At 35.7% G+C, this 118,104-nt stretch overlaps 7 protein-coding genes, 1 long non-coding RNA gene, 1 other non-coding gene and 1 pseudogene across 10 annotated transcripts; 5 read left to right on the top strand and 5 right to left on the bottom strand.

Annotated features, from left to right (window-relative positions):
• Window positions 1–29,112: 29,112 nt before the first annotated feature.
• Window positions 29,113–44,737, top strand: LOC112741607 (E3 ubiquitin-protein ligase UPL6). 2 transcript variants are annotated; one of them, XR_011870652.1, is made up of 26 exons: window positions 29,113–29,584; window positions 31,173–31,270; window positions 33,304–33,431; window positions 34,477–34,588; window positions 34,920–35,100; window positions 35,285–35,467; window positions 36,033–36,215; window positions 36,508–36,583; window positions 37,286–37,401; window positions 37,508–37,809; window positions 38,040–38,136; window positions 38,869–39,012; window positions 39,450–39,533; window positions 39,617–39,703; window positions 39,840–39,980; window positions 40,072–40,197; window positions 40,568–40,666; window positions 41,150–41,217; window positions 41,720–41,786; window positions 42,257–42,582; window positions 42,662–42,751; window positions 43,152–43,232; window positions 43,372–43,445; window positions 43,526–43,597; window positions 43,709–43,798; window positions 44,280–44,737. XR_011870652.1 is itself a non-coding variant. In XM_025790623.3 (26 exons), exons 1-26 carry the CDS (start codon window positions 29,426–29,428, stop codon window positions 44,344–44,346), a joined length of 3,096 nt encoding a protein of 1,031 aa, XP_025646408.1. In that variant the 5' UTR covers window positions 29,113–29,425; the 3' UTR covers window positions 44,347–44,737. The 2 variants fall into 2 exon arrangements, 1 of the variants encoding a protein (XP_025646408.1); XM_025790623.3 differs by having other exon boundaries at window positions 42,412–42,582.
• Window positions 44,738–59,593: 14,856 nt separating this feature from the next.
• Window positions 59,594–61,000, top strand: LOC140178484 (uncharacterized). The gene is made up of 5 exons (XM_072215580.1): window positions 59,594–59,635; window positions 59,701–59,942; window positions 60,042–60,120; window positions 60,314–60,489; window positions 60,661–61,000. Exons 1-5 carry the CDS (start codon window positions 59,594–59,596, stop codon window positions 60,998–61,000), a joined length of 879 nt encoding a protein of 292 aa, XP_072071681.1.
• A 276-nt stretch (window positions 61,001–61,276) lies between these two features.
• LOC112742266 (serine/threonine-protein phosphatase 7 long form homolog) lies at window positions 61,277–65,192 on the bottom strand. Its single transcript, XM_025791504.1, has 4 exons — window positions 64,971–65,192; window positions 61,725–62,410; window positions 61,553–61,640; window positions 61,277–61,468 (listed from the first exon to the last, which is right to left on the bottom strand). The coding sequence occupies exons 1-4, from the start codon at window positions 65,190–65,192 to the stop codon at window positions 61,277–61,279; spliced, it is 1,188 nt and encodes a 395-aa protein (XP_025647289.1).
• A 2,463-nt stretch (window positions 65,193–67,655) lies between these two features.
• LOC112741606 (uncharacterized) lies at window positions 67,656–75,536 on the top strand. The gene is made up of 14 exons (XM_025790622.3): window positions 67,656–67,971; window positions 68,083–68,195; window positions 68,312–68,408; window positions 68,495–68,619; window positions 69,083–69,575; window positions 69,686–69,871; window positions 70,106–70,399; window positions 70,766–70,918; window positions 71,515–71,669; window positions 72,199–72,304; window positions 72,421–73,365; window positions 73,717–73,795; window positions 74,612–74,959; window positions 75,089–75,536. Exons 1-14 carry the CDS (start codon window positions 67,867–67,869, stop codon window positions 75,280–75,282), a joined length of 3,393 nt encoding a protein of 1,130 aa, XP_025646407.1. The 5' UTR covers window positions 67,656–67,866; the 3' UTR covers window positions 75,283–75,536.
• Window positions 75,537–76,302: 766 nt separating this feature from the next.
• LOC112745202 (U5 spliceosomal RNA) lies at window positions 76,303–76,417 on the top strand. The gene has a single exon (XR_003173141.1). It is a non-coding gene; the product is annotated as a U5 spliceosomal RNA (small nuclear RNA).
• A 755-nt stretch (window positions 76,418–77,172) lies between these two features.
• Window positions 77,173–80,331, bottom strand: LOC112741605 (small ribosomal subunit protein bS1c). Its single transcript, XM_025790621.3, has 7 exons — window positions 79,911–80,331; window positions 78,937–79,212; window positions 78,729–78,809; window positions 78,092–78,373; window positions 77,883–77,993; window positions 77,612–77,698; window positions 77,173–77,437 (listed from the first exon to the last, which is right to left on the bottom strand). The coding sequence occupies exons 1-7, from the start codon at window positions 80,295–80,297 to the stop codon at window positions 77,330–77,332; spliced, it is 1,332 nt and encodes a 443-aa protein (XP_025646406.1). The 5' UTR covers window positions 80,298–80,331; the 3' UTR covers window positions 77,173–77,329.
• An 11,346-nt stretch (window positions 80,332–91,677) lies between these two features.
• Window positions 91,678–92,526, top strand: LOC112742265 (uncharacterized). Its single transcript, XM_025791503.1, has 2 exons — window positions 91,678–91,929; window positions 92,023–92,526. The coding sequence occupies exons 1-2, from the start codon at window positions 91,678–91,680 to the stop codon at window positions 92,524–92,526; spliced, it is 756 nt and encodes a 251-aa protein (XP_025647288.1).
• Window positions 92,527–93,067: 541 nt separating this feature from the next.
• Window positions 93,068–93,619, bottom strand: LOC112742264 (dihydrolipoyl dehydrogenase, mitochondrial-like). The gene is made up of 2 exons (XM_025791502.1): window positions 93,546–93,619; window positions 93,068–93,458 (listed from the first exon to the last, which is right to left on the bottom strand). The coding sequence occupies exons 1-2, from the start codon at window positions 93,617–93,619 to the stop codon at window positions 93,068–93,070; spliced, it is 465 nt and encodes a 154-aa protein (XP_025647287.1).
• A 300-nt stretch (window positions 93,620–93,919) lies between these two features.
• LOC112742263 (probable protein phosphatase 2C 13) lies at window positions 93,920–94,800 on the bottom strand (annotated as a pseudogene).
• A 16,650-nt stretch (window positions 94,801–111,450) lies between these two features.
• LOC112741604 (uncharacterized) lies at window positions 111,451–115,112 on the bottom strand. Its single transcript, XR_011870651.1, has 3 exons — window positions 114,442–115,112; window positions 114,159–114,348; window positions 111,451–111,694 (listed from the first exon to the last, which is right to left on the bottom strand). It is a non-coding gene; the product is annotated as an uncharacterized lncRNA (long non-coding RNA).
• Window positions 115,113–118,104: the final 2,992 nt, after the last annotated feature.

Below are 118,104 nucleotides of genomic sequence, written 5' to 3'. Positions count from 1 at the left end.
AGTAGCATAAGATCACGTTTGGTTGAGGCATATATTTTAAGAATGCCATGTGCTTTAAGAAGGTTGTTTGTGACCATCTTAAAATTTTGTGAGCCAACGTATGTAAGAAGGTTGGGACAAATTTTTTTTATATATATGGTGGATGATTATCCATCAACAAGCACTACAACATGTCATGGGTTGACAAATCACCTGCTCAAGGATTTAAATGACATCCTCCTTCAACATGAAAAGCATATTGCACAATACGATTTATCAGCTTCGGACAACGACAATGATAATTTGATGCCTAGAATTATCCAAGAAGATATGTCCATTAAAGTACCTCAAGAAGACATGTGTTCTATAGAAAAATTGAATCATGACCAGTCTGTAGTTTTTAAGTGCATTATGAATACAGTTGATCCGAGAGAAAGTGGAGTGTTCTTCATTGATGGGCCAGGGGGAGCAGGCAAAATATTTTTTTATAGAGTTATAACTATAGACTTAAGAAGTAAAGGACATATTGTCTTGGTAACTGCGTCATTAGGAATAGCTGCAACTTTACTACCTGGGGTCGAACAACTCATTCTAGATTTAAGATCCCAATCAATGCAAAGTCATCCTCCATATGCAACATAAGTAAACAATCTGATCTCGCAAAACTAATTAGGCAAACAACACCGATAATTTGGGAGCACCAATGGCTAATAAAGAGGCAGCGGATCATTAAACTGCACATTGTGAAACATATTAGAAAATAATAATCTATTTGGAGGTAAAGTGATGGTGATGGAAGGAGATTTTTGCCAAGTACTACCGGTTCTGCTGAAAGGAAGTAAGTTGCAATTGATTTCAGCTTCTATTATTAAATTACATTTGTGGGCATTCAACAAAATTCTCCAGTTGTAACAAAATGTGCGATCTCTTAATGATCATGATTTTGTGGAGTATCTTATGCGCATAGGGGATGGGATTGAGCCTACCATATATGAAGACTTGGTACAAATAGAAGCACACATGGCAATACTATGAAAATGTAAGGCATTATTACACAAATTAATAGAAGAAACTTTTCCAAATTTACAAGTTCATGGATGAGATGCAGCTTACATGGTGGAGAGAGCGATATTGACACCCAAAAATAATGATGTACAGAAGCTCAATGATATAATCATCAACAAATTTCTGGGAGACGAACAAATTTTAGCATCCTTTTATGAAGTAGAAGGAGATACGAATAATCTGAATCAATAAGAATATCTTAACTCAATCTTCACAAGTGGATTGACACCTCATACATTGAAGGTAAAAAAAGGTGCTCCTTTGATGTTACTGAGAAACATAAATACTAAGGCAGACTTATGCAATGCTACAAGATTACTACGTCGAGGAACTTTTCAAAATATGACAGACGTAGAAATCTTAACAGGCCATCACTCTGGACAAAGAGCTTTTCTGTTTCGGATAAAACACAAAACAACTAAAAACTCAGAATTATCCTTCATGCTTATTAGGAAGCAATTTTCTATAAGGCTGAATTTTGCCATAACGATAAATAAATCACAAGGGCAAACTATTCCTAAGATAGAGATCTATCTTCTTAAACATGTGTTTAGCCATAGTCAATTATACGTTGCTCTATCTCGAAGTGTTTCTCAGTCAACCACAAAAATCTTAGTAAAAAATAGATGAAAAAAACAGACAATTCACAAGGAATGTGGTGTTCAAAAAAATTTTGTTACCTGCACCTCAAGTAATTTATGTGCTTAGTAAATACATAAGCCTTTTCCTTGATATAAACCGTATATTATACAATTTTATTATCTTAATATCAACATTGGAATAAATAGTTTTGTTCACTAATTTTAACAACTAATGACTAAGATTTTTGAACAGATAAATTGATATCAAAAGAGTTCATCAAGATATGTCAAGAGATAAGAAAGAGGAACTCGAACATCTGCTTTACCCAACAGGTACGCACCAACTAAGATTCACATAAATAAATTATAGGATAAAGTATATCTTTTATTCCTAAAGTTTGACAAAAGTTTCAAAAATACCCCTAAGTTTTATTTTGTTTCAATTTTGTCGCAAAAGTTTTCGATTTGCATCAAATATATCCCTGACGGCTAATTTTTCAAAAAATTTAAGACCAATTCAACAATAATTTCATAAGAACAACACTCAACACAAGCAAATCAAGCATAATTTTCATATATTATTGTTAGATTGGTCTTAAATATTTTAAAAATTTAGCCGTCGAGGATATATTTAATGCAAATTGAAAATTTCTGGAACAAAATTGAAACAAAATAAAATTTAGGGATATTTTTGAAACTTTTACCAAACTTTAAGGACATAAAATATACTTTAAAATGATATGATACATCATTAAAATATATCAATATTGATTTTTTAAGAAATTAACTTATGCAATGTTTATATTTATTTTGAAAAAATTCAAATATTTATTTCTTTAAATGTTGATATTAATTTCATAGTTTTAGAAATAAAATTTGGAATGTATCATTATTTAATTCAAAAAAATATATGAAATATTATTGAAATATATTGTGATACATATATGCAATAAATTACAAGAAAAAAAATTCCAACAGTTATGAAATATATGAAAGGATGAGCAGTTAATTACTTCAATGAGACCAATCGATAATAAAGTAATAAGTATTACTATATTAATGACTGTGACAATTGCATTGATGATACGTATTTCTATTTTAATATTATTAATCAAATGTGATATTTAAATCAGATTCATCCACTCAAAATTTATTCTATTAATATAGAAGGTACAGTTAAAACAGATAAAATTGAGATATGAAAGATGATAAAAAGAAAAATATTGGATCAAAAGAAGAAAAGGTAATGAAATAAACTTTTATTATATAATAATACCATATATTTAGACATATATATTGATTATTTTAAAAATTTAACTCTTTCTTTTCAGCCATGAACTCAAAAGAACACCACACATTTTGGTGAAAAACAAAATTAATGCAGGTAATTATTATTAAATAAAAATTTCTAAAAAATTACATCTTATTTAATTTATATTTTGTCAATGATAAATAAAAATTAATGTCATTTATATAATAATACCGTATTTTTTTGGAAGACCTTGGCGACGCAGATCTGAGACGAACAACGATGACAGAGATATATATCTAAAGCGAATCGAATGGAAACGAAGTCCAAGGAGTAGGATGATGGACGACGGCTATCGGCAATGGTTACGGTGGTGGTGATGGTGGTCGACGATGGCAATGGTTACGCGAGTTAACCCAGTCCAGTAACAAAATCAATCTTTCATTGATGAAGAAAAGAGAGAGCGAGAAAGCGAAGAGAAACAAGGGATGTAGAGGGTTTGGGAAAGCTTGCAGGTGAAAGAGGAAGGCGGCGCTTTGTGTAAGAGTGAAATTTTCTTTTCTTTTTCTGTACGTGTTTTCAATTTGATTTACGGATGAGAAAAAAATGGGAATAAGAGTTTAGCGGCAATAATGGCAATGGCCACTATAATAAATTAAAAAAATTAAATTAAAAATACAAAAAGATAATAATTTTCTGGCAATAGTAATAATGGCTACTATAACATACAATAATAATGGCAAATATATAATTTTCGCAAAAATAGGTTTAATTACTCTGCTGGTCCTATAGTATCGCAAAATTTTCAATTAAGTCCCTATACTTTTTTTTCTTTTTATTGAGTCCTTGCACCAAATTTTTTTTAATTGGGTCCCTATACTTTTTTTTTCCTTTTATTTAGGTCCCTGTACTAATTCTTTTTTTTAGTTGGGTCCCTATAAAATTAAGCCAATTACTACCAAGAGGGACTTAATTGAAAAAAAAAATTTGGTGCAAGGACCTAATTAAAAAGAAAAAAAGTATAGGGACCTAATTTAAAATTTCACAAAACTATAGAGACCAAGAGAGTAATTAAACCGCAAAAATATAACTTAAATTAAGAAATTAGTGGCCATTATGTTATTGCCACTAAAAATTTGTCGCTAAAACATCATTTTGTAGTGTCAGTGCAAAACAAAATATCTCAATTCTACATATTTTAATTGAATTAATTGAATTCTTTTCTATAATAAGAAATCAATTTAATTAAATAAGCTTGAAGCATTTATATAGTTATCTTTATGATCAATAAATTTGACAGTTTTTTAAGACTCAAAAAGTTATCAATAAGAAGATGTATGATGAATTACGAAAAACTTTTTTTAGGTATACAATTTTTATATTCTCCTATTTTTTTATTAATTATTCTTATAGTTTGATATTTAAAAACGAAAAAATAAGCATATTCATTTCTTCTGTTTTTCACTATTTGTAGTATTTTTAGATTCAAATCCATATTTTGGCTTACCACTTAAAAAATATGAAGACAAATATAAATATTCGTAACATTCAAGCATAATTAATCTTTTGTAAATAACTAACATGTATTTTGATTTATATATACTCTTTCTAAATTATTAGAATTATATTATTACCATTATTTTTTGAACTATGTTTTTTTATAACATATATACCTTTTTATTGTGTATATTTATAATTTAGTATTTTAAAGATTTTTTAATAGTAATTTTAATTTCAACAAAATATGATATAAATAAGGTTATGCCAATATTAGAATAATAAAAAAATATTTATCTAATAAATTTAAAAAGTGAATAATATATTAACAAAAAAATAAAATTCATTTTTTAAAAAACAATAAAAAAATGCCGCTAGTATATATAAAGTTAATACATATTAGATAACTTATTAATATTAACGATCATCGCATACTATGTATGTATATAAAGTATTTTCAATTTTATTAACAAAATATTATTTAATTTTTTTAATTCTATTAACACATGTCCTAATATTATAGGTTATCGTTAAAAGAAAGCAAGTCTTTCTGAGCATGGCTTCCCACAACTTCAAACGACGTGAATGAGGCTCCAATTCATTTTACCATTGGACTCGCTCTTATGATACATTACCCTCCCTTGTGACACGAGAAACTTTCTGATCAGGTTGCCTCACCTGCATGAATTATCCTGCTTTCTTTCTACTAAAGTAACACCCCTCCAATCTCAACCGTTTACATATTTTAATTTATATCTATATGATAAAAAAATAATGAAGAAACATCACATTCCACACAACAACAGTGCCATATGAGAACCGCTTCCTACGTCCCTTCAAAACGAATAGCGCTTGAAAGTTGTGACCTACTTCCTTGTGAAAAAACCTTCGCGTTAAATCATCTGATAAAAAATTCATCCCAATCTTTATTTATAGTTCATATGTCATAAAAAATAATTTCACATTAATTTTTATGTTACAAACAATAAACAAGAATTTAAAATATCTTTTTCTTTTTTATTGGAAAAACTAACTTTAATCTCTGTTGTAGTCTCACTTAATTAATTAATTAAAATAATTAAAATTAATGTAGTTATTATTTTTTTTACAATAATATTATTTAAATTTATAAATTAAAAAATAATTCACTATTAAAAAATATTAATATTTAAAAAAATTTATATCTAACAATAACGGCATAATAATATTGACTAATTTAAAAAGTTATATCACAAATAATATCAGTATAACTTTGATTTCGTAAACTTAAAAAAAGATTAAGAAGAGTAGAAGAAAGTGTGAGAATAGAAGTGTATGTAAGTAGTATATATAAAATAATAAAATATTAATTTATTAATAATAATGATAACATAGTAATGGCTAATTTTCAACGACTAATTTTATAACCGCTAATTTTATAATATGGTTAGCATTTTAAATTTTATAAATAAAAATAAGTAACTCAACCAAAAATTATTTTATAAGATGTCAAAATTAAATTTATTTTTTAAAAATAAATTTAATTAATTATAATTTAATATAACAATATAAATAATATTTAATATTAATTTAATATAATTATTTATATTAATTATTATTTAAATAATTAATATATTTAATTAATATATTAATTATAATTTAATTATTTAATTATTTAATAAATTGCCATATGTAAAATTACAAAAATTATTTTAACGGCTAATTTTATAATGCTGTTTGCATTTTAAATTTTATAAATAAAAATAAACAATTCATTCAAAAATTATTTTATAATATGTAATAATTAATTTTTTTATGTAAACAATTTTATTAATATAATTTTTTATATTAATTATGATTTAAATAATTAATATAAATTATTAATTATAATTTATTATAATTATTAATTAATTAATTATAATTTAATTATTTAATATAATTATTTAATTAACTATAATTTAATATAATTATTTTTAAAGATAACTTGTCACCTGATAAATTATCATTGGATATCATAAATTCCTCTAAAGAAGAACTCTCTCTCCTCAAAGCATGATCAGCAGGGAGCTACTTTTTTCCTCTCCAATATTGTGTAAGAAAACGGAAAAATGAAATTTTGGGGGATTCATGTGTTGGAAATGCTCTTAGAAAACACGTGGTTTGGGTAAAACCCAACATCATCGTTCTTTTAGTCGAATCAAATTTATTAAAATTAAACTTGCTTTTACGGTTATGCTTCTCTATTACTAATAAGTTAACTAAAAAGTTTATTAAAGATTAAGTGTGTGTTTGGATTGTGATTTATCAGACTAGAGTTTGAATGAGAGTGATTTTATAAAATTGATTTTGAATAGAAGTAAGTTTGTGTCAACATGATTTATATTTGTAACTTTATATCAAAATTAATTTTGATAAAATAAATATTATTTGGATAATATTAATTAAAATTACTTTTAGATAGATAATTATTAAAAAAGACATGACATTAAATTATAATATTATTTTTTTATGCATGTTAATTTTTTAATACTTTTTTATATGTTTTTATATAGTATATTTTTAGTATTCTTTTTTAGTATACTATAATTTATTATTATTATTATTATTATTATTATTATTATTATTTATAATTAATTTATTTGTTTAATTTACTTTATCTAATGGGATCAATAAATCATATTATAAAAATATAATAATAAATATAATACACAAAATCACAATGATAAAAATGTATAATATCAAACAAAAATTTAATAAAAGATAAAAATAATAAATAATAAAAAAAATTCATATAAAGAGAAATAATAAAAATTTTATAAATAATACAATAACATATATAAAGGATAAAGTTAATAAAAAAAATAAATATTAAGTGTTTATGGCTAAAAGTCTATTAGTAAAATGGAGAAGTTAAGAATTGTTGTTTTTTGTAAAAATAAATTAGTCAAATCAAAAGTTGAAACTTTCAAAAAATTAAAACATATTTTTCTTTTTCTAATGTATTTGCCAAACACATCATCCGAGATTACTCCCCCATCCTCTAAAACTGAGTTAATAATATCTTTATATTTTATTAAAATATAATACTAAATACTTCTATAAAGATATATCTTAAACCTGCCACTTGATTCGCACTGAAAATATTTAATTTCATCTCTAAGAATAGCAATTTTCAACAAGGTTAGCAAGTAAAAAACAAATGTCAAGTGCTAAACTAAAGTAACAATAAAGGAGGGAAAAAAAAAACCAGAAAAAGAGTCAATGACTCAACTATAACTCTATAAGGTCAGAGGTCAACTACTAAAATATCTTCTTACATTGTTGTAAAGAATACTCCTAACTAGGTGGTTTTGTTGATTAGTGACTCAGCCAGGTAAGTGTGTGTATATTTATATATAAATGCTCGAGTAAGCGCATGTTTTATATTACCCGGCATTGAGTCAAGGAAAATGTCAGAGGTCAACATTTTTAATTAAAAAAAATATAAAAAAAAATGACTAATATTAATTTAAATGTAAGACAAAAATAAGAAAAAAATAATTAGTCAGTTATATATGTTTCTTATGGATCAATGCTAGAAGAAATGGAATTTTAACCGTTATTTTGCATTTACACCTAATAACCTTTGACATTCAACCAATTCTCATATTCAACTACTATTAAAATGTGGGATGTGTATGAATGTATATATGTGTGGTGTGGTCAATTATAATATCCACTAACTATTATATATGTTTCAGATGAAACAAACATCTTTATGTTTGAAAATTAGTCAACTGGTAGAAATTAAAGAATCATACGAAACAGGGTGTTGGAGTTTTATTTTGCTACAATAGGGTGACATTGTTTCTTCGCAGTTCGCACTACATACAGAGTTTCCTGCCCTTTTTTTTGGGGGGTACAGTTTCCTGCCTTTTTGTGTGTGTGCGAACGTATGATTTCTCCAAGAAATTTCCTTTGTTGCTGGTTCTCATACATGAAAGCCCAGCTCTGTCAGAATTGATTATCGGGCGTTTGGTTGCAAATTTGGACTCTTCTTTTTTTCTTTGCCCAAAATGATTACATCTTATTTGGGTATGGGCCCATAAACTTATTCATGTAAGAAAAACTAGGGAGTAGCTTGACCAAAAAAAAGAAACACTAGGGAGTAGGGAGTAACGCCGAAACAATAAAAACCAATTTAAGTTGGTCGAGTAGTCAGTTTAATTTATTCGTCTGCTTAAATAAATGTTGAAGTTCAAATCCCACCTTGTATATGCAGCAACCCATTAGACAGCGACAGATCTTTAAATAGAATTCACATTTGTGGTGGATTGGCGTTGAAATATTGTGATTAAAAAAAAAGAAATGGGCCTAAATGATAAGAACGACTATACTGATCTGAACTATCCGACAAAAAGAAAAAAACTGACTGATCTGGACCAAAAACAAATACCTTAGGCTAAAAGTAAAAGTTCTAGAATATTTTGACGAGAATAGATTTTTTTTTAACCAATTGTTGACTAAAAAAGTTAATTGATAATTTTATATTACTGTTCATATCCTGGCCCAAAATAAGGCCAGACCCAAAAAGAACAAAAGCCCACCCAACAAAGGAGGCTTCATAGAGGTCGGACGCAACGATGGTAGTTCAGCCCTACTTATATGAATAAGTAACTAACTCCTAAGATATCTCGCACCTATCTAGAGGGGAGATCTCAACAACTTTCCTAGGAAAAGGAAACAATTATCCACCATTAAAGGTGGAACTACTCTAAAAGGTGGTTATCTTTTTCTACTATAAATATACTAACACCCTCAGGTATATTAAAGACCTAATCTACTAAAAAACCTGCATAAAGCCTTTGCTAACTTAAGTATCGGAGTCTCCTGCAGGTACTACCCCCTACCGCCTCACGAGGAACTCGAACAACGGTACCTCGGCACCAATACAAGTCAGACACTGCCTCAAGAAGGAGTTTGGACCTCATGTCCAAGCCCAAATCACCATTTCAGGTAACCCCCGAAACATTAGCGCTGTTGCCGGGGACCTGGAGATCTACACCTCACCATGGCGGACGAACGATTTGAAGACAAATGCACTGCATCTGAGTTCGAGTCAGAACCTCACAATGACGAACGAGCCCTTGTTGTACCCCGCGACAAGAAAGATCAAGTAATCCTAATAGGGAAGGAGCATCACAAAATCCTCATACCCGACGACTACAGTCGGAGGTACATTCACCTGAGGACGAAGAGCCTCCTCATCCCACAGAGATACTGGGGCTCATACAAGGGTATCGTGGCCGATTGGAACAACTCGAGTAGGAGGCTGAACAATAGCAAGAAGCGAAAAGAGAATCATGGAAAGAAGTACGACGACAAAGAGAGCTAGAGAAAAAGCTCTCAAAATTAGAGGCCGACCTTCGAAGTCGGATAACTCGGGCGGATCCGAAGGAAAGTCCTCTTGGGGGGAGGATATGTTCATCGAAGAAATCATGCGAGTTAGGGTTCCCAGGAACTTTAAAAGTCCCGACATGAATCTCTATGACGGAACGACCGACCAGAGACATCACCTTAGCAATTTCAAAAGTCAGATGTACCTGGCTGATGTGTCTGACGCAACTCGCTGCAAGGCCTTCTTGAAAATGCTGACCAAAGCAGTAATGAAGTAGTTTGATAACTTACCACCCAGGTCAGTGACTTGTTTTGATGACTTGGCAAGGAAGTTTCTTACCTGATTTTCATTTCAGAAGGATAAAGTCAAACATGTTCCAAGTCTCTTAGGGGTCAAACAAGAAGTCGGAAAAATACTCCGAGATTATATGAAAAGATTCAACAAAGCTTGCTTGAAAATACAAAACTTACCTCCTGAAGTAGTGATAATGGGGTTGGTTAACGGTCTTAGAGAATGTCTAATTTCTCAATCTATATCCAAGCGACACCCGACTTCCTTGTATGAAGTACAAGAGTGGGCAGAAAAGTATATCAACATGGAGGAGAACTCTCAACTTAGAGATCCAATCCCAAAGCCAAACCTTCCCTAACAAGGTCAGAATAAGGAGAAGGAGACAAAGAAAAACTTGTTGATATCTACCAGGAGATTTGTCACACTGAAAAACTTCCACCTCCTCGCCCCATTAAACACAAAAAAATTAAAAGTCAGACAGAATATTGGGAGTGTCACAAACTATACAGGCATTCCACCAATGATTGTTATGATCTGAAAAATGTTATAGAAAAGTTGGTTAGAGAAGGTCGGCTAGAAAGGTACCTCGCTAAAAGGTCAGACGACCTAGGAAAGAGGAAGAGAGGAGATGAAGAGGGAAGTCGGCGAGATTAGCCACCACAAACCCCTGATAGGCACATACACATGATAAATGGAGGATTTTCAGGAGGAGGAGTTACTAAGTCCTCACGCAAAAGACATCTTAAGGAGGTATATCAAATCGGAGAAGACAGTGGAGCTCCCGATCTGCCCACAATCTCATTCTCCAATGAGGATGCACAAGGAGTGACACTTAGTCACGACGACCTTGTGGTAATTACAATGACCCTTGCTAATACAAATCTCCAAGAACTTTGGTGGACTAAAAGAATTCGACCGACATACTATTTAAGCCTGCTTTTGATAAACTTGGGTTAAAAGAAAAAGATCTAAAGGCTTATCCAGACAATCTTTTTGGGTTAGAAAATACACCGATCCGACTTGGTTTCATCTCATTATATACCACTTTTGGTAAAGGTATGAAATCAAGGACTTTAAGTGTCGACTACATTGTGGTGGAAATGGCATCAGCCTACAATGCTTTGATAGGACAGACAACCTTGAACCGATTAGTTGCAGTCATTTCTACACTTCACCTATGCATGAAGTTCCCAACTGCAGAAGGAATTGCCACTATAAAAGGAGACTAGAAATCAGTAAGAAAGTGTTACAATGAAAGTCTCAACCTAAGGGGTGGTACCAAAGGTAAGGAAGTCAATACTATTGAGCTCAGCAGTGTCCGAGTACCAGAAGACCTGCATCCACAACCTGAGGGAAAGGTAAAAAAGGTTTAAATCGGAGATTAGATAAAAAAGACAACAAGTATAGGAGCCGATTTTGATGAAAGTTTAAAGGCAAATCTTATTGATCTCTTATAAAGAAACTCCAACCACTTCGCCTGGAAAGCCTATGATATGCCCGGTATTGACCCCAACGTCATGAATCACAAACTCGTCATTTATCCAGGCTCCCGATCTGTCCAGCAAAAGCGGCAGAAACTCGGTCCTGAAAGAACACAAGTAGTAGAAGAACAAGTGCAAGCTTTGCTAGAGGTCGGGTTTATAAGGGAGGTAAAATATCCTTTATGGTTGGCTAATGTGGTCCTTGTGAAAAAGAAAATGGAAAATAAAGGATGTGTGTTGATTACACCAACCTCAACAAAGTTTGTCCCAAGGATCCATATCTTCTTCGAAGAATTGATGCCTTGGTTGATTCAGCTTCAGGATATAGATGTCTCTCTTTTATGGATGCATAGTCAGGTTACAATCAAATCCCGATGTACAAGCTGGACCAGGAGAATACATCTTTTATTACTCCAAAGGCTAACTATTGTTATGTAGTAATGCCCTTTGGATTGAAAAATGACGGGGCCACATATCAAAAATTGATGAACAAGGTGTTTTCATCTCAGCTAGAAAAATTGATGGAAGTGTATGTGGACAACATGCTTGTCAAGATCAGAGACAACCTTTATCTTTTGTTCGACCTAACCGAGGTATTTACCACAATAAGAAAGCACGGGATGAGACTTAATCCTTCAAAGTGCACCTTTGTAGTGGAGGCCGGTAAGTTCTTATGCTTCATGCTCACTCAAAGAGGTATAAAGGCCAACCCGAAAAATGCACATCAATATTAGAAATGAAAAACCCGACTTGTATAAAGAAAGTCCAACAACTAAATGGGAGGTTGGCAGCGTTGTCTAGGTTCCTAGGAGGATTAGCCTTAAAGTCTCTACCCTTGTTCTCAATACTCAAGAAAAGGGAACCAATTTGAATGGACTCAGTAATACGAACAAGCCTTCAAAAACGTTAAAATATTTCTATGTCAATCCCCAATCCTCACCCTACTTGTCCCATGGGAGGAGCTCATTCTCTATCTAGCAGTAGCAAGTCGAACTATAGCCTCACCCTTGGTCCGAGAAGAAGAACACGAACAACAACCCATCTACTTTGTGAGCAAGGCTATGTAGGGGGGCAGAACTAAACTATCAAAAGATAGAGAAGTTTGCATACACCCTTATCATCACTTCCAGAAGGCTCCGGCCTTATTTTCAAGCTTACACTATAAATGTCTGAACTAATTAACCCATAAAGCATATTCTACAGAAGATGGGCATTGCAGGAAGGATGCTATAATGGGCCATAGAATTGTCCGAATTCGACTTAAGGTATGAAATTGGACAGTAATCAAATCTCAGTATCTGACCGACTTTTGAATACACTGAAGGCCACAAAAACCCTACAACCTGGAGTCTATATGTGGATGGATCATCCAATAAAGCTGGATGTGGAGCAGGGATTATTCTGAAAAATGAAAAAGGAACTCGAATTGAACTATCATTAAAGTTCGAGTTTCTTGCTTCTAACAATCAAGCAGAATATGAAGCCTCACTTGCTGGCTTGAAGTTGGCTAAAGAAGTCGGGGAAGAAAGGTTGATCGTGTTTAGTGACTCTCAAGTGATAGCCTTCCAAGTCAACAGGACTTATCAAGCTAAATATCCCAACATGAAGAAGTAGCTGGATGAAGCACGAGAATAATTAGCTCAGTTCTCAGAAAGAGAGGTCCGACATATAGCTCAAAAATCTAATACCCGAGTTGATGCCCTCTCTAAATTAGCTAGCACCAAACCAGGGGGCAACAATAGAAGCCTGATCTAGGAAACTCTCCATGCACCATCAGTGCTGAAGGAAGATAACAAGTCGGACACAATGGCCATATCCAACCAAAGTTTAGGATGGTTGACTTCCATAGTCAAATATCTTAAATTCAATATCTTTTCTAAAGACGAAAAGGGAAGCAAAGAGGCTTATAAGGGAAGCACAAAATTATACCTTTGTCCACAATGTTCTCTACAAAAGAGGGGTATCCACACCTCTATTGAAGTGTGTCCTGACCTCCAAGACTAAGGAGGTCTTAGAAGAAGTTCATAATGGCATATGTGAAAACCACTTAGGAGCACGATCACTAGCCAAGAAAGAGATCTGAACCGGGTTCTTTTGACCGACCTTGCAAAGAGAAGCGGCCGACTTCATTAAAAAGTGTCCACCTTGTCAAAAACATGCCAACTTCCATGTAGTGCCTCTAGAAGAACTAATTAGTGTTACCTTACCTTGGCCGTTTGCAAAATGGGGCTTAGATATGCTCGGACCATTCCCACAAGCCCCTGGACAAGTAAAGCACCTCATAGTAGGTATTGATTATTTTACTAAGTGGATTGAGGCAGAATCTTTGGCAACTATTACAGCGCAAAAAAGTTAGAAGCTTCTCTACAAAAATATTGTCACTAGGTTTGGAGTTTCATACTCCAGCCTCAAGATTAAGCACCAGTTCACATCGATAGAACACTCTCATGCCAATGGACAAGCCGAAGCTAAAACAAAATCGTATTAGCCGGGTTAAAATGCCTACTACAAGATGCAAAGAGAGCATGGACAGATGAGCTCCCTCAAGTCTTATGAGAATATCGAACAACTCCCACTCAACAACTGAGAAATTATCTTTCTGACTTGCTTATGGCATAGAGGTTATGATTCCTGTAGAGATCGTTGAAAAATCTCCAAGAGTTAGATTTTATGATGAAGTGATCAATGTCCAAGCACAAAAGGAAGAACTTGACCTCCTTCGAGAAGTTCGAGAACAAGCTCGGATAAAATAAGAAGCACTAAAACAAAGGATGGCCTTAAGGTACAACAAGAAAATCATCAGAAGAAGCTTCACCACGAACAACCTCATACTAATCCGAAATGATATCAGAGTTCAGAAGTCGGACGAGGGAAAGCTGGCTGCAAACTGGAAAGGATCTTACAAGGTTGTCGAAGTCTTAGGAAAAGGTTACTATAAAGTGTCCGACTTAAAGGGGAATGAGTTCCCAGGGTCGTGGCACGCATGTAACTTTAAAAGGTACTACATTTAGCAAGTGCACCTTGTTTCCTGGTGTACTCTTTTTCCTGGCTTCATGGTTTTTTTTCGAGAAGGATTTTTTTGAAAGGGGTTTTAATGAGGCACCATAGCAACGGCTAAGGGTAAAAAGAAAATCCTTAGTAGTAAGCCAACTTATGTAAATATTTTTCTATTAATAATAATTCATTTTTTACCAACTTTCCCATTCAAATGCATTAATTTAAGCTCAAAAACTGTGAAAATCATTGCCCACCTGAATGGTCAGCAAGATGAAGCGACGAGGTACAAATTAGTGTAAGAAGTTATATAAGCAGTTTGTGGTCTGACCTTAATCGAGTCAGACCTAAAACGAAATGTAAGAGTAACTTGAGAAAGTCTGACTACTTGAAGTCGAAACTCAGACATCTAAGGAAAAATAATACTTATTTAAGAAAGGTTCAGAAATGAACAGTTTACTTCGCCGATGTATTTTCCAACTTAGCAAAAAATAGCATTGAAAGTTATTAAAACAATAGAAACTTCTATTGAACTAATAGCTGTACCAACTAAGGAAAGATGTTTAACAACACAATCATTCATGCCAAAAGCCACTATCAGGATAGTGGAAAAAGGTTTTTAACAAAAAATAAAAGTTGTTCAAATTACAACTATTTCAAAAAAGTTAAATTGTTCATATAAGACCCACAAGTCAGGCCATTTAAAGCTAGAAATTACAGAGGGAGGAGCTGTCCACTAGTAATGACATCTTCAGACTGGGTAGAAGATGTTGGGAGAGATTCGGACATCGACACCGCAGAAGTCGGGAGAGTTGTAGAAGGGAGGGGCTCACCATCCAATTGAGAAGCGGGAGCTTGAGAAGCTTGTCCGACTTAGGCCCCCAAGGTCTTTGGATCGGGCATAGGAGTGTCCCCTTCATCATCAGAGGCGGGAACAATCTTTTTGTCAACTACAATATTGTCTGGACCAATGAGGGAAAGGTATGCTTCGAGAGCAACAACTCGAAATTGAGCCCTTAGATTCACTACCATCTCGTCCATGCCTTCGATTATGGTTTCCCCAAAGACTCGGATATAACTCTCATCAACCTTCTTTTTAAGCCCTTCGCCATGGCTAAAGCTGTCTCTTCCTGTTTTGTTCTTGCCCGAGCTTTTCTAAGGTCGGAAAGAACAGATTCCCTTTCACCATCCCACTCCTTCTTTGACTCCCTCAAGGATGCCACTTCAACCTGTAAATCAGTCAAAGAGCACTAAGTAGCACCAATAGGACTCTTTTCCAACTCCCTTAACAAAGCTGCGCAAATCTCGGCTGCCCAGACTCCACCTCTGGCCATAAGCTGGAGATGACTCTTTATGGCACGTCATCCATACTGATAAAGCTGTGGGAAAGAATGTGCTTCTCACTCCAAGAAATAGCATTAAAACTCAGCTCATAAATACCCTCAATTCTGAAGTTTTACACCTTTTAGGGTTCGACTCAGGATTGGAAGGTGGAGGAAAAATTATTTCTTTGGCCAAGCTAGAAGAAGGAAGGAAGGATGGGCTGGGGAGTCAGATCAGGAGTAATCTTTAAAGAGTCTGAGGCACCTGATTTTGATTTGGAAGGGGAGGAGAGATTGGCAGTTTCACCGACTTGTTTCAATTATATGTTTCGAGCAATAACATTTTTCTTGCGGTCCAAAGTGTTTTCATCGCGGTCGCTTGGGAGCCATTTTATCTGCACGGCATTAAGGTTAGATCACATCAACCATAAAAACAAAGTCAACAAAACTACATTTAAAAAATGAAAACAAGACTATCTAGTTCGGATTGAAGTTGGCTTGGATTTCCTAAAAACTTCTTGGTATCCAGATAAGGAGCTCGGCCCCAACACTTCTGGAATAGACCGATTACACTCTCATCAATCTCATCTAAGTCATCCACATTATACGTAACTATTACAGGATGTTTTTTCCAGTATAAAGGGAAAATAGGCTCATTTTCCTCACTCAGAAAGAAAGGTCGGAGACCCTCAATAGAACGGATCTTGAAAAGTAATTTTTAAAATCGTGAAAAGAATTGTCAAATATGGCAAAGACTTTTCTCCCCTGGACAGTTCAGAAAGAAACCCAACCCTATTTTTTGGAACTGGAAGCCTTGGTAAAGACAAAAAGATAAGAGAAGATCTTAAGAGAAGGTTGGACATCAAGCTTCCGACATAGAAGTTAGTATATTTTCAAGAAACCTCAACAATTGGGATGCAATTGGGTAGGGGCAACATTACAGGCTTTAAGGACTTCACTTTCAAAGTCGGAAAAGGGAAGACTAACCTCTAACCTGGTAAAAAAGCGATTATACACATAGATGAAGTGACGTTTCGACCTATCAAGTCGGGAGAAACAGACCCTTTTCTTAGGATCGACAACCACAATCTCATAACTCCTCTCATCCTCCCGATTCAAACATAACCTATGATGTCTACGAAAGGTTTTAGCGTATTCATTATCAATAACAGGGACAGGAGTAAGAACAGATATATCTACCCAAGTCATGTCGGACGGAACTTTAGACGACATGTTGTGAACTAAGGACCGAGACATAAAAGTTATACCTACAATGCAATAAAATCAGATCATCACTACAAGTTGGTACGACAAGAATAAACAACACAAGCATTTGTATTCAAAAGAGGTTGGGTCAAGAGCGTTACAAAACCCGTCTAACACACAACAGTTATGCTACATCTACAAAATGTGAAAAGGATGGCCTCTTTAATAAGAAAATGGCACCATTGGGGCAATAAAGAATAAACCCCTACATTCAGATTCACAACAACAACAAAAGAAGCAACTTTTCACAATCAATTTATATAAAATCAGCAAGCATACAAAGAAATATTGACAAAAGTAGAGACACATTATCCAGAACATAAAGAAAAGTTCAAAAGATCAAAGGAACCAACCTTAAAGAAACACGAAGTAGAGTTTACGTACAATAAATAGCAAGACACGTACGATCCAAAGTCTCCAACGTACGAGCAAAAATACCCAAACAAGAATTCAAGATAAAGAAATCTTGAAAGAAGAATAAAAGTTGCAAAGAAATGGTGAAAAGAAGTGAAGACGAAGCAATTAAAAAATGAAAAAGAAGAAAGAGGAAGAAAAATAAGTATTTATAAAATGCAAGGGGAAAAAGAGTAAATCAACGCCCCTCATTAATGACGTGCGCAGTTCCCAAGGAAACCACAAAAGTAATGGGCGCTGTGCCATAAAGGGATCCAACGTTTCAAAAGTTTTTGAAAACACGTCAAGTATCCGACTTACCAAATACGGTATACCTGACTTAGGAAACTGAACCTACAAATGCTTGAGCCCGACCTCATAAAAGTCCAGGCTCAAGCAGAGGCACTGTTCATATCTTGATCCAAAATAAGGCTAGGCCTAAAAAGAACAAAAGCCCACCCAACAAAGGTGGCCTTATCTACTCCTACCCGACCTCATAGAGGTCGGACGTACTTTAGCACTACTTATTCGAATAAGTAACTAACTCCTAAGATATCTAGCTCCCACCTATTTAGAGGAGAGATCTCAACAACTTTCTTGGAATAATTATCCACCATTAAAGGTGGCACTAATTTAAAAGGTGGTTATCTTTTCCTATTATAAATATACTAACACTCTCAGGTATATTAAAGATCCAATCTATTAAAAAACCTACTTAAAACCCTTGCTAACTTAAGTATTGGAGTCTCTTGCAGGTACTGTAACACCCTTACTTTTAACAACTCATGATCGTACTAAAAGTTTAGGCGTTACTTACCTCTAATCCTTTAATTTGATACTATATTTATTTAATATTGAGCCTTTGCAAATATGAATCGAATCTTTAATTATTAAAGTGAAAAATATTTACTTTAAAATCACATATCATATTCACATAATAATAAATACATAGACTTATCCAAAACTTTTTAATATACAAGTTCTGCCCCTCTAAAACTTAAAATGACAAAGGACGAGGAGTAAAATAAAATCTAAGACTAAATCAAATACAGAGAATGAAAACATATATATACATAAAGCTCTATAGTTCGATCGTGGTTTCGTGCATGCCAAATCTTCCTGAACTTGCCACTAAAAAAGAAATTCTGTAGGGGAGTGAGAACATCGTCCTCAAAAGGGTTCTCAGTAGAGGGTTTAAGAATTGTTATAAGAAGATACGTTTAAAAAGAAGAATTTATTTCAAGGCAGTGATTATCGTTCGTCCTATGAATCTTTTAAAAACTAATGGCTAATCATTCAAAACCTTTTCAAAAAATAATATTTAATTTTTCAGAAATCCAAAACTTTTCTTTTTTTATAAGAAAATCTTAATCAGTTTTCTAGACTGTATGAATGACCAACCTGATCTAAGCATAGGTTCATTAAGTCTATGCTGAACCAGCTTAATTTTTCATACTTTACTAATATCTCAATCAAAAACCAATCACAGCCCCCCAACTCAAGTAACTCAACCAAATCAGCAATCAAATAATCACATCAGAAAAATAACCTTCAACTTCACCACCACCAGCATAAGGGATCTCTCAGTTGCACATACATACAATACAAACAAGAAAAACATAGATAGGATGCAAATACAACAAGTAGGCCAAATAGTAGATAAGCATAGTTAAACAGATAGGCAAACTAAAACAATGCACACCCAAGCAAAACATACAAATACATATGATGTATGTTTGTCCTATGCTAATGAGCTCATCTGTCGGTTATACAGCCAACCCGACATGTCCTGGTAGCTAACTATTGGACATTCCCTCTGTACGTGCATCCCAAGCTCAATAATATCCATGGAAAAAATTTCAAGCTCATCCATGGGGAGAGACAAAGCCCCAAGTTCAAATTCATATATATTTATATATATGCATGCCTATGGGGAACTCGGGGAGTTAAAGTGCCCAGTCACATCTTACGTACAGAAGGTCAACAATTTGTTTCAATTTTGCAAGTCTCATTTACTTTTAGTTCATTTTCATCATCAATTCATATCAGTTCATATCTCATTGAAATTTCAAATTCATCATTCCTCATTATCACGACTACCATTCAGTTCATCAATAATTTAAGCGTAAAACATAATTCATTCTTTTCTAAATAAATCAAACTTAAAACATATAATCTTTAAAACCAAATCTTTCTAAATAATCACTTCAAACGAAACTTTCCGATTTTTATAAAAATTTTGGCAACATCTCTAAAATTCGGATTCTGCCACCCTTCTCGGGTTCCATCCAAATATTCCTCAAACCCTTCTCAACCATTTCCAATCAGTAACTCATTTCTAATAATCAAACTGTTTCCACTATCAAATCCTTTTCAAATTTGTTTTAAACGAAATCATTTCCAGAATTAAACTAAATTCCAATATTAAAGCTTTTCAAAAATCAACTCATTTTCAATAACGAAACATTTTCAAATCTCAAGAATACCAATTCGACAACTGCCAATTTAACAAAATGAATAACTCAGAATATTCATCCTTCTCAAACAGTCAATAATCCCACCAGACAAACAATCATAATTATCAAGAACAACTTAGTTCAATCCATAAGACTCTCATAATCACCAAAATATATTTTTGCATCAATATCAATTTATAACAATTATCGGAAATAAAATTAGTTTAAGGGGGCCCCTACCTCGTTTGTGACTTAATTACGTGACAAAACTCTATTTTCTCTCAGCCCGCAACTGCGGCAGCCCCAACCTCAACTGCAAACCACTTTCACAGCAACCACAGCAACTCTAATCGCAACATATAATAATCGAAACTCAATCTTATAGAAATTAATACCACAAAACCTCAGCGTAAAATAACAGAACAACGACTAAAAAGGGTTTTCAGAACCAAAACGCTTACCGTAACTAAGGAAAAATGACTGAACCGAACAGCAGCAGCTCAAGCGGTGGTCCTGACAACCATGACGCCATTCCCGGGGTCCCGAGGTGCAGCGGCGCAGTTTGAACAGAATCAGAAGGAGTGGCAATAACCCCAAGCAGTTTCGGTGAGCTCCAGAAGCGGTGAATTCCTCCGGTGATGACCCAACATTGGCGACGGCGACAGGGGCTTCGACAGCGGCGGCTGTGGCTTGGCGACAAAGGGAACATCCCCCTCCTTCCTTTCTCCCATCGCGTTTTCTCCCCCTTTAACTTCAGGCTCAACAGCGGTTTGGATGAGGACAACGACGGCGAGGGTTCCAGTCGGCGATGGCGATAGCTCGTTGATGACAGGGATGCTCCTCCGCGATGGCACTGGCGCGGACTCCATGAACGGCGACCACCCTCCGCGCACCCCCTCTCTCTCTCTCCATTGCATCTCTCTTCAACTGGCGGCGATAAGGACAAATGGCAGGGGCGGAGCTAGATGAAATATTAGAGGGGGGCCAAAAATATTTACACAATAACATAAGACTAAAATAAAATTTAAGGGGGGCTAAACTGAAATTTACATATAATTTACATGTAAAAAAATAAAATTAGGGAGGTCATCGCCCCCCTTTTTCTCTATGTAGCTCCGCCCTTGACGAACGGCAAGGGTGACGGGCTCGGCGATGGCCAGCTGGTAGCGGCTCTGTCGCTCTCCTCTCTTCCCTTTCTCGATCACAGCTCTCTTCCTCTCTTCCCGCGGATTTCTTTCTCTCTTTCTCTTTTTGTAAAATCCGGTCAAACTGTAATTAATTTAATAATAAATTAAATAGGAGTGAATATGGTTAGAAAATCTAGCAATCGGAATTTGATTATTTAAATATGATATTTGGACTCAGTGGATTTGTCTGAGTCGGAAAACATAGTTTTCTGCGTAAAAACACGCACTGAAATTTTGACCAATAGTACCGGCTGAGATCTGTGTGGTACTGCAGCTAAGAAAATTGATTATAAGTAAATAAGGTTAAGAAATTAGGATTTATAATTAGGAAAGGTAGAAATATTTAAAATACGATTTAAAGCGCTAATCTTAAAGGTTTTGGCCTAAAATTGGGCCAACGGACTAAACCAAGTGAATTGGGCCCAAGTGGACCCAAGTCCAGTATATATAAGCCTTAACTTAAGGCCATTCAGCAGTTATAACTCCCATTTAGTGGGTGAGGGCCGAAATTGAGAGAAGAGAGAAGAAAGGAGAAAACCTAATCCTAGTTCCAACTTCAAATCACCATAACTTGAGCTACAGAACTCCGATTGACGAACCGTTTTCGGTCACACATCACTCTTCTCATCCTCTACAATTCTATCTAAGTTTTGTGGTGATTAATCTATTTTCTTCTTCCCAGTTTTCGTTTTTCTCTTTAAATTCGAATTTAGTTTAGGTTTTGAGGAAATCTTGTGATTTTGGTTGTTTAGGAGTACTCTAGTATGAGCCATTGGTGATTCCATCAACTAATTTTGTGGGTTAAGGTAAAGAACCCTCTAAACCTTGTGATTTATCAATTTCATGAACCCTAGGTTGATTATAAGTGTGAAAATTGATTATATTAGAGTATTGGGTGATTTTGGTGTACAATTGGGAGGTTGGTGTTGCTTGAGGAGCTTTGGTGAGGCTTGGAGCTAAGGATTGGTGGAGACTCTCAAGAAGAAATTCAATTGTTTTGGCTACAAGAGGTACGATTTAAGTTTGATTTTAAGTACCGTGTGGTGTGATGAGAATTTCTAGGCTAGATGTCCCTAGGATTAAGTTTGGATTATGTGATTGATTGGTGCTAATATGCATAGTTGATATGTAATGTAAATTAATGATTGGGTTGAGAATGGTGTGAATTTGCATGTTTGGTGTGTTGAGGATATGATGAATTGGATAATGAGTATTGGTTTGTGGAATATGCATTTAAATTTTGAATTTGGGCCAGAGGCCGTGAATCTTGGGCCGGAGGCCGGAAAGAGGTAAGGAAGGTAAGTTGATGTGTGTATTGTGTGATGATATAAGAGATTGGATGTATTTTAGATGTTGAATGTGCGAATAATTGGTTTGATTGTTGAATAATAAGGTTTGAGGAATTGAGGTGTGGAATTTGATAGTTTTGGGTGAAATTGTGTAGATGAGGTAGGTTTGGTTTTTGGTTGAGTGTAATTATGTGAAGGTGGTTAGGTTGTGATCATTTGGATGAGTGAAAATGAATTTGGCTTGTGAACATTGGAAAAATTGGTGATTTCTATTTTTGGGTAGAAACTGATTTTTGACCAATTTTGGCGGCTTGTAACTCAGTCCATGGAGTTTGAAATTCTTCAAAATTAGATTTTTATGAAAGTTTATTCAAAGATCTTTCCAACGGTTCAGAAATGAATGAAAAAAGAATTTTGTAGAAGAAGTTATGTGTGTTGGAAGTTTGGGGTTTGAAAATATAATTTTGCAGCTTTTTAACTTAGTAAAAATTTTGGAATATCGTGCTTCCACGCGCATGCGTGGCCGACGCGCACACGTCAATCTCGATTTTTACTGACCCACGCGTGTGCCTGGCCGAGGCGTACGCGTCGCTACACTGATGCGAATGCCTCGTAGAAAATCCAGAGAGTTGAGTGAGTACTGTGCTGGGTTTGTGCGATAAGTACATAACGCACCCACACGTACGCGTGGCTGACGCGCACGCATCACTCTACTTTTCTTACTCCCACACGTGCGCATGGGCGACTTTCACGCGTCACTCTACTTTTTTAGCCTTCCACGCGTGCGCGTGGGCGATGCACACACGTGACCTTGGTTTTGGTAGAAATTAATTTTTGAGTTTTAAAGCCGAATTTCAGACTTCTAGCCTCCATTTTCATCCTCTAAGTCTTAAATCTTTATAGCATGCCTAGTAATGAAAAGAAGCTAGGACATGTGGTAACATGTGGATGAAGTAAAGTAAGAATCAATAATGAATGATGAGTAATGATGATTGTATGAGTTGCTGAGGATGATGGTGAGAGTGCTGTGTATGTTATGAGTCGGATGGCTGTGACAAGCATTGAAATATGGTTGAGTTTGTACATGTATATGATTAATGATTAAATGATTATGATTGATTGAGGAAGCTTGAACATGTGGCGAGTATGCCGCATATGCATATATGATTAATGAATGTGGTAAATGAATAATGATGAAAAATGTTGAATGTGACGTGTGACCCCGGGTAGTAGGCAGTGGCGTTGTCCACTTGCTCCGGGTATGAGCTGGGGAATGAGGATTATGATAAATGAGTTTAATTATGGAGTTTTGAATGAATGTATTTGTGATACCTGGGTAGTAGCAAGGGTGGTTCGTCCCGCTTACTCCGGGTAATTGTCTGAGAATTGATAATAATGAAGGGTGATTATGAATAAATGTGTATTTGTGATACCTGGGTAGTAGCAAGGGTGGTGGTTCGTCCCGCTTGCTCCAGGTTAATGTTTAAGATTTGATAACAATGATGATTGATTCTGAACTGAATGAATGTATGTTTTGAGATCCTGGGCAGTAGCAAGGGTCGTGGTTCGTCTTACTTGCTCCAGGTCAGAGATTCTGACGCATGGGTAGTAACGGCAGTAGTGGTGATTCCACTCGCTCCAGGTTGAGCTTTTAAACACCCGCCTGGGTAGTAGTCGCATTAGTGGTTATTCCACTGGCTCTGGGTTGAGCGGGTAGTAGCAAGGGGGTTGTAGCTCAAACCTACTTGCTCCGCGATGGGTTTTTTGTCCATGGTTAGCTACCAGGACGTGTTGGGTTGGCTATATAACTGATAGATGATATCATCAGTCATAGGACAGACATACATCATTTGCATATGTTTGAATTGTTTGGGTTTGCCTATTTGTTTGGATTGCTATATCATATATGCTATGTTACCTGACTATATGCGCATGCTATCTGTTCTACTTGTACCTTAATTGTGTATTACTTGTCTGTATTGATTGTGTTTGTACAACTGAGAGGTCCCTCATGCTGGTGTCGGTTGATGCTGAGGGCTGTTCTTGTTAAGATGGAATAATGATATGATTAATTTAAAATGATAATTACTGAATGAGATAAATTGAGCACCCTGGGTAGACGTAGTGAAGTGATTTCACTTGCTCCAGGTAGATAATGAGATAAATTGAGCTCCTGGGTAGACGCAGTGAAGTGATTTCACTTGCTCCAGGTGAGGATATGACGTATTGATATAGAATTGTTGAGACAGAATAACTGTGATGGTTTGATTATGATTCTGATTCTAATTCGTTAGAGAGTTAGAAAGTTGAAAAACATGAGGGAGATGAATTAGATTTAACATTCCCTTATGACAGTTGCCTATTTATGGATTAGCGAGAACATAGGATGAATATTTGGTGAAAAGAAGTTTAGGATGCTTAGTGAGTTTTTATTACAATACGTTGTATTTATTTGGCACTTTTACCGTACTAGGAACCCATGGGTCGGGGGTTCTCATTCCGTATATATCTCTTGTTTTTCAGATACAGGTCCAGGTGCTCAGAAGTGAGCTGTGGTTCATCTGAGAGATGGCGAAGACCTTTATATTCTCTACTTTATATTTTGCTTAGAATCTCTCCACCTTTATTTGGAAAAGCTCATATTATGTATTGAACTCTTTTGAACTTACCTATAGCGGCTCTTATGTTAATTTCGGGAGAGATTAGGAGATATTGTTGCCAACTACTTTAATACTGTACCCTAACCGGCCTAAACTTCGCGGGTCACGACTAGTGGCTATTTACTTATATTATACATATACTGTCCTTCTCTTATTCCCCTTAATGCCTTTATCTGTATATCGTTTTCGACTTCACGCTTTATCTTTTAGTCGTCGATGCGTGAGTGATACAACTTCGCGATTTTATTTTTACTCCTTTCAGGCTTCTCGATTAATACTCCTTTCAATTTCACTTATAATTATGTAATAAAAATTCACCTTGAGAGTCGTACCACCTTATTATCATTGACTTATGACTCGAGCATAAGGATTTGAATATTAGGGTGTTACACTTTTCTTTCTTCCTTTTTTTTTTTTAAGCTGTGTTGCATTTTGGGAAAGGGGTGTGGCGGTGGAGGGTTTGGGGTTAGTGTGAGTGGCGATGAGTGAGTGTGGGTAGAGTTAGGGTAAAATTAGGGTTAATAGATTATGATCATTTTAATAAAATTAGGATATAATGTATAAATTTAAAATCTAGTTTAATTTCTTAAATTTACTTTTAAGAATATTTTTTAATTATTAATTTGCTAATTGACTTTTAAACAAGTATTCTAATTTAAAATTACAGATAATATAATTTATTTTCTTTGTTTATAAAAGTAAAGCATTAAATTTTAAATTCTCAATTATTTAAATTAAATCATATAAAATTTTTAATCTTTTACGACTACTAAATTTTATAATTTAAATATAGAAAACACTCAATAATTGTAAAAAATCAGATAAAATCTTAATTTATTTTAAATTCAATTTATCAAAATTTGCTTTAATTATTTATAATAAAATAATTTTTGAGATTAAAGTCTTTAATGAATAAATAAATTAAAATTAGCTCATAATAAAATTTTTCTAAAAATTCTGGGTCTTACAAGTACCACTCCCACTTTCTCATCAGGAACTCGAACAGCGGCACTTTGGCACCAGCACAAAAGGACGCGACCTCAAGAAGGAGTCTGGACCTCACGTTGAGGTCCAAATCACCGTTTCAGAGAACTCCCAGAACAATTACAAATATAATTTTATTAAATAATCAACTTTAACTAATAATTAAATGACAAAATTAACAATAAAATAGTAAATAAATTAAAATTAAAAATTAAAAATTAAAATAAATAAATAATAATTACTCTTTGTGAAAAATAGTTCTTTCCAATATTTTTTATTTTTAAATGAGAAAAATTTCTTCTGCATTTTGAAAATAAATGAATAACTTTTACTGTTTTACATTATGTCATTAATTCATTATTTTGTCAATTAAATGTTTGTTTTTATTTTAAGATTTTAAATTTAGAATTTTATAATTTAAAATTCAAGATTTAAAATTTAGAATTTAATATTCGAATATTATTTTATTATTAATTTTTAAAGTTAAATTAAAAAATGAGAATAATCACTAATTCTCTCGGAATTTATAAGAATTTTTCTTGAACGAGGTATGTGTAACAGTGTAAGAGCATCTTTAACGGGCTAAATTTTGGAGTCCGGTTACTATTTTGTCAGAGAGAAAAGAGAATTTGAGCGTTGGAGTGAAACTCAAGTGAGTTCCTTCACTCATTTCAAGACGAGGGAGTCCCTTTAAATGGGACTCCCATTAGCCAATCCACACTTGTCAAATAAATAATAATTAATATTAATTAAATAAATAATTGTATAAAATGTTAATTAATTAAATAATAATTAATTCAATAATAATTATAATGATTAATTATATTAAATATTGTTATTTTTATATAATTAATAATTTATATTAATTATTTAACTAATAATTAATTAAGTAATTAAATTATAATTAATTTATTAATAATTATAATAATTAATTAGATTAAATAATTAAATTTTTATTTAATTAATAATTTATATTAATTATTTATATCATAATTAATATTAAATATTATTTATATTTATATTATTATATTAAATTAGCCGTTGCAAAACTAGCTGTCGTAAAATTAGCCGTTAGAAACTAGCCGTTACTATATTATCGTTATTATTAATAAATTAATATTTTGTTACTCTATATATACCATTTAGATACACTTCTATTCTCACACTCTCTACTACTCTTCTTCATCACTTTCAAGTTTACGAAATCAAAGTTCTGCTACTATTATTTTTTGTTCGAAAAAATGGATCCAAACCAACTCAACTCTTTCTTCAATTACTTACAAAACTTTTCTCAAATACCAAATACCCAACAATCTCAAACCTCAAACTCTCAAGTTCCAAATCAAAACTTCACACTACCAAATACATTTCAAAATCCAAATCCACAAAATCTTTCTAATTTCAATTTTCAAGCTCCTTATAATAATCAATTTCCTATATTCCAACCGCAAAATCAAAATTCACAAATACCCCATTTTCCATTTTTATCCATATTTAACCCCTCTATCGGAAATGTTACTCCAACTTTCTTGCTATTTCCAACTCAATTCAGTGCATCAAGACATAACTCATCTGGTGTTGGTGGCTCTTCTAACCCATTCTCTCAGACTCCTATACAATCTAGTCCAAATTCGCAATATTCAGATTTTGCCAACCCTCGTGGATTAGATGCTATCGACCTCAATGATGATAATATTGAAGATCGGAGGCAAGATAGTATTCAACACTGACATTGGAAAGAGGATGAGATGCTGATCAGTGCATGGTTAAATGTTTCAACTGGCGCTGTAGTTGGTACTGATCAAAAGGGGAAAACATTTTAGAGTCGAATTCATAGCTATTGTGTAGAATTTTGCTCCGACATGACAAGGGGGGTAGTTGCATGTAAGAAACGATGGTATAAGATTAACAAGGCTGTTGCACAATTTGCTGGATGCTACGATCAAGCTAGTCAAAACATAAGGAGTGATTTGAACGCTGATGATATAAAGGAGTGGTTCCAACGGCTGGTTCCCATTCCACTTTTTTCTGACACTTTGAGGAACCTACCGTTGAAGCATATCATGAATGAGTCCTAGCACATTGTTCAAGAAGAGAGTCCCTGTTTAGAGGGACTCATCGTAACCAATAATAACTTGCCACTTGGCAAGTTATTATTAAAAATAAATAATTATATAAAATTAAAATAATTAAATAATTATATTAAATGATTAAATAATAATTAAATTAATTATTATTATAATAAATAATTATAGTAAATAATTATTTTTTATGTAATTAATAATTTATATTAATTATTTAAATAATTAAATCATAATTAATTTGTTAATAATTATAATAATTAATTAGATTAAATAATTAAAATGCTAACACTTATATAATTAAATAATTAAATCATAATTAATTTATTAAATAATTTTTATTTTTAAAATTTAAAATACTAACCACATTATTAAAATTAGCCGTTGCGAAACTAGTCGTTGCAAAATTAGCCAATTTCACAATTGAAAGAGGACTTGATTAAAAACAAATGACAATTTTACAATGTTTGTCGTCAATTATAGAGCTTAATTATGTTTTTTTTTATTAATTAATTTTATAAATTAGTGTAATTCCGAATTATATATTATGTATTATTGTTATATATGAATTTATTTAATATTAATATTTTTTAATAGTAAATTATTTTTAAATTTATAAATTTAAATTATATTATTGAAAAAAGTTAATTATATTAATTTTAAATATTTTAATTAATTAATTAATTAAGTGAAACTACAACATAAACTAAAATTAGTTCCTTCTAATAGAGAAAAGAAAAATATTTTGAATTCTTATTTACTGTTTATGACACAAAAATTAATGTGAAGTTACTTTTTATTACAGGTGGTACAAATAAGAAATGGAATGAGTTCCTTTTTGACGTCTCCTTCAACTGCACACTCAGTTCGTTTCCTACGTCACCTCAGAAACCGTTTCTGCAAAACAAAAATTCCAATTTTATTAATTTTTTTCATTTTCGTATTTTTTTCTTTCACCATGCAATGCACGTAATTCACATTTTTTATTTTATTTTCCTAATCAGAATTCAGAACAGTGCCTCCTCCTTTCGGAGCTCTCGCTCTTAATATATTCCTACCTACCTCACCTCACCTGCTTCCTCTTTCTCGCGTTTCAAACAAACAACTCATCACTCGTTTCGTTTCGTTTCTCATTTTCTCGTCGCAAAACTCATTCACATTCGCGAGATTTTCAACTGCGCCTCAATTGCAGATTCGCTTCCAGTGTAGGGCGCGGATTTTTGGCCCCAAAACTCGTGCAGTGAACAAATTGAACGAAAGGAATAAAGGAGAAGATTCAGGTGAAGTAATAATCATGTTCTTCAGCGGTGATCCTTCGACGCGTAAGCGCATTGATTTAGGTGGTCGCAGCTCGAAGGAAAGGGACCGGAAGAATCTTCTGGAGCAGACAAGGTTGGAGCGAAATCGCCGCATGTGGTTGCGCCAGCAGAATTCTGCTGCGATTAAGATTCAGGTTCGTGGTGCAATTTTATTTTATTTGATTTTTAAATTACTCAATCTGTTAGGATGTTTGTGATGTTAAATGATAGATAATTGATAAGCAAGTGAATGTGCTTTTCTTCCTTTATTTTATTTTCTTTTATTTAGCGGATTTGTATCTGTTACTGGTTTTTTAATTTTTATGACTTTGGAATTGTGAAGTTGCTGTTGTTTTGGGTTAAGGAGTGATAAGTGATATAATTTATTAATCTGTGCTAATGTTACTAAAGGAAGCATTAAATATTAGTAGACTTGGCATATTCCTATTTGGTTTACAAAAGGATCATTGGATTATGTAGTGTAAAACTCCTCCGGAATTTTATTTGTATTATGCATTCTCCAAGTGAATTGAGTCTAGAAAAAGCCAATCTAGTAGCATAAAAAGGAAAAAAAAAAAAAAACAAATAAAAGAAAAATTCAATATCGTCTAGGGTCTTTGAAAATGAAATGAGTCCAAAGTCATTGGTGCACTTACCTAATAATGTGTTTTATTTGCAAAGGATATAGTCTTAGAGAGTTGAGAGAGGAAATAGATGGCAAGTTAGAGGCTTAGGCTGTGGTTCATGGAGAATAGCTGTGGAGCACATTACTTTTATTTAAGTAGAAGCTAGGAGGAGTGCATGGAACATCAGTTCAGCAAGAAGCAAGCAAATTTTAACTTGGAAATTGGTCATTACACCACATAGAAGTTGCACAACTTGATTATCTTGGATTCATTACATACATTGTTGGGGGAAAAGAGAGATGTAATTGAGATTCAAGCCAGATTGATGAAATGGAAGAGAGTTTTGGTGTTGTTTTGTGATAGAAGAATGTCAAGTGTGGATTATCATCACTAATTGAGAAGGTGGGTAGGGGTCCAATAGGAGTGTTAAATCAATATTCACACTTGACATGGTCAAGTAGATTTTCCAGTCAAGTGCGAAACTTCTTCACTAAATGATAAGGTGAGTTCTAACATGCGTCACCAAGATTGTTCAATCAGTGGTATAAATTCATACTTGACATGGTCTAGTAGATTTTCCAATTCAGAGGATCGATTCCACTGGATAGTGGCTTTAGCTTTGGCATTTTATGTTGAGGTCATAATCATTCATGAATCTTGACCTAACATCTTGACCTTTAAGAGGGCCTATTCTTACCAACCTCCAACTAGGTTTAGGGGTTTAGAGTTTTGAGTTTAGCCAGCTAGGTTTTAGTTTCATGCTTGTAGTAATTCAATAAAATGCATACCTATCAATGGGAAGGCAAACTGATGGTGAGGGGTAATCTTCACCATTTGGATAATTTGGTTGGAGCGCTATTCCTGCACAGATAGATTGTCACACAAACAAGTTTTATGGGATAGGATTAGACATTTAGCATCTGTTGGTGTAAACCTCATACATTTTTAGAGGTCTTTCCCTTTTAGGCATATTGAGATATTGGAAACCTATGCCACATAGATAGTCCTTGTATTATTCATCTCTTGGTCTTAATGATACTCTTTTATCATAATAATTATGAGTGGTAATCTACATTTCATAAGTTTCTTGCAAATTATTGAGCAATTCTTGCTACAGAAATGCTACAGAGGGAGAAAAGTTGTCCGGAATGAACAGTCTAAGCTGCGAGAGAAATGCCATAAAATCTATGGGAAGTACTGCCAGAATTTAGACAGGTAAAATTAGATATTGCATCTATGATATTTTTAAAGTTCTTCCACTGAAACTGTCACAAGGCAATTTTCCTAAATTTTATTTTGATTCCTTTATTTTCTTATCTCTTTTTTGTTTTTACTTTTTGGTCTTTTCACTTTTTTAGTTCTTCTGAGAAAGCTGTGTATTGTCCCAAAATCTTCATTTTTAAAATTTTAATCTATTACTTTATTTTTCTTATTCAATTTTTCATTCATTTTCTTTTTGAAATTTCATTGTTTCATTTTTTAAAATTTCATTCTTTGCAAGATTATATGAAGTCTAGGAATAATTAATGATTCCATCAAGACAACTAGTTATGTTAAATTCAAATACCTTGTGGCTATTTTTTTGCTATTGTATAGAGAATCTCTTATCCTCCTTCAATCTCTCTATTATTTTTCTGTCCATCTTAGTGATATTCTTTTTTTTTTCTAAAAAAAAAAAAGGAAAATAAAAATAAAATAGGGATCTACCTTATCAGCCATAGGGATTAACGGATTCTTAAGTGAATTGGGTGTTGGAGGGAAAGGGAGGAGAACTAAAGGCTTATAATGTAAATTTTATACTACAAACAAGCCTTCTCCCTCCCTCACTTTCCAAACTCCAAACTCCAAACTCACAAACAGCCCCTAAGGCAAGAGATTCACATTATAGAAAACAAAGTTTGGTTTTATGCTTGATTGTCTGGGTGGTCTGGAATGGAATCAATGTAGTTACTACGAAGATTGGTGGACTATGTGTTGTAGATCAACATATTTATATATGGTTTTATTGATTTGTAAACGTTGTAAAATAGGGCACCAAATGAGGTTTTGTAGAAGGCTTTAAGAAAAGAAAGGAATTTGGATTACTCATAGGTTCATGACTAGTGGGTCAGCACTAGTGTAAGAAGACAAGGAAATAGAAGTTCTTCCCCGCACCTATAATTGGGTTGCACCAAAGTCAGATCTGATTCTCACCTTTTTTTTATCCCTGGTCTCTGATATGTTTATTAGAGATATCAATATTTTGTATCATGGTTCATGCATATGATTATGATAATAGGGTTAATAGGAGAGAAGAGAGAGGAAATAAATGGGAAGGCAAAGCTGTAGAGACAAGTTTTAAGGGCATTTAACTAGATGTAAGGTGAAATATATCAATTGTAGGCTTAGCAAGAATTCATCCAAACTTTGAGGTAAAAATGGCAACAATACCATATGTCACATGAGTATCTTAGATTCATCATCCATAATGATGTGGAAATAGAGGAAGATGTATTTAATAATTGAAATGGGTTAGTGTTTAAGGTGTTATCTATGATAAAAATACATGTATTCTCCATGCTTAAAGGAAAAGTTTACTGTCTAGTTATATGATTGGAAATTTTGCATGGGATATTTAGTGTTAGAAGCAAAAATGCTAATAAGGAAGTAAGATTCATGTTGCCAAGATGAGGATGTTGCAACTTGCATTAGCTTATTGGACATAATAGACCAGATGTGATAAAGAATAAATGCATTAGGGAGAAAATTGTGGGAATAATGAAAGTAGATTAGATGGAAAGTAATCCAATGATTGGAAAGGGAGATCTAGAATAATTATAGGTGATACTATCAGAAGAGATTTAAATTTTAATGGTTTGATCGTTGACATGATTTACAATAGATTTTTGAGGCATTGTCTGATCATCTAATGTAGCCAATCACATGACAGCGAGATCATGCTTATTGACTATATTTAGATTGATTTGTTTTGCATTAAAAAATTTGACCAAAATTTTTCTTCTAAACATCTTTTATTACAAAAATATCTTAAGGTGAAACAAGTTAAACATACTATTCATTTATCAATTCCATAAATATTAGATTAGAACAGCATGCAACACATGGCTATAATAACTAGTTGTTACATGAGACCTACTAACGATCTTTCAGTAACCGTTTCTTTAAAAATTATTGATATTCTTTAGCATGTTTTTCACTGAGCATTGCACCATGACAGCTCAAATTAATACCATTTTGTGTGCATTCAGGAGTGCTTTTGGTCCAGATTCTGATTTCCTCCGGCAGTTCCTCTTTTTCTTTAATGCAGAAAATAATGATGATGTTTTAGCTCTTGTGAATATTTGTCGACTGCTTCAACAGTTTGTTCAACAGAGTGGTAATTGTCAATCAGCAATCCTTTAGGCATGGTTTATGCAGTTTATTTTCTACTGCTATTGGTTATAGAATTTTCAGCTAGATTTTGCAAATTTTTATTTCCTTCACAGTTAACCTATCTACCCTTCAAAAAATATTTATATTAAGCAAACAACAAAAACAACCTTATCTACTGGTGGAGCCAACTAACATTGATAAATTGACACCATCTTTTACTATCCAAAAATAAATTTTGTAAAGAATTCAGAACATGTTTAAAATTTGGAACATAATCTTCTCTAATGATATCTCCTTATCGTTGACCCTTAATAGGAATATTTCCCACTGATCCCATTTTCTCATTGGACCCTCTGTTGGTCATATTTGATCAAACCACTTTAGGTGATTTTTCTTTTCGGTAAGGGTTACCTAAGACTTTCCATTCTCGAATATGTTAATTTTTAGTTGATTTACAAAAGTGGATAGAATTGGTTTGGGGTATTATCTTTTATTGTTTCTCCATACATCCTCTCATGACTTAATTACCTCTTTCCCTTGGCATTTAATTTTTCCAAGCTTCATCAGTGTGTGCAACTAATCTGCCTACCAGCTCAATCGCTTGTCTTTGATGGGGATGTCTTCAGAGTGGGTTTTATATGGAAAAACGTGAACATATTTCAGATGGTTTTGTGAGGATAGTTCAATTAAGAAATTGGTTGAAGCTTTATTCTTTTTCCTTTGAATTTTTCTGTGTTGCGCCTTATGTTGATTGTTCGGCCAAGGATGAATTTGGATGTCTCATTATATTTTTGGATGACATAGAGACACAAAGGTGTTGATATCTTAGAAAATAATAGAAAAAGAAAATCGACTAACAGATTTAAATGTGATTAGTTTTCTTCTACATGGTACTGAAAATTGAAATATGTAACTATTTTTCTCAATTATATATCTCTAGTGCTTGTTAGAAGTGAAGCAAATTGAAATTTCATAAATATTTGCCTTCATCCTTGCTGTTTCTGTAATATGTACTGTTGGGGTTGAAACTAATGAAATATATGCAACAGGGGACGTTGTGAGGCTTTTTTCTGGTTTAGATTACTCATCCACTTGTCCTCTGGTCAACTATCGGGTGAAGCAGTTGGTATATACTTGTATTCGAGCCTTACATCAGAATAGGTAGGATTCATTGGCTTAATTTAACTTCATTACTTTCTATGGGAGTTCCAAATATAACATGCATATGATGGTCAGAAGGGGGCAACATTACTTCCACTCTCTTGTGCTTCAATATTAGGTGATTTGTATGTATCTTATGACATAACCTGGAAACCGTACTTGTTATGGAACCTTTTGAAGGATATTCAGCTTGGTTTTTGTTGTTGCTATACTATTTCGTTTGAAGCATTACTTTAAAAATCTCTTTTTGGTTTGGTAGATAATCTTTTCTATGTACCGTGTTTTTGGGTTTCTTGTGCTATCTTGCTTAATTTTTTTTTTCACTGGACAGAAATCAGTTGAAGGATCAATTTTTATTGGTTCCTGAGGAATCTAGTGTAACAGCTATTCCTTTATTGGAAGTTTTAGTGTTATTGATAGATATCAAACTTCCATGGAGCTGTAAGATAGTAGGACATATGTTTCAAAACAATGCATTTGGTCTACTTAGAGAGATTATTCTCACAGCAAAGGTAACATATAAATCCTTTCACATTTATTATTGAAGTTCCTTAATGGGTTTCAAGAAACTTTCATTTAAATATATTATGAATTTACTTTTTTATATTGACAGTTTAAAATAACCAATATAATTTGACCTCTTATACCATTTTGCAAATAAATGCTTAAAGTCCTAAGCTTAATGATCTGCTCCAGGATGATGTAGATAATCGTATTTACCCCGCAAAGGGATCATCATTGGAACGTGTGCTTACTGTTGTAATGTGTCATATTGGTCAGAAGCCATGTATCTGTTCATATTTTGATCCAAGATATGACTTCTCTTCGCAAATCCTTACAATTCCGTTCCTGTGGAATGCTTTTCCAGACTTAAGACAGGTATGTTTTGTACTAATTCTATTTTATGGTTCTTTTTTCTTTATTTGGGTGATAAGTGGAAGGTGAGAGGTGCTAATCATCAGGAATCTACATATGTTTTGAACATATCAAGAGAGAAACAAATATAAGATAAGATGTTATATAGTTTACAAGATCTAGAAAATTAATATTGAAACCTTGGTTTGGGGAATTCACTGGGAACCACTCTAAGAAAGTACTAAGGTCCAGCCTCAAACAATTTTTTAGTGAATTTTAAGCTCCTTTAGGTCATCAGTAGGAAATATTATACTGCAACCTTAGCTTGTATTCTATCTTGTTGATACCATTCATAATCAATTGATATGCAACTAACAATGTGAAAACCCTGGGAGGAGGTGGGGAGATCTCAAACTTATTAAAAGTGAATTATTATTCCTGTACCTTTTATTGCTTAGGCTCCCAATGGTTGCTCTTCCTTTTTTATATGTCCTGCCTGCGTGCTAGAGTTTGTTGATGTGCCAGAACTATTTGGTTTCTATTAACTCTGGCAAATCTTGTGAGAAACTGGGTTATGTTTGCTTCTCAGGTTTATGCAACACAAGGCCTGAATCAACATTATGTTCATCAGATGGCAACTCTTGTTCCAGATCTAATCAATTTTCTACCTAAGGACATATCTGATGAAATTCCTACCTATGCCTGTCTGCTTGGAAATATATTAGAAACCGCGGGAATTGCTTTGTCACAACCTGACTGTTCGTTTGATATGGTAATGAGATTAGTCATTGCAGTTTACCATCTTTTATTATCATTCTAAGTTTAAATTGCTTCATATATCTCATGTGTGCTTTTATCTGGCTCAACCCTTTTTTTTAATTTTTTTTCCTTGATGTAATACATTTGATGCAGTTAGCGAGCTTTGGTATTTGCTGTACCTTTATTTAAAGGAATTATTTGCTTTAATGTGGTTTTTTCCTTCTTTCTATTTTGATAAATATTCGCTTAAAGCCTCATCTTATCTTAATATTGATTTTTTTTTTTTTTTTTTTTTTTCTATTCAGGCCATGGACCTTGCAGCTATTGCTACATTTTTGCTTGAGTCACACCCATCGCTGAAACTGTTGAATAAGAAAGAAAGTATGCTTTCTTACCACACTGTTGAATTTTTCATTTTTGTTTGACTGAAGATTCTTTTTATATACTATTTTGAATTAAAAAATATGTTAGTAGGTAGAAAGAAGGAAAATGCATTTATGGGGAGGATGAGCAGTCCTCCAAAATGAATAAAACAAAATAGAACAGTGACCCTAAGTGTCTCAGAAAGGCAACAGGCAGTTTAATATCTTCCATAGAAGAGAAGCTCCCTTGAAATATGTAACAACCATGGATGGAGAACATTAGACAGGAAAAAACATAATTCTATCCAAAACAAATTTCAGTGTAGACACAATTTTAGGAACTGCACTCCAGCCAAATGCTCAAAAGAACTGCTTGGCATACGGTATGCTATAAGCCTATACAGCCTTGTTTTACCTGCAAAGACTTTTGAAGTGTATGCCGACGCTTGAGAGATTGCTTAAAAGTCAAATGGCATATCCATTGTTCTATAAGTACTTAAAAGCAAATTATTTATTAGAGGCTAGTAATCTTACTACACAAAAATAACTGAACTATCGTTTCTGAATTAGACTTGAGCAAGATGATGTGGCTTGACTACTTTGCTTCATCATAATTATTAAATTTATCATCACTTTTATAAAAACTGAGATGGTTCTCACTCATGCAGTCCTCCCCTTCCCTCTCTCTCTCTTAATGGTGACTGGTGACTGTTAATTTCAGATTCCGTGACTCGTGAGGATGACACTGGTGATGATGAAGTCATGGAAGTAGCTTTGGACAGGAAATTGGAGCAACAAATTTGCAATGCCATAGATACTCGCTTCCTTCTACAATTGGTATGCTATTTTGTAATGACATTTGTATCTAGTGTCATCCACAGAATTTTGATAGTGTTTTTCTGGAAAAATTTGATCTAGAATTGTGATCTCTTGACATCTGCAGACAAATATATTATTTAGAGATATTTCATCTGTCAATGGTTCAGATTATGGGCCAGATGATCGGGAGGTTGCAGCTGTTGGTGCTATTTGTGGATTTTTATACGTTATCTTCAACACATTGCCACTTGAAAGGATTATGACTGTGCTTGCTTACAGAACCGAACTTGTTCCTATGTTATGGAAATTTATGAAGCAGTGTCATGAGAATAAACAACGGTTATCTTTGTCTGAGTGGTTATCTTACCTTTCTGGTGACGCACCTGGTTGGCTGTTACCTCTGGCTGTATTCTGTCCTGTCTACAAGTAAGAAACTTTTGTACTGTTGACTTGTTTAATAGATTGTTTAATAGATCCTAGCATTGTACTCTCTTAATAATCTTCATTTTAACCCAAAAAAACAAAAAAGAGAAAAGATGTCATATGGATTCATCAACTATTGTGTCTATGAGCCACTGTCTTTTGACCTTTTTAATTACATGTTCTAGTTTGAACCTTAGGTAATTCATTTATATATCCTATTTTTTGTTCATCAGGCACATGCTCATGATAGTTGATAATGAGGAGTTCTATGAGCAGGGGAAACCACTATCACTGGAGGACATTAGAAGCCTAATCATTCTGTTAAAACAGGTAATGGTTGTTATGGATTATTTACCTTTCTAATTAAAATTGTTGAGAGTTTTGAGGTTGACATCTATAGTCCGTGGGAAAAGGAAATTTATTGATGTGTTGCTGAATGGAACCCCCCCCCCTCTTTTCCTTTTTACCTTTTCTCTTTGAACCTTGAGCAGTTACATGGATACATTTACTAGTACTGTTACGTATGTGACATGATTTTCAAAACTAGGATATGGATATGACGAAATATATTATAAAATTTTAAGCAGAGACATTGCAAAAATCAAAACATAAGCATAGGGAAAAAATTTAAAAAAGAAGGCAGAAGAGGTTTTGAAGGTAGTTAAATAGCAATGTGTTGTTTTTAGTAGAAGATCAAACCCAGTGACAGACCCAGAAAATCTATTTGTTTAATTTAGACTAAATTGTACTGAAGTGATATTGGGATTAACCCAATAAGTACTAGTACCAGATAAGTATTTGGTACAGGTATGACAACAATTTAGGAATACCCATGCTTCTAAAGCAATATAGAAATAAGGTGCCTTTAATCTTTGCAAGGTTGTATATCCATGTGAATATCCAAGTCCAGAGAACTGGAGTTGTTGCATCATGGAAAAGTAGTAGTCTTGGCCACTATATTGCATTGCTGCCAAGGTTTTATCAAAATTGCTCTATACAATAATACTATATGACCTTATTTGAAGTTGGAGTGAATTTAAGTTAACTTTGCTGCTTCCACAGGTTCTGTGGCAGTTGTTGTGGGTGAATCATACATCATCTGCTACTCCAGTAAAATCTGTTCCAGTTACCACGGTTAGTAAAAGGCAATCTATTGAAGCCATTCAACAGAGGGTTAGCATTGTGGTCTCTGAGCTGCTCTCCCAGGTAGAACCGTAGCAACAAACATTGTTATTCTATTCCTTTGTTATATACTTAGGGATACGTACATATTAATGGCTTCTGTGGTTCTTGGTTATAAATATTTTGAGGGAATTATCTTTTGTAAATTTATGTTTTCTACTTTGGAGTAGGGATTTTGCCACTTATTTTCTTGCTTTTGTTTTATTTTTCCTATTCCATTTCAAAGGATATCTTGACCTCTTTTTAGTCGTTTTTTCACTCTTCTTAGCCTTCTATATGCTTTCCTATTAAACAAAATGATATTTAGAGGTTTTCCCAGTTCTAATTTTATTTTTATATATATTAAAAGATTTTGGTATCTGTTCCCTGAATAGGCATCTATATGTATTTGTGACCAATAACCATATGTAAGCTACTTTTGTTTATCCTTTTCTGACTTTCCTTTTGATTCTTTCTGATAGCTGCAAGATTGGAACAATCGTCGACAGTTTACTTCCCCCACTGACTTCCATGCTGATGGGGTGAATGACTCCTTCATCTCTCAGGTATTATCTCTGCTGCAGACTATTGTTTTTAGATAAAATTAACGAAAACTTATTTTGGTAGTTGTATAATCCTCTTTCCACAGGCTTTGATGGAAAAGACACGAGCAAATGAAGTTTTAAAACAGGCTGCTTTGTTGATACCATTTACAAGCAGGGTTAAAATATTCACTGTAAGAATCGTTCTGAACTTTTATTTGCTTCATATATGGGTCAATTTTGTATCATATTACAATGGATGGCAGTGAACAGTTTTGGAGTCTGGCATTTTTCGTATGTTTGATTATGCCCTGTTTATTTTTTCACCAGTCTCAACTAGCTGATGTTCGGCAACAACATGGATCTCAGGCCTTATTTACTAGAAACAGATTCAGAATAAGACGAGATCATATCTTGGAGGATGCTTATAATCAAATGAGCCAGTTGTCAGAAGATGATCTTCAGGGATTGGTGATGTCCTTTTCTGAGGCTTATCCTCGAGTTTATTAGCCATTCCCTGGTTCTGGTCTTTATGGTAATTAGTAAATGATCCTTTGTGCAGATTCGTGTGAGTTTTGTAAATGAATTTGGAGTTGAAGAGGCTGGAATAGATGGAGGTGGAATATTCAAAGATTTCATGGAGAACATCACACGTGCTGCCTTTGATGTGCAGTATGGATTATTTAAGGTCATTTTAGCACTGTGCTACTGTTTATTTTCTGTTCTACTGTTTATTTTTTATAGTTGTCAAGATATAATATTATAAAACCATTCATGATAGCTTAAGCTTTAAGGAGAATTAGTTTTGGAATTGATATTACTTTGAACACTGTAGCAAAGCCTTTGCAGTTTGCACTAAAGTAGCACCTATTGTGTATGTGGGACTAAAAATATGGTTAAAATGGTTTGGGGGGAGTGTGTAAGTGTGACATCTGAAATGTCCATATTAAAACAACCACCAAATATCCATATCATGTCACCATGGATTTATGGAAATGGATAAGCTTACCTTGTGATATATTGCTTTCCATTATGATGAAAAAGGTCAATTTATACAGGAAACAGCAGATCACCAGCTTTATCCCAATCCTGGATCAGGGATGATACATGAACAACATCTTCAATTTTTCCACTTTCTTGGTACACTCCTTGCAAAGGTGTGTTCTTGTTTCCGCTTTCCTCTTGTCCTTTTTTAATAAAGCGGGGCCTTGCATAGTGACTGAATCTTCTAATTTTGGTATTCTGTTATCTTGGTCACATGGTTTTAAGTTTTAACTTTTATTTGCTTGATCAGCGTCCTACCATTATTATTATTGTTGTTGTTGTTGTAATAATGGTGGTGATAATGTACTATATATGAAAAAGATTCCTACACATGGTTTTATTTGAATAGTTATGTTAATTTTTTTATTTTTAACTTCAGAAGTCTCCAACCTCATAAGCTGTTTCATGTTTTGGCAACTTTTTAGCTCATAATGTAAATTTTTCATGTTTTCAGTTAAAAATATTATTTCTAACATCTAAATAAGGATACGTTGGATTGGCACAGACATGGCACTAATAATGATAATGATACTTATGCATATTTTTCTTGATTGATTGTTTGATTGGAACTTCACACTTACAAGTTGCACTTGCAGGCAATGTTTGAAGGGATTCTGGTTGATTTACCATTTGCTACTTTCTTTTTGAGCAAATTGAAACAAAAGTAAGACTTCTGGTGTCTCTTAGTGTGCTTATGATAGTTTTTTCATTTAACTTGAAGTTGTCGAATGCTCAAATTATTAGATGTTGTAGTGGTAGCTTCCATGTCCATTGTGGCAAATATATTGAATATCTTAAAATGAATGTTCTGTGAACATCTATAAAAAGTTTAGTAGATTAACATGTATGATGAGAAATTATTGTGCTATAAGTGGTGCCTTGCTTCTACTTGGTACAAGTTGCGTGATCTCTTTAGAGGGCTGTCTCCCTCAGACTCGGATATGCAGAGAGACTGAAAGCTTTGTTGTAGTTTTTTTTTTCTTTTTTTTTTTTTGTTTTTTGGGGGGTGGGGGGGGGGTGTTCTAACCTAGTATTTTGTGAATTGAGAATTTCTGGTCCTCCATGCCTTCTGTAACATCCTTCTCTCTTTGTTAGTGTTTCTTCTTTTATCAAAAAATAAATGGATACTTCCTGTTTGCTCACAGCTTTTATTTCCCTCCCATCAGGCACAACTATTTGAATGACTTGCCATCTTTGGACCCAGAATTGTATCGTCATCTTATATTTCTAAAGGTAATATAATATTAGTTCTCATTTGTCTTGTTATGAGAAAGCTCCAGCTCTTTTAAGTATAATTGTACACTTGGTTTTTCAAAAATATTTGTGCACATGGTAGTCCTCCCTTTATTTGACATTAAATTTGTCCTCAAATGTCAACTAGCACACTCAGGTTCAACTTTTTAAGGGCTGATTTGCTTGATCTTCTAGTACTAATATGAGGGCGTAAATTGTCATTAGAGGACCAACAACAATTGAGTCTTATCACTAAAAATTTATGTCAATTTTCACCATTTTAAATTAAAAAAAATTATAATAACCTCCAGAATAGCAAAGGTTATTTGTGTTTTGTGGCAGGGGGTGGGGGTGTTCAACAAGGTCTTTCTTGCTATATTGTCTTGGGTATGGGGTACCTGGGGGTGAGGTGAAGTTTAACTCATATAGTTTGGGAGAACTGATCATAGATTGCTTGCATGGCATGGCAGGGGCGGAGCCACTCATACATTGCCCCCCCTAAACTTCAACTTTTTTCTCATAAGTTATGTGTAAACTTTGGCCCCTCCCCAAATTTTATCGTAGCTCCGCTCCTGTGGCATGGCATTGTCCTCTTTGATCTGATTCATCTGTTTGTGACTGACAGCATTATGAGGGTAACATTTCGGAGTTGGAACTATACTTTGTTATAGTAAACAATGAATATGGAGAGCAAACTGAAGAGGAGCTCCTACCTGGTGGGAAAAACAAACGTGTCACTAATGAGAATGTCATTACTTTTATCCATCTTGTAGCTAATCATCGCTTGAATTCTCAGGTAAAGTTTAATTTGAAATAGATGTATTTGTAACAATCAATTTATGTTTTGATTTACTTAAGAATGATGATGGTTTCAGATACGTCAACAAAGTTCTCATTTCCTGAGAGGATTTCAGCAACTTATTCAGAAAGATTGGATTGATATGTTTAACGAGCAAGAACTGCAGGTTTTCTTATAACCTGATCCACTTTTAGCCTGAAAAGCCAGTTTTGTTGATTTGTATTTATTAATATTTACTGTTGCCTGGTGGACCTGATGATGTATAGGATTGACAACTGTTCAATTTGCTTTTAGTAATGTTGCATGCCTTGAATCAGTTTCTACCTCAATTGAAATTTTTTTTACTAGTTCCTTGCATGCTTCCTCTTCCTTTTGTTGCGCTATTCAATTCTTTATAAGTAGTATCTCTAGTTGCTAGTTTTGCATTTTATAATAATCTTGGTTTGAGTCTATCAAATGTCCTGTAGATTTGTAAATCTGAACTTATTTTCTTGTATCCGTAATTTAATTTTTATGGTGACTTTTTTTATTGAGTAAAAGTTGTTTGACATTATCGTTTTCCACAGCTTTTGATATCGGGTTCACTTGACAGCTTGGATGTTGATGATTTGCGACTTCATACAAATTATGCAGGAGGCTATCATAGCGTAATTTATCTGTCTCAGGCATTTTTGCTTATTAGTGTTCCTAGATTGAATTTTGGCCTTGCAATTTTTGTTAGCACTTTACCTCTTAACCTCTGTTCTTATTGACTCTCACGAATTCTACATATTTTTCTTCTTTTAGGAGCATTATGTGATTGAGATGTTCTGGGAAGTTCTCAAAGGATTTTCCACGGAAAACAAGAAAAAGTTTTTGAAGTAAGATACACATTATAGAATTTAGTGGCTCTTATGTATATCAGATCTTAGTATGGTTAACAAAGTTATCATCTTTTCAGATTTGTGACAGGCTGCTCTCGCGGACCATTGCTTGGTTTCCGGTATCTTGAACCTTTGTTTTGCATACAAAGGTGAATGCTTTAATTTTTAATTGTATATTCATTCACTTAAAAAGTGGTGTTTTTCGAAGTAACTTTTGTACATACAAGGCTTACAGCAGAAATTAACTTGTGTTCTTTCAGGGCTGGTGGTAATGCTATTGATGAAGCCCTAGATCGATTACCCACATCAGCTACTTGTATGAATCTGCTCAAGCTTCCGCCTTATACAAGGTTTATCACTGTGCCCTATTGTTTTGCCTTATCTTTGCAGTTTAGAATAGTGAAATTTTGGTTCTAAACCCTGTTTGTCTGGTGGAACTCAAAAAGGCCTGAATTGAAAATGTATGTTCCAGACTACATTTGATAACTATTTTAAAACAAAAATACAGACAATGGAATCTGGTGGCAAATCTGTTTGGAAGAGACTGACAGGGAACAGGCAATATATCTCTTTCGAAGACAAAGTTTGCCAAATTTTGTCTTTCCAAAAACTGGGGACAATGGAGATAAAGATGGAGGAAAAAACTTTCTATATTGGCTATATTTTCATTTCCTAGGCATGTCTGTATTTTCTTTCTGAAAAAACTTATCAAATACAGTCTGAATGCAATCCTGAGAAAGTGTTTTCGTTTTCTATTAATAACTCTTCTGTTGAATTACATCATTCTCTTTTTGTTGCTTTGTTAACTATTTTTTTCACATCCCAATGCAGTAAGGAGCAAATGGAAACCAAATTATTGTATGCTATAAATGCCGAAGCTGGATTTGATTTGAGTTAAATGGAGGCCGTGTAATTTTAGTTCAACCACATGGTTAGATTCCACACTTGCAGAGAATGACTAAATGCAATTGCCAGAGTAGAATAGCAAAAATTACAAACAAATAATCAAATGGTATAAGGAGAACCGAGTACAGAAATGACATGTACATGTATATTCATATTCATCTTGTTCATCAATTTGTGTCAAAATGTAAATATAACTGAAATATAAAGTTATTTGTAAAGTTAATGTGTTGGCAGGATGTTTTTGTATTATCTCTAAAATAGATTAGGACTAGGATATTTTGTATTTTGTAATGTTTTTGTAGGAAGAAATAATTGTAGAAACTACTCACGATATTTCTATTCTCGCACAAGTACCTCTAATAATAGTTTTCCTTTTCGATTGAGATTTCTGTCCTGCCTATATATATTACTTTAATTTAAAGAGTAAATATAAATTAGGAAACTTATAATAGATTAATAGTTGATTTAAATTTGAGAACATGCTTTGTAATAGCCTAACCGTTAAATGAAAATATTCATGGAACATTAGTAAATGAATGGATAACCAAATAATAAACATTGTAAAAGAATACGTCATGCTTATTTTCAAATTTCACGTCTACAAAGAACATATCAATTTTACACACTACAAATTTTCATTTTACACTTGTTTAAAGTTATAATGTTTAAACCAATTTGGGTTCATGGTTATCACTCCGTTTAAATGTTGGGATGTTTAAATTTTGCCTTGTGTATGTAACAATAGTTGAGCTACACATCCAAATTTTTTTGTATCGAAGTCCAACCAAGCAGGTCCAATTCTAACAAAAACTACTCATTAATGAAAGCATGTTACATGTGCCCAAACCCCAAACGTTACCTATCTCTTCGCGCTAGAATATGAAAAACTGTTTGTTCCTCCAACTCAAAATTACAACAAAGAAATTTGAAATCTCTATCAAAATCTATCAAAAATCTTTCAATTTCTCTGCGGAAACAACTGCAAAATCCGACGGTGCATTTGAGATCATCAACAAAAAACATAGAAAAAGAATAACAAAGATTTCTCAAGGTACTGACAAAATTACTTGTTATTATGTTCAGTTTTCTCCTTCGCACCTCACAATTCTTGCAATTTTACTAGTTCAGTTTAGGGTTTAGTAGATTGAGTTTTTCTGATTTAGTTTTTCTTGTTTTTCTCTGTAACTAGAGCATCGAATAGAACTGTGTTATTAGTTTATTGGTTCTAATAAATAATTCGGTTCATTTCTTAGTTTAATTGAGTTCATTTGCATGCAGAAATGAATTAAATGTATTTTTTTGTTGATTGAGTCTTTATGACTTTTTATTCAAATCTGAACCAAATTCGATTCATTTGTGAATTAACTGAGGTTCACTTGATGCTACCGTTAAGTATTGACCAAATTTGTTATACCTTAAGAAATTTAGGTTCATTTGGTTTGGTTTTGCTTGAGTTTGCTGAACTTGTTCATGTGGGGTTGTTTAGTTAGTTTTTTGTTCAAATCTGAACCAATTTCGGTTCATTTGTAAATTGACTGAGATTCACCTGATGCTACTATTAAGAATTGAAAAAATTTTTTATTCCTTAAGAATTTAGGTTCATTTAGTTTCGTTTCGCTTGAATTTGATGAACTTGTTCATGTGTGCTTGTTTAGTTAGTTTTTGTTTAAATCTGAACTAATTTCGGTTCATTTGTGAATTAACTAAGATTCACTTGATGTTGTTGTTAAGTATTGACTAAATATTTTATTCCTTGCAGTCAAAATGAAAAAGAAGACTATCTCAAAAAAGAAGTCACATTACAATGTAAGCATATACACATTAAATCAACTCTATTTTTGTATTATAAATATATGAAGGTTACAAAAAGCTTAGAGAATGGGGGTTGAATCTATGGCCTTCTTTTACTTTGATTGGATTATGTCTTTATACCCAACTTCAAACTTGATTTCTGTTTGAATTGTGCAGCAAAAAATTTAAGAGACAATTTCATTTTGTCTCATAAATTTCAGAAAACAAAACAGCAAGAGAAAGGAAGAAGTTGACACAATTATATATCTTAGTTCAGTTGCCTTGTGCAATGCAACCTACATCCAGTCTCCACAACAATGGTGAAATTTTCACTATAGCCAAAGTATTACATACACCAATTTCCTAGGATTCACACAATCCTATCTGGACACACAAGTTTCTTCCTAAACTTGACTTGGTTATGCTAATACCTAACTCTTTACACTAAGTGCTTACCCAACTTAGCAAGGAGCACCTCACTGGTACATGACACAAGACATAAAATTACAACCAAAGGAAATCTGAAATCACTCTTCGCTTTTCTCTCAAGTGTTTCACTCAGCCTTTTTCACACTTAGGCTTTTTCTCAATGTCTCTCTCTCAGACTTTTACCTCTCAAAGACAATACAGAAAGATATACATTGAAACTGAAATACAAATCAGTAAAACATGAAGTAGATTGATGCATAACAGCCTTTGTTGCTATAAGTTGAACCAGATTTCGTTATCTTTGATTGAAGCTTTTCATCTTGGCAGAATGTTTCTTTAGCTTAGAAACACTATCCAAAACGTTGAACTCTTCATAGAAAAGCTCTAAAAAAAATCCAGATTTTGGTTCTCTCTCCTTGTCTTCAAAATAGAAAAGCATTTTTCCTTTTTGTACCTTGTGCAGAGTCACGGTTTTTTGTTATTCTCAAGTAAACTCTTTGGACTCTTAGCTTGCTTAGCTTGTCACCTCTCATTCTTTATTTAACCCCCAAATTAGGGATCTCAAAGCTGGTCCTTTTTACTTGACCGAAGACCTCATAGCAGCAAGAAAAAGCTTGTTCAGTGGTAAACCCAAATCAAAACCCTTGAGATAGTGCTTTGGCCCCAAGTAACAATTTGAGTCTTTGATTCACAACAGTGATTATCAGAAATCACTTTCTCCATATATCCCAAATTGGCGTTGCAGAAGTTTGAAGAAGGGGTGAAGAAAATAAATTGTATACAAATAGTAATAAATCACCTTTGTCCTCTGACTTAGCTTAACCTGATTTGATTTGGGCGATTAGACCTTTGCTTTCTTGATCTACTTTTCTCTTTCTTTCTTCTCTGGTGAATGAACCAAGAAAAAAAACTCTCTCTTTCCTCAAGAATATGACCGAAGCAAGCAATGTGAATGTTGGCTTCAACTTGGATGAATTGCATTGGGCTTGGATTTTTTTGTCAATTTATTCGGCCCAATAGATATGTTTGATACTTTTACTTGGACTTCGATTGAAGATATGGGCAGCTCCTCTTTCCTTGTTTCTCTTTGTTTGGGCTGTTTCATTTATTTGGCCTACATCCCTAACTAAAAACAATCAAAACTAATTGGGTATTTATCCCAATAATTCAATGTTTGTCATCATCATTTAAATTAGTTGTGTACTCAACTCAACAATATATCATATAACATAATGTTTCAAATCCTTGCAAAAAACTCACGATTTGAGATGCTCAACGAGATCGATAGCTAAGGTATTTGCTGACTTGAGTGAACAAAAGAAAGCTATCGTTGACAAAATGGGATTTGGTGCACTGAGACATATCCCAGAATTGAATGTCTCACACAAGCTCTTGAGGGAATTGATTCTTTTCTTTGATCTCTATCATGAATTCTTGGACACGCGCTATGGGAAAATCTACATAACTCCTGCCAAGATAGAAGATGCACTGGGCCTAAATTTATGCGGTATTATACTTTCCAGTTTTTACATTTGTTTTTCTCTATAACTAGGGAATTGAATATAACTGTGTTGTTAGTGTATTGGTTCTGATAAATAATTTGATTCATTTCTTAGTTTATTTGGGGTTCATTTGGATCCAGAAATGAATTGAATGTGTTTTTGTTTATGATTGAGCCTTTTTGAGTGCATGTCCAAATTTAAACTAATTTTGGTTCATTTGTGTGTTAATTGAGGTTCACTTAATGCTGCCGATAAGTATTGACAAAATTTTTTATTCCTTAAGCAATTTCGGTTCATTCGTTAACTTATTTGAGGTTCATTTGGATACAGAAAATAAATTCGATGTGTTTTTGTTAATGATTAAGCTTTTTTGCCTACTTGTTCAAATCTAAACTGATTTGTTTATATTAAAATATTATAGGGGATAATTTTTCTGAAAAAGTTGAATACAACAGACTGAATGAGTAGCAGAAGGAAATTATTGACAGCTTCAAAGGTGCTACTTTGGCGTCTTTGACAAAATATGTTATTGAGATGAGTGTTGAAGGGGAGAAAAACTTGATGAAATTCAAGAGGACGTTCATTGTCTTCATCCAAAAATGTTTTTTGTTGCTGACAACAATAAGCACAATCTCCGCGGTCTATAAGCCACCTGTCCTTCATGTGGAGATAGTTCGATAATCGAATTGGGTGTCTCATTTGCTGAGCTTCCTGATCAAGGGGATCAAAGCCCAGAGAGCAGGAAACAAACTTTCAGTTGATGGCTGCGTCGTTATATTAATGATAATATATTTCCATGAAATGAAATTCCCTAATGCAAAAGCAGATGATGCTTCTGGGCCACCATGGGTGGCGTACTGGACACGGAGGAGACTGGTCGACCGAATTGCCTTTGAAGAAAATAATAAAATGGTAAATAAAAAAAATCATTTTCCTTAAAATTTCGGTTGAGGTGCTTCTAATTTATTGTGCTAGCTAAATAAGCTTCTGTTTTAGGGAATTGTGAAAGGAGCAGAATTTGAGGGAGGGAGAGAAAGAAGAAAAGAAGGGGAAATGAAGGAAAAAAAAGGAGAAAGAAGAAAAGAAGCTTGTCATCATGCATTCGTCTTCGGAAGAAGAAACTGTTTCTGTATATGAGTATACTTCTCACCATCACTTATTGGAAACTACCTATTTATTTAAAGTTTTATATTGTTATTTTAACAAAATTTTTTGTATGTATTGCAGAGAAGAAGAAGAAATGGAGAAAACACCACCAAAGAAAAGAAAACAACCACAAAAAGTGGGAAAGAAACAAAGCAAAAAAAGGAAGATTGTTCAGACGGATTCGGAAAACGAAAATGAATCCAAACATGAGTAATATTCAAAAATGATTATTTTATTGTTATAAATATATATTCTATTTTTAATGATTGAGTCTTTTTGACTGCTTGTTTAGATCTGAAATAATTTTGGTTTATTTGTGAATTATTTGAGGTTCACTTGATGATGCTGATAAGTATTTATAATTTTGGTTTATTTTTTTTGTTTAATTGAGGTTCATTTGGTTTAGTTTCACTTGAATTTGTTGAACCTGTTAACTTATTCATTTAAAAATTTCGGTTCATTTCTTTTTGAATGAATTGTTAGAAGCGAAGAACTAGAGGAGATGAGTAAAAAAGAAAACAAAAAAGAATGAAGAGAAAAAGTGATGGTGCTGTAAAAACAAATGTTCTGGATGAAATACAAAGAAATGACTGTGACTCGACGGACACGCAATATAATTTATCACAGATGTAAGATTAAGTTTCTTATATAAACTTCTTTTTCTTTCTCTACTAAGTTTTTCCTAAAACCTGATGTAATTTTTTGGTTTTACTGAATAATATTTATTTTTTTGCTTAGACTGTCGTCTATAAATTTGGGCAATGAAAGTGAACCTGTGTTTCAAACACAGACGAGCTTGGGAAGGTCTATAAACGCACCGAGCAATACTAAATAATTTCTCTTAACATTTATTTACTTCTTCTGCTTTTAATTAGAATACCTTGGTTGATGATTTTAATTTCATATCTTTTTATTAGAAAAAAACACCCTTGAATCCCCAGTTACATTTTTTACAAAAAAAAAAAATGGCATGAAAAAAAAGAAAAAAAGAATTTAGAACTTCCAACTATGCAAGTTGAAATACTTACGTTGGTCTTTTAAATTTAGGTAATAATTTTTTTAAAATTATTGACACGGAATTTTACTTACTATCAGTAGCCCAACAACTGGTCGTCAAGAATAAATCCTTCTAGTTCGAGAAGAAAATCAATCTCAACCTCTGGATATGTGAGTTTTCCAATTTACTTTCCTATTATAATCAATGTGCAGATTCCCAATTTATTTTCCTATTCTAATCATTCAACATTAACTCTTTTCTTGTTTATCTTCATTAGAATTTCTATTGCAATTGCTCTTCCAAGTTCTCTTGTGAAAGAACTAAAACAACAAAAAACCTTTACCTCTGTCTCTTTGGAAACTCAAACAAAAGAAGCTTCTGCTAATGAGTAAGTTCTACTTAAAATACTTTTTATTAGTTTTTATGCTATATAATAATAATTTCGGTTCATTTTAAAACATATTACTATGTAATCCAGCTACCAACCCCAAACTCAACAACAAGCCCCTATAAAAACTTTGGAAAGGGAATCAGAGCCAGAAGCTCCTGTAAATGAGTAAGTTTTACTTAAAATCCAATTTATTAGTTTTGATGCTATATAATAATAATTTCGGTTTATTATTAAACACATTTATGTGTAATCCAGCTGCCTCCAAAACCTCAACAGCAAGCTCTCGAATAAACTTCGACAAGGGAATTAGAGCAAGAAGTTCTTGTAAATGAGTAAGTTTTACTTAAAATCCAATTTATTAGTTTTAATGCTATATAATAATAATTTTGGTTCATTATTAAATATTTTTCTGTAAAATCCAACTATCCTCCAAAACCCCAACAACAAACTCACGAAGAAACTTCGGCAAGGCAATGAAAGCCAAAAGCTCATTTTAATGTGTAAGTTTTACTTAAAATCCTTTTTATTAGTTTTGATTATTTTAAAAAATTTTCCTATGTTATCTTGCAATTCTCCACATCCTCGGCATTGGGAAGATGACGTACCTTCGTTCAGCCTTGACATAAGTCCACCGACCTCTCAATCAATAGTAACACAACTTGAAAAGTTAGTAGAGGCAGTGATGGATGTTGGGGTGACAGCAGCATTGCAATATATAGAGAAAACAAGTGTGGAGTCGAGTTTGAGCACCCCTGAAGTGTACAAGACTCCGGTGAAAGAAAACAAAATAACATAGGAGCTGAGGGAAAAATGTTATCAGTGGATGACGAAAATAAAGATTGACAAAGAAAGGGTAAGCAATAAGTTTGAAATCATATTCATGTTGGACTATAAAGCTCATCTAGAGGGGGTAGATGCCACTTTTTGTCTCTAACACCCAAACAAGACGTAAAAAATACGATAATTCTTCAGCTATTACATTAACATTAATGATTTTTCTAAAAATTTATATTCTCATATATCTAATAAATATTGGTCCTATAGGGGGTCTCCGCACTGTGTATGGTTCTCAACAATAGAAAATGTCGCAGATTTGATGAAGAAATATATTGTGTGCCGATAGATATTGTGGTAAGCCAAAATTTTCATTCCTTAAATAATTTCGGTTCATTTCTTAGTTTAATTGAGGTTCATTTGAATCCAGAAATGAATTCGATGTATTTTTGTTGATGATTGAATCTTTTTCACTACTTGTTCATATCTGAGTTAATTTCGATTTATTTGTGTGTTAATTGAGGTTTACTTGATGCTACTGATAACTATTGACCAAATTTGTTATTCCTTAAGTAATTTGGTTCATTTATTAATTTATTTCGGTTCATTTTGCAGAATTTCATGTTGGGGAAGCACAACCACGAATACATTGATCCAAACACTAAGAAGGCCTAACAAATCAATGAATTTAAGGACTACTTGCCTTTTCTTGACAAAAAAAAAAACTAGCATCGCATCCATTTGTAAGTTGTGATTTCTAAAACTTCTTTAATAATTCTGTCGTTTGCTATCATTTAGACTAAAATATTCTATCATTTTTCCAAACTTCAGTTGTTTGCACTAGTTTGTCATATAGGCCATTGGTGGTTGTGGATTGGTGATGTTCAGAAGAAGGCCTTTCATGTGCTTGATCCCATCAAGAAAAAATATATACCTGAGGAAAGAAAAGCTTTGAATAAATTTGTTGTAAGTTATTTACATAATATATATTTTTGTTTTAAGTTATCTCTTATTGCTAGCCATTCTGCTCTAATTAAATCATATCAATCACTCTTTGTGCCTGATTGAGTATTGTTTGTGGGCTTCGTTTCGTTCAATTATTACTGAACTGAACTGCACTTTTTGTATCATTTTCAGGGCTTAATAGTATCCCAAATGAGGGTCTATGCTACGGCAACACCTTTGGTGGACAACAAAAAGGGCGTTGAAGCACCATATATTACGATTAGTAGTCAACGAACATCATATCAATCTTCCTATTATTCTTTCTTTGCTATAGTACTATTACTAATATGTTTTACTGTGCTTTTCTATGTCTCTCCTATTAATCATATTTTACTATTTTATTTCTTTCTTAGTTATGATTACAGAATATATGTCATGAAATGACTAGAAACAATTGATCCCAAAAAGATCAAAAATAGAAAATACAAATGTAAAAACTGAAAATAGGTAAGTATCATTAAACAGTTGATCCTCTACTTCTAAATTAATAAATTTCAGTTCATTTCTTAGTTCAATTGGGTTCATATTAAGTAATTTCTTTCAATTGAATTGTAGGAAGAAGTAGATGCTTTCAGGCGGGAATATGATCCAACCATTCTCTTGGACAAGGTAAATAAATTCAGAGACAAAGTCATCGAAGCATCTGAACGCATAAAAATCCCAAAGCCATCCGTTTTCCTCTCAAATCCTTTTTGTAAATTATCATCTGGGAAAATAGCAAGTAAATAGTTTCAAATCTGTAAAATTGTAATGAACACTATTTTATAAGGAATTGTAAAGAGGCAAGCACTTCTTTGACTCATTGTAAATGTTAATGTATATATTTGAAAATCTTTTCTTAAATTCCTTTTGATTTATTTATTAGAAATGTCTGGGTTGTAGTGAGATCACATTAATTTGAATGAATCTCAGTTCATACTGAATAGATTGAATGTATTTATCAAACCTAAAGAGCGGCAAAGATACAAATGCACCGAAATTTAGACATAAAAGGAACTGAAATGTATTCTAAGAAATACCTAAATTGTTTGATACAACACAATTGCAGAAGCTAATTTGAAAAACCAAAATGTGACTATTCAACAAAACATAACACAATTCAGAAATTAACTTTCATTTTCATCAAATAGGAAAACATTATGTGACTAAAATACAAATGAATCGAAATTTATTTTAATAAACACCAAAACTTCTATCATCCTCTCTAGGATAATTCATATCCTCTGCATGATAAAGGCTGGAGCTAGACTGAATCATTGATCTACTATCTAAAAGGTTCAACTGCAAAAGAAATAAATCATATATTAGCAAACTTACTAACATGCATAAACACATTTTCCCTAATCAAAAGGAAATCAATGTTACTTCACTTAGAGTTGGCTTTTTCTTTTTTTTGGATGCATTTGCGATCCTTTTTTCAAATTTGATTCCAATATATTCTTGGGACGTCCTCTTGTTCTAACATGTGGGAGACTTTGAAGGTCGTTAACATCATTCAATGTAGTGTCTTCGTGAGATAACGAACATTTACATTTACTTTTCGTTTGATATTCTTGCATCTCAGCCATGACATTATCAAAAATTTGGTGCAGAATTTCAGTTAACTCCTCAGATTCTGACACAAATTCACAACTATTGTGCGACCAAAATACTAAATCGTCAAACCTCTTGCTTCTTTGCTCCAATAAAGGCTCGTCTTGGCTGCTCTTGATACGTGTGTGTCTCCTCTTTACGTTCTTACTCTAGTGTTCCAATATATATTTTTTGGTGCCATTTTATCTACTCACTCAAAACTTAAGGCACTCAGAGAATGACGGCACAGTATATCCCTTGACTCGAACAATAAGCACTGACACTTTACTTCGCGTGATATCGAATCGTATGTAACAACAAACTTGTTGAATGTTGAGTTAGAAACTTACTCTACAACTTCATATGCCATAAAACCTAGAGCGGACTACGTTGATCTTGTGATGCAATTCACCTTTCCTCTAAATTGTGCTTGAACTTTCTTAAACTTCTCGTGAGTATACACATGCTGAAATTGAGCCTCTATTGATGATTTTGTTGCACACAGTATCATAGTATGAAAATCTGTAGCATCAAATTCTCTCTCTCTTTGCTCTCTGCTTCCTAGGCAATTATCATATTGCTTCACAAATTGAATCAATGAGCTATTGCGTGTGATAAACTTGTTAAAAAAGCATGCATGCTCTCGCTCCTTTGTGTGCTTCTCATCCCGGCCCAAAAGTAGTGATCAAGATAAACTGGAATCCATAAATGACGATCTTCAAAAAGCTCTGCAAAATGAGGCACAATGCAAAAATCAGACGAGAAAATGAACCGAAAGTTATCCCCGTCTGAACAAAAAAAATAACAACATCAATTAATTCGAATGAAACCACGGTTACCTGAAAGCAACTTATTGCCTCCAGCACCATACTTCATGAGAAAATCATTCCAATTTCTGTCAAATGCATTTTTGTAAATGAGTTCTAAACAACATGACTCATTTCTTGTTCGAATTTTTCATGTCGCTTGTAGCCATTTAATTTACTCTAGATCTTCTTCATGATATGCCAAATACACCACCGGTGAATTGTTGTTGGCATACATTTCTTAATAGCCTTTTGCATCGATGCACATTGCTCAGTAAGAATCCCTTTTGGCGCCTTTCCGCCCATGCAACAAAGCCAACATTCAAATAACCAATTAATTGACTGAATTTTTTCATTTTTCATCAAAGCACATCCGAGAAGTATCGACTGATCGTGGTGATTCACACCGACAAAAGAACCGAAAATCAAATTGTACCTGCAGTGGACACACAAATTTTTTTTGTTATGAACCGAAACTAGTTATCCATATGAACCGAATAGTATATCACAATGAACCGAATACCTGTTTGTGTTGTAAGTCATATCAAATGAAACAACATCTCCAAAATACTCGTACGCAGTCCTGCTTCTTGCATCTACCCAAAATGTGTTTTTGATAGAGTGATCAACTTCAAGGTTAGGCTCAAAATAGAAATTTTGATTCTTTTCTTTCATTCTTAATAAGTACTTCCCAAATTCTTTAGCATCATCTTGTTCGGAAACATTCCGTACTTCCCTTATAATGTAATTCCTCACATCTTTTTCAATAAAACTTAGTTCACGATGACCACCCACTGCTGCTACTAATGACTGATATATTTTACTCAGTCTGATTCCAGCTTCCTCATTATTTTCAATCGTACGACGCACAAACATGCTTAACTCCATGTGTTGTTTAAGCATCTCTGCTCGATCTAGACAGCAAGGATGTGAATGATTCATAACAACTTTAGAAATTATCCAATGACCAACATCCTTCAATATATGTACATAAATCCTGGCTGGACAATTTATTCCAGCTGAGGGGTTTGTCTTTAGAGTTGGAGATATCTTGGATTCCATTTTTCCTTTCTACTACATGTAATTAGTTGATTCTTAATTTCATCTCCCTTTCAAGTGGTGTTTCTTATTCTCGTAGAAAAACCAACAAGTTTGGAATAATCTTTGTAGAACTTTCCAGCTTCTTCAAGTATCTTGAAAGTCATCCTAACCTTTGGGACAAATTGTTCATCAACAATATACCTAGACTGCAAAATGAACTGAAATACTATCATACACAAGACTATTGTGTAATAACAAATGAACCAAAAATTGTGCATTATATGACTTTAGAAACTCCTACATTCTATCCAAATTCAAATACATAAACAACACTGGTTTTAACAAAGAAGGATGAAATTATTCATTATCACTTTATTTAATTGCATTTCATTCCATTTAATTCAAATTTGTTGAAGAGTGAACCAAAATATTATAATAACAAGATCATTGTGTAATAACAAATGAACCGAAAAATGTGCATTATTCAAATTTAGAAACTTCTGCGTTAAATAAAAATTGTTGAACAATGAACCGAAAATATTATCATAACAAGACCATTATGTAATAACAAATAAACCGAAAAATGTGATCATCAAACTCCGTCCACTTGATTCGATTCAGAAGAATAATCCAAATCGCTCTTGCTCTGATTTGAACTTGAATCATTCATTATTTTGATAAGAATAATACATTCGATTCAGAAGAACAATACACTGTTCGATTCAAAAGAACGTAAATGCAGATCGAAAATCAGAGGAACGAAATAAAAAATATGAAGAAGAAAACGAAGAATGGAAGCTTTACGTTGAAGAGGAACGAAGAATGGAAGCTTTACATTGAAGAATGGAAGGTTTACGTTGAAGCTCTGTTACAAATAAGTGGCGTAACGCGTGAGAGTAAATTACTTAGATGGACTTGGTTAGGAAAATCACTTGGATGCAGGGCATTATTGATGTAACAATCCAATAGTTAACTATAAATCCTTAAATGAAGTTTAAATTTGCATATTGCAGATTAGTCATTAACTTGTTGAGTTGAAACATAGTGACAAAAAAAGTTATAGTATTCAATCTAAATATATATAACAAGTCAACAATAACAACAAAATTTTATCTCAATAACTAAAATCTTTTATATAAATCAAATAATATTATTATGACATGTACAAATCATGTATATATTGATCTTATAACAAATTTTAGATTGAAAACTTTGGTTCCAACAAACTTTTAATATTTTGAAAATTTTCAAAAATTAGTGTTTTGATAAAATATTCACTTTATTGTTCTCAATAAAATTTTTAAAATTATTATGTATACAAAAAAGCAGCTATTGTATATCTATATATAAATAGTTAAATACATATATTATTTAATTTATTTTTAATATATATTTTATATTTATATATTTTATATATGTGACAAATTTTTATATATACATAATATAATTATAAATTTTTTAACAGATTTTATTATAAAATAATTATATCTCAAAAACAGTTATTATAACATAAATTAGTTCCACAACTAATGAATTAAAATATCCATCTAAATTTTTTTGGGAATATTTGGATTTTTAGTTTAGTCTTGAATTTAAGAATCCAATAAAAATCGATCTATTATAAAAAACATCTAAAAATTTAATAGAAAAATCTAAAATTTTTAAAAATATATAAAATTATTTTTAAAATCGTTATAAAAATTTCTAAAACATTCCAAACGTAACAAAAATATCCCAAATTTAATAAAATAGAGATATCTAAAATCATTTAAAAATTTTCAAAATCTAACCAAACGAAATATTCAAAAAAATATTAGAAAATATAACATCTAAAAACAAAGTAAAAAAAAAAATCTAAAACTATTAAAAAATTATCCAAAATCCGAAGAGAAGAAACATCCAAAATATAAAAAAGCGATGTGACCAGAGCACCACGTTTGGATGTGGCGAGACACGGCGTTCTAGTGCAAGTCGCGGTGGTGTGCAGCAACAACAGCGTCGTGCGGCAACCCTCGGCGGTTGGACGCGTGGCAGTTGGATTTGGGAGAGAAGGGCGTGGATGACAAGCAGTGGGGCGCGACGTGCGGCAGTGGAAGAGAAGGGCACAACGTGCGGCTCTGGCAGAGGGGTACGCTAGACAATGGGAGAGAGGAGCGGCGTGCAGCTGTCAACGGCGGCAATGGGAAGAAGAGAGGGACAAGGATTTGTGTGGGCTTTTTTTATTGGGGTTGGGGTGTGAGTGAAATTATGTTGATTTTTTGGTGTTGTTTTCTCTGTTTGGACATTTTTTTTGTTAGATGCAGTTAGCTGTATCATTAGTTGTTAGTTTTTTTTATATTTTTTCATATTAAAAAGGATTAACTATTATCAATTTAGAACTCGAAATATTACAAAAATGGTTTTGAAATATGTTATCGATAAAACAGTTTCTAAATTATTTAAAAAAACTTTTGAATTTAGTAAACGGCTTATCCATTCTATACGAATTTTTGTCACAATATTTGAATAAATATTTAGTAAGTGCATAGAAAAATTCAAAACAAAATTTGATCTTTATTTTTTTCATTTTTCAAAAAAATATTGTCATTCACACTAATTTTATTTTAAAAAATCATTTAACATAAAATTATCAATTTTTAAAAATAAGTTTTTTTATTTTTCTAATAATAATCATAAAAATTTACATTAAAATCTTATCTCTAAAATATATTTTTAGAATATATTTTTGATATCTAATTTATTAAAACTTATTTGTTGGGTAATTTACTTGAATAAAATAAAAGAGAGAATTGTTTACTCAAATGTAACAATTTTATTTCCTTTACTTGCATGTAGTGATTCATTATTATGTAAACCGTGGTAGGTTACCACATTTTACAATTTACACATAAACCGTGCTAGCTTTCCACGGTTTATGAATGAGACAAAATGAGCATAAACTGTGGTAGCTTCCCACGGATTATGAAGAGAGAACTTTGATCATAAAACCTTGTTACTTGCCACAGTTTATGAAGGGATATGTAAATGCGAAAACCTTTGTTACTTGCCACGGTTTATGAAGAGAAAAATTTTATATATATGAGTGAGATTCAAGCTGTTGAAGAGGAGCATTTTCACAATGGCAAGTGAGGAAGAGAGTTTTCTTGTCTTAGTGCATTGCTCTGGAAAAATTCAAAGAAGCAAAAAATACAGTGTGAAGTTTACTGATAGAGAACCGTTGAGTGTATTTATCAGTTCATCAAGCACTTTGTCAGATATAAAGAACAGCATCTTGCAGAAGTTTGGGGTATTTGGGAGCAAGTGGGCGAAAAAGCTATTCTACAAGATTCCTATCGCAGTTGTGTTGACCGGTGTTAAGTATGATACGTTTGTGATAGCGGCCGATGAAGATATTCGGGTTCTGTTTCATTGTATTAGGAGTTTTTCAGAGGTCAGAATACACGAGCTGTATGCGAAGTTGGAGGATGGTGTCGATAGTTCTGGGGCATCAGCTCCGGTTCATAGCTCGACTGCCGTGGGCGGTGCGTCTAGTTCGATGCCTGCGGCCACACCAACTGTTTCGCATGTTGCATTCCCTTCCTTTGCGGCTGATTTAGATCGAACGGAGGCAGTCGCTTCTGTACCGTTCGAGAATCGTGGGGTCCGGTAGCAAACATTTGAGGTGGATACTGGTCGTGGCATTATGCACGATGTTCAAGGGTTCGGGAAACCTGATCGAGTTGAGAATGCAATGTAGGATGACGACTTTGACCAGGAGCCTGTAGATATAATTGGGGACAGCGATAATGACACATGTGTCAATCCACATACACAGCATGGCCCTTCAAGTTCTGGCACACAGTAGTATCCTCCTCACTTCTCCACTCTAAACTTGGAGGTTTTGGGGCAACAGGCAGACGGAGGTGCTACTATTGGGGGTTTTTCTACAGAGTTTCAGATTGGACAATCATTCCAGAATAAAGATGAAGCTGTTTTGAGTGTGAAGGACTATAGCATCCGTCGAGGTGTTGAGTACAGAATGTTAGAGTCGGATCATCTGAAGTATCATGGGAAATGCAAGAAGTTCGGCAAAGGTTGTAGTTGGTTGATTCGCGTATCGCTTCGTGCACGAAAGGGTACTTGGGAGGTCAGGAGGTACAACGGTCCGCACACTTGCTTGGCCACTTCCATTTCCAGTTATCACCGACAGCTTGTTTACCACGTTATCTGTGCGAGGATTTATCCATTGGTTAGGGCGGATGCTGCGGTAACGGTAAAGGTCTTGCAACAAGCAACGGAAGCCGATTATGGGTTCAGGCCTAGTTACAGGAAGGTTTGGATGGCAAAACAGAAGGCAATAGCACAAAATATACGGAGATTGGGAAGAGTCGTATGCCGAGTTGCCACGTTGGATGCTAGGGGTCCAGTCGACCATGGCCGGAACAGTTACAGTGTTGAAGACCTCTCCTGTTAGACTTGGGGATCAGGTCGATGAGTCTACAGTGTACTTTCATCGTCTTTTCTAGACATTTCCACCATGCATTGAGGCCTTCCAACATTGCAAGCCCCTTGTGAGCATTGACGGTACCCACTTGTATGGCAAGTATGGAGACACGTTGCTGTTGGCGATAGCGCAGGATGGGAACTCGAACATCCTCCCGATAGCGTTCGCCCTTGTGGAGGGAGAAAATGCGGAGTCATGGTCCTTTTTCTTGTCCAACCTACGAGAGCATGTGACGCCATAGAAGGGTATTCTTGTTATCTCCGACAGGCATAATCGCATCAAGGCTGCCCTTGAGGCCCCCGAGAATGGTTAGCTGCCTCCACATTCTTTTCAAGCGTTCTATATTCGTCATGTGGTGGCAAATTTTAGCCTAAGCTTCAAAGGTAAAGACGCAAGGAGGATGTTGGTGAATGCTGCCTATGCAAAGACTGAAGCAGAGTTTTATTACTGGTTTGACATTATGCGGACTGAGAATCCAGCCATGTGTGATTGGGCAAATCGGATGGAATATGACAAGTGGACCCAGCATCAGGATAGCGGGAGACAGTTTGGGCACATGACAACCAATATTAGTGAATGTGTGAATTCTGTCCTAAAGGGAACTCGCAACCTCCCAGTCACTTCATTGGTTAAGTCAACTTACGGGAGGCTTGCTGAGCTATTCGTGGTCCGTGGACATGGCGGAGGCACAGCTGGGAACTGGGCATGAATTTTGTCAGGCGTTGATGAAAGCAATAGAGCGGAACATGAGAGACTCCAGGTGCTTCACCGTCACGTTATACGACAGGCACTAATCGGAGTATACGGTGGCTGAAACGACACCGACTGGAAACTTCTCGCTAGGTAGCTATCGAGTTTCTCTTAAGGACCACACATGCGACTGTGGCTACTTTCAGGCTTTACATTACCCATGTTGTCACGCCATTGCATGTTGCGCTCACTCGATCTCCACCCCTACCATCCTTCGGATGGAGCCAATCTATGCTTAGAGCAAACTGAGGGAGATGCTGAACTCCGCCGAACTGCGGTACCACTCTATATCCACCTGATGCCACTCTATCGCAGCAAAATATATTAGACTCGTGACCGCCATCCATAGCCTACGGTGCTCCTCAATAAGTATATCCGGATGAACAACAGCTACCACATCGGGAGCAGAATAAGGCTCCCACATAAACTGTAACGGAGAAGGTAATGTTAGATAAGACCATCACAGTAAACATGAACGACTACTTCTAAGAGCAAAAGCTAAACGACTCACGTCGCGATCATGAAATCTATCCAAACAGAGGCGTGCTGACACCACTCTTTGATCTCCTGCATCAGTTGTCGGCAGATATGTTGCCCACCTACAAGTATCATTGTGAGCATTTCATTAGGAATGACAGCACATCAAATTAAATATGTTATCCACACAAAACAATAAACCATACCTGGATGCCAGCAAAAATTCAAACACATCAAAACCACTAGGTCTGAGACTGGGAAACCTCCAAAAAATCCAAGACTGTAGTAGCTGTAACGGTCCGGCCAAGTTCACAACATTTCTGTTTGTCCCATGACACAGACATCTATACAACCAGGCCAGTGCAGCCGAGCCCCAACTATATCTTCCCAAGTCTTCCATCGATGCCAAATATGGCAACCAGCGAAGGTGAACCTGGTTTGCGTTCTTGTCCGCAAACAGTTGAGACGACAACAACATCATAATATAAGCACGCGCGTAGATACGCACGATCTCTTCACTCGCATTTGCTGGGGGAACCCGAAACCTCTCATGGAACCATGTGAAGTGAACCGTCATCTGCTTGACTTTATTCGGTGGCGGTAACTCGCTAAACAACTCCCGAAACCACTCCCATGCTGGTCTTCCGTTCTCCATCAGATTCTCAAAGTCAGTCAGGCACCCACTAACGGCCTCCCCATCGATGGGCAAACCCAGCTGATATGCCACATCTTGCAAAGTGATAGTGCACTCCCCAAACGGCATGTGAAAGGTATGGGTCTCAGGGCGCCACCTCTCAACGAATGCGCTAAGTAGAGGCTCATCAATCCAGAACCACTGGCTGTTCAGCCTAGCCAAGTGATACAAGCCCGCGGTCTCCAGATACGGTATAATCTGTTCATGTAGAGGCATATTTTGTTGTCTCCTAACACAGGTAATAACCTTAGTAGGTTGGAACATGTGGATAAGGAATTATTTCGACACTCAAGAAATCCAAAAAATTTACGATTCATTAACGACAAAACTAATTTGCCACACATCAAAACATAAAACAGAGTGGTTCACATATATCATGTAATCCTCATCATACTTAAAATATTAATAAGAGTAAATCTAATTTAAAAAATTTAGTATAAACATACAACTTGAGCATATATATTCTTTTTTTTCAAAGATAGTAGGTTATATTTCATTAATTATTGAAAAATGAAATACAAAGATGTCCAAAAGCAGGACAGCGTAATGAAAGGTGGAGATTTTCCAAAAACACTACACTGAAGGTATTCATCCAACGGTGCGTGGTCGAAAAACGAAGAAAAATCTTAAAGAAGAAAGAATGATAAATCAAATTGAATGAAACTAAGAGCTTGCCTCATGGAAATGACGACCTAAATTGGGAGTTCTTTGGATTTTACGGAGCAACTTGACAGAGCTTGCTAGAATGGTAGACGGCATTGAAGTAGAACCTTAAAAAATCAACTGGTTGTGAGCTTTCCAGCAGTTCTAGCAAATGATGGCAAGCAATTGAGGATTACAGTCAGCATTCTTCAACGGGTTAAGCATCTCTGTTGATGCAGTCCACCATGTCCAAAAGTCGTTAGGACTCTGAGGGGGAAACAGTCACGAAGATAACTCTGAGACCATACATCTTTAATTCTAGAGCAATCGATCAAACAATGAGTGACTGTTTCGGTTGCTTCATGACAGCAGGGGCATATTGGTGATATAGACGGGATGCGGTGATGAATCTAAGCAAGCACCTGAAGCCGGCCATGTAGAGATTTCCAGATAAATAGCTTAATTTTGTGAGGCAAGTTCAACTTCCATAAATCAATCCACGGCTTTTTCTGCTGCATATAATTAGGGCAAAGCTCCAGAGGCGGATAGTAAAATAAATAGCCAATTCTGTAACCTGAAGCTGTATCATATTGCTTGGATTTGTTCAAATCCCATTGCAATTTGTCCCTACTCTGCTGAATTTTAATTGACAAAATTCTGTTTGCAACGTCTTGGGAAAATAATTCTTGAATGAGATTCTGATTCCAATTCCTATCTTCAGTAATTAGATCTTTAACTCTTGGAACCAACTCAGAAATAGCTTGTCTATTTGGCATGTCAGAAATCATTAAAGGATACGGAGGGGGCAGCCAAGGATCCTCAAAGGTTCAGATATTCTCTCCAGTACCCACAGCCCAATTAAGACCTTTTTCAACAATCTTTCGGCCTTCCAGTATGCTCCTCCATCCCCAAGAAGGTAAGACTCCAATTTCTGCCATTATAGCATTACCATTGCTAAAGTATTTACCTCTTAGGATTTTGGATAATAAGGAAGTAGGCTGTGTTACGAGTCGCCAAAACTGTTTGCCTAAAAGCGCCAGATTTTGGATTTTGAGATCTTTAAATCCAAGGCCTCCTTCCTTTCGTGGGCGAGTCATAGTGTCCCAGCTAATCCAAGCCATTCGCCTTTCATAACCTTTTTGTCCCCACCAGAACTGAGAAAGTAGAGAGTGAATTTTCGAAATTAAACCATCAGGCAACTTGAAGCAAGACAATGTATAAATAGGAATAGCTTCTCCCACTGATTTAAGCAATACATGTCTACCACCTGACGATAGAAGATTGCGCTTCCACCCTTGGATTCTTTTCCGAACCTTTTCTTTGATCATACTAAAAGAAGCCTTTTTCGATTTAGAGACTGTAGAAGGCAAACCAAGGTATTTATCCTGAGCCCCAATATGATTAATATTCATAGAGTTAGCCAGTAGTGTACGAGTAGTGGAGGAAGTGTTGTGGCTAAAGAATACAGCAGATTTATTAAGATTTACCCTCTGGCCATTGATGCTTTCATAAGAATTCAATAAATGCAGGATATTTGAACATACTTCAGGATTAGCCTTACAGAATAAGATGGAATCATCAGCAAAGAGGAGGTGGTTGACCTTGGGACATCGCCTATGTATCTGAAGACCCTGAATTAGTCTGTTTTGTTCTGCCTTGTGTAGCAAGAAGGAGAGACTTTCTGCACAGAAAAGAAAAAGATAGGGAGATAGAGGATCTCCTTGTCAAATACCTCTATTTGGTTTGAAGAAACCATAAGGTTGTCCTTCCACAATAACAGAATAAGAAACAGTTGTCACTAATTCTCGAATCCACATGATCCACCGCGAGTCAAAACCAAACTTCTCCAATATAAACCAAAGAAAGTGTCATTCCACCCTATCATATGCCTTACTCATATCTAATTTTAGCGCCATTTCATTTTCGAGTCCCCTTTTTTTGTTTTTCAAGTAATGCATACACTCGTGAGCAATTAGGATATTATCAGAGATTAATCTGCCTTTAATAAAAGCACTCTGCGTAGGGTAATTAGTCTATTCATCATACCCTGAAGTCTATGTACAAATACTTTGGAGATAATCTTGTAAAAGACTGAAGATAGGCTTATTGGTCTTACCTGAATCATATCTTTAGCATCAGAAATCTTGGGAATAAGACAGATCTGAGTGTGGTTAAAACCCTTCAAAATTCTACCCCCTGAAAAGAAGCTCTTAACTGCTTGAAACACATCACCACTAAGTATGTTCCAGAAGCTTTGAAAAAATTTTGCTGTCATACCATCGTCTCCTGGGGCACTTTGAGGATGAATGCTAAATGTTGCATGTTTCACTTCCTCCATAGTCACTGGTCTTTGAAGCCTACGGCTGTAACCTTAGGTTTAAAATCAGTAAACAGAGGTTCAGGGTTCTCATGACAAGTGGAGGAAAAGATGTCCTTGAAATAAGATTCAGCCACAGAAGCAATACCAGCATTTGAAGTAGCCACTTCACCATCACTGCCAGTTAGTTGCCAAATTCTATTCCTTTGGGTTCGATTTCTAAATTTCTGATGGAAGAAAGCTGTATTCTGATCACCGGATTTGAGCCATTTGACTCTAGACTTATCTTTCCAATAAGATTCCTCATTTTGCAATGCTTTTTCAAGTTTGTCCTTTATTTCTGAAATGATGTCGCCTCCATGAATTCCTGCTAAATGAAGTTCCTCTAATTCAGACTGTAGTAAATCAATATCCACCTTCGAATTAGATCTGTGTTCTTGCTGCCATCTGACAATCTTATGCCGACAATGTTTTATTTTTTGAGCTAGGATATACATGGCTGAACCATCAATCTGTTCGTGCCAAACCTCTCTAACAATCTGCCTTATTTCATCATTGGAACACCATCTTTCTTGGAATTTGAATCGGCGTTTACATCTCTCAGTTCTCGGATTAGAGTCTAAGAGAAGAGAGGAGTGATCCGCGCCTGATTCTGACAGTCTAAGAACCGTTGAATTGGGATAGAGTTGCTGCCAATCAACTCCTACCAGGAATCGGTCCAGTCTTTCCTGTATCAACTCGTCACCCCTCCGTCTATTTGACCAAGTGAACGGTCTTCCGACCATACCAATATCAATCAGAGAATTATCATCAATAAAACTGTTAAAAATTTCAATAGAAGAAGGAGATTAGCACCCCCACCTGCTTTCTCCAATTGATTAGAAATGGCATTAAAATCACCCATTAACACAACTTTACCATCCATATATATTCTTTATCCATAACTAAAACACGACATTTTATATTTCTCATATTAGTTTCCTATTTTCTCTAACAATAACAATAACAATAACAATAATAATAATAAGGTAGTATAACTAACCTCTTGGTCGATGTTCCCAGTCACGTGCGCAATGCCATTTAATCGGTACATGCGAGTTTCGTCTTCCATCGCTCCACCACCCAAAGGCTAAAAATCACCCCAAAGACTTCTCCGAATGCTCTCTCAAACTCTCAGAGTTTACTTAACGCGGATTATGTATTTATACACCTCCAAGTATAAACCGTAGTAACTTAAGGAGTTTTATGATCACACAGTTTACTCATAAACTATGAGAAGTTAGCACGGTTTTCACCTATGTTTTTCATGCATAATCCATGAGAAGCTAGCACGGTTTATGCTCATTTTGTTTCATTTATAAACTGTAAAAAACTAGCACGATTTATGTGTAAATTGTAAAACGTAATAACCTACGATTTACATAATAATCAAGGTTGCGAGAACCGGACCGGTCACTAAACCGGTGAGGTCACTGGTTCAATGGTTCACTAGTTCGACCGGGGTTCAACCAGTTTAATTAAATATTAAATAAAATTATTAAACTTAACAAAATTCAATAATTTATAACTTAATAAAATTTAATATTTCACATAATAAATTATCCATTACTTAAGATTAGAGGTTTACAAACAACTTCAAACATCAAAATTGATAACTAAACAAAAAATAAAATAGCAAAATTCATGAAACAGCAACTTAAAATTGAAGCAGCAAAATTGAAGCAGCAAAAATTGAACTCAGATTCATGAAGCAGCAAAATTCATGAAACAGCAACTCAAAATTGAAGCAGCAAAATTGAAGCAGCAAAAATTGAACTCAGATTCATGAAGTAGCAAAATTGAAGAAACAACAACTCAAAATTGAAGCAGCAAAAATTGAAGCAGCAAAAATTGAACTCAGATTCATGAAGCAGCAAAAATAATCCCCAGCTGCCTTCAACGCATCATAATAGAAAGCCAAAAACAGATTCAAGATTCATCAAACAGAAACCAAAATCATGTAATCCAGATAAACATGAAGCAGCAACTCAAAATCATGTAATCCAGATAAACATCAAAGAGCATGTTTTCTGTGATAGAGAGGAACAGAAACATGAACATAAATAGGAACATGAACTCAAATAGGAACAGAACCATGAACAGAAACATGCCCGCATACATGAACCGAGGTGGAGAGCTGGGCGACGACGGTGGAGGTGGCGAGCTCGGCGACGGCGATGGAGGAGAGGAGCTCGACGACGGCGATGGAGGAGAGGAGCTCCGCGACAGCGATGGAGGAGAGGTGCGACGACAATGAAGGGCTGTGGGAGGGTGAGAGTTGAGAGATACTGAGAGTGGTGGCTATTAGGGTTCGTGCATAGCTGATAGCCCTTTTTTTTTTTTTTTCCTTCAAAACGACGCCGTTTTGAAGTTTAATATGCAAATCAATAAATCAGGACACGCAAGTAAAAGAAATATAATTGTTACCCTCTCAAAAAGTAAATTGCCCATATTTGTTGTTATCATGTTTTGGGATGGTTTTTTGGTACCATTTTGATTGGTTACTCTGTTACAAAACAACGACGACGTATTTACTTCCTTCTTCGTTCTTCTTCCTCAACTCTATAGACAGCACTGCATTCCGATCATTTCTTCAACTTCAACACACTAACCTCTTTCTCTCATCTACCGAACCCTAAACCCACACAACACAAACATGGTGAAGGTGCGGATGAACACTGCTGACGTGGCGGCGGAGGTTAAGTGCCTTCGTCGCTTGATCGGAATGCGTTGCTCCAATGTCTACGACCTCACTCCCAAGGTAGGAAAAACACTTCTCTATTCTCATATTCTTTTTTTTTTAATCTTCAATCAAAATTAAATCCTTACTAATTATTTTAATTTTGATTTTGATCTCAATCTTATTATGCAGACGTATGTCTTCAAGCTGATGAACAGTAGCGGAGTTTCGGAATCCGGCGAAAGCGAAAAGGTCCTCCTTCTCATGGAAAGTGGCGTCAGATTGCACACCACTGTGTACATGCGGTAATCCTTCAATCTTCACATCATTACATTCTAATTTGTTTATTATAGTTTCAATTTTAATACTAGAGCATTCAGTGATCTTAATTTAATTGGTTGTTTGATCATGATTATTATAGTGATAAGAGCAATACTCCTTCTGGTTTTACTCTCAAATTGAGGAAGCATATTCGGACTAGGAGGCTTGAAGATGTTAGGCAGCTTGGCTATGATAGGGTATTACCCCTATCTTTTTTGTTCTCCTATTAATTTGTAGAAATTTATTTTATGTTTTGATTTTTGTTTTCTTTAAACTGTGTCAGATTATTCTCTTTCAATTTGGATTGGGGGAGAATGCAAACTATGTTATATTGGAACTCTATGCCCAGGGGAACATCCTCCTTACAGATGCTAACTTTACTGTCCTGACTCTCCTGCGATCTCATAGGTTAATTCTTGTGCTTGTCCCTAATATCAAATCGTTCCTTCCCCTTGATATGTATAGTAAGAACTGTGAGACATTAATTATTAATAGACAAAACAGATGAAAATCCGAATTCTTGTACTTTATATTCTTTTTACTAGCTTAACAGTGGTAGGAGTTTGTGATAAAAGAAGAATATGTCAAGACTTGAGAGAGCAAATTAGAATAGCTGTGGAGGATAAGGATACTGTGATAAGATGTTGATTTCTTACATAGCACATATGTAGGATTGTCAATTTTCTTGTGCCTTATTCTGAATGTTATGGACTTATGGTAGTCCTTTGAAAATGGGACTAATTACATAACTTTACTTGGGTATCATAATGCAATTGCTTTGACTAAGTTATACTATTAGTGCTCGTTTAGAATTTCTATTGGAATTCTTAAATGTCTAGTATTTGGAATGATGGCAATTCATCAATAACAGGGATGACGATAAGGGGCTTGCAATCATGTCACGTCATCGTTATCCCATAGAAAGCTGTCGAGTATTTGAGCGAACTACTGCCCAAAAGTTGCAGACAGCGCTAATGACCTCTAAGGAAGATGACAATGATGAGGCTGTTAAGGCCAATGGAAATGAAGCTGATATTGCTAATACAGGAAAAGAAAAGCATGGATTCCGTAAAGGCGGGAAGTCATCTGCCACATTGAAAAGTGTCCTTGGGGAGGCACTTGGTTATGGACCTGCCCTTTCTGAGCATATAATATTAGATGCTGGGTTAATCCCCAATACAAAAGCTCCCAAAGATAAAACATGGGATGATGCTACCGTTCAGGCTTTGGTCCAAGCTGTTGCAAAGTTTGAAGATTGGATGCTGGATGTTATTTCTGGTGAAATAGTTCCTGAAGGATACATTTTGATGCAGAAACAAAATTTGGGAAAGGATTCTTCCTCTCAAACAGGAAGTGTTAGCCAGGTTTTATTCTATTTCTCTATAATTATGGGGGCATAGTGAGTATGGGAGAGAATTAGGGACAAAAATGCATACTCAAATGATTTTGTGGTATTCTGTATATGTTGATGCAGATTTATGACGAGTTCTGCCCAATCTTACTCAACCAGTTTAAGTCAAGGGATTACACAAAATTTGAGACATTTGATGCTTCCTTGGATGAGTTCTACAGCAAAATTGAGAGCCAAAGGTCTGAACAACAGCAGAAAGCCAAAGAAAACTCAGCTGCTCAGAAGCTGAATAAAATACGCCAGGATCAGGTTGGTACCCATGCCAGTTTCACACTCCTGGATTCTAACCCAAAAGAAGTACCTCTTATAAGACTAAATACACGTTTATGTCCTAATATTTGAAGTCTCTTTCAGATCTAATAAACAGACATAGCTTTCATGTGAAGTTGAGAAAAAAGTGAAAAAACTTGCTGTTCAAGTATTATTGATTTCATTGATGGTGCTAACATGTAAAACAATTATATCTATCATTTCTCTGTGTAGGAAAATCGAGTGCACACATTGAGGAAAGAAGCTGATCACTGTGTTAAAATGGCAGAATTGATAGAATACAACTTAGAAGATGTGGATGCTGCTATATTAGCTGTTCGTGTAGCTCTTGCAAAGGGTATGAACTGGGATGACCTTTCACGTATGGTGAAAGATGAAAAGAAAGCTGGAAACCCTGTTGCTAGTCTCATTGACAAGCTCCATCTTGAGAGGAACTGCATGACTTTACTGTTGGCAAACAATCTTGATGAAATGGATGATGATGAGAAGACACTCCCTGTAGATAAGGTTCTTATTTATTTATCACTTCTTGTTGAAGTAGAAATTCATTTCTAAAAACAAGAACAATCTTGTTATGTACTAGGTGAGATCTGTTATACAACAACAACAAAGTCTTATCCCACTATGTGGGATATCTGTTATACGGATTCGATTATTAGACGATTATCGCATTCAATCATAAACCATGTCTAAGCCAATAAGTCATTTTTACTCTCAGATTTTCACTAAGGTCCATTAGTTTTTGTTGTCAGTTTCACCATCTATTTGGTTTTGTTGAATTTTCTTTCCCAAAGAATATGTGTGATTTCCCCCACCCCACCTCCCCCCTTTTCAATATGTGACATTAGTAACCATATTATGTTTGCTTTCAAGGTTGAAGTTGATTTAGCTCTCTCAGCTCATGCCAATGCTCGGAGGTGGTATGAACTGAAGAAAAAGCAAGAGAGCAAACAGGAAAAGACTATGACTGCGCATGAAAAGGCGTTTAAAGCTGCAGAGAAAAAGACTCGCCTACAGCTTAATCAGGTTGATATAAATTGGATTTGCCTATCTTTAATCTACTGTATATATAGCTAAATAGTTATTGGATTACGATTAGAGAGATGCTGTTACCAGATCATAATACTAGGAATTTCTGCCACTTTGCAAGCTTTTTTATTTCTAAAAAAAGGGAGGATCTTATCCTCTGCTCTGGAAATTTTTCTTCCTATAATGTGATGAACTTATTTTCTTAATAAATATTCTCCATTGCTTTTATTTATTGCTAATGAATCCATGCTATGATCATGGAATAAAATTATCCTTTTGCTATATCTATGATATTAGGCTCTTCCTTTTTGCTGTCCTTTTATTGTTTTGGAGGGTGCCTCAGTAGTCTTTAGTTTCTTTGTCTAACCCAAAAATAAATAAAATAAATATTTAGATAAAGATAGCCATTTTATCGCTGAATGAGCAATATGTAGAACTGCATGACAACCAAGCTAATAGTCTTTTTCTTTTTTCTTTTCTTGATCATCATTTTATATATGACTGCTTTTGCAACTTTTCATCTATTCTTTTTAATCTTAAAATAAAAGACTACTTATGTAATTTGCTCATTTGTTTAACAATTTTATTTTCAGGAAAAAAGTGTTGCCACAATTTCACATATGCGAAAAGTTCACTGGTTTGAGAAATTTAATTGGTTCATTAGCAGTGAGAACTATTTGATTATTAGTGGACGTGATGCCCAACAAAATGAGATGATAGTGAAGCGATATATGTCAAAAGGAGATCTGTAAGTATCTAATGATGTATTACACTACCATGGCTCTAAACTAAATTTTGAAGTTTAAAACATTGACATATAAAAGTTATTGTGTAATGATTAATAATAAGGTTTAAACTCACATTCTTCATATCAAGAAAACTTGAGTATATCTTAAAGTTAATGGGGTCATCTTGCTAGTTGTGCTCTTTTTATTTTTTGGCAATCTTAATAACAAAAAAAGAGTATGGGGTCAGGACTTGAAATTTTGGTGTCTAAGATATTTCACCTCAATTATGTTTGGTTATTGTGGTTTCCTCTGGAGTCAACTTCTTTTCTCATTATTGTGCAATTTAAATTACTTGTACTGTTTCATTTCGGTCAATAAAGCAAAATGTTTAATCCAAGTAGCAGTTTGATGCGCCTGAAACAACTGTAATCATGGTTTAGAAGTAAATATTGATTTTATGATACTCTGAAACATACCAAAGTGTTTTATTCTGAAGTATAATTTGATGTCTGATTCTCTCTTATTTTGTTGATTTGATATATGCAATAGCTATGTGCATGCCGATCTCCATGGTGCTTCCAGTACAGTTATCAAGAATCACAAGCCTGATCAACCAGTTCCACCTCTTACACTAAACCAAGCAGGATGTTTTACAGTATGTTAAACATCTTCTCATCCCATGCTCCATTTAGATTTACTTTATTTTGTTTCATTTTCATGACCGGAATTAAATGCTAGCCATTAACCCATGCCTATCATTTTGAAATGTAGGTATGCCATAGCCAGGCATGGGATTCAAAAATTGTTACTAGTGCGTGGTGGGTTTATCCACATCAGGTTAGTAAAACTGCTCCTACAGGGGAATATCTGACAGTTGGAAGTTTCATGATCCGGGGAAAGAAAAATTTTCTTCCACCACACCCTCTTATCATGGGTTTTGGACTGCTATTTCGTTTGGATGAGAGTTCTTTGGGATCACATATAAATGAAAGGAGAGTAAGAGGAGAAGAGGAAGCAGTAGATGATAATGATGAAACTGGTCCAATTGAAGATCAATCTGATTCAGAGTCTGAGAAGGATGTTAGTGATACAAAATCTGCTGCAGACTTAGAAAGCAATGGTAGTTTGAGTGCAGATTCACAGAAGCCCTTACACGAAAGCTTTACTGCAGACACATCTCAGACAGGTTCGGCTACTATCAACGCTGAAACAACAGTTTCAAGTTATTTACCTCCAAAAGAGACAAGTAAGATGGCTTCGGGTGATGGGGGAAAAGTATCTGATACTAGTGGAAATGGCTTAGCATCTGTTAACCCTCAACTCGAGGAACTTCTTGATCGTGCTCTGGGACTTGGATCTGTTGCTAAATCAAGTAAAAACTATGGAGTTGAGAACCCTAATATTGATTTGGGCAGTGAGCATCATTTGGAAGAGAGCAAACCTTCAGTAAGGGATAAGCCTTATATATCAAAAGCAGAGAGAAGAAAAAGTAAAAAAGAACAGAAACATGGTGTGGCAGATGCAAATGTTGGACATGGAAAGGATGACCCAAAAGCAACTGATAGTTCTGCTAATCTACCTGCAAAAGAAGTTCAAAATTCAAAGGCAGGTGGTCAAAAAATCAGCCGTGGTCAGAAAGGAAAACTTAAGAAGATAAAGGAGAAGTATGCTGATCAAGATGAGGAAGAAAGGAGCATCCGAATGGCGTTATTAGCTGTGAGTTCAGTAACTTGCACGTCTTTTTTCCTCCTATCCACATGGGAAAAGCCGATATTTTTGTGTCTTAGCATGTTCTATCTGTGTTTTTTCATTCTAAACTGAATTATCCATATGACTGCAAATTCATCCCATAATGCCAACATATGTAAAATCTGACTAATGTTATGCCTCTCCCTAAAATAGTCTTTAAATAAATCAGAAAAGGAAAAAGTATTAAAGAAATCTTATTATGAAAATTCTCACTGATACTTGCTACCTCCAAGTAATTCTTGCATCTTTATGATTTTCCGGGGTACAGTTTCATTATGAGTTACACTCTGAAGTTGGGTCTTTGTTGTGTACTTGTAGTCCTCTGGAAAGTCAAACAAGAAGGAAGAGACATCAAGTGAAAAAGATGCACCAGACAAAGGGATAAAACCTGGAAATGGTAAGTCTTTCTCAATCTCATCACCAGTAATTCTGAAAATGAGTTTAGTAGAGATTCAGTTTGATGAAAATTGGGTTATCTTCAAGTTGGCTTGAATTTGGTATAAACCATTATGTTTGGCTCAAACTTGCCTTTTTTTTTTTTAGTGAACCATCTCTTCCAAAAGTTATTAGAGGCAGACCATATATGGGTCTAGTTACTTATGCTAAAATTCAAATTTTTTTATTAGAATGAGGGTAATAAAGATCAAATTATAAACCATTTGGCATAGAAGCTCTAATAATATTTACAATCTAAAAGCTTAAGTCATTGGGTTAAGTATATGAATGGTTTTATATCTTTGCCCAAATAAAGCTTATGAACTTCTCTGCTTGACTTATTGCTCAACTCATTCAATTGAATGAGCCAAGTTGGCTTTCTAAACTCCTTAGTCGGTTTTGTCTGGTTCATGAGCCAAATAGTGAAAATTGAGCTAAAGAATATCCAAGCTTGACTCGTTTAATGGTTTATTTGTTTGGTTCATAAATTCTGCCAATTAAGTTATGTATGTCATAGTTAATATATGTATATTATCATACACCAAAAAAAAAGTAATTATATTGTGTTTACGAACATAAAAAAAAAAAGAAAGTTTGTATGCCAGCTGAGCACAACTTAGTTCATTCATTCCTGGCCCTTTTTTGTAGATCAAGCCTAATCACCTCGTATCTATTAGTTGATCACTGTGATATGAACTTCACTTAAAATTGAGAGACATTTTTGTGCCAATTATACCATATTATGTTTCCTAGTGTGTTAAAATGTCTATTGTGGCAGGTCCTTCAGAAGCTCCAAAGATATGTTTCAAGTGTAAGAAGGCAGGTCACTTATCTCGGGATTGTAAGGAGCAACCGGATAGTCATTCAATTGGTGAAACCGAAGAAAATCTTAATAAGAGTGCTAGTAACCCTTCCCAAGCAGATAGGGTGGCAATGGAAGAAGATGATATTAATGAAATAGGAGAAGAAGAGAAAGAAAAACTAAATGATGTGGATTACTTGACTGGGAATCCACTCCCTAATGACATTCTCTTATACGCTGTTCCTGTCTGTGGTCCTTATAATGCAGTTCAGTCCTACAAATATAGAGTGAAGATAATTCCTGGATCCCTGAAGAAAGGAAAAGGTATGACTTATTTTTATTTAATTGTATGTTACCGATTTACCATATATTCTGCTTTAAATTTGTGGTTATCATCAACTAGGAATGTATAATTTCATGATGGTGCCATAATTTTACCATTTTATTGTATAGCTGCAAAAACTGCAATGAACCTGTTCAGCCACATGTCCGAAGCTACGAACCGGGAGAAGGAGTTGATGAAAGCCTGTACGGATCCCGAGTTGGTTGCCGCGTTTATAGGTAATGTGAAGATATCGGCAGCAGGCCTAACTCAGTTGAAGCAGAAGCAAAAGAAAGGCAAGAAGAGCAGCAAGAAGGAAAGTTAGCCAATCCTGTATAGGATTATAACCTAGGTGAAGGAAAGAAGTACTCTTTTGCCTTCTTTTGTTCTAGAGCTTACAAGTTAGTTTGTTCATTTGTTGTATATCTTCCAAGATCAAATGTAGAAAAGAAAGTTTTCCCATGTAGATCTTGTGTAGCAAGTGGAATTCTAAGAAAATTTTGTATCCCATATATTTTCAGCTTTTCTTGCTTTTGGCTATTAGAAAGTACACTATACCAAAGTACTAACTTTCAATCATTTAGTTAGTTATTCCAGCTTTTATTCTCCCATTAAACAAAAATAAATAAATAAAGGAACATCTCTTATCTATAAATGATTCATGTCCTGAACTAAAATACGCTATTAATATTTAGTGTAATTATTAATATCTATACTTATTTTCAACAAAATTTAAAATTTATGTCGATGAATAAGTTGAAATTAGACTTAATTTATGACATTGACATTCTTTTTAAATTCATGTCGCTGATTCTCACCCAGTAGAACATGTAATATGGTAGCAACGTCGTCATTCCAAGTCTTCCATATATAGACATGCACTTAATACATTGAGCAAACATTCAAGATCACTCGTTTATCCACGTTCACACTTTATGATTTTGTGACAAGTCTACATTAGAGCTGTGGTTAGGACAAACCTATCCGTAGAAAAAAAGCATTTGATTTATCAATATTCAGTAAAATATATCCCAAGATGTTCCTTGAACAAGAAGCTGTTCAAGTAATTGGCAACACATAAATATAAACGGTGATGTAAACCCACATTTTTTAAATTTTTTACTCAAGAATAGAGATTGTAAATATGTGGAAAAAGACTAATCACTTTATAAATGTAGAAAGAAAAATGGGGCTCCAGGAAACTGCAGAGGTATCATCCAGAAGGTTGTGATTGAGGGAGTTAGGAGAGTGTTAGTATTAACCAAAGCCCACATCGGGTAGAGTAATGAGAGAAAAATGTTCATCGCCTATAAAATGAGAGCACTTCACCTTGGTAAACTCACGGAGCCGTGTGGTGAGCACAGAGCGAACTATTCTTTCGCCTTTTACTAAAGAATACCGTGTGTTCGCCACTTAATGCGGCATACGCCAATTTTTGGAGGAGCCCTCTTAGGAGGGCCCCACAATTCTAGTTAAAATATTTGTTCTGTTTATTGTTGATATATATGTGATTAATTATAATGATTGAATTCTCATGCAAATCTTGACATTATTGATATAAAATACTAAAACCATTTATGTGAAACTGTGAAAGTAATTTTAGTATGCTTCGAACTGTATCGGTTATCCCTTTCCCATACTTAAAAGATAAGTAGCTTAATAGGATTTAGACAAAAAGATAGTATTAATATTTTTTTTATTTTCTTCGGGAAAAAGAGGAATTTTTGGTTTCCAATTGGCTGGATAGAGCAGCTTATATTGCTTTTCTGAGCAGCTTATATTGCTTTTCTCCCTTATTTATTTTCAAATAAGATATATAATCATTGAGCACAGACCAGTAAATAATTGGTTTGCTCCATCCCGTACGAAAAAAAAAAAACACTTCGATTTTGAAAACACATTCTAAAGGTATTAGTTAAAATTACTTATCCCAATGTCCAATTTTTCTATATTCTTAATACAAATATATACTTTTAAAAACTTGAAATTTTTAATTCTTCAATACATACTTTTCGCATTTAACAACTTAAAAACTATTGTTCGCTAAATCCAAAAAACTAATATTGTATTGCTCCTTTGTTTCCGTAACATGAAAGCTTTCATTTAATCAGAAAATAAAAGGATTAATTGACTTTTCCTTTCTTGAAAATCAATATTTTAGTTCATCTGGCTAAATACACACACAACAGAATTGAAATTTGTAGGAGAGGAGAGATTGTTGACTCGAAAGAAATGTATTCTCTAAGCAGCAGGAAAAAATTAACTTATCCAAACAAAACAAAACAATAAGCTTATTGTTATACAGCAACATTGTTCGAGTTACAAGCAAAAATCTAGAGCTAGGTGCAACATAGGACCCTCAAAATTCTGAATCATGAATCTTCTTCAGCTGGGGGTACCTCATTGAAATCCACTCCCTCTGCAGGCAACTCTGAAGAAAGTGGTCCTAAAATCCCTTCATTGCTAAGAGTTAATCCACTCTGCAATTCATATAATTTTTATATATTCATAATCAAATTGCGCAATGATGTCATAAAGGAATCAAAAAAGATATTCAACCCAAAGATGAAATGTAACAACTGAAAGTAAGAATGCCTTTGACATGCAAATGCACACAGAATTTTGAACAAATAAATAATCAATAGCTAGGATACCTCTGGCTGGAACCGAAGCATATCAGCTCGAGCCATGGCTTCTGCTTGGGCTATTCTCTGTCTGAATGTCTGAGCCATCTCTTCCGCCTATAAGAACAGAATCAGAGTTAAATGTGATCATTCTCATCGAAAATTAAAAATGCTGATGGAAAGTGATGAAGTATATATGATTTATCAAGGTTTTGGCTTCTTCAAGGATGTCAAAAAAGGTGGCAGAAAAAACAAGGAAGTTGAAATAAGCAAAACATGTGACATCCTTTCTGAGTTATACCTTCTCAAAGACAAGCTTTGGATTGCGAATCATATCACCAGGTGTGGGTTCCAACTTCTTTGTGGAAAGGCTTACTCGGCCTCTCTCCCGATCATGACTTAGTATCATCACCTAACAAAGAACAGGTGAGAATTTTCATCTACAAGACAACTGCAATTGTAAGGAAATGTCCATGTAAATGTAACAAACTAACAATATCATAGGAATACCTTCAGAATATCACCGGGTTGAAGAACACTTGCAATATCAGTTATACGATCATGACTGATCTGACTGACGTGAAGGAGACCACTGATTCCACCAATGTCAACGAAGGCACCATATGGCTTTAGGCTTTGAACAGTGCCAGTTACTACTGATCCAATTCCCAGCTGTCCCTGGCTGTCAGCAGCGGCTTTACGGTGACTGAGGATAAGTCTGGACTGTTCCTCATCCACCTCCATGAACTTTAGAGGGAGTTCCTTCTCAAGTAGCTCTTCTCCAGATAATTTCTAATAAGAAAAGTAAACAGAAGGCTAAGCAATGAAATATGGAAATGAACATTCAAAGAAACTTCTTAGTTAAACATAATAATCTATGGGAACTCGTTGAGGAATACAAGTGGGGTTTACTAAAATTGAATTATTTTATTTCAACATTGACAACAATAGAGGGAGATTGCATCATATTCTTATGCGACACTTATGCTGCATCAATAATTTCAGATTTTCATTCTTTGGTCTGAAGCATCCCAGTCTGATGATGGTTACAACAAAAAGCCTCAACTTTTCTTACATTGAGTATTGACTATTAGTGCGGTCAAAATCAGCGCAATGCTACTAATGTCAAAGTACGTCAAGAGCTAACCGATGAAATCTGTGAGAATGGAACAAATCCCTTAAGGCCTTCCACCTCGGCCACCAATCCACCCTTGTTTCCATTGACAATCTGCAAGACAAAGTGTATGCAACCAGTTAATGTAAACATAGAGAAAATTAAACAACTCATAACGGAAGAAACAATACTTGAACTGAACATTGACTGAAATTGAGTTTCTTGGTTTCACTTCACCCACCTTACCCTTGACAACTGCATCTTCTGCTTGAAGTTGCCTACAGCGTTCCCATGCAAGGTCGAACTCAATAGCCTTTAAACTCAAGATCAGGCCATCATCAACTTCATTTTCCCCAATGACTACAAACTCCTCTCTCAAGCCAGGAACTATGCCTGCTGCTTGCACATGCTTAATTCGGTGGATGCATGCTTCTTGCAGTGGCAAATATGCAGTCGACTTTGCAGTAACGTCAACATAAGCTCCACTTGCATCTACAGCAAATACTGTGCCCTTAATCTGAAAACAAAAACCCACCACCATTAACCAACTTATTTCCTCAAGGAACAAAACAACACAACACAAAACTCTTTTCCACTAAATGAATCAAAGTATCAAACTATGTCAATGACATCGTGTCCTATCATAAAACCTTATGTGAAAAACAGACCATCTTAATCAAACAATTGCAACAACAATAACAAAACCTTATCGCATTGGTTGGAATTGGCTAGGATCAACTGTACCCTATCATATTATTCATATATTGTGTTTACAGTGAGGTCCTTTACAACTTGTGTATGATTTTTTGGGTGTTCCTCTACCTATCTTTCACCACTTGTCTATCTTCTATCCGATTCACACACCTAAGCAGATGCTCTGATCTTCTCTCAACAAATCCAAACCACCTAGGATGAAATTCAACCTACCTTAATTAAAACAACTATATTTGCAAAAGATGTTGGCTCTGGATCCAATTACCTCTTTTTGTTTTTCTTCATACACAACCAACCATCAATTACGACAGACACATTAACTAAACATTCTCATTACTCATCAATACACACCATTTCAACAAACCCAATTCAAAGTCATCTTCCACCGAAACCACAAACTCCATTTATCAAGTTCAAAACTTTATGCAACCAGTGACAGAACAAACTCCACTGCAGTTAAAAAAAAAAAAAAAAAAAAACCCGGAAGCGAAGCAAACTGACCTTGGTGCCAACCTCGGAATCAAAATCATACTTTTCAAGAGCTTCAGTGAACTGATCAACGGTGAAGGAAACACCTTCCATGGGAGCAGTGCGGCACCTCTCATAGGCTTGCTCGAAGAGCTCTTTGAGCTTCACTCTCTCTCGGTTCTGCGCATTCGATAAGGCCACCGAACACACCACCGGAAGGAGCGTGCGGGTGCGGCGGTTGTGGGCGGTGGTTGGTCTTGACGAAGACGTGGACGGCAGTGGAGACCATCTGAGGGCGCTCAGCTGCTGAGCCAGAGACGCCATGATTTCCTTCTTCACTACACTGGGATTTTCTATTCTAATCTCGGATACGGTCTTTCCAAAATTATTAGTACTGTACATTGCAGAGATTTTTTCCATGCACCATGGTATTTATGGTGCATCGTGGACTACGTCATCACTGGTCACATTCTGCTGGTGTACATTTTAACATTTGTAATCTATGACAAGTGGTACACGCTATATTATATCATCTAGGGGTGAGCACCGGTACTCCATTATTCGTCCAAATTTGAACCAAACTAATTAAATTAGTTTTGGAACTAACGTATAATTAGGTTCAGTTTAAACCAAATTAATGACTCTCTCTAGTGATTGGTTTGGGTAACAATTTTAAAGGTACAGAATTCGAACCAACCTGTAGACTCGATCATGTATTAATTAAATAAAAAAATAAAAATTAAATATATATATATATATATATATATATATATATATATATTAACGAAGGATTATGGAGTGAAGACTTTAAAAGGTTATTCTTTTAAAGGATTATTTCTATTACACTTTTGTATTTAGTTTTTAATGTGTTTGGTGTTTAACATATTTGGATTTTAATGTCTAATATGTTTAGATTTTAATGTGTTTAGTTTTTAATATATTTGGTGTTTAACATGTTTGGATTATTTATATTGATTTTATATATTTATTATACTTACAGAATTTTTAAGAAAAATATTTTTGTTTTTTTTTTTTAAGAATTTATGTTTTATCGGGTACTCAATTATCCGAACCGAACCAATCCATTCTTAATCAGTTTGGTTTAGTTCGGGTACATACACAAAAAAAACTTAAATTCGAACTAAACCAAATCAATTACAATTCAATTAGTTCGGTTCTCTTTTCACCCTAAACTCTAACTAACTCGACCCGTGCTCACCCCTAATATCATCTGTGTTTTTACAGAAACTGTACTATTTTATTTATTTTTTTAATAAGCATTTTTTTAAAAAATTTATTAAAAAAATAATAAATACTCTTTTCGGTGTTTGGCTATTTGAATGAAAGACAAAACTCTTTACCAAAATTACGAGAATCGAACTGATCATTAAATCGGTTAAATAATTAGTTTAATGATCTAATTAAGATCGAATCGTAATTAAATCGATTTAATTAAATATATAATAAAATTATTAAAAATTCAATATATAATTTTAAATATTTAAATTTAATTATTTTTAAGTTAATAAAATTCAAAATTTTACGAAATTTTCAACTTCTTCCATATCTCTTCCATATAATAAAATAAAATAAAATAAAAAATTAATAAAAACTCAAAATTAACACTTAACAACATATATCTTTATTAAATGAAACAAATTTTGCTATTTTACTAAATTCCATCAATGATACCAAGTGAATGCATATTTTAAAGGGCCAAAGCATCATAAAAGACTAGATAGAATTTGTAAGAGAAATTCTGAAGCATCTACAAATATATGAGGAACTTAAGTCGGACCTAAAATGAATTTTCATTATCTTAAAAACAAGTTCTCTTTGCAAAAGATATGCAGTAAATACAAGTTCTTTTTAAAACAAAATGCTCAATTAAATTAGCTTCTATCCCACGCACATACATGACGTCACAACACATTTCAGCACACCACAAAATCATAAAGAATTAACTGAAGTTTCAGCAATCTACTTCAGACCATAAAAATTCTCCAAATTGAAACAACCTAACAAGCAACCCATACCCGCAAAACTCCAAGAATCCAAAATTCAAGCAACAGGCCACAGAATAAAAGAAAAAAGAAACAGAAAAAATTAAGAAACATACCAATCTAATATCTAAAAATTTATTAATATCTTTATTATAAGACAACAAATTTTTCAAGGCACAAAATAATCCAAATCTAATTGAGTCATATTAAAGAAAAAAGAATGTCCTAACTCAATGAAACTATAACCCTTGATTGGTAGCGTTTTCAAATCACTTTGTGGTTATCCCATCTTTAAGGCAGCGTTTGGTTTCAAAGACACAGACACAGAGATATGAGACACGCTAGAACATATTTTATATTTGTTTGTTGAGACACAAATCTTTGATGGACACGTTAGTACACAAGTATACACAAAATACATGTATTTAGTGGAGAATGGACCCTCTCCATTTTTTTAACAATTGAGGGAATAAAGTGTGATCTCTCACCATTAGTTTTATAAGTGGAACCAAGAATAAATATGAGAGAGAGAGCAATGGAGGGTTAAAGATCACACTTTACACTCTCACTTTTTTTTAACAATTGAGAGGATCCATTTCCGTATTCAGTGTACTTCCAAAATAATGAGACACAGAGACACAATCAATTAGACACAATTTTTTACTCATTTACCCTCTCTTTCTTCTTCTCCATCCACCGTGACCGTTCTCCTTCCTCCCTCCTCCTTTCTTCCGCCGTCGCATCCCCTCATCCAGATTCGCCGTCAGCGTTGCATCTCCTTGTCCAGATCCCTCGTCCAGATCCATCGCCGCTGTCGCGTCTCCCCTTTCATCTAGATCTGCGTTCCATCGCCGCTGCGTCTCCCACTTCGTCCAGATCCAAGCGTTGTCCTGTGTCTCCTCCGTCCAGATTTGCGTGCCGCCACTCGTCTCCTCCTTCGTTTAGATCCACCGTCGCCGCTAAGTCTCCTTCATCATCCAGATTGGCTGTCGCCTCTCTTCCCTCTTCGCGATGCCCATGGCCGCCTCTCCCTCTTCCTCTTCGAGTTTGCCATTGTCGCCTCTTCCTCTACTTTGGTTCTTCTCTTTTCACAGTTTGCTCTTCAGTTACCTTCTCCTCCCTTTTTGTTTTTTTGTTGAAAAATAAAAATTCTTGTTGATTCTTGTAAAATTTTTGCTGATTAATTTGTGGTGAATTGTGTGTGATGATGAATCTGAAGTGGTGGAGATGGTGGATGATAGTGGTAGCAATGGTAGCTGATATTTTTTTTTAGAGTAAAGTATAGTTTTTGTCCCAAACGTTTGGAGTAAGTCTTATTTGTGTTCCTAACATTTAAATCGTCCTATTTGTATCCTTAACGTTTATAAAAGTGATTCAATGTTATCCTATTATTAATTATACTAACAAATCAGATTATATTTTTCAATTATTCTCACTTGGATGTATTCATTCTCAATTGGGTCTCACTTGGATGTGTTCGATTTTAATATTATACCCACTATTTGTGTTTAAATTCAATTATGTCCCTAGAAAAGTGAATTATGTAAATGTTGTAGGAATTAGTTTCAACATTTGATGAGCTATTTTTCGGAATAGATCATCGATTCTATCCCAGACATTTGTATTCTAACTTTAAGAAGAGATTTTTAAAACTCAAACTAAAGCGCTCATGATGTGTAATTGACTGCAGGATAACATTGAATCACTTTTACAAACGTTAGGGATACAAATAGGATTTACCCCAAACGTTGAGGACAAAAACGATACTTTACTCTTTTTTTATAAGGATAATATGGACTTTTTCTAATTTTATTGTGTCTTATTCAATGTTTACCAAACACAGTACATAGACACTAATAACTTATGTTCATGTCTTTAATGTCTATGTCTCTATGTCTCTGTCTCAAGAGATACATAAACCAAACGCTGCCTAACATACAATAAAAAATATAAAAAAATTAACTCAGCAAAAAATATTTAACAAAATCATTCAGCAACTCACAACTCAGACATTCAATAAACCATTAAACGCAGTATTATTAACAAAACTACAAAGTATTATTAAAATCCGAAAATCAGCAACATTAACAAAACTACAAATTATTATCAAAATCTGAAAATCAGCAAATTAATATTTTTAAAAATAGTAAAACTAACAAAAATAATTCCAAATAACAGTGCTTACCGGTATCGAGGAAGGAAGGGGAGTGACGGCGACGACACAAAACTGCCGGCTAAGACAGAGAGAGAGAGAGCTCGAACAGAGGAGACGACGACGGTGACATAACTTCTTAGGACGGCGACAGAGCTTCCACACGTGACATAGCTTCCTACGACGGCGACAGAGCTTCCACACGCGACGCCTGTCTCCAGTAGAGAAGTGTTCGGCGATGACAATGAAAAGAGACGGTGGCTGCGGGGTTGTGAGACTAGGGTTCTTTGTTCTTTTAGTTTCCAATTTTCAGAGAGAAGAGAGAAGTGGGACTGGGTAGGGGTGTTCAAAACAAATCCGGACCGAAAAAACTGATCAACCGAACCGAAAAAATAAAAAACTGAACAAACTAAAAAAAATCACGTTTTGCTGTTTTTCTTGCGGTTCGGTTCAGTTTTTCGTTCACACTGAAAATTCTAACCGAACTAGTCACCTAAAAAATCCTAAAAAGCCAACCCCCAAAGTCCCAAATACCAGATAACCTAAACCTAGCAGCGCCACTCTAGTCTCTCACAGTCTCTCTCTAATGAAGGAACATTAAGCCTCAAGCCCCAGCCGCCAAGCCCCTTCCTCGTAGCACTGTCTTCCTTCACCGTCCACAGCACCATCGCCGACTTGCCGGACAGCACCTCGGCGCGGTTCTCTCTCCCTCTCTTCCTCCTTTCACAGTTCACAGTCGCCGTTTTCCTCCCTCACAGTCGCAGCTTCTCTCTTTCCCTCCCTCGCAGTCACAGCCTCTCCCTTTCCTTCCATCGCGGGTGAAGCCGCCGTCATCTGTCGCTCGTCGCCCATCAGTCATGCTGCGAACACCCTTAGGACTGGGGCTCCGTTGGGGGATTTAAGGGTTTTTTTAGGGGAGGGAACGGGGCCGTTTTTAAGGGGTTGACCGAACAGAAAACCCTTAAATAAATCGGTCGGTTTTGGAGGTTCACCGGTTTACTATCGGTTCGATCAATTTTTTAACCGATTTTTTGTCACGCGATTTTAAAGTCAACTGAATCGTCCTGATGACTGAATCTCAATTAATCCAGTTAAATCAGTCGGTCCATTTCGGTTTTTAGAACTTTGAGTCTTTCTACAACAATTCAAAAATCCTTAATCGATTCTCAAGGACTTAACTAATTAGTCTAAGCAGTCTTTGTAATTGTTAGATGGTAATCTATTGATACATTAAGTATAGTTGCTATGAGAATACTACCATTTCTCACACATCAACAAGTTATCATTTGACAATTTATTATAGAGACTACTTAGACTAATTATTTAAATGGTTAAAAATTAATTAAAAATTTTTAAATTATGGAGAGGTACTTTGTCCTTTAAATTAATCAAATAATTAAGAACTAAAAAAGGTATTAATTCTTAAAAGCTAATATATTTAAGGGTTTAGCTAACATGTGTCCTAAGAGCAAATGATAAACTTGTTATTAGTGAAAAGTTTTTATTGAAAATATAAAAAATTCAAGTTTTCAATGCATTTATTTTGCCTTCATCAAATGAAAACATTTAAAACTTTATACTAATGGTAAGCTAGACACATGTTAAATAAACTCTATATTAATTTTTCTTTTTAGGAAATTAGAAAAAAATAAAAAAACAAAAAATAGTGAGTATAAAATAAGGGACCGTTGCACTTTGCACTTCTAATTATTTGTTTTTGTAGGGGAAACACAAGGAGGGCTAGGTTTAGGGAACACGACAAAGATCCAAAAGTTTGAAACCGAGAAGAGTATCGAAGACTTGAGAATGAGTCTTTCTTAATCTTCGTGGACAACCTTCCCGAAGACATATCGAGGAGAGAGTTGTTTTAGCTGTTCAACTGGACGGGACGCATAAACGACATATATTTATCACGAAAACAAAAAAGTGATCATATATATATATATATATATCTTTGCGTTCATACGATACACCACGAAAGGAGGAGCATTGAAGGCTATAAGGGAGATGAATCGAACGAGGTTGAGAGGTAAGATTATTTTTGTAGGGGAAGCAAAGTACAAGAGAATGCCAGACAAGAATGATACTAGCAGAATTCAGAGAAGAGAAGATGATCAAATCTCTGCTCATCACCGGCCATAATGCGAAGTGGTTCAGATGGAGGATCAGAAGAAAACATCAGAACCAAGAAAGGAGACAAAAGTAATAGATCCACATGGAAATGGGTGGACAAAAAAGGTGGAAGTTACTGTGGCCAAGGAAAACTTGGAGTGGCTACAAAGAAGCCTTGTGGGAGGAACAACAACGGCCATAAACTTTAACTCGCTGAAAGATCAGGTTGCGAAGAACTTTCCTCAAGTCACCGAAGTACGAGAAATGGGTGCCTACAAAGCCTTATTGACCTTTGATAGTGTATTGAGCGCAGAAGAGACATACACCTTTAACATGAACAGTCTATTACAAGTTTTTCATAGTGTTTGGCGGTGGGAGGAGTCCGAACGAAGTGAAACTAGAAGAACATGGCTAGAATGTTTTGGAGTTCCGCTGCATGCCTGGACTGACGAAACTTTTAAAACCATAGGAGGCCAGTGGGGCGAAGTAGTTGGATGCGACTCGTTGAGGAATCGTGCAATTCCTTCAGTGTTGGAAGAGTACAAATTGATACCTGTGTAATGGGTGCGATCAACGAATGGATACACATAACAATAGGCATCAGCGGATTTGATGTGTTGGTAAAGGAGGTGGGACGCGAGACATATGGTGCAAGTTGTAAGTTGGACAATGGTACAGTCAGGGACATAAGTCGTGAGGAACAAATGAAAAATGCTGGAGGTAACTATACAGCTGTGGATGACACATCAGTGAGGCTCAAAAAACCACCGGTATGCGTAGACCAGGCGACTGAACCGATGATGGCTGTGGTGCGGGAGGGTGAAGAAGCTGAGGATAGAATAGTAAATTTAGCAGATATTTTAAATGAGTGGAAATTCAAAAATTCAAAAGAGGCTCAACTTAAATTGGTAACATATAATACGAGTAATGAAGCTCTTAAAGGGTATGCTGATTTTGTGGAGGGTGCTTTTATGAGTAATAAAGAAGATTCAGACAAAACCTTATCCTGGGATTTTGGCAATCTGAATGGTGGACTACAACAAATGAAGGCCATAAGGGGGACAATAAAACACAATAACAGCTACAAAAATAAGCCCAAAAACAAGATATTCAATAACATGGGCTATGCAAGTATGCTGGGCCCAAATCCTATAGCTACTCCCAATGGATTTGACGCTACCATATGCAACTCGGATGGGCCAGCTCAGGGCATGACGGATCCGGGTCAGGTGCAACGGGTTCTTGCTAGGGGTAGCCATCACAGGCAGAGCGGATCAGCCGAGGGAAGCAGAACCGAGTCTGGTGGTGCTAGCTGGTCCCAGATCGGACGGCCACGAGGAGTTGGAGAGCGCGGATGTTCCACCAATCGAAGACGCGCGACTGAGAATTATCATCGTCCGGCGAACGGCGGGGCAGTGATTGATAAGGCGTGGAAAGCTAGAGAAGGCGATGGAGAGGATATCGGGCTTGAGCAACGCCAGACAATATCGATGGCGCTGGAGGATGGAAGAACTGAAACGATTCCAGGCGATGAAGGAGCGGAGGTAGGGGTGTGCATGGCCCGGTCCCGAGCACTTTAGGGGCTAATTTGGTGCGATTTCATTGGGTCTAGGGTCGGGTATGGGTCTCAAAAATAGACCCAGTCATTATTTCGGGTCGGGTCCGGGCCATGGCTCGGGTCACCCGAAGTCGGCCCGGTGGCCCGATCATCATACACAATTAATATTTTGTGTTATTAGTGATGGATAATGGCTATTCTTATGTGGAATTTAAGTATTGTAAATCTTAATATTTTGTGTTATTAGTTATTATAAGACTATAAGTTAACGTTTTCTGTTTAAAATGCATAAGATTTTAGACTAATGCATAATATTGTGTTATTTGTATTGATTTAAATATTTGGTGTTATTATATAATATTAGTATTAATTATGCTTATACTTTAATTTTAGAAAAGAGTTGGTTCTTGTTATATTTTTCTAAGTGAATTTTACCATGTCAAATAATAGTTGGAGCCTTGGAAATTTGGATATTTTCATATGCACTTATAAGAAGGTATAAAGGTAATGTAATGTTAACGGCCCGGTTTTCACCCGGTATAATCGTGGCCCGAAAATGTATAGGTTTCATCGGGTCTAGGGCCGGATTCGGGTCTAATAAATAGACCCGGTATATATTTCGGGTCGGGTCTGGGTCACTTCAAACCCGGTTTCACCCGACCCATGCACACCCCTAAGCGGAGGTTCGGGCGGTTGACGGCAATGGGGATGAAGGTGCTGGCCGAGGTAAAAAAGGGGGTATGGAAGAGGATAGTGATGACGGGAATTTTGGGGATATTGATGACGAAAATGGCACAAATGAGGATAACAAAAATGGAAGAGTAACTGTAAATGGAAGCTGGGCAAATAACGCAGGAGCTGTGTTTGATGATGTGAATGGACGATGCAGGTCGAACGAAGGGCAGAAATTATTGATATAGGGCGGGGAGGGCGTTGAAGATGACCAAAGGGGTGAGGACGGAGCTGAAAATGATGCGGATATTGGTGACTATCAGAGTTCAACACTGAAGGAGCAGATATTGGAAAACAGGAAAACATGGGAAGTAGCAGTGGAATCTGGTGCTATGCTACACAACGAAGAGGATGATATTATGGCGATCCTCCAAACTCAAAATGAAGAAATTGCTCAAAGAAAAAGAATGGCGAAACAAAAGGCAAAGGCAAGGCGTTGCAGACCCAAGCATAAAAATAAGGTGTGTAATAATCTTTTAAGATGATCTTTAGTTCATGGAATGTTCGGGGGTTGAGGGGAGATGGTAAGGTGAGGATGATAAAGGATTTTAAGAAAAAAATTAGGCTGAATATGTTAGGTCTGATTGAAACCAAAAGACCTGTAATGACGAAGTTTGATGTCGCTAGTTTGTGGGGGGCATGATGGTGCTGGGTGGGAGTATGTAGAGGCTGATGGTGCATCGGGTGGGTTGCTGTTAATGTGGGATGAAAACATTTTTAAAATAAATAATTGTTATAAAAGGGAGAGATGGTTGTGTGTAGAAGGGATCATATTAAAGAATAATTTCAACTGTGCCTTGTTCTTGGTTTATGGTGCTCATACTAGAGAGGAGAAACGTGTTGTATGGGAAGAGTTGAGTTATACTGCTGGTTTGTGCCAAGTCCCTTGATGCTTCATAGGAGACTTTAATGAGATTATAAACGTCGAGGGAAGAAAAGGTTCTACTAGTTTAACAGCGTCTGCTGAGGAGTTCAAGGATTGGGTACAAGATATGCACCTGTTGGACTTACCGCTCAACGACCGTAAGTTTACGTGGTTCAGAGGCCAGTCCTGCAGTTGGATTGATAGAGTTTTAGTGAGCCTGGAATGGGTTGAGGAGTTCCCAGAGATTCGCTTAAGAGGAGGACCAAGGGGCTTGTCAGATCATTGCCCAATGATAGTGGAAGACTCAAGGTTTAGAGATGGACCTAGACCATTCAGAAGCTTAGACTCATGGTTTACACACGAAGGTTTTCTCAAAATGGTAAAAGAAGAATGGAGGGAACTAGGGGAGGTGCAGTTCATAGACAAATTAAAGGCCTTGACAATTCCGTTGGGAAGATGGCATAGAGACAATTTTGGGAACATGGATAATAAGATCATGAAATTTGAGGAAGAGATTAAGAAGGTAGACGACATGGTAAGCAATGGGATATATGATGGAACAGTGGAGGTAAGAAGAAAGGCGCTGGTGACTTGTTGTGAGAAGTGGTATGTGAGAAAAGAAGTACACTGGAAACAGATGTCGCGATCCCGTCTTGCTAAGGACATGGACAAAAATACCAGGTACTTCCATAACATAGCTTCAACTAGAAGGAGGAACAACAGGGTTGATGCACTGCTAATTGATGGGAGGTTGGTAAGAAATCAATCAAGGATAAAAATTGCTATCACAGAGTTCTACAAGAAGTTATATCATCAGGAAGAGTCTCCTATGGTGGGTTTTAGGGATGGCCTGGTGGGTATGATATCTGAAGAGGATGCTGCAGCTTTAGAGGTATTGCCATCAGCTGAGGAGATTAGAGATGCAGTGTGGGACTGTGAACCGTCCAAGGCACCAGGGAGTGATGGGTACAACTTTAATTTTATTAAGAAGTGCTGGGACGAGATTGGGACTGAGTTCACAGCAGCTGTGATGGGGTTCTTTCAGACTTCTAGGCTACCGGCCGATACTAATATAACTTGGGTTGCTTTGGCACCGAAATTCATTGGGGCAAAGGAAATCAAGGACCTTCGACTAATTAGCATGGTGGGTTGTGTGTATAAGGTGATTTCTAAGGTGTTGATTAGGAGGATGAGAACAGCTATGCCAGCTCTAGTTGGAGAGACTCAGAGTGCGTTTGTCAAGGGCCGGAAAATACACGACGGGGCACTTATTGCATGTGAATTGTACATTGGTTCAAAATGAGGAAAAAGGAAGCTGCAATAATTAAACTGGACTTTCAAAAGGCGTATGATAGAGTCAAGTGGAGTTTTGTAGACATTATCCTGCAGAAGATGGGGTTTGGTCGAAGGTGGAGGAAATGGGTGATGGAGTGTATCGGCACAACCTCTATGTCGGTGTTGATAAATGGTTTACCAACGAAGCCGTTTAGGATGGAAAGAGGTCTGAGACAAGGTGACCCTCTATCTCCATTTTTGTTTGTGCTTGTTGTTGATGTCCTACACAGAATGATTGGAGAGGCAGTTAGAAACGGCCGAATAACCCCCTTAATTGTTGGGAGAGACAATATTGAATTGTCACATCTTCAATTTGCTGATGACACTGTGCTGTTCTGTCCGCTGGAAGAGGAGACCATTAAGAATTACAAGAGGCTTCTACGATGCTTTGAGTTGATGTCGGGCTTAAGTATCAATTTTGACAAGTCTAGCTTGATACCAATCAACTGTGAACAGCAGTGGGTTCGAAGTATGTGCAGCTTGCTAGGATGCAAGGAAGCTGCTCTTCCAGTTAGATATCTTGGCGTCCCTCTAGGAGCAAACCCGAGGTTGGTTAAGACTTGGAAGCCAATTATAGACAAAGTGGAGGAGAAGCTCAGCTTGTGAAAATCTAAGGTGCTGAATAAAGCAGGGAAGCTGGTGCTCATCAAGGCAGTACTAAACAGTCTGCCGGTATATTACTTAAGCTTATATAAGATGCCAAAAGCTGTTGCGGAAAAGCTTATTTCATTATAGAGAAAGTTCTTTTGGAGTAAGAAGGATGGCAGAAATGGCATGGCTTTAGTTAGTTGGGAGGTGGTCCAAGCCCTAAAAAAGATGGGTGGGTTAGGTGTTGGAGATGCGATGGTTCGTAATACAGCACTACTATTTAAGTGGTGGTGGAGGTTCTCCAAGGAGGAGTGCCCATTGTGGAAGAAGGTGGTGTGCTCCTGTAACAATCTCTCTCCTAATGCGCTATTATCATCCCAGAGATTACCTACTAGAGGGGTCCATGGAAGGATATATGCCAGCTACAAATAAAGGAGCAACATATAAGGGACAAGATGATAACTGCCTTGTCTATGGAGATCGGTGATGGAAGAAGAACTCACTTCTGGGAAGATATTTGGTTAAGTGGTGGCGCGCTGAAGGATAGGTTTCCAAGGCTCTTCTCGGTTTCAATCCAAAAAGGATCAGTCATAGGGGTATATGGCTTTTGGGATGGGCTAGAGTGGGTTTGGAATTTCCAATGGAGACGTGAGCTTTTCCAATGGGAGTTGGAACTAGTAAATCAGTTACATGACACTCTAAGACCGGTTAAACTAGCTTTTGACAGAGAGGATAGAGTGGTATAAAAATTTGACAAACAAGAAATTTTTTCTACTAACAGTTTTGTGCAGGTGTTGCAGGTAGAAATGCTCCCAGATAATGTAACCAGTTATAGCTTCACCAAGACTGTTTGGAGAGGGTTAGTCCCTCCAAGAGTTGAGCTGTTTGCATGGTTTGTTTTGATAGGCAGGGTGAATACAAAGGAAATATTAGGTCGTCTCGGAATTATAAATCCGAATGATAATGTCTGTCTTTTGTGCAATAAGGATGTTGAACTTGTTCACCACTTGTTTCTTGGATGCGACTTTACTTGGCAGGTGTGGTGTGCTTGGGTATCTGATTTTGACAGACAATGGTCCTTCCCGGGTACAGTGAAGGAACACTTTCTAAGCTGGACAGGTGTAACTTCCAGGAAGGAGGAGCGTAAGAAGTGGTTCATCAGTTTCTTTGCGGTGATTTGGAACATCTGGTTGGAAAGAAACAAGAAGTTATTTCAGAGCACAGCAAAAGGTGTAGATGAACTAATCAATTTAACTGCCCTCAGCTACAAGGAGTGGGAGAGTCAGGATCCCTTTAGTTGTTGATGGCAATGCCGGAGATGACATTGGGATAAATTCTAGGTGTTTAAAATAAGTGCTGTTATTATCTTTTATGTTACAAACTACTTTGCTCCACTATTGTGTTGAGCTTCTTTGTTTCAAAAAAAAGTTTGTTCAAATAGAAAAAAAATCAGATAAACATCATTTAAGATCTATAGTTAAGTTCGTAAAAAAGGTAAAAATTCTTCACAAAGTACCATAGAATTACAAATAGAGTGTTATGATATCTGCAAAGTTAAAATAGTCCTTGCAATATATGAAAAATATTAATTACCCCTTATATTTTAGTGCTATAATAAGTGCTAGGTAGTGAAAATCATATGTAAATAATTAGTTACTCACCACAGTACTACTCAATACTCATAAGTCGTAAGTAAAAACAATCCAAATCAATGGTAAATAACTAACTAATCGTATTTATGCTCCTAGCTAAACCTATTTTAACACAAGATGGTATCATCTTACCATAAAATTCACGGACAAAAATGAGGACAAGAATAGAGTAGAAACTGCTTCTTCAATTCTTTTAAATATGAATGGGCTTGTCAAAAGTAGCCATTGTAGCTTCTTTCACCGCTTTGCTCATTGTTGGATGTGCATGGCAAACATGTGCTGTGTCCTCACTTGCAGCACCATACTGTAATGCCAGAACAGCTTCATGAATGAGCTCTCCAGCATTTGGTGCTATAATATGCACTCTCAATATCTGGTCTGTCTCCTTTTCGGCCAAAATCTTTACCAACCCTTCAGCATTATCTATTACCTTAGCCCTGCTATTGGCCAGCAAAGGAAACTTCCTGATGCAGTATTCAACACCAATTTCCTTCATCTGCTCCTCCATCTTCCCAACAAATGCAACCTCAGGGTGTGTATACGCAACCCCTGGGACTTTACAGTGAACTGGTGATAAGATCAACCTAGCAAATCAAGCGCATTTTGAGCAAGGAATAACTCAATGTTAAACGCTATTGGAACTGTATAGCCAATCACAAAATGGTTCAAACGTGTCCCAAGCTTCATTCAAACAAAAGCGCAATTGAATCCAATATTCCAAAAGAACATCAAATTCTTGCTGCATTCATACATGTTGTTGACAAGGCTGAATCAATTCTCTTTGTTTACACATGTAACAACTGTCAAATTCTATTCACCATGGTTCCTGCCAAAAACTAGCTACCTACAATTGTCTCTATCGAACAAAGTCATAACCCAAAAAAAATACCTCTCATTAAATAGGTGAAAAACACCCTCTAATCTTTTCTCTCTATCCCTACAAAACTGCTGGCTGATTTTCTGTAGCAATCTAAGACAGCCTACAAACACAACCTAATCTTTGCATGGAATGAACAACTGCGGATGGTGAGATGTATATGCACATTTATTTTCCTTCAAGTAAGCTCCTCAATCTGGCCTCTTTAGATAGGGAGCAAGCTCTGAATCTTCGCCTATGCGGTGGGAGAGATTCAACAATCTTTTCCACCGGGGATAAGCATATACCAATCACAGTAAGATTATCTGTTGTATTGAGGCGCAATGCTTCCTTAACTAGTTCTTTGGTACATTGTTGTGGATCATCATGCCTTATCAATTGTCGATGCACGAACCTAACTACTTCCTGGCTTGACATTACATCCCAAATGCCGTCGCACCCAATAATCAAGAACTCGTCCTTCTCTGTCAATGTAACTACTTGAATATCTGGAACAACAATACGAGGCAACACAGTCTCAAATGGATACTTCAACTTCCAATTACCAAGGGAACGGGTGACAGAAAGATCACCATTGAGATACCCATCATAGATGAAACCACCTAACTCTTCCACTCTCCTCTGTTCTGGTAAATAACTCGGTCTGTGATCATGAGACATCTCAACTGCTACTCCTCGCCTACAAAGAACTGCTCGACAATCACCAACATTGGCAACCAATAAATGCCTTCCAAGTATAAGCACAGTCAATGCCGTTGTCCCATAAGTATTATTAACACTCCGTTCACCAGCCAAGGCAAGGTCTGCCCCTAAGAATGGTTTCCTATGAGAATCCTCCAACCATTTTAGGAAAAGTGCATCTGTATCATATGATTGCAGCATATTGGTGTCTTCAAAAAATAATCTAATTGCATTCCTCTTAATGAAAGCAGCTGCGTTAGGCCCCCATGCCCACCAAAAACTACATAAAATGCACTCGGTATAGGGTATTTGAACACAAATCCAAGGTGGGCAGCTAGATCATCTATTTGGATGTGCTCATCATCCATGGATCCCCTTCGTCCAATATCAGCACTAGGGGTGTACATGGGCCGGGCCACACCGGGTTTGGCTTGACCCAGACTCGACTCGAAATATAGACCGGGTCTAATTTTTAGACCCTAACCCGATGAAACCTATGCACCTTCGGGTCGGGTGAAAACCGGGTAAAAACCGGGTGAAAATCGGGTCTTTAGCATGTAAAAATCACCTAATCTCCAACCATTATTTCACAATTCACATAGTAAAATTCACTTAAAAAAATATAACAAGAACCAACCCTTCTCTAAAATTAAAGCATAACCATAATCAATACTAATATTGTCTAATAACACCAAATATTTAAATCAATACAAAATAACACAATATTATGCATTAGTCTAAAGTCTTATGCATTTTAAACATAAAGCATTAACTTATAGTCTTATAATGACTAATAACACAAAATATTAAGGTTTACAATATTTAAATTCCACATAAGAATAGCCATCATCCATCACTAATAACACAAAATATTAATTGTGTATGATGACTGGGCCACCGGGCCGAGTTCGGGTGACCTGAGCTATGACCCGGACCCGACCCGAAATACTAACCGGGTCTATTTTTGAGACCCTTACCCGACTCTAGACCCGATGAAATCACACTAAATTAGCCCCTAATGTGTTCGGGGCCGGGCCGGGTCTTCGGGTCGGGCCGGGCCATGTACACTCCTAATCAGCACAGCTTCCAAAACAAACCGTTAGAGTAAATGTGGTAACAGGAGTCTCCAAAATGGTAGCTTCAATCAACTCAGAGCAACTCACACTAACAACATAAGAAACAACAATCAGAAGCACATCAACAAAAAGAAAATAAATGGAAAATAAAAACATAGTATTATCGCCAGCACTAACCCACCATTATTACAAAGAACTATTCTCATTAAGAAAATAGAATATGGAATTCACTAGTAATTATAGCCAGCTAGATCAACCGGAAGAAACTTAAGTAGTGTCTCTTCTCTTCTTTCTTTTCATGTGATAAGATACCATGCATATAGCAGTCGCTAATTATATAGATTAAGATAGACAATAACAAAAATAATAAAAACACCTAATTCCAAATTCCATGTGTAAAATACAGGTTCTAAAATCTCAATATGTATACCACATGTGATCCGTTACCCAAGAACCGCCCACAAATAACAACCTCGGAATCAAATCTCAACCAAAATAGATAATCTCCCCAAAAATCTATCCAACTAAACTACTAGAACCTCAAATATCAGAGCATTAACAAAAGATTGCAATTATTCCATCTCTACTCTGAATACTCTCACACTCTTACTTACTTGAGCATTGGAGTCCCTTTGCAGGTGTCCAACGCCATCTCTCCTACAAGAAGACGACGTTCCATCCTCCTTCTCCAAGAAAAGTTGTTCGAGCGTCAACAGAACGAGCTATATCTCGGAAAGATTTATTCACACAGGAACATTTGGCGCCCATCGTGGGGCCTGAAATCTTCTAACCCCACAACCTTTGAAAGTGTTTTCTGTGCTTTTTTCTCTTTTTTGCAGGACATAACATATGGCAGATGAACATAGCCACGCTCCTTCAAACCCTAACTCAGCCAAGCTGACGACCATCAATGAGGCTCTCAGAGCCGAGAACCAAAGATTGGCTGAGATTTTACGCCAGAAGCAACATAGTCAGAGCAAGGGAGGAGAGCATAAGAATGCTGAAAACAAAGACGACCATGACGATAACACGTCGAAGGCCAAACACACCATACCCACTCCCCTGAAAACAACCACCAAAAGAACCAACCCCTTCTCAAAAGAGGTCATGAGCTTTCAAATGCCCAAAAATATCACCCTACCAATGACCCTGAAACCCTATGTGGGAATAGGAGACCCAAACATTCACGTCACCAAGTTTTACACGATGATGTTCATGAACAAGGAACCCGACCCAATCCTATGCCGTACCTTCCCCACCTTCTTGGATGGAGCCGTCCTAATCTGGTTCTCTAACCTCCCTGAAGGCTCCATTTCCAACTTTGACGAGCTAGCCGACCAGTTTGTCAACCATTTTGCCGCATCCAAAGTATACGTGCACAACTTCAACTATCTGAGCACTATAAAGCAAGGGCCGAACGAAAGCCTGAAGGACTACATGACCAGATTCGCTGAAACAACCAATGAGATACCCAACTTAAACCCGAAACTCCACCTTCACGCCCTAAAAAGCAGCCTCCGACCCAGAAAGTTCCAACCATAGTCATAACAAAACCAAAAACCCTAGCCGAATTTCGAGAGAAGGCAACAACCCAAATCAAAATTAAAGAACTCCGAGCACTGCGAAAGGCAAAGAAACCCACCTCAAACAAAGAAGATGAGAAGTGAAATAAATATCCAAACAATATAACAGAACAAAAGTCATTTAAGCTCACACCTAAGTTTGATAGTTATACCCCTCTCAACACCAAAAATGATGAAATCCTCAGAGACATCTTGCATTCAAAACTCATCAAACTCCCAAATAGAGCAGGCACATATCAAGATCAGTGATATGTAGACAAATCCAAGTACTGTGCCTTTCATCAGAAATACGGACACACAACAGATGACTGTCTGATAGCAAACGATCTCCTCGAAAAGCTGGCTCGCCAAGGCCTATTGGATAAATATATCGATAGCCGAGGATGAAAGCGGAACACAGAAGACCTCGACCAACATTCTAAAACAACCGACAACTCCTGGGATAAAGGGAAAAAGGTAAACGAAGATATTAATCCACCCTGTCGAATAATAAACTATAATTCTTGTGGTTTTGCAGAAGGAGGATGTACCAACTCGGCCAAAAAGAGATCTTACAGAGCTATGATGTCGGTGACGGGATCAAGTTTGCCCCACCCCATCAGCAGAGACAAACCAGAGATCTCATTCCTTCCCAAAGACTACAAAGCAAATGATCAGAACCTAGACGACCTTGTAGTGATATCCGCGAAGTCGGAGAACCACTCGTAAAGGAAATTCTAATGGATCCTGAGAGCAGCACAGATGTTTTGTTCTACTCAACATTCCAAAAAATGAGACTAAGTGATAAAGCTCTCCAACCATCCTCTGGGGAACTGGTAGGTTTCTCAAGTGAGCAAGTTTCAATCCGAGGCTACATTTGGCTAAAAACCATACTTGGAAATTACCCTGACTGTAAAACTATGGGCATACAATATTTGGTTGTTGATTGCAAAAGTCCTTACAATATAATTCTAGGCAGACCTTCATTCAATGCTTTCAATGCTATTAATTCGACCGTGCATTTGTGTGTTAAGTTCCTTTCGTAGGATAACAAAATCATAACAATCCATGGGGACCAAAGGGAGGCCAGGCAATGCTATAATGCCAGCCTAAAGAACGAATACTCAAAATGGCCTGAGCAACAGTACGTCCAGGCAGTATATAAATCGGAACAGTTACCTCCATTGGCCGACTTAGATCCTCGGACCAACCACCAAGAGCGGCCGATGCCAACAGACGACCTTACAAAGGTTCAACTAACAGCCGAAGAGAGCAAATATACATACCTTGGCAATGCATTAAAGAACGAAAAACGAGAACAACTAGCTAAACTGTTGAGACATAATGTTGATCTATTCGTATGGACCCCAGCAAACATGCCATGAATAGACCCTAACGTCATCTATCACAAATTAGCAATCAATCCATCGATCCGACCTACAGCTCAGAAGAAAAGGCACCTCGGTACAGACAAAAGGGCAGCTTCCTTGGAGGAAACCCAAAAGCTCCTCAACGTTGGGTTCATAAGAGATCTCAGATACTCCACCTGGTTGGCCAACGTGGTAATGGTAAGGAAAAACAATGGTAAGTGGACGATGTGTGTGGACTATACAGACCTTAATAAGGCCTGTCCAAAAGGCGCATACCCCCTCCCATGCATCGACAAACTGGTTGACAGCTCTTTCAGTTTCCAATGTTTAAACTTTATGGATGCTTATTCCGGTTATAACCAAATACTAATGTATTCGACTGACCAGGATAAGACGGCTTTTATTACTGATAATGGAAATTTTTGTTACAAGGTCATGCCATTCGGACTCAAAAATGCAGGTGCAACGTATCAAATACCCATGGACAAAATTTTTTCAAACCAAATTGGCTGAAACATAGAGGTCTATGTTGATGACATGGTGGCAAAGACACTACATGCAGCAAACCACATTAAGGACTTAAAGGAAAAATTTAAACAAATCCGAATGTACAACATGAAACTCAATCCCGAGAAATGCGCTTTTGGAGTGCAAGGGGGGAAATTCCTCGGCTTCATGCTCACGTGCCGAGGTATTGAAGCCAACCCTGAAAAATGTCAAGCGATTCTAAATATGAGAAGCCCGAGGATGGTGAAAGAAGTTCAACAACTAACTGGTCGACTAGCAGCATTGTCTAGGTTTTTTACCCTGCATAGCCCACTGGTCACATCATTTCTTCAAGACTCTATGAAAACAAGAAAAATTCTAATGGATCGAGGAATGTGAAATAACCTTTACCGAACTCAAGGCCATATTATCAGAATCACCAATACTTCAAACACCGGAAGTTGGTAAACCACTATACCTCTATCTATCTGTTACTAATCATGCTATCAGTTCTGTCTTGATAATAGAAACAGGAAAGCAACAACACCCAGTATACTTCGTCAGCAAATCCCTCCAAAATGCTGAGATCAGATTTCGAAGCTAGAAAAACTGGCCTTGGCCTTGATAACAACGCCCAGACATTTGCGGCACTACTTCCAAAGCCATACCATCATAGTGAGAACAGAACAGCCCTTCCGGCAGATCTTGACGAAGCCCGAGCTCGCTGGAAGATTGATTAAATGGTCAATCAAACTATCCGAATATGATATTCAGTACCAATCACAAGGAGCCATAAAATCTCAAGTTCTGTCCAACTTCGTTGCGAAACTCACGACAGGAGAATCCAATTTCACAGTGAATAAGTGGACACTATACGTCGATGGAGCTTCAAACAATAAGAGTCTGGAGTAGGAATTTTACTTGAGGATGAGCAAGGGACAGCTTTAGAACAATCTCTACAATTCACCTTCCATGCAATCAACAATCAAGCAGAATATAAAGTACTTATAATAGGATTAAGGTTAGCCCAGACAATAGGTGTAACACAACTAAGCATTAGATGTGACTCCTTACTTATGGTACAGTAAGTAACAGGTAACTTTTAGGTAAGAGATCCACTGTTGGAGAAGTATAATGCTGTTGTTAATAATCTCATTAACAACTTCCAAAAATTTGAAATTTTCCATATACCTCGAGAACAAAATGATAGAGCAGATATCTTTTCAAAATTGGCAACAACCAGGAGTCAAACTAAAATACCTATATTATCTCAACTAACACTTAATGAACATAGTGTTATGCTAACAACAATTTCGAGTATTTCATAGGAAGAAGACTAGCGAAAGCCATTCACACATTACTTACGAACAGGCCTAATACCTGAAAGCGTTCAAAATAAGAGGAAATTCAAAAGAAGAGCAAGTTTCTACACACTACTCGGCTCTGAGCTATACAAGAGAGGTTTCACAAGACCTCTTCTAAGATGCCTAAACACAATAGACGGTAAGCTGGCGATAGACGAAGTTCACGAAGGTGTCTATGGAACTCATATAGGAGGAGGAAGCTTGGCTTCCAAGATACTCCGAGCAGGTTACTACTGGCCAACATTACAACAAGATTACATGTATTAGGTTAAACACTGCGACCATTGTCAATGCCACGCACCAGTCATTCATAACCCAGCCGAGCAGTTACATTCCTCAGAGGTAAGCTGACCCTTCAACAAATGGAGGTTAGACATCCTCGGACCCTTTCCACCAGCACCTGGACATGTTAAATTTTTAATTGTTGTTATTGATTATTTTACCAAATGAATAGAGGCAATACCACTAGCAAAAATAACCTTCGAAAAATGATATCTTTTGTATGGAAAAACATACTCTGCAGATTTGGTATTCCTCATTCCGTTATAACTGATAACGTTAGACAATTTATAGATAAAAAATTTACAACTTTCATACAAAAATTCAAAATTGTTCAACAATTTTCATCTGTAGAACATCCACAAACTAATGGCCTAGCTGAGGCCTCCAATAAGATTATATTACAGGGACTCAGGAAAAAACTCGAAGACTCAAAAGGAGAATGGGTCGAGTTCATCCCAGAAGTACTATGGAGTTATAACACAACAGAGCAATCATCAACAAAAGAAACTCCTTTCAGGCTGGTATACGGATATTATGCCATGCTACCCGTTAAAATCTCCCTACAATCCCCCAGGACCAAAAGCTTAACTAAAGATGATAATATCTAAAACAGAAGAGCCGAGCTGGACCTCGTCGAAGAACATCGAAACAAGTCAACACCACAACAGTTCGCTACTAAACGAGCTATAGCTCAATCTCAAGTCAAGAACATTTTCACAAGGCGACCTCATCCTCAGAAGAAAAGAAGACGTACGAAAGCCTCCAAGACATGGAAAGCTGAGCGCTAATTAGGAAGTCCCATTCAAGGTTTACAAAGTCATCGGCAAAGGAGCATACAAAATTCAAACATTAGAGGGCACAATAATCCCAAACAACTGGAACATCTCCTCTTTAAGGTTGTATTACAGTTAGTCTATAAGTCGGATATGGTGATGCACTCTTTTTTCTACTACCAGATTTTGTCCCTAAGTTGGGTTTTGCTGGAGAGGTTTTAATAAGGCACACACCCCGTACCTTTACAATTTCGACAACCTGGCAAATATAAGTTAAATCATATATCTGTTTTCTATATTACTCGGCTGAGTACTCTAACAAACACTACTGTCTCGTGAAAAAGAAATCAAACAAAATAAAATATACAAAAAGCAATTTCTCAAAACATGCACAAAAAGCGTGCAAATCAACCATCACAAACCAAATATCTACCTGTTATAAAGAGGTAGATATTGACAAGCTTAAGCTGGTCCACAGCATCAGCCAAGCTCCCATCACCTGAAACAATCACAACTAAATTAAAATAGTGCAAATCAACAAATGTAAGTAAAGACAAACAAAAATACCATATTTGAAGATATTGGCAAACGCCAATATCACCAACATCTCGAACAAGCTTGATATCAGCAGGACTTTGATAGTATTCATCAGCAACCATCAAAAGCGGGAAGTGCTCGCTCCACAGTGAGGTAAGGTCCTCATCGCCCTTATATCCATGCAACACCTTTTGATTCTCAGTAAACTTCTTCACCTGATCTAAGTCGACCTCTTTCTCACCAAGTCTATCATTATCCAGGTCCACCACCTTTTCTTTCTTACCATCCCCCCTTTTTCTTTTATAGCTAATCTTTTTTACGGGAGCCGGCTGATCAACCTCTACACCTTTCTCAGCCCTGACATGACTGCTTGAACCCTGTCTTCCACATTCTTTGTCCGGAAAAATGCACGCAAAATGCTGGATGTCACCTTAGGAGCCTTTTCGACTGCAAACATAATAACCAGATGTCAACAAACCACACAAACCAACAAAACAAAAATACACTCAACTATTACCTATATATCCTGACAAGGCATCTTTATCTGACTCCAATTCGAGAAGTTCCACAACAGACAACAAATCAGATGAACAAACATGGTTTATTGAAAATTCAACAATCATTTCATTCTTATACTCCATTCTGTCCATCCCTAGTATTTATCTCGGCCTCGGAATCCAGAATAAAGGAAACCTCTCCAAAAGACATTCATCCACATACCAGGGAAATTCATTCTCAGTAACACCAACTTTCAAAAACATTGATTTAAAACCCTTATAAAAAGATCTATACAAGATGAAGATAGCGCGACCAGGAGCACTAGCCATGTTCAACCAACACCCCCTCTTCACACCCTTACACTAGAACAAAGCAAAAAACACCTCTAATGACGGCTCTAAGTCAAGACAATCCATCAATATCTCAAAAACCCTCACGAACGCCCACGAGTTCGGATGCAACTGTGACGGGGCACATTTCAATTGCATTAACACCCCCACACTCAAACTCTGTCAAGGGGAACCTAACACCCATCTCGACAAAAATGTAGCTATACATAAAAAGGAACTCAAAACCTTCTCCACGATGGTAAACACGATTGTCAGCATTACAAGTCAAAAACCTAACATTAACACCTGAACCTTCCCTAACCCACGACAACGAAGAATCCAACTGAGACAAACTACGATCATCATCAAAGACAGATGCCCATTTCTTCACCGACTCTGCAACCCAACCAAACGGGTCACGTGGATCCCACACAAAAACTTCCTCCACTATCTTATCACCTCCCTTATTTACCTCAACATCCTTTTGACCCATAGCACTTCTCTTCGACACCTTTCTTCCCTTTTCCATTCCAGAAAAAAAAAAGAAACAAGAAGGACAAAATAACAAAACAAGAGTCACTAACCTTTTCTGCTCATCTTCTACAAATAACCAAACAATGCAATCCCCGAATGGATAATCTAAAAATCCAAAATTTCACCCACTAACCCGCTACATACAACTTTAGCAGACCAGTAAAACCCCCAAGCAAACCACAACCATTGATCAAAACATTACCTCACACATCAACGAACAATAATGATAACCGTTTCATTCCCCTAGACGCATTAAATGCAGCAGTCTTTTCAAACAAATTCTCTCTCCTCAACAAAATTTTCATATTTTGCAGTCACCGCCAAAATGTCAAGCTTTCCCCATTTTTTAAAAACTTGCCATACACAAGTCAAATTTGGGGGCTACCACTATTCTCTGATTCCGAGTTATACAAAAGCTCGACCTGTTATAGCTCGGTTATGCAAAATAGGTCCAGCTTGGGGGCTATGATCTGTTACCCAAAAACCGGCCCACAAATAACAACCTCGGAATTAGATCTCAACCAAAACAGATAATCTCCCCAAAAATCTCTCCAACTAAACCATTAGAACCTCAAATATCGGAGCATTAACAAAAGACTCTGTCAAACCAGCAACAAAGATACGAATAACCACCCGAGAATAACTCAATATATACTAAGTGACTCACTCAGTCACAAGTACGCAATTATTCAATCTCTACTCTGAATACTCTCACACTCTTACTTACTTGAGCGTTGGAGTCCCTTTGTAGGTGCCTAACGCCACCTCTCCTACAAGAAGACGACGTTCCTTCCTTCTGCTCCAAGGAAAGCTGGTTCGAGCGTCAACAGAACAAGCTATACCTCAGAAAGATTTATTCACACAGGAACAACATGAATATCTCATTCTTCTCAAAATTTGCAAAATAAAACAAGGAACACACGAAACTAAATCCATCAAATAACGCAAATTCACAAATAAATCCAAACCAATGTATATAAAACACCGAGAGAGATAACTGACACGGATAAAGAAAACATCACCAAAACAAAATTTTCCATCACATGAACGAAATTTCAATAATAACCTCAATTCAAACATAAACAAGACAAAAAAAGGAAGAAAAAAAAGAAAAAACATAACAAAACATACCGATTCCATCGATTCAGGCAAGACTCGAACTTGGCTAAAGATAGGAATAGCATTGGCGATGGAAGACATCCCAGCCTTAACGGCGTGCTCTTGCATTGCGCATAAATGATACTTCACATCCAGCACCAGAATGCTCTGCTGACACATGATTTCCGCTTCCGCCACCATGTTCTGGCTCACAATGATCCTTCAAAACCCCGCGTTATGTAAACCTCCCTCTTCCAAATAACTAGGGTTCTGAAATTAGGGATTCGAGATCGAAGCTTGGTTCGAATTCGGACAAGTTTTGCTTTCGAAAAGTGACTAAATTAGTAAATTAAGTTCTCCCTTATCTTTCTCTTCTTCTTCCTTAGTTTTTCACTTTTTTCTGTTTTAATTTGTTTTAAATATAATTTACTTAAAATTTATTAAAATTGAACAATAATACATTGTTTACGTACTAAACTACTAATGGATTTTTTTCTTAAATAAAATAAAAAAATTAATTAAACTTTTGAGCTTTAGTTTTTAGAATATGATTTTTTTTTGTAATTAGGGCAAGTTCGCCGCACTCCCATTGAACTCTATATAAATTAGGGAGTTCGTTGCACCCCGACGAACTCTATGCTGGATTTCGAAAATAAAAGCATGCAGCGGAGCAGAGAACCAGAATTTCATTGTCGACTTTCGTTATCATTGTAAATATTTTTTCTTTATAATGTCAAGGAATCTATTGTTATCCATTCATTACGATGGTGAAATTGTAAGACCCGGTTAATTAATGGCTAATTAATCCATAAATGAGAATTTATTCTAGAAAGCCAAAAATGTTATTTTTATGGCTAAATGTGATAGAGAAGATTGAGACGAGAATTTCGGTACCAATTTTATAGAATTCGGACCAAGATTGGACCGAACGGGCCAAACCGGTCCAACCGGACCCAAAGTGGGCCCTTGGCCCAACTAAACTAAACCAAAACCCTAGTTTTCAGCACTCTCTCTCCTCACAACACACTAAACACGCTGAAAATGGAGGCTATGGAGGGAAGAACACTCTCTCAAGTTCTCTCCCTTGGTTGATCTTCAAACCACCATAACTTTTGATCTAGAGCTCCGATTGCCGCACCGTTTGTGGCCACGCGTTCACCGCGGAGAGCTCTACAAAACCCATACAATCAATCTTGAGGTAAGCCACGTTTTACTGTTCGAAATTCCAGCCCTTGATTTCGAGTTTCATGAGCAAGAATGTTGAGATTTTGGGTTCTTTGATGTTATAGGACCCAACTCTCTTGAAGGAGAAGGTTAATCTTGTCTCCTTGAACCTTGGGTGTGGTAAGATTCTCAACCCTAGTGTAAATTGTTGTTCTATGACGTTTGGGTATTGAGATGTTGTGTATGGATATGATGATTGTGGCTTAGGTTGTGTATATGTGAATATTGGAGCTTGATTGGTAATTTTGGAAAGCTTGAAAGAGGGTTTTGTGTGATAAAAATCTGTTCTTGGAGGTGTTGATACCTTGAGAGCTTGTGGACAAGTGGTTTGGAAGTGCTCCGGTTGAGCTTGGGAAATCGGCTAAGGTATGGTTTCGGTTTCCCATATCTAATATGTAATGTGGTAGGAAATACTTAGGCTAGAGGCCCTAAGATAGGCATTGGATTGTTGATGTTGTTGAATGGTTGAGATATATGATGTGTTCATATATGTGATTATGAATATTGATGCCTTGATTGTGTGATATATGAGAAATGCATGTTGTGATATATGCTTGATGAATGATTAAGGTTGAATTGGTGGGTGGTACCATGTTGATGGTGAATATGATGTTGATTATGTATAGTGATTGTTGATTGGGAATGGTATTATTGGAAATTGGGATGAGGAAGGATGTATGACATGATATTGTGTTTGTCCTTTAGCCGTTTGATTGAGAAGTGTTAAAATGGTTGGATGTGGTTTTGGAAATTTTGGTAAAATATCAATATGTGAGTTGAGGATGGCTTGTTGTTGATTTTGGTACATTTCGAATGATTTCAAAGAGAAGGGTTGAAATTGGCATGTTTTGATTGATTTTGAAAAGAGTTGAAAGTGGCTTGTTTTGAAAATGGCACTTTGTGGTTTTGTATGAAAACATGGTTTTTTGGCATACTTTGATGGGACATAACTTGGACTACGGATCTCTGATTTGTGCCAAATCTGTTTAGAAATGAAATTGGATCCGGGATGTCCATGCCGTTCGAAGAACAGGTGAAAAACGATTTAAAATGAGTAAGTTATGTCCGTCGGAAGATTGGGGGTTGAATCTGTGAATTCTGCAGTTTTTAACTTAGAAAATTTTTAGCAGAATGACCCCCCGCGCGTAGGCGCACTTGGCGCGTACGCGCCGTTCTTCCAGGAAGCGCCATCCACGCGTGCGCGTGATGTGCGCGGGCGCGCCGAATATGCTGCACCCAATGCCTAGCCATTTTCCAGAGAGTTGTGCCAGTTTTGTGCCTGGGGCGCAAGAGTACCCACGCGTACGCGTGGCTGACGCGTGCGCGTCGTTTGGCTAATTTTCAATCCACGCGTTCGCGCGTATGACGCTTGCGCGTCGATGAAGTTTTAAGGCCATCCACGCGTGCGCGTGGAGTGCGCGTACGCGTGGACCTGTTTTCATCCCAAAGTTGATTTTTGAGTTTTAAAAGCCAAATTTCATACTTCTAAGCCTCCGATCTCACCACGTATGTCTTAAATCATTATGATATGCCTAGCATGAGAAAAAGGGCTAGTGAATGTGGTAACTTGCGAGTGAAGCAAGGGGAAAAATGAATGATCATTGAGGATCAAAGATGATTATGTGAGATGCGGAGGATGGCGGTGGAAGTGCTTGTTGTGCCATGGGCCGAAGGGCCGTAATTGTTAATGAATTGGCTGGTTATGGATTTAACCATGAGCCGGATGGCTAGATTATTACCGTGTTACGGCGGAGCCATGATTATGGCTAAGTATAAATGCATATATGCTGTTGAATGAATTGTGAATGTTTGCACTTCCACCATCGGAGATGAGGGTTTCCCTGGGTAGTAGCAGTGGCTAGCCACCACGTGCTCCAGGTTGAGACTCGAAGCTCTGTTAACCCAATGTCGTAAGTGTGGCCGGGCACTGTGAAAGGCCCGGATGAGCTCGCCCCCGTAAATATTCACCAGTGAGGGTGATGGATATGGATCATGATTATGATCAAGTTTATGACGAGTATAACTCGAGTTGGGGATGCGCGACAGAGGGTCAGTCCAATGGTTAGCTACCAGGACTTGTCGGGTTGGCTCTATAACCGACAGATGATATCATCAGCCACTAGGGACAGGCATGCATCATAAGCATACTACATGAATTGTTTGAGATTGCCTATTTGACTGCATATTACTTGCTATTTGTCTAAATGTCTTAATTGTTCTTATTTGTAAATCTCTTGTCTGATATAACTGTGTTTGCTATATTATACTCCTGCTGGTGGTTGGGAGGTCTGAAGGAATTGGAAAGGGAAGTATTAGTTAGAATGAAGAATCTTTAGTCAGTTGCCACTTACGGTTTAGCTTGTTTATAAGCTTTGATATTATCTGGAGGAAGTTCTAGGATTGCCTTCGGCTTTCCTCTATTATTATGTATTATATATGTGGAAGCTGTTACCGTGCTGGGGACCCCTGGTTCTCACCCATGCGGATTTTGTGGTTTTCAGATGCAGGACGTGAGGCTTCTCGTTGAGGCATGCTGGAGACTTCTGGATTAGCGAAGATCCTTTGTTCTCGGGACTCTGTTTTGGGATATATATTTTGTTTAGATACTTTTATCTCCACTAAATAATACAAACTGTGATGACTCCTTCTAGAGGGGGATTTTGGAGATTAGATTTCTGTATTTGTGTCCCTTTGGGTTTCCTTTGGGGTTTTCCTTATTTTATTATATGTATATATTGCTATGCTCGAACCGGTTATCTTCGCCGCCGGATTTTGAGTCTTGATATTCCTGTTTTTGATACTCTTTATATATACGATCTTGCGTTAGCTTATCCTTTGCTCGTTGTGTTAGTGATCGGAGTGTGACGCTTTCGAGTTGCGGTTTTTGTCTACCCCTTTTTCTACAAGGCTCCTAGTTATAATCAATCATTCATACTACTATACGTACTAAATTTTTGTTTTAGAGGTCGTAATACCTTGCCATCTCTGAATTATGACTTAAGCATAAGTCTCTGTATGGTAGGGTGTTACAGAAATAGTATATGATGAAGAAGGTTCTATCATTTTTAGATTGGGTCAACAGATAATTACCTATATGACACCAAAAGTCAACAGTTTAACAGCGTTGAAGAATTTGATATTGCATTCCGTCGGACAACAAGAAGCAAAAAGGGTGAAAAAAATTTATTACAGATATCCGACAGATGGCAGTTTGTTTTATAAAAGGTATATTACAGTTGTCTTGTCTCTATTGCTAGTATATTTATTATACCATGGTAAGAAATATTTATGTTGTTTTGAAATAGGTATCGTTTACGTGATGATGAGGACGTACTGCTTATAAGATCGTGGCATAACCGATGGACAAATGTTCATTTGTTAGAATTATTCATGTTCCTCGTTGAGTTTGGTGGCCGAGGATCATCTGCAGATACTATCGATAATAGTCCGTTGAGTGGAGCTGTTAGACGAACTATTAGAAGGACGGTGGTGGATCTAAATATGCCACCTGAAGGTATTCAAGAGGGGTCTAATATTGAAGTTAGTAATGCTGACTTGATGGATGACAATGTTGAAAGTCATGAAGGTTCTGCTATCAGGGATCCGATGATGGATTAGTATGAAGTTAACCCCGATGACGAAGACGATGCTGATGAAGAACCACCCGAAATTTTTTATAATGGTGACGAGGAAGAAGAGATGAACTACTACGGTGACACAAATTCCTCTGACACAGCCTGCCATTTCTCGACCATATGACCGGCCAAATCATTTCACCAGGTTGAATCTTGATGCATTGACTTCGGATTGGTCATTTATCCAGGGAGGCCCCAAAGAGGATCCAAGCAACGAGTTTGAGGTTGGACAAAATAGTAGAGAGTGAGCAGTTGAGGTATAATGCATATTGTATCCAATTCGGGGCCGGTTGTAATTGGAGTATACTCATATCATATTGCCGAAAGCAAGAAAAGGGGGAGGTTAGGAGATACATTGGTCATCATACTTGCATGCAAATATCGATGGGGCAAGACCATCGTAGGTTGGATTCGAAGGTGATTGCTCAACACATTTTCACGATGGTCAAAGCCGATTCAACAATTAGCATCAGGATTCTGCAAGGAGGTGTGGAGAATCACTTTGGTTACAAGGCGTCCTACAGAAAGGTTTGACTTGCAAAACAGAGAGTCGTTGTTAGAATATATGACGATTGGGAGGAGTCATACAACGAACTTTCACGTTAGTTATTCGCTATGCAGATGTACTTGGCCGGTAAGATTTATTTCATTGTGGTTATTCGCTATTAAAAGTATATAAAATAATAAATAAATATAAATATATAATAATTAATAAATTAATTTTTAATGTATACGTAGCATTTTGTAAGGTATTTATTCCTCTTAGTTCTAATACATGTTTCGGTATTTCCCCCATTTTTACATTTATTCTAAAAACAAGATGTATGCTCTATCAAGGTGTGTGGAGGAGATTCTAAAATCTAAATTATGAAACCTTATCTACGATTATTATCCATTTCTTTATTATTAGGTTTGTTCCTACTATTAGGCTCAATGTGATAGAATCACAACAAAAGTTCAAGATAAATTATAAAGTGGAGGATCTCTAATATGAAACCTGATGATCATGATCATTAATTAGTTAATTAGTTTTATCTCACAATAATTAGGTTCAATTATTTAATAATAGAATCATGAAGTAAAGTAGAGTCTTATCAACATTTAATTATTACTATTCAATGAATTAACCGCTAACAACTAACTTAAAAAGCAAAGTAAAACTTAGATAAATCATCAATTATTTAAAAGATAGATAAACTTACCTACCATTACCCACTCGAGTAGTTACATACATAAATATATTACCTGCCTCATGCCTCATAATCTCTAATAATTCACCATTATTGACTATATAATATCTTGACAAAAAAGTACTTCAATTTTCACAACATGGCCTTGCTTTGATCATTGTTTCTTTGTCATTATTCTAAACTTTGATGCTTTCAAAGCTTGCGAGTTATAATCATCACGAAATTGAAACCAATAATATGAGACATGCGCACTACAAAAAAAAAAAAGTCTATGGTCACGGTGAAAAACCGTGACTATATAGCTAGTGAAAAGGATGACTATAGGTCTATGGTTACGGTTTTTGACCTATAATCACGGTTTTTTCACCGTGGCCTATTCTCTCGTGGCCATAGACCTATGGTCACGGTTTTTTTATCTATGGTCACGGTTTCTATGGTCACAGTTGTAATGTTTAAATTCTGGCACTTTAGGCCACGTTTTTTTACCGTGACCATAGGTTAATCTATGGTCACGCAATAAAACCGTGACCATAGCCTCTATGGTCACCCCTTCCCAAAACCGTGACCATAGCCTTATCTATGGTCACAGTTTTGGCCGTGACCAAAGCCTCTATGGTCACCCCACCAAAAACTGTGGCCATAGCCTTAGCTATGGTCACGATTTTAGCCGTGACCATAGCCCTTATGGCCACCCCTCATTAAACTGTGACCATAGCCTTATCTATGGTCACGGTTTTGGCCATGACCATAGCCTCTATGGTCACCCCTCACCAAAACCGTGACCATAGCCTTATCTATGGTCATCCCTTCCTTAAACCGTGACCATAGCCTTATCTATGGTCACGGTTTTTCGCCGTGACCATAGCCTCTATGGTCACCCCACCTTGACTGTGACCATAGCCTTATCTATGGTCACGGTTTTCACTGTGGCCATAGCTTATATATGGTCACAGTTTTTACCGTGACCATAGCCTGTTTTATCTTATGAGATTTAATTTTTTTAAATCATAATCACATCCCAAAATGATGATAATCACAAAATAAATCTAAAAATGAAAAATTTGATAAATCCAAATCATAAAAGTTTCATTAAAAATTAGATATTCATTACAACACTAATCAAAATAGAGTGTAATTTATCCATTACATATAATATCGGATAAAGTCTCTTATCAAAAAATAAAGAACACATCAAAATAATACATTTAGATAACCAAACTCATTATAAGACCCATCCCATCTTATACAAGGTGCCACAACAACTAGTCAACTCCTTTTGTCTTTACGAGTCCAAAAAAATTATCCTGTATACAAAATAAAACAAAAAATTCTTCGTAAAGAACATTCAAGAGTAGATAAACAAAATAATCAATTAACAAATATTAATCCTAAATTAATATAAAATACAAAATAATTTCTATTTTAAACTTCCTGTCTTAAAATGAGACATAATCAAGCATGTTCTGGAAAATATTTGCAATTTAGAAATTGAAGATTTTACATATCAATAATTATAAAATATCTTGGAAAACACAGAACTATTTAAAAAATCAAAGAAAATAGATACAAAAACTTTTAAAATTTTTACACACTAATCACATAAATAAAGTTGATGCATGACCTCTGAAAAATAAATAAAATTAAAATTCCTAATCTATCATTAAGATAAAAAATAGTGATATCATATCATCTACATGGCATTTATAAAGTGATGTGTTTTGATTGAGTGAAATCAAAATGATTTAGTAGTCCCCATATATATTTCTTTGGTAAAATTGGAATGAGAAATTTTCATACAAAAATTTACTCTTAGTGCTTAAATTCATCACTGTTACAACTCATTATATTCACCCTTTTGTTTAGTGTAAAACCTTGCTATTACCAATTTCAGAAGAAACAAGAAATGCTAATCCCTAGGTTAGTTCAAAAAACCCTAAATTCACGGACAGTCCCAACAAATAACCATCCTACAAGCATACCAAACAAGTTGTTTATTGCTGTACTGAAAAATTGAAAACACAGAAATTTTCACTGAGAACTAGCCATAAGGATTCACATTTGAGAACAAGGGAATCTGCTACTTGACTAAATTTGGACATAATTTCCTTTAAAAATAGGATTTAGCCACCCTTACGGGTTCCTTCTTTCTCAACATTTCATCAGCCTCTTTTAGCAGTTACCACAACAATATATATTCTCAAAAATATTTGATAATAGTATAGAAAATCTATTTCTTAAATTCCATATCCAAAATAATTGCCAACACAACTTGGCAGCCTGATTTCTATTTTGTTTTTAAAATATCAAATGAATTCGGAATCACGCAAACTTTATATCCATGCGACCGTCTTGGATTAAGCTTTCTATTAAACCAAAAATCATAATTTTTCGCTGACTCTAGCTTCGGAAATATAAGCAAAACCGTGACCGCTCTGCAGTGTTTTAAATCCAGAAGACAGCAGCAGCGTACAACATTCGAAATTTCATATAAAATCCAAATTAAATCCAACCACCTTCAAAATTTATGTGGTTAAACATAACTTATTCAAATTTCTTTCTCAATTGGTTTCAGGGTCATACCATTTTTAATGAAGGAGTTACGTAGCTTGGAAGTTAGGTAATTTTCTGCTGAAGTCTGTTTTACAAATCATTGAACATAACCTCTTCCAAGTCCCATAACTCACTTACTAAAACATAGAAAACCCTGAAATTTGAATCATATATACTAAACATACTCAAATTTTACCTCCAATTAGTTACATCTCAATATCATCCCAGAATTAAAAATTATGAAGCCTCAAGTTACTGACTTAGAAAACAAAGCCTGACTTTTACTGCATAATACATCTTTCTCTGAAAATCCAAATCTTTAAAACCACAACTCTAACCATTCTAAATTTTTATGAAATTAAAGTATTAGGATTAAAGTTTCATTTAAAATTGGTTCCATTTCAAAATTCAAATTGCAGAATTTCCAATAGAGGAATCAAGTTGCTGCTGTGTTAAACGTTCTGTAGAAAAACCAGATTTAACATCCCCAATTCAAAAATTCACCATAAATCATAAACTTAATGAAAAAGTCTCACATTTACCAGTTTAGTTTCTTATATCCCCAAGTTTAACCCAGGCTTAGTCTCATGCAATTCCGATCATTACGTAAGTAGTTATAGCTTTTCAAAGTTTCTGACTTCGTTTAAAATTATGCAGAAAATCAGATTTTAGAGTTCAACTTTGAAAAATCATAACTAATTCTCTAGTTGATACGAAACCTTAAAAATTGAATTTTCACAATTACACTTAACATAATTTACTTAACATTTAAATTCTTATAATTTCAGTCACTATAGAGTTACTAAATCACTTTCAAAGTTGCCGTTTTATTTCAAGAGAACCTGATTTTCAGCAAACCATTTAGTATTCAAAATCCAACCCTTCAATACCCCTCAAAACTAATTCCAAATCAACCACCAACCAAGTTCATTAACATTACAATATACCAAATAACAGCTCAACGGCAACAAATCAAACATAACTCATTAAAATTCAGAAATTCTCAACAATTAGTCATCAAACAATTCCCAATCCACATAATCAATCAATATCACTAATCAACAATTCCAAATCACAATCTCAACCATTCCAATCACAATTTCAGCCACAATTCAATATTCACATAATCAATCAATTACTCACAGCTATTAAATCTATTTGCAGTTATTCAATAAACCTTGTAGGCATTCTTAAATTGAAATCGTTTAAACCCCCTACCTCAATTAGTCGAAACCGTCGAATTTAAACGCAATGATGCCCTTCTTTTTTCCAGTTTACAACAGCCAATGCGGCCGGAACAGCAGCAGCAACTTCACTTCTTCTGGGGCAACAACAACAATGACAATCGCGCCTATCCCAATCACCTCCGTAGCGGTGACATCAGTGGTTCCGAATAAAGATGATAATACTAAACAGAGACATTAACATATGCTATTGTAATCAGAACAAAATATGGTAGAGGAATAGATTCAGGAAACAGAGCATGAGCAAGAGTGTTAACGTTTCAAGAATGGAATTGGGAACGCAGGGGAAGCTGCTGTCGGGTATATCAGTGACGCCTCCCTTCAAGCTCAATGATGATTGAATTGTGACGGCGAGCTCCCTTCAACGGCAGCGCTAACGGCGGTGCGCGGTGTTAGCAGCGACGACTCTAACACGGCAACAAAGGCAGAACTTCTTCTCGGTCAGCGGCTTGCAGCTCACAGTTTCCTCCCAACGTCTCTCTCTCATCTCTGTTCCATAGCAGCGGCCTCAACTGGCGCCAGCGGCGAACTTCACCCACGGCGATGGCGACGGCTCGAACAACAGCGACAGCACACGACGGCGCGCAACGACAACAACAAATCCCTCTCTACGCGACGTTGAATCTACGCCTCTCTCTTTCTTCAACTCAAACCCGACGACGGACTCCAAGGCAGCAGCAAGAAGCTCAACGGCGTTTGGTCTCCATAGTGACAGCGGTGAGACACCGGTGATGGCGAGCCGGACAGCGACTGGACGGTAACGTGGCGCAGCTCCCTCTCTTCCTCTCTGTGGCTGGTGTGGGTGTGTTGTGCGTTAAGTGGGTGAAAGAGAAAGGGGGTGAAGGCTGCGTGTTTCAGCCTCTGAGGAAAGGGGAAAATGAGGGTTAGGTTCCAATTTGGGAATTAGGGTTTCTGATTTTAATTTGGGAATTGGGATTAGAAATTAAGAATTTTATAAAAGAATAAAGGATAGATATGAATAGATATTTTGATAAAATTAGAGGGTAGAGAAATTTTAAAATCAAATATACTCTATTAAAAATATTTAAGAACATTATTTATCAACATATTGTTAAGTTCAACTAATTATTTTTAATTTAAATTATAAAATAAATATATTAATCACATTTTTATAAAATATAGTTTAAACTCAATACTAATTATTCAAATTAAATGATATAACTTTTTATTATTTTTCTATCACCGAAATTTTAATTTTAATTTACAAAATATTTAATTATAATAAAATTACTTAAACTTTAAGTATTTATAAAAATCCATTTAATTATTTCTCATTTAATTATCAAAACTTAATTTAATTACTTTTAATAAAATAATTTCTAAAAATAAAGTATTTAATGAATATATAAATTGAAATTAACTCAAATAATATTTTTTTCGAAAACTATGGGTCTTACAAATCACATTTTATAAAATACGATTTTAAATCTAAAATATCGATTACCTAAATTAAATTATATTACATTTCATTATTTTTCTATCACAACTTTAATTTCAATTTCTATAAAGTAACTAATTATAAATCATTTTTTAAATCATTATTAAGTTATTAAATCATTTTTTATGTTATTAATTTTTAAATCTTTTTTTAATTTAAAATTAATAGTATTCAACTTAATTTTTTATTTATAAAATTAAATTTAAAATTTTAATATTTAAAATAAATCATATAAAATTATTATTAGTTTTTAATTATTAAAATTTTTAAAAGATAAAATATTTAAAATTATAAAAAATACATAAAAATTTTAATTAATTTAAACTCAAATGATTAAAACTGTGACTATAGACCCCTTTAGGTCACCCCCAAAACCGTGACCAAAGACCCTTTTAGATCACCCTTTTGAAAAACCGTGACCATAGACACTTTTTGGTCATTGTAAAAAATCGTGACCATAAACCCCTTTAGGTCACCCTCAAAACCGTGACCATAGACCCTTTTAGGTCACCCTTCCGAAAAACCGTGACCATATACTCTTTTTGGTCACTGTAAAAAACTGTGACCATAGACCTTTTTAGGTCACCCCCCAAAACCGTGACCATAGACCCTTTTAGGTCACCCTTTTTTGAAAAACCGTGACCATAGCCCCTTTTTGGTCACTGTAAAAAATCGTGACTATAGACCCTTTTAGGCCACCCCCAAAACCGTGACCATAGACCCCTTTAGGCCACCCCCCAAAACTGTGACCATAGACACTTTTAGACCACCCCCAAAACCGTGACCATAGACCTCTTAAGGTCACCCCCCAACACCGTGACCATAGACCCTTTTAGGTCACTCTTTTTTGTAAAACCGTGGCCATAGCCCCTTTTTGGTCATTGTAAAAAACCGTGACCATAGACCCTTTAGGTCACCCCCAAAACTGTGACCATAGACCCTTTTAGGCCACCACCCAAAACCGTGACCATAGGCCCTTTAGGCCACCCTCCAAAACCGTGACCATAGACCCTTTTAGGTCACCCTTTTTTGAAAAACCGTGACCATAGACCCCTTTTGGTCACTGTAAAAAACCGTGACCATAGATCCCTTTAGGTCACCCCTCAAAACCGTGACCATAGACCCTTTTAGGCCACCCTTTTTTAAAAAACCGTGACCATAGGTACTCTATGGTCACCCTTTCTAAAAAAATCGTGACTATAGCTTTTTTTTTTGTCACCCTAAAAAACCGTGACCATAGAGGGTCTATGATCACGGTTTTTTACCGTGACAAAAAAACCGTGGCCATAGACCTAAAATGTTGTAGTGGCGATTAGTGGAGCAAAGCAACAATATTATAAAACATTTTCTGTTAAAAAAGCCAATAATATGATTGAACAAATATTTATATATTAAAAAAAGCCAATATTTTCTGTTTTTCTTTTTTTTTTGTCTTCTAATCCTCGGCACTTGTTTAAGATAACGAGTGAACTGATCACACAACCAATTCAAATTGATTAATATTTTTCTGTCTTAACTTCCTTAACCTTTTTAAACTAATCCTAAAGGAGCCATGAGCTTGGTCCTGTTTCTTCGGCCACCACTTAACCTTAGGCTTATGAAATAAGCAAATATTACAATAATATAAAAGAATTTGAGGTATCTATCTGATTATGTATCCTGCTAGCTATATAGGTAACATTAGTTTTTTTTCCCCTCCTTCTTTCTTAAATTTTGATATAATACATATTTAATTAAGGGTCAATCATGCATTTTACATATGTGATTAGATATGATTAAAAATAATAATGTAAAACACAAAAGATACAAATCCAACTCTAAAAACAAGAAGGAGAGCCTTGCCATGACTTATGCACAAACTCTACTCATCCCAGTCACCACGCCTAAACTCAAATAGCAATTGTTGTTGTGCATAGTGCATAGAGAATGGAACGTAAAAGAGAAACTCTTGAAGTAACATTATACATCTAACATTACAACTAACATTCAACCAAAAAAAAAAATTTAAATTTTAAAAATAAGAAACATTCCAAACTCAACAAAAGCTTATTTTTAATAGGCTTCATACTGAACTTATTTAGCAGTTTTCTCAATGATGGTTGAAATTAATGACTATATTGTTAGTTCTTTAGTATTATTTTCTATTTAAATATGAAATAGCTTTGAAACAAAACAAATGCACACTTTCATGTGCTTGGATTTTTGCTTTTACTTGAAATACAAGCAAACACTTTGAACATTGAAGACCTAAAAGCATCCCAGTCTTCTGTTGTTTGTGCTTATTATATTATTTAGAACTGTTGTGAAAACAATGTTTTAGTTTAGCCATAAATAAATTTTGCACTTGTTAACATTTTTTTATCCAGATTGATTCTCTCTCTTCTCCTATTAAATAGAATGTAAGATCTATACATTGTATCATGAATTCTGTACCATATACTACATCCAATGATAATAAAAA

Source organism: Arachis hypogaea, chromosome 14 (genome assembly GCF_003086295.3).
Source record: "Arachis hypogaea cultivar Tifrunner chromosome 14, arahy.Tifrunner.gnm2.J5K5, whole genome shotgun sequence".
Classification (NCBI taxonomy): Eukaryota; Viridiplantae; Streptophyta; class Magnoliopsida; order Fabales; family Fabaceae; genus Arachis; species Arachis hypogaea.
Note: the sequence above shows the minus strand (reverse complement) of the source record. Positions and strands in the feature narration are given on the sequence as shown.

Excerpts from the sequence above, each read along its gene's own strand:
- LOC112742265 (XM_025791503.1), top strand. The coding sequence starts at position 91,678 with ATGATAACTGCCTTGTCTATGGAGATCGGTGATGGAAGAAGAACTCAC. Across the intron at positions 91,930-92,022 it reads TACATGACACTCTAAGACCG|GTAGAAATGCTCCCAGATAA; the intron begins GTTAAACTAGCT and ends CAGGTGTTGCAG.
- LOC112742266 (XM_025791504.1), bottom strand. The coding sequence starts at position 65,192 with ATGGAGGAAGTGAAACATGCAACATTTAGCATTCATCCTCAAAGTGCC. Across the intron at positions 61,641-61,724 it reads GAATTTTTGCTGGCATCCAG|GTGGGCAACATATCTGCCGA; the intron begins GTATGGTTTATT and ends TGATACTTGTAG. Across the intron at positions 61,469-61,552 it reads ATAGATTTCATGATCGCGAC|TTTATGTGGGAGCCTTATTC; the intron begins GTGAGTCGTTTA and ends TCTCCGTTACAG.
- LOC112741606 (XM_025790622.3), top strand. The coding sequence starts at position 67,867 with ATGGTGAAGGTGCGGATGAACACTGCTGACGTGGCGGCGGAGGTTAAG. Across the intron at positions 69,872-70,105 it reads ATAAAATACGCCAGGATCAG|GAAAATCGAGTGCACACATT; the intron begins GTTGGTACCCAT and ends TTCTCTGTGTAG. Across the intron at positions 70,400-70,765 it reads AGACACTCCCTGTAGATAAG|GTTGAAGTTGATTTAGCTCT; the intron begins GTTCTTATTTAT and ends TTTGCTTTCAAG.
- LOC112741607 (XM_025790623.3), top strand. The coding sequence starts at position 29,426 with ATGTTCTTCAGCGGTGATCCTTCGACGCGTAAGCGCATTGATTTAGGT. Across the intron at positions 37,402-37,507 it reads CTCGCTTCCTTCTACAATTG|ACAAATATATTATTTAGAGA; the intron begins GTATGCTATTTT and ends TGACATCTGCAG. Across the intron at positions 37,810-38,039 it reads GTATTCTGTCCTGTCTACAA|GCACATGCTCATGATAGTTG; the intron begins GTAAGAAACTTT and ends TTTGTTCATCAG.
- LOC140178484 (XM_072215580.1), top strand. The coding sequence starts at position 59,594 with ATGACACATGTGTCAATCCACATACACAGCATGGCCCTTCAA. Across the intron at positions 59,636-59,700 it reads TACACAGCATGGCCCTTCAA|GCAGACGGAGGTGCTACTAT; the intron begins GTTCTGGCACAC and ends TTGGGGCAACAG. Across the intron at positions 59,943-60,041 it reads GGTACTTGGGAGGTCAGGAG|GGCGGATGCTGCGGTAACGG; the intron begins GTACAACGGTCC and ends TCCATTGGTTAG.
- LOC112742264 (XM_025791502.1), bottom strand. The coding sequence starts at position 93,619 with ATGCAGCAAGAATTTGATGTTCTTTTGGAATATTGGATTCAATTGCGC. Across the intron at positions 93,459-93,545 it reads TTGAATGAAGCTTGGGACAC|GTTGATCTTATCACCAGTTC; the intron begins GTTTGAACCATT and ends TTGATTTGCTAG.
- LOC112741605 (XM_025790621.3), bottom strand. The coding sequence starts at position 80,297 with ATGGAAAAAATCTCTGCAATGTACAGTACTAATAATTTTGGAAAGACC. Across the intron at positions 79,213-79,910 it reads ATTCCGAGGTTGGCACCAAG|ATTAAGGGCACAGTATTTGC; the intron begins GTCAGTTTGCTT and ends TTTTGTTTTCAG. Across the intron at positions 77,438-77,611 it reads TGCTTCGGTTCCAGCCAGAG|AGTGGATTAACTCTTAGCAA; the intron begins GTATCCTAGCTA and ends TATGAATTGCAG.